The 104,972-nt window shown below is 41.6% G+C and overlaps 1 protein-coding gene and 1 long non-coding RNA gene across 11 annotated transcripts; one reads left to right on the top strand and one right to left on the bottom strand.

The window, feature by feature from the left end:
- Positions 1 to 6,291: 6,291 nt before the first annotated feature.
- Positions 6,292 to 9,714, bottom strand: LOC140847345 (uncharacterized). Its single transcript, XR_012127358.1, has 4 exons — positions 9,575 to 9,714; positions 9,286 to 9,468; positions 8,282 to 8,377; positions 6,292 to 7,097 (listed from the first exon to the last, which is right to left on the bottom strand). It is a non-coding gene; the product is annotated as an uncharacterized lncRNA (long non-coding RNA).
- On the top strand, positions 9,072 to 90,861 carry TNFRSF19 (TNF receptor superfamily member 19). 10 transcript variants are annotated; one of them, XM_037001905.2, is made up of 11 exons: positions 17,453 to 17,627; positions 17,927 to 17,969; positions 27,319 to 27,421; positions 29,588 to 29,698; positions 41,683 to 41,861; positions 54,007 to 54,092; positions 78,648 to 78,812; positions 79,285 to 79,410; positions 83,076 to 83,178; positions 83,710 to 84,116; positions 88,057 to 90,861. In XM_037001905.2, the coding sequence occupies exons 3-10, from the start codon at positions 27,353 to 27,355 to the stop codon at positions 84,089 to 84,091; spliced, it is 1,221 nt and encodes a 406-aa protein (XP_036857800.2). In that variant the 5' UTR covers positions 17,453 to 17,627; positions 17,927 to 17,969; positions 27,319 to 27,352; the 3' UTR covers positions 84,092 to 84,116; positions 88,057 to 90,861. The 10 variants fall into 10 exon arrangements, with proteins under 10 accessions (XP_073083512.1, XP_036857798.2, XP_036857801.2 ...); XM_073227411.1 differs by lacking the exons at positions 17,453 to 17,627; positions 17,927 to 17,969 and adding an exon at positions 9,072 to 9,171; XM_037001903.2 differs by lacking the exons at positions 17,453 to 17,627; positions 17,927 to 17,969 and adding an exon at positions 9,468 to 9,824.
- Positions 90,862 to 104,972: the final 14,111 nt, after the last annotated feature.

The raw sequence follows: 104,972 nt of genomic DNA on the forward strand, positions 1-104,972 counted from the left end.
CAATAAATATGTGAAAACTGCCTAACTTCTCTGGTAATCTAATAAGAAATGCAAGTTAAAACAATGAGAGAATATTTTTCACCTATCTAATTGACAAAAAAAAAAAAGGAAAATACTGATAAAATTCAATACAAAGCAAAGGTGAAGTTTGGAGAAAACACAGCCTTTTTGAGAGTAACATGGTGCTCTTTTTAATATATATATCATTTGACCTAGCAATTTTCTAGCAATCTTTCCTAAAGAAATATAAGCACATGCTGGCAAAGATATTAACTATGTTATTGTTTACAATAAGAAAATAACTGGAAATAACAACATCCACTAATAAGGGAATATCATGTTTGCATTCTGATACGTTTAGTGTGTAAAAGTAGATTTTAAAACAAGACATTAGTATGTAGCATAGTCAACTTTTTGTTTAAAAAAACTGTGTGTTTGTATAGTGTGCATGGTGTGATATGTGGGGTTTGAGGTGTGTGTGTGTGTGCGGTGTATGCACGGTGTGTATACTGTGATGCATATACAGCATTGTGTGTGTGGTGCTTGTGCAGTGTGTATGGTGTGTGTGCATAGTGTGTGTGTATAAGCTGTGTGTGTACCTGCAGAGACACACAGTTGGGAGGTTTCCTGTCACTCTGTCGACAGGGCTGGTCCTGGGTAACGGGACTGGAATGGAAGGAAGGGGAGGTCATTCTCACTGTGCCCATTTCAGTGTCCTTTGAGTTCCTATTAGCAACTCCTGCGCTAATGTTATGATCTCTGAGTCATGTCTCTCTTTTCATGCTAGACCTTTAGAGAGGAAATGGTGCAATTTCTATTTGAATTCCAACACAAGCGACCTTTTCCTTGTGAACCTCATTTGAAGACAGCATCTTATTTTGCAATCTCTCCCGCCCGCCCCCCCCCCCCAACCCCGGCCCCATGGCGGAAGCATTCCCAATAAAGGGAGTGATTGTCAGAGACATTCATTTCATAAAGTTTTGCATGTAGATATAGTTGTGAGATAAAGCAGCCACAACGCATTTCCTGTATTAAATACCACACAGAAGTAGCACTTAAGATACCAACCATAAGGTTAAATAAACAGGAGGGGAAGAACAACCCTGGCAGAAGCCCGTGTGTTCACCACCTTCTCTATTCAGAATTTGGCAGTAATGAAAAAGGCAGCTGCCAGGAGAGGCAGCAACGGAAATGGCCGAGCTACGTTCATGTCCTCACACTGAGAGACTGCCTGTCCAGAGGCGCTCACACACTGTTGGCAAGGGTTACCTCTCGGGGGAGGACAAGGCTTCTTCATCCTGCTTTCATTATTTAAATCCACGTAACTTCTTAAAAAGATGAATCAATTAAAATGATGGGTGATATGAGTGGCTTTCTTACTTGGTGTTTCTGTACTACTATAAGCAGCTTTTGTGATCAGAAGAAAATCCCAATACTTGAAATTTAACATTTTAACATCAAGGCAGGACCTAGAAGTCTCTTGTCCGGGGTTCCTGTGGCCCAAGAAACCTAAGTTAATTTACGGAAGCTCTTAATGCTTAAGTTGGCAGGGTTCCCTACTTGTGAAAACTGAAATAGCATTTTACAAAGACATTTAATTAACAGAAAACAATAGCGAAATAGTGTGATCTTGTAAAAGAGCACTGCTTAGAGTCATATACTCCTTAGGTTGACTTTAATCATGTGACCTTGTGAAGTGGCATAGCTTTTCTGACCCTTAGTCTCCTGGCCTATGAACTGGGAAAGTTGCTTATGAAACTAATACCCAGGAGCTATTGTTAATAACTGCAGAATGCACATGCAAACAGTCCACCACGTTCCCAACCTCTCCGGGACCCCAGATGAGCCGTCAGATCATGGAGGCATTCAAGGGGCCGCTGGGCACATTCCTGCCTCTAACCATAGAGCCTCTCCTGTCAGTGTCCAATGTGCACACTGCCCCAGGGTCCTTCACTTTTGACCCCTCTCCTGACTGCCAGTTGGACTTCCTCCTTTTTACCAGCTGAGGTCTTTGCTTTTCACCCATGTTGTGGGCAGTCCTTTGAGATGACACTCTTAGTCTTAACACAAGAAGTTCTGCTCCTCCCTGGCACCTCAAGCTTTCTGCCCTCTCTCCAGGAAGCCCACACCACACCAGGACAGCAGAACCATGACGTGTATTGCACCCCACCCGTCCGACACACACAGATCACCTCGGTTGTATTCCTGGTTATTGCTCCTTGTCTTTATGGAGACTCCAGCTCTCCACCATGTTTTAGCTTGTGCACTTAGGAAGAACCAATCTTGCTCTGTTTGGGGTCACACTGCCCCTCTGACAGTGGAGAACTCACCCACTGCCTAGCGTGCCTGTATATGAAAATCCCTGTCAGTCCTTAAAGTTTACACACCCAACACACACTTCATTTATTTTGAGGGAATCTGACTTATAATCTTGTACATGCATCTAAGAATGGTGGTTCCTTAACTTTGAATTCTAACATGAACATAAATGAAGTAAGCCCTCTGAAAACTGTTGTGATACACTTTGGGCTCTTCAGTTCTGTAGAACTCAAATACCACAGTAGCAATTCTTTAAGATCAAAATTGTCCACTTTCAAATGCTATAAAGCACATTGCTTGCCAAAATACAAAATATCTTCTGGCTTCCACGTGAAAAATTCTTAGAAAAAGAAGAATACAGAGTTCCTTTCTCTCCAAAGAAACAAAAATTCTCTCACCAATTATAGTCAGAAATGACACATCTTTTATTTTTTAGCAAGGTTTTAATAGCTGAGAGTTAATACGTATTCCATACTTAACTGCATTCCAGTACTATTGTAATGTTTATATGAGCACAAAGCAGTAGGTATTCTTATTATCCTCATTTTAGAGTCAGTGACTTATTCATACCCAGAAGTTCATGTGGAAGGGTGGGAATTTGAGCCAAGGAAGCCTGACAGAAGAGACAGACCATCCACCTAAGCTGTAGGTTTTAACTAGGACATTGCAAAGTAGAAAGTTGACTACAACAGTTTCTTTTCGCAAAATTCCTTAAATCTACTTCTAAAAGTATGTCTCTCTTAACTTGTTTCAATGAAGCTGAAAATAAGTAGCAACAATCAATAGGCTGTGACCTTGAACAAAATTAAGAAAATTCCATAGTCATTTTCAATAAATCATAAATAGCAACTGTGCCATGGTGTATGCTTTATAAAAAGATAATGTTGTATCTAGGGAGAAATAATACCAATTCTTCTAGAAAAATAGAGGAGGAGGTAACTCATTCTCAACTCATTTTATAAGGTCAGCATTACCCTATACCTACACTAAACATAGGCATAGAAAAGAAAACTAGAGATCATTATCCTTCATGAACATAAATGTAAAAAAATATCAAATTAAATCCAACTCATATCACAACCAAATCCCAAGAATGGTTCAAATATAAAAATAAAAAGGCTCCTATACCACAACCAAATCCCAAGAATGCAAGACTAAGCCAAAATTCAAACATCAGTGTGATTTCCCATATAAACAAACCAAGGAAAAGCCATAACCACTTTAATAAATGCAGAAAAAGCATTTCACACACATCTTTTATAATAGATATAAATATATATATTTATATTAAAAACTCAGGAAATTAGGAATAAATGGGGCCCTTCTCAATTTGATAAAGAGCATCTACAAAAAAACTCTACAGCTACCATTTATTAGTGGTGAAACACTGAATTTTCTCTTGAGATCAAGACAAAGGCAAGGAAATTTTGTCTCATCACTCCTTGAGCATCCTCATGGAAGACCTACCTGGTTCAATAAGGCATGAAAAAGAAATAAAAGACAAATCGATTGGAGAAATAATAAAACAATCTCAATTTGTAGGTAGCATCATTATTCATTCAGAAAATCCCAAAGAACCTTTAAAAAAAATCCCAGAACTAGTAAATGAATCTAAATCTAGGAAGGTGACAGAATAAAACATCAGTACACAAAAATCTATTGTATTTCTATAGATTAGTGATGAACAATTGGAATTTGAAATTGAGAAAACAGTATCTTTCACATAAACAACAAAAAAATTACTTAGGTATAAATGGCAAAATATGGGAAACATATTTATGCTGATAATGGAACATTACTCAGCAATAAAAAGAAATGAGCTATCAGTCCATGAAAAAGAATGGGGGAGTTTAAATAAATGTGAGTAAGTGAAAGTAGACAATCTGAAAAGACTACATACTGTATGGTACTGTATGATTCCTATTTTGTGATATTTTGCTCCAAAGCAAAACTATGGAGACTTCTAAAGGGATCAGAAGTAAAGGGGCTCAGGGGCAAAAAATGGAAGGATGAATAGGTGGAGTACAGAGGATTCTTAGGGCAATGAAACTATTCTGTATGATACTATAATGGCAGATACATATTATGCATTTGTCAAAAACCATAGAACTGCACGACAAAAAGTGTACTTTTAATGTAAACTAAGTACTTCAATCAAGAATTATATATTAATATTGGTTCATTAATTATTACAAATATACCACACTGATAAAAGATGCTAATAGGGGAAACTGTGTACAAGGCACAGAAGGTATATGGGAAATCTCTGTAATAACTACCTAATTTTTCTGTCAATGTAAAATTATCCTAAAAAATGAAATGTATATGTATAAAAAATTGAGCACCGACATCAACAAAATGTAAATTAAAACCATCCTGAGGTGCCTCTAGACTCCATCTGAATGGCTAAAATTACAAAGACTGACAATATCAAGTGTAGTCAATGATAGACAAGCAAATGGAAATCTCACATATTGCTGACAGGAGTGTGAAATCATACAACCATTCTGGAAAACAGTTTGGCATTTTTTCTTATAAAGTTAAACATATATCACATAACACAAAATGTCTACTAGGTATTTACCTAGGAGAACGAAAATGTATACCCACTCAAAGCCTTGTACACCAGTGGTCATAGCAGTTTTATTTATAACAACAAAAAATTGTGCTTTAATCCCTCTCTTTAAGTTCAGTAATACTCTGCTTCGCTCAACAGTGCCCTGAACTGGCACTTTGGAGAAGGAAGGAAACTTCTGCCCACAAAGACAAACAGTCCAGCCAGGCAGAGGACGTTCACAGGAGCTGAGGGATCTTCAGGAAGCGGACTGAGAAGAATGTAAGTCTTCTGTATGGACAAGGCTCTGTATTGGTTACTCAGGGATGCCTTAAAGTATTATAGATTGAGGGGCTTAAACAGCACGAAGTGATAGCCTCAGTCTGAAGGCCGGAAGTCTGAAATCAGGGTTTATCAGGGCTGGTTCATTCCGAGGCCCCTGAGGGAAGAATCTGCCTCGGGCCTCTCCCCTTGGCTTGTAGCTGACTGTCTTTGCCCCAAGCCTTCACATCACCTTCCCCCTGTGAGTGTCTGTGTGCAAATTTCCCCTTTTTATAAGGACACCAGTCATACTGGATTAACGTCCATCCTAATGACCTCATTTTAACTTGGTCACCTCTGTGAAGGCTCTGTCTCCAAGCAAGGTCACATTGCAAGGCAGTGGGGGTTACTTGAATTTCACAGTATGAATCTGGGTTGGAACAATAACCGGTTTGAACCATTTATTTTTTAAGTCACGTAGAGGGTAACCAGATAATGTAAAACTGGCCTCAGGACAGTCACCCGGTCACCTTGGCTTCAGATTAATGGGACCCAGGAGCTGTGGGATAGTCTGCCCTGCCCCTTGGGAATATTGAGCCCAACTCAATTTGAGTTTCATCACCCAAACAAATGCTGATGTTTCACTATTGCTCTTTAATTCTCAGAGAAAGGCAAGGGAACCTAGCTTTTCTGTGGAAATATTTTTCTGCGTGATGCTCTTTTTATTTTCTGAATCGTTTTTATTGTGGTAAATACACATAATATTAAATTTACCCTCTTAACCATTTTAAGTGTACACTTAAGTCATATTAAGCACATTCATATTGTCCATCTCCAGAACTCTTTATATCTTGCAAGACTGAAAATCTGTACCCATTAAACACTAACTCCCCCTGACCCATCCCCCCAAGCCCCAGCCACCACCATTCTTTCTTCCATCTCACCTTTCCCCTCACACCCCAGCCTCTGGTAACCACCATTCTACTCTCTCTTACTACGAGTTTAGTGTTTTGTTTTAGATTTCACACATAAGTGAGATCATGCAATATCTGTCTTTCGGTGTCTGGCTTATTTCATTTATCTTCCAGGTTCATCCATGTTGTCACAAATGTCAGGACTTCCTTCTTTTTTATGGCTGAATAATATTCCACTGTATATTGGACAGAGCCCATTTCCTTTATCCACTCATCTGATAGACACTTAGATTATTTCCATGTCTTGGCTATTATGAATAAGGCTGCAATGAACATGGGAGAACAGATGGTCTCTTCAATTTCAACCCAGGAGTCAGGGGGCTTGATGGCCTCTGCGCAAGCTCACTGTCTCACCTCTAGGGAAGCAGATGTTGTCCCTTTCCTACAGTTAAGGAAAATGAAGCTCAGTGAGATTAAGTATCTTGCCCAAATTGTCCAAGCAGTTACTGAATCACAGATAATAAGAGAGAGACTTAACTCCAGGCCTTTCTGACTCCAGTGCCCATAACATCTAGCTATTTAACACATACACAAGCATGTAAATGAAACACATTCTAAAATCATTCTTCCCAATTTATGTATACAAAGCTGTGTTACCTGACATAATCCAGGATGTATCCTCTGAACAGAAAGTTTAGAGGAGATAGCATTAGAAGAGAGTTCTAGGTAACTCCAAGAACTTTGGACACTTGATGGAAAAAATATTATGGATTACATGAACCTATATCCATATAAATTGTAGAAATTATGTGATTTGCTTTTTGAGGTAAGGAAACCAGGGAAACATGTTTCATGTGTTGGAAAGAAAATAGCAGTCAGTGGCATGTGGGGGGCTACATGAGACCTGCTCTCAAGAATCTCGGGAAGCCTCCTCCATTCTTTGATACAAACAACTGAAGCTCCTTCAGTTTCTAGGCCATGCAATGCAGCAATGAGCTCCTCCCTCGGGCGCTGATTGCGCCCCCTGCTCCAGGGGGCTGAGATGGAACCTGGGGAAGAGAGAAAAATAAGCCATTTATACTGCAATGTGGCACTCAGAATCATTGATATAATACTGCAGCATGGTGTGATTAAAGCAGGTAATTATGTAGAGTGTAGGGACCTATTTCTTATCACCATCGCATCAGATTTAATTTCACTAATCTAAGCTTTTTGGAAGGGAAAGAGAAAAGCTTTGCAGTAGCTCCCCTTCCTGGTGCTGTTCAGAAATAACAATTGTGCGGCCACATCTCCACAATGCAGGCAGCTCCACGGGCTGGGGCGCAGCACTAATGAGCCTGGGTCAAGAGGTCACTCCTCCTTGGAGGCGGGCCTCTAGCCTCGCTCGGCCCCTGGTGACAGAAGGGGCCCTAACCTCAGTCCCTTTCATCTCACATATGGGGCTTGGGGTGGGGGGCGGGGGTGGGTGAATAAATCCTCCACTGGAGATGATATTGCATTGCTAAACATAGTCTGAACAACAAATCTTCTGCAATGAGATTTGTGTAAATTAGGATCATCGACTGGTTTTCCTGTAAGTTCTCTGAGCTCCCAGTGGAACTGTAAGATCCTGATTCAGCCCCTCACCATTTTCTATTGGTGTGGCTCTCTATCAAGACACGAGGATTTACTTGCTGGTGCGAAGAAGCTTACAGTTCATCTGGTGGTTAGGATTTAACGTCAGGATATCAGGGATTTGGGTTTCATGCTGGTTGCAGGGCTGGATTACCACAGAGAAGAAATGGGCACATGCCCACTTGGAAAGATTCTGTCCTTTTGAACAGTTCCTGTCTATTCAAAGGCACCCAGGAGACGTTATGCGGAGTCTAGATATCACAGATATTTCCTGGCTCTACTTTTGAGAAGTCACAGAGAATCACACATGCAACTTCGAATACCATCTGAGCTCTGTGCATCTTTGAGCAATGATGTATGAGGTGGAAAAATTATAAAAGAAATGTTGAAAAATAAGCCTATTTAAATGTTATACTGAACTCATTAGCTATTCAAACTAAATGTTTCGCTATTAAAATTTGTTCAAGCATTATAAAAGTCTGGCAATAAACACATCATAAACTACATTTTCAAATGTCACATCAGGAGAAGTTGGATGAAATCAATTAGGGAGGGAAGTATAGAAAGAAAGGTTAACTTCTACTGTCTTCTAAGTTTTGCAAAAATATTTTCCACTGACCTTCTAAAAGTTGGCAAACTTCCACTATAAAATAGGAAAACTTCCTTCATCCCATGCAAGAGTGTTTCAGGCCTCAGAAATGTCATGTGTCATGGACTGTAATAAAGATAAAAATTCTTATTATCTTCTATTTTGATAAATACTAAAAATAAAAGTAATCTTATTTTATTGATTCTGCCATTGTTACGGGACTGTGGTAAGAGTATTCTAAGTAATAAATAAAATCAACAGGTTTAATTTTAAATGTGGAGAATTGGACTACTGTGGTGATTTTTAATGAGTGAAGAGTCCAAACTCTGGATTTAGAAAAAACCATACTATAAAAGGCAAGGAATAGAACTTTGGGGTAAGCACAGGGGAGTGTTTTCCTCTGGGTGTTAATGAATTATACCTAAGAACTACACCATCTTCTAAAATCTACTTTTTAGAATCCCAAAATAAATCCAAGACTAAGATTAAGTCTCCGCCCAAGGGCTTAAGTAAGAGGGTGGCAGGTATCATTCACTGCTTAACTGTTGATTATCAGCTGATTAATTACTTTAATTAAAAAACCACTTTAATAGGCAGTCAAATTCTAATAATTTAAGTTTCAAGGAAAAGACAGGGTTCTTAAAATCCTTAAAGGCTTATCACATTTAAAACCAAAGCACGTGTCTTAAAATGTTATCCTCTCCATCTGGCAGGGCCCCTGAGCGTTTTTCCGAATCGCTTTATAGTGATAATTCACTCTTCTGAGTATTTGGCACCCACTCTTTGTGAAAAATTGTGATTTTTATCAGAGCAGAGGCAATAATTGAAGGCTGTCATTTGGAACCCGGATGGGTCAGGAATCTTGTCACACTAGCATCATCCCGCAGCACCCGCCCGTCCTTTCCAACTGGGGAAAAAAGGTAAGAGAAACTGCCCTGCGTGGGGGCCCAAATAGTCTAACGCGATTGGAAATGAGGCAAACCCTGGCTTCTGCGAGCTGAACTCCCCCGCAGGCTGAATTACAGCTCTCCTACCAGTCCCGGGGCGCTGAATGATGTCATGGGATCTGAGCGCAGCGAGATGAAAGGGATAAAGCAGAACCCGCTGGCACTAGGCAGAGCTCCCAGCACACAATCACCGCGAGCTTGGGAACCCGGGCAGCCACGGATCCAGCCACTCAGCCCAAGCTCGGGAGAAGCACGGGCATCGCCTCGTTGCTAAAGAGAAAAAAAAAAAAAAAAAAAAAAGGAGGAAAACAACGTGATCCGTGTCAAACAAAAGAATCTGTGGACTAGAAGGCGGGAGGGAAGGGAAGCAGCCTACCTGCTGGAAGTGAGCCTCTTGAGATTCACGCACGTATATAAATTTAGCTCTGCCTTTGATGTTCTGCAACTGATCACTGATCAGATTACCGGGCATTTCATCTCCCTGCTCCTCCGCCTTTGATCTGCATGGTTAATTTTATTTTCCTGGATTTGAAGTTTCGTCTGGGCTTGTGCTGACATACATTTTTGGGAAGGTAGAAGCATTTGGCACAGAAGGGCTGCCAAGGAGAAACGGAGCTGCCGACAGGGTAAGTACTGGAAAGCGTTCAGCACTTTGCAGGAAGAGCATTTCATGTTTTGTGTAGCTTTCACTTCTCTTTCCCTGCGTGTTCGAAAAGATGGTTTTGGTTTTCATGAATGAAACATTTGAACACTAGCTTATGCTACATGTATGTGTCAGTGTAAATATGATACTCGATGCCATTTTAGCTGTTTGTACAGAAGGGTTTATAATTTGTCATGCAAATTTTGCTTGGAAATGAGTTGTTCAAACAGGACAAAACAGGAGAGTGCTAAATTTAGCATACAACCGGTGCTTCAGAGCCTGAGATCTGTAAACTGTAATTGCTCCAAGTATTTACTGGTTACTTTATTTTAGGGAAACAGGCCCTGAACTATTTGCTGCCAGCCTTTCTTTGTTTTCTTATGTAAAAGAGTTTATTTAGTGCACCTCCGGCAATACTTGTTTCTTTCGTTTATTTATTCTCTCACCTTCAAGACTTAAACCTATTAAATACATTTCCTTAGGCAGTTTGGGTCCTCAAGGGAATCGCTGAAAAGGCACTCAAGAATGATTAAAGCCGCTTATGTGTAAAACTGAAGGATTTTAAAAACAGTGAGGGCAAAGTTGTGCCAAATTGGGTTAAAAAAAACACTAGTGATTTTCTGTAACTTTTGAAAAAAGCACAAGCCTTATTTACAGAAACATTCACAAGGTCAATATTCTTGAATTTACATTTTACTTTAAATTTATAGTGACAGCTGTTGTAAGTTAAAATTTGCCAACTGTTTATGAAAAGTCTCTGAGTAATCAACTTACTATGTTACATAGTTTTTAGTCACATTTTCACTTTATGTTCCACATGGCAAAACCAAAATATACTGTTGTGCTGAATTTGAAATTTAACTGTTTTTTCTCTTTTTTTTTTTTTTGTCAATTCAATGATTACATACATACCCAGCACAATCTTTACGTTGAGGTGCAGGAACTTAATACAGCTGTGTGTTCACATTAATTCATTTTAGTGTCCTAGTGCTGTTTATTTGGGTAGAATATTTAATTATCATCATAATTGTCCATTTTGTGCTAGCTGAACCACAAAGAAATTGTAATTGATAAGACTAGTTATCCGTTAGTCTGAAATTCTGATGAAACAGGAAGGTCTGATGAGTCTCATTTCACATGTAATTAATTTTCTGTCAGTTAATTAAATTACATTCTAAAATTTCCTCTTGAAATTAGGAGGGCATTAATTATTAGCATTGTTTGCTTAATTTTTAAACCCTAAGAGCTAATGGAGATTATTTCAAACCATTCTAAACAGACTATATATTTTTTAAATGTTTCAGTAAGAATTTAATCTAAAAGATTTAACTAGCGTTTTTAGTCATGCCAAAGAGGCATTGAAATTTTTGTTCTACTGACAATGCAACAAAGCCGGTTCACAATATGCTGGACAATATTCAGTTTAGGTTGATTTTTTCATTTGTTTATTGAAAAATTACTCTTTAAATCACAAAAAACGTATTCATGTTCTCATTCAGATAAAGAAAATTAAGCTTTTAAAGTAACGCCTGGAGAAGATGCCTAAAGAAATCAGTATGTGTTGGAACTGGATCATTTAGTTTAGATTTGAGTTAAAAATTTTTTTTTCAGTGGCTGTCTTTTCTGCTCCTAGATTCATTTAAACAAATACAAACTCTCCTCAGCACAAAAGGGGGAATTAGCAATTATCTTATTAATACAGGCTTTGTAGAAAACTAGGTTGGGCAAGTCAAATCTGTGAAAATCCACTTCAGTGTCTGAATTAATTCAGCTGATTGTTTACTTTTTGTGTCTTCTTTAAGAAATGAAGCATTGTATTTGATTTTAAAAGAGGGGGCTATCGCTCATGTACAGGTACATCTCAAAGGCATTTTAAATTAATTACTACATGATCTTGGCTGTGATTTAAGTAGATATACTCCATAATACTTCTGCTGAACAGGAAGCTTATGTTACATTTTTCAAAGCTCCTTCCCTTTTATTGCTTCAATGGTAGCTTTGTTACTGCAAGAAGTCCAAGTCTTCAAAAGACCTATTTCTAGTTTGTTCTGTCATTGATAAGGTATGTGACCTTAAGAGAGTCACTTCGCTACTCAGTTTTCTCATGTGTGAAATGGGAAAGTTGATCAGAACATCTTTATGAAATAAGCAGGGTGGGATTTTTATAGCCATTTTACAGATGAGGAAACTGAGACTAGGAAAACTTCCCTAAGGTCCCATGGCTAGTTTTCCAAGACCTAGTCACCATGCATAGTCTCTTTTCCAACAGCTGCTGAAACAAATGCACTGTGTAGCTAGCTGATCAGCGAACAATGTTTATTTGAAAGATAAAGATAACCACTTCCTACTGCAATACATTTTCTGTTTCCATGATAGATACATCAGCCAACTGGATTAGTCTGCTTACCGCTTAACTATTCCTTTGGCTTTTCTATTTCTAAACAGTCTCAACACTACTATACATAATTCACCATAACACTGGAAATAATTTTCACAAAAAAATATAATACATCAACGCGATGTGGGATTATATATATTTGCGTGTGTCTGTCTATGTGTATATTGCAGGTCTGGCATTATATAAGCCCCTCTTTGTGTGTTTCCAAGGTATTGATATTTTCTTAGAAGATGTCAGTTGGGTCCATGGAAAGTTTAATAGTTAATAAAAGATCATTATTCAAGAGAGATTCCCAGTGGACTTTTGTGAGATTGCAGTTTGCAAATTTGGTATGGGTTTGTACATGATAATGTGTTCCATATTAACATTTGATTATGTCAGGAATCTTTGAACATGTTTTCATTAACTCTCTGGTTTTTTTTCTTGGGGAAATAATGTATTTCTCATGAATAAATTTAAATTATTTATTGACTGTACATTTTATAGGTATGCACTGCTCTCAAGCCAAATAACTGCCCTCGTGTCTTAGCACCCTCATGCAGGTTTCTTAATAAAGCTTTACAGTTTATTACTTTGTAACATTCACTAATATTTACTAATTATGAATTAATTCACTGATATTTATTGAGTACTTGGGGGCTGGGCAATCTAACGATATTTTTTAAAAACACTCATTTAAATTTACAATTAAGTGTGTTATCCCCATTATACAGATGAAGAAAGTGAGTCTCAGAGAGACTGTACAAGGACACAGGGCTAGTTAAGTGGCACCTAAGGTCTATCTGATTTGAAAATTGGGTTCTTTTTTTCTAGGGCTAAACAGCTTATTTCTTTCTATATAAGAATTATATAGCACAAACTTGACTCTTTGCAAACATTATAGCCAAAATTTTGTCCAAAAAATTAGGCTCTGTTTTCTTTCTTTTGATATATCTTATGAAAGCTATTGGAAGTTTTTGATTAGAGCTTTCCATCAGTTGGCCTAGAATCGATAGCTACAAAGGACCTCACGATTCAACCCTTTCTACCTCTGCTACAGGACTGCGCAGGGACTCAGCTGCCACCCCTCTGGTCAGACTTCTCCTATGATGGCTGGGCCAGTCCAAGGCACCCTGGGAAAATTAATGATTTGGTGTCCCTTTAAAGAGTGATTCTTTAACATTTTGTCAGTGCAAATTCAGCGGGTGGACTGTTTATGGAAAGGAGGGTAGACAGAGGTCCCCTGGTGGCTGTACCTAATTTTTCCTCTGCTGTCACAAGCCGTTTAGCTTTGGTTCCAAGGTTGCCCCTCAAATCCACCTACTTGCCCAAATCACCACTCAGAAGTCACTGAGTCTCACATCCTTAGATTTAGAGGTAGTTTAATACCACCCATTGTGACTTAACTTTTCTCTTTGGTGAGAAGGGGAGGGGCACATGGGGTGATGACCTGGGGTTGAAAGCAACTTTATCAAACCATTGCTTCCAAGGTAAACCACACTCTCTTTAGAGGAGCTTTGATAAGTACAGCTTCCTCCATCTCCTTAACGTCCCTAAACTTGGGCACCCCTATAGCATCATGGCCTGCTTCCCAGAGAACCTGCTCCTTAATTCAACCATATACAGAGGAGTCTGCCATATTTACCAGCAAAGAGAGGAGGGAATCAATGGCATATTTCTTCTCTCATTAAACACATAAAAAGTCTGGCCAATGGGGGTGTCATAAACTCAAAAGAATCAGTGCAAGTGCGATAACTTACAACAACTTTGCTCTATAAATGTCATGAGTTTGACATTATATAAATGAAATAAATAACCTTCTTGGCCTATTTATGTATGTTGGTTTATGTATGCACTAGTGGTACGGTGAAGATCATGTTATGATTCAGGGAGCCTGGATTTTGATTTCAGCTTTATTATTAATTTCATGTGTGACCTTGAGCAAGTCACTCAATGTCTGGCCCCAACCCTACATTGATAATCTATAATTGGCAGCCATGGATGTTGGAAATTACTTAAATATCTGGGTCTTGTTTATTTTTTCCCTTATTTTAACTGTATTTGGCAAACTTTATTAATCATTGAGATTCTCATCCCCATTTATTAATTCATTCAACATATTTTTTAACAAGTACCTACTATGTATCAGGCACTGTGACTAACAGACAAAATTCAGTATTCCCATGTAGCTGTTCCGTTTTCTCCAAGAATAATGGTTTATATTAGAAATGATTATGCCAAACAATTTTCCATTAACTTTGCTTTTAGTGATCTAGCATATCTCTGACACTATTTTTAAAAGAAGTTTGTGACTTCATTAGTTAAGCTTTTTTTTTTTTGGAAATATCCTAAAAAAATACACTTTGTATCAGCTTAAGTATTGCTTAAACTGCCTTCAGAAAACCAACCCCTAACATAATCTTAATAATGACACCTCTATCAAAAGCCTCATAACAATTTGGCCTCTCCAGCACAAAGTTCAACCTATTAATGATATTCAGTGTTTTAAAGGGAGAAAAATGCTTACAGCCCTAATTCTAAGCATTGATTTCATTCTGAATGAGTCTAGAAATCATAGAGTTCTTTTTGTACTACTGCTGGTGCTCACCTGTGGGTATGGGTTCCCATTCAGACACCATCTCCAGATCATGTAAACCCTCACAGTGAGGTAAGGTTCAGGCTTCATTAGAGAATAAAATGCGTATACTAGCAGACTGCAGAGGTTCAATGCTCTTTGTCTTCTCTGTCAAATGTCACCTCAATTATCATTTATTTACTGATGCTTGACATTGTATGCCCTACAAAAGATGTAATGGTACTAATAGTGGCTGCCATTTAGTGAGCACTTACTATGTGTCATGTGCTTTAACTACGTTATCTTATTTAACAATTACCAAAAGTCACCGCAACGCATTTTACAGGTGAAGAAACAGAAATTCACAGAGGTGAAGTAACTTTTCCTAGGGCAGGCAACTAGTGAATGGTAAATTGGCATCCAAGACCAGATAATCTGCTGCCAAAGCCCGTGCATGTTAGTTAACACCGGGGTCTCTCTCCAGAGTGAGCTAAAAGGCTGACGGGGAACGTCAATCATATACACAGGACACAATGCAGGACCTAATGAACTAAATAATGTGTTACTGTCTCTAAATACAAAAGGATGCCAGAGGGAAAAAGCATTTGGCTACAGTCAGAGAGGTTGTTCCTAAACTATCAGATTAAATCCACTCAGAATACATTTATTAAACATTTGTTTGAATGTTTGATACTATCGGAGATACAAGTTCGAACAAAGTATGTGCCTTCTCTGAAAACATTTTTAACTCCTGAGGAAGAAATCTTAAGTCACAGATACTTCCCACGCAGGAAGAAGGTGGCGGGTGCTGTCATTGCAGTAAGAAGATTGCGCATTTGGAGAGCCTCATGGGAGTTATGGTTTCTGAGTTGTTCCTGAGATTGGAGTGAGGTGGGTCCAGAGTCAGAGAATTACGGGAAGGAAGTGAGAAGGAAGAGGAAGCTCAGCGAGCAAAGGGAAGGGCAAGTTCGGGGTACACGGGCGGCAAGGCACTCAGACCAGTTTGCCAGATATGAAAGGAGAGAATAAGGCTGAAAATGTGGGTGGAACTCAGACGTGGAAATCTCCGAGTGCTAATGCAAGGAGTTTAAAAGCCACTCTTTACAATTTGGAACCTCTTGTAAATCTTTTAATTGGACAGGGACAGTCATGAAAGGCAGGAGGAAGCAGGGCCGGCTGGACAGGCCAGCAGGGAAGGTTTGAAGACTGCGTGATATTCAGGTGAGAGGTGGAGGGGCTGTGCTGTGGAGAAGGTGGTGAAACGAAGAGGAAAAGAGGAAGGAGGCCCTTAGAATAATTCAGCGAAGGCGTGTTGAGTATCCCAGGCTCTACGACAGTAGAAAATAAGATGTGCGCTCCGGACAGTGACACAGGGCTAGGGAAAGGAGCCCAGGTGAGCAAACGACTTCAGGGGACGGCGCGTGAGTGCCGCAGACACAGTCTGCAGTGCTCCCAGGTAACAGCTTACAGGTGAGGGCAACCTGGGCCTCAGGTAAGATCGTGTCTATCATTCGTAAATTACTTACAAATAAATCATTGTGATTTATATTCTGGCTGTGTTACATTGGAAGTAGACAGCCCTGAGGTGTGGCCCTGGGGATTTTTAATGTATTTTTCACAAGACCCTACCACACCACTACGATGCTCTCAGTGTGAGATCTTAAGATGTCCTATCAGTAAGAAACTATAAAAATTTATTCATGCAACAGATATTTACTGAGGAGCTATTCTGGGCCTTGGGATATAGAAAAGAAGCATAGGACGTGGTTCCATCTAAAAAGATGTGCAGTTGTGTCGGGAAAATATAAGCAACGCACGAGAAACTGTGGATGCCTCTTTGTCTGCCAAGTCATTGCGTGGGAAGGAACGTTGCCCATTTATTCACTCACTGGGCTGATGAAACTATAATTGCTTGGATTTCTATAGTATTCTACTGCTGAAAGAGTATTTTTTACATGTATGATGCCTTTACTCGTAACAAATCTGCAGAACAGGCGCTGTTAGCTCTGCTTCATAGATGCACAAACTGAAGTTCAGAAATTTTAATACGTTACACAAAATAAGGGTGAAGACAAACTCCCCCCACATTGCTAGCGGCCTGGAGTTTATTGAGTGACCCTGGAAGATGGACTTGCTGGTCCTGGTCTGGAGGAGGTGGCCACAGCCGTGAACTAGGTCACGCCCCCTGACCTCTAGTGGTTTCTGATAAGGGGTGAGCCTTGGGTGAGTGTCTGTTGGAAAAATTCATCAATGAAGGAACGAGGCGGTTATTGATAAACTAGGCCATGGTGATCTTGATGGTCCAGAGTCAACAGGCCACGTGGTTTTCCGGGGCCGCCTCCTATGCAGAGGGCCCGGGTGGAGGGCGACCCTGCCGAGGGAAAGGCACAAAGGTCCTGAGAAATGCGTCCAGGGTGGAAAGGAAGGCGCCCTCCTGGGCAGAAGGCAGTTCCCCCAGCATAGCCAAACTCCTGCTGGCCTCGGTGTACCCCTCCCTCCGCCCTCTCCCAGGTGTGCGGTGGGCAGGGCATTCACGCGGTGCGGCAGCCGCGCGGGCCGGCCACCAGCGCCGTGACCGCGGTCGCGGGAGCCGGGGCCGCTAGGGGGCGCAGCCGAGCACGCAAGGGGCGGAGCCCGGGGTGGGGCGGGGCCGGGACGCGGCGGCGTTGCCCGGCTACAGGAGAGCGCGGATCCCGCCGCGCTGGGAAGCGCTGGGCGTGCGCGCGCGCGGAGCGGACCCCGGCCCAGCCGCGCGCCGCGTTCCGTACCCGTCGGCCCTGCGCGCCCCTAGTCCCCGAGCGCGGCCTGCAGAGCCTCCGGGGAAAAAAGGGAAGGTAGGTACCCGCTCCTCCCGGCGCTGCGCGGGAGTCCCCAGCGCGCGCTCCTGGAGATGCCCGAGGAACGGAAGCCCCGAGAGGAGGCGGCTGTCTAACGGAGGGACGGGCGCTGGCAGGAGCTGCTCTCGCGCAGAGCAGGGGGCGGGCGGACCAAGCGGGGCCCGGGTAACCCCTGCGCAGAGTGACAGCTGGGCTCCGCCGGGGGCGGGGGCACCGGAGGCGCTGGAGCTTGCGCGCGCGGGCGCCCCCGGGTCTCCGATGGCCATGGCAGTGACGGGACTTGTCTCTCTGTCCAGGGATCTTGTGTAGAAAATCTGCTCACCGGGCCAGCGTACGTGGGTGTGTAAGTGACTCTGCTGGAGGCTCCCGGGCCTTGAACCCCGGCGCTCGGTCCTGTGCCGGGCACCCCAAGCCCGCGCGGTGGCGGGAGCGCAGCGCCCGGAGGGGCAGGTTCCCCGCGCGCCCCTCGGGAGCTGCCTGCAGGCCTGCCCTGCCCGCTCGTGCTGGAGACGTGGGAGGGGGACGTTCATAAGATGCAATAGCAGTCCGTGACCGTACTCTGTGGAAAAATTAAGTTTCGCAGCTATCAGCAGTATTTATTAGTGCTGTGATGGGTATTAGAAAGAAGGCCAGATGTCACAGCCCTAGTCAAGGTTCTGATGCCATTTCATGGAATGGAAATTAGTTAATATACTCGTAAAATGAAGTTTGGAAGGATCAAAATTCAATGGTCTGTTTTGATGATCGCGAAGTAGTCATCAAACCTACATTTACCAGAATAAGAAATTCGTGTCACTTTGGCATTTTAATAAAAAGACCCAAGTTGCAAACAAACCAGAAGCGTTGTTCAGTATTTCTTTAATTAAACAATTTAACTCGAAATACTTATAAAGGTGTAGTTTTTACTCTAGTGACAGTTTTCCATAGCTAGGAAACAATTTCTTTATATAAACAGGAAACAGTTATGGTTAAACATTACTTATGCAAACAAGAATTTATTTTAATGTTATTTCATGATCAGATATTTATATGTAAAAGGGAGGATTATATTGCATTAGTTCAGGATTTACTCAATATGGTTTCTGTTGTGCATTTCCCCTTAGGCGTTTTTGCCAGTTATACTTTCATGTAGTTCAGAAATATATTTCATTTCAAACACTGCTTATTACTTAATTTAAAGATACGTAACTAGAGGGGATGGGAACTGAATGCTGCAGAAGACAGTTTCAGTTTTTGACAGTCATCATCACAGATATGTATTTCTATTTAAATACAGTCCTGTATTTAAATAGAAATACAGCTATTTTAAATAAGACAGGAAAAGAATTTTCTTTGCATGTTTATCAAGTTCTGAAAATAATTTAGAACATAGAAGTACAATTTCATTTTGAAAATATTGCCTTGACAATACATAGAATGCTTCCAGGAGCTCTGTAAGTTCTTTATTTTTTGATCTATTAAAATATGACATCTACTTTATTACCTAGGCCACATGTCTTTATTGACTTTAGAATTTTTTTCCGTGGTAAGTGCTAACTGTGGCACGTTGTGTTAGTATTTTCTGGAACACACATGGAAGTTGTTTCTTTGATGAGAGTGTCTTCTGACTGCGAGTCCAAGCTGGATCTTGAATTTAAGGTTAAGGACATGTGGAAACTTGTGCGCTTGAAATGGCAGTGGCTTTCCTTTCCAGAAGATTTGAGTAAGGAACGTCATTAATATTTAAGTAGTTATAAGAGCCATTTTAAAAGAACAGAAAATTAATTTCTTTACTTCATTAATCATGAACTTTACATACATATACATACATTCATATACACACATATGTAATATATACATGTGAATGGGAAATAAACATTTCCCATGTAATGTAATACACATAAGACATGTAACAGCCACATGCTGTCCTTAATATATTAATTTAGTTTACTGGTTACAACTCTAATATATGAACCTAGGGCATGTTGGGGGAGTTTTTAAACACATGTGAGGAATTCTGCTAACACTCATGAAGAGAATTTGATTCTCCTTTTGACCTTTTTAAAAAATCTGAGCCTGTGACCTGTTTCACCATTCAAAAATTAGCACAACACAAAAAGCACACAGGCATTTTTCATACATGAAAAAAATCAAATCCTTTTAAATCTGATGAATCAATATTTAAAGTCAAGCACTTACAATTCTAGAAAAGGCCAACGTGCTCTGTTGACTACAGGATGATTAAGAATGCCCACCATATAGCTGCTTATGTAATGAGAGCCAGAAACAGTTTAACCATTGAATATATTTTTCTTACAGCAGCTGATTTTTAAATGTTCGTAGCCTTTTTAAAGTAACCCTAAAGAAAAAGAACAGTAAATCAGTCTGAACACGGTTTCTTTACACGATTTGCTGGTTGAGCAGTGAGTTCATTCATTGTATTTTGTCTAAAATGTTTACATTTAAAAGTAAAATGTTTAAACAGTATTGGTTATCTTTTAGTTCACACATCATAGAATATGTACCTTTTAAACTGAAGTTTTAAAACTTGGGTTTTTAAAGAGAACCACCACCCATCAGCAATTCTCTAAGACAAAGGAACTTAGTGTATCTCCAAATTAAATGTTACTTTGCTCTTCAGTGGGCTTAGAAAGGTCCAATAGGAGGAGAGTCTAAAAGAATGGAGGCTACTTTTACTGGAGAAGAACACTACCAATGTTACAAACAGTGGCTTTGGAATCTATCCAGACTTAATTCTGAAATAAAAATTTAAACAGCTGTGTTTTAGAAGTGGTTGTGCACAGTACTCTTAAGATAGACTGTGTCCATGTTTGAGGTCCCCTTTGTCCTTGAAGCTACAACTGTTCTATTTGTATTTTAGGATAAACACTTAAGAATTTTGGGAAAAGTACTTTGGTTATAATATGCCAATGTATAATAAATATAATTATAATATAATATAATATAATTAATATAATATAATATAATATAAATATAATAATATAAATAATATAATATAATAATAATATAATATGTTGATTGAACATGTTGAGAAAATTGGCAGTGATTTTCCTAAGCCAAAGTAAGAGTCTACAACTGAGAAAAATAAAAAGAATTAACCTCAAAATACCCTATCCTAGGTTAAGGTCTGTTAAAAAAATAGTAATTATAGAGCCTGACAGTGAGTGGTTCCTAATGTTTTTGAGCTTTAGGAAAATTGAAGATATTATACTTGGCAACAGAACATTGTAAAGCTTGTAGAGTAGTAAAAAATATTTCATGATTAGGAAAAGGGAAATATTTCTTACTTCCCAGCCAACAACAATATGTATATGCTTTTTACTGCATGCCTTTGTGAGCTTCCTTAGCTACAGAAAGGACTGCCAAATACGTGACACAGGGAGAAGGAGAACAATTCTCAGAATATAGTGAAATTGAAGCCTAAGATACAGAGTAGCTGGAGGCTAGGGGCAGTTGTCCTCTTTGGAAATAGCCATACCCTAAATTTCTAATTAATTTCTTTTTCTCTTGCCTATGGACTGACATTATTGCTAAGCCATTTATAATTTTGTCCCACCATTAAAAAGTAAAAGGCTGTATGTATAACATTGGCTTTATTTCAATGCTGATTTTATAAATTGTAAGCCTGCCAGTTTTACTTTAACGTTGATTTTTTTTAAAGTATTTTGTTTATTGCATACTGGAAAAATGTATGAGTTGAATGTAGCATCACTACATAATAGCAGTACAGTTTTATTAGATGAAAACCATTACCTATTGTGTGTACTGCATGTTGGATAGTAGATCAAATAGCTTTCAAGGATGAAAAAATAAATTAATTCTGAAAAAATTACCCAGATTATTTGAATTATTCTAAAATTCATGTCTTTTGTTCATTTACAAGGTAAAAAATTAAGAGCATTCCCAGGAAGTTTACTGAGTTGCTAAAATTAGAAAGATAAATACTAGGTCTCCCTCCTTCGAGATCTTTGTCAATATTATATAGCACTACACTCAAGTAATGAGGTCCTGATCTGAATTGTATTCTACCAAAGTAATTTTTATTTCAATCTCAAGTTATAGTTGCACGTATTTTCCACATATATTATTTTAGCCTTACAAGAGCTCTGAAAGGTAAAATATTATCCCTAATTAGTTAATTTCTTTACTCTTTGAGCATATATTAGGCACATATTTTGGGTGAGTTACAGTTCTAGAACGAAATCACAATTCTAGTATGTAAGTCTTCAAATCCTTGGTGGTGGTAGACTCACCAATACCTTGACTGGTGATAAAATGAAGGAAGAGAGCCCTGCGTGACAACAGGGACTGGTGGAGACTAGGGTACCAGAACATATATGTTCTGTATATGGACAGCTGATGCTTGGCTCTAGCCCACGTTACTTTGATGTGGGACTCATGGTTGCCAGATTTTCTGATTTTTCAAGAAAACTCTTTATTTTTAATATTGAAAACTTACCTTAAAAAATAAAGTGCTGCAGTGGCTGAAGAAAACAATGCCCACTGGTCATATGCAACACAAGCGCTACAAAGAGGGAGAAGTAACCACATAATAATGTCACGAGATGGAGGCAATTCCGAGGTGCTAGAGGAACACAAAGGAGAGGTGCCCACGCTAGATTTAGGGATACCCCAGAACTTTGATAGTCAGTAGGGGGCCGGCATGATAGATGAAGGCACAGTGTGAAGCCAAGGCAAGAGGGAGGGGCATTGAGGGAGTTGCCGGTTGCAATGGCCTGGGTGGGTTAGATCTGGAGCTGCGCCCCCTAGCGCCGGGCTTGCAAATTGCTTCCTCTTTGCCTGCTGACACACCAGCACAGGTTTTCATGATTTGAACAAACAAGTAGAATAGGTGTGTGTGCACTGCAGCACCTGTTGGTTTTATGCCCTTTAGAGGATGGCAAATTAACACACATCCCTATTAATTAACATTCATTTAAATGATCAGGCTGAGCAGCTTGGTTTGATAAAAAGCCCCCGTCTGTGCAGCTGTACAGAATGTTTTGCCAGCTCCTGTGGCTCCTGTCTGTTTTGTGCCTGGTTCTCCCAGTACTGCCACCCTGCTCACTACTGTTGAAGAGCAGATAGTGAGACAGAAATTCCAACCTCCTAGAACACAGTAAACCAGGATCATTACTCTTACCCTTATTACTCAGCTAGGGGCATTTCCTCTGCGCATGTTTTACAAAATTGTTGGCTAGGTTGTTTGTAGATGTTATCTAGTCTGAATATTTTGGCAAACTATGAAAATTCCAGTGGACCACATAATATCAATAGTTTGTATATCTCTTCTTAGATAAGCCGTCCCCAAATAAATAGAACACCAAAGGGCTAGATAGAAAAAAGTATTTCTTTTCTACCCTGAATGCCCAGAAGTTAAAAGCAATTTCAGTAAATACCATTCCATGGCCTTATTTTTATTTTAAATATTATTACTTAAGTTCTTGTTATTTCATTAAATTTTCCTGCTTTTCGTGAATGCCAAGGCATTTCATAAGGTGTTTCTTTTTAATTCCAGGAAATTCATAGTCACACTTACCACACCCCACCAGCTAAATTGTTTATTTCTAAATACTGCCTGGCCAAGCTATAGTAGAAGGAGATCTCACCACCCCTGCTAAACTGTAAGCTCCTTGAAGGGCAACTTTGTAGGGTTTCGCCCCAACTTGACCGCCTCCTTTCAGGTGCCTAGTAACTGTTTAATCAAAACACATTGAATAAATAGATAAATCATTAAATGTATTATATTGTTATATAGTTTTGTTTTTTTGTCAATGTAGGCCAACTGTGCCAAATGCAAGGGGTCACTGGGTGCTGCAGTGTAGCTTGGCACAACCCTAAGTCAACCTGGCAGAATGGCTGGGAGCCGTGTTTTGGAGTTACCAGGCATGAATTTGAGTTAGTTTCCAGCATCTCTCTTAAATGTGTCCTTTGACCCTCAGTTGTCTCTCAACGTTGTGTAGAGCTGAGTATATCCTTCAGGGATAGTAGTAAGGGGAAAAAAGTTATACTTATTATAAAGCCTTTACACAGTCCTTGACAATATAAATTCTTAGTTCAAGCTTTGAATCTATCCTAGTCTTTGAATACTTTCTACTGGTCAGTAGGTCTAGAAGCTGCTTGACTGTGACCATCGAATTATGTCTCATATTTGTCTTTCAGATCATAGTCTTCAAGGACTGTTTACATACATTGGATCATTTGATTTTCGGTAATATTAATAATAAGAGCAGGCATTGCTAACACTTAGATAGCACTCATTATGTGCCAGAAACAGTTTGCATCAATTAATTTACCTGTATGTGCTCTGTATCTATAAAACACATGTATTCCTCACGGCAGTCTCAGGAGGTGGGTATTACAATTATGCCAAATTTAGACTTGGAGAAACAGACTCAGTTAAGTACCTTGTCGAAGTTCACATGCCAGTAAAGTGGTGTTTTCAGTAACAATCATGACAACAACATACACCACCATCATCAATTAGCCTTGAGCTTGGGCCAGGCACTGGCTAAGCACTTTTTCTGCGTTATCTCATTTAATCCTCACAACACCCCTGTGAGATAGGTTCTGTTTTTCCCTGTCGATGTGTAGTCTCCGAGTGACATTGCCAAGAAATCAGACTGCAAGCCCAGGTGTTCTGGCTGCCATTTTCCCCGGACAGGTCACAATAGAAGGCAGGCTCTTTTTCACCCAGATTGGGCTTACATGCTGAAAACGTTTCAAACCTGGACTCTAGATCAGCCCAACTGCTATCAGGACCATCTACACAGTCTCAATTATTTCCCAGTCTCTTGGTTGCAAAATGCCAGGCTCAAAGAGAAATGATATATTTCAGTGGCACATTTCCATCTTCAGCCCCAAATGTAAGAAATCTGTAAATAACTATGTGCATTTTTTACAGTGACTTAGGATGTTTAAAAATATATCCCTGTATCATTTATTCCTGTCTCCTAGCCTGAGGCACTTAGTGATTTGAAGATATTAATAAGATACGTCTGGAATAGAATGTTTATTCTGTCCACCACAGAACAGTCAGTTATGTGCAACCAAATCTCAACTTGTTTTCCTCAATATATTCTTCATTGGTTTATGCTTCTTCATTCATTAATTCAGCAAACATTCATTGATCACCTTTATGTGCCAGGCACTATGCTAGACACTGGGAATACACAGAGCAATGGGGGTGGTCCCTATTTTAAAGATGGAGACAATGTGTTGAGTAAAACTGATACACAAATAAGCATAACTGTTGTACAATATGACAGATACTGTACATGGATGTAGAAAGGGCTGCAGGGCCACAGGGAGCAAGTCTCTTCCCTGTGCTTGGTTGTGGACAGCATCTCTGCAGGGTGATGGTTGAGCTGGTTCTTGGAGGGGTTCTGGAGGAGAAAGGCCCTCCAGACCAACATTACAGGCTGTGCAAGAGGTCAAGATCACAGGTGCTCAGGAGACATGTGTGTTGGGATGGCCGAGCTGGATGGCCGGCAAAGGCAGTGAGCAGTGATGCAACTGGTGGGCCAGCCAGTGAGCTTATAGAAGGCATAGGTGGCCGGCCAAGGAGTCTAGAAGATAATTGACAGGAACAAACCCATTCAAACGATTCAGTTTAGCATTGTGTTGGGAGAATAACACAACTCAGGACGTATGTTACAGATCCATTACTTTGTTTCTACCTTGTCCTCTAAAAAGTCTGTGATGCAAAAACCATAATACTTTATTTAATTTTCTTTTTTTAGTAAGGTTTCTGTCTTTCTTGAATTACATCACCTCTTTTAAATTAGAAACTTTTCAAAGAGAAGGACCTTGTAATTTACCTTTTGGCCCAAAAATATTATACATATTTTTTTTCATTATTAATGAAACATTCATGTTACAAGGAACTTTTAGGAAAAAGAGGGGGAATTCACCCAGGATGCCCCAGTATGAACCTCACCATTGCTAATATTTTGGCATACTTATTTTGGTACATAAAACAGGTCTATCTTCCAATGTCAAAACCATATTGCCATGACTTCTAACTTGGTGTGCCTGTCAGTGATAGATTTTATAAGAAGATAACTACAATATTTGTCCACCTTCCAAGGTAATTAGTACAGTATCCCAGGAGAATATTCTGTCCAAACTAGTCACCTCATTCTTGTATGCTCCGACTCTCTCTCTTTTTTCCTCATGTTTTGTGTAAATGCTTTGGTGTTTATACCTTCTATTTCATATTGGTTTAGTCCATATCGATTTTATGTTTTTATTTTTAAAACTTCGCACATTTAAAAAAAATGTAGGACTATATTGAGAAGAAGATAACCAGAAGCATACCTTTCAGGAAATGTGATTTTACCTTCTGACCCAGTCCTGTGTCTGCACAAGCCGTAAGCCACATAGTTGGGTAATTGCTGGGAGATTTTGAGATAATGCAGGGGAAGAAAAAAGCTATGATCAAGAAGTTGGAAAAGCAAAATTCATCAAAATGGGTCATTCATTCAACAAACATAAAAATGACTTTTTCATTGCCCTGATAGTTGGACCTGCTCAGGTGGCTGGAATAACCATCTGGGTCGTGCATCTCCAGGCTGCGATCAAGGGTCACCCCTGGCTGGCTGCCTTTGTTGTTATTGCTGCTGTTTTTCCTGAGCTCTTTGGCCCATGGTTCTGGCTCTCAGCTCTGGTTTCTGAGTAGTCAGATTATCTGCTCTGGGTCTTTGTTAGTTTTGGAAGATTCAGCTTGAAAGGGGAACTGAACCCTTGTTTTGCTCCGTGATAGATGGAGCCACCAAATGCGACTTCACTTCTTTTTTTAAAAAAAATAAATTTCTTCTCTTGACATTGTGTGGATCTGTGGGGGCAAAAACCCAACATACAATATAGATCATTTGTGGTGAAGATAAAGAGGTTTGGTGTATCTGTTACTGAAATGTTAGGTTAGTGCCTCCAATTTCATCACTGATAGATTATTTTTAGATGTTTTTAAATGAATGCTTATTTTTCTCCTGGTAGATCACAAGTTCCAGATGTTAGCTGTGTCTGCTTCTTATGGAGCTCAGGTTCCAAGATCTAAGCATACTGAGCAAATTGTTTGCAGGGTATGTGACACAGGGACACAGGAACCAACACACCTGGGTTTCATCTAGTTCTGCCTCCCACTAGCAATGCAACCTTGGTCAAGTGACTCAGCCCTCTCTGAGCCTCAGTTTCCCCATCTCTGAAGTGAGGATAATGATAGTATCTACCTTCTAGAGTGTGGAGATTAAATTAGTTGAAATGGTGAATATAGTACCTGGTTCCTGTTTAGCACGTGTTGTTATTTTATCACTACTGTTATCTTCTTGGCACTGACTAAACCCATATACATAGAAGGCTTATATAGTCACTGTTTGAATGTAATTCTCTACTGTGTGGAGTAGATTGGACAGAGACTTGGGCAGAAAATAAAGGCATGTGCAAATAGCCTGGGATTTCAGAGCCAGTAGGAGTTTTGCACATAATGTGTAAGGAGATAGAACTTCAATTCTCATAATCTAAATTATTAAAGAGTTACATATTATCTGCCTACTGCATCTTGAAAAAAGGTGATTTCATTTAAAATGTAAATATTACCTAATGTATGTAGTGAATGATAAATACTAGAGATAATACAGAGAGTAGTCACCGATGGTATTCATTTTACCTGTATCTTCTTATCTTTTAGACCTCTTGAACAACAAATACACTCAATAAGAGCGATGGCTTTAAAAGTGCTACTAGAACAAGAGAAAGCATTTTTCACCATTGTAGTTTTACTGGCCTCTTTGGTAAGTAAACTCTTTATTTCCTTGAGAATGTGGTGAAAGAATTCATATATGTAGTACCAAAATCATTTTCTATTTCTAATCCCATATTTAAAAAATTTCTCTCAAGTTGCATTTTATCAGTGTTGCATAATTAATAAGCATAGATTTCTGCCGAGTCTTGAAGTTTGTAACAATTGTTGAAAGTAAAGTTTAGATGAGGTCATAAAAATCAATGTTACTCATAGCCCACAACAATGATGCTACCTTGGTTTCATAGGTGTATGTCTCTCACAACACATCCTAGACCCTAACGAGACCATAGATTCTAATTTGGAGCTCATGACTTACATGGTTTGTGTAGAACTGAGAATCAATCTTTCAAAGAGCTGCTCTTCTTATGTAGTTATTTATATCCTTGTTGGTTCCAAAACCATTAAACACAGATGGAGAATTTTAGTGTTTGAAAGCTTGACACAAAAGATCTATGAAATAGATTCATTAGTACATCCCCTGACTTAGAAAAGAGAGCAGATTTACTTAATCTGGAGATATAATCATGATCTACAAATATAGAAGGATTTTGTATACAATACCTCAATTCTTCATGGAAGACAATACCTCAAGTCTTCATGGAAGCCAAGGCAAGAAGAAATGGTATCACACTGGAGTCTGAGATTCAGGTGGATGTAAGGAAAACTTCTCTTCTGCCGGGTTGTTAAGCTTTGGAATAAATGGTCTGGAAGGGAGGTAGTGGAATTTTTTTTCTCAAAACGATTAGTCTCTTCATGGCAGACAGGAATCTCCTACCTCTCTTAACACCGAACCTTTAAGATGGAAGTTACGAGAGAAGGAAAGAGATTAATAGACCTTTAGCCCCAAATTATTTTCCATTCATAAACCCCACTTTGAATTCTACCCCCTGCCTGCTGTAGAGGTTCAAGCTTTGATTTTATTTAAGGAGGTTGATTTTATTTAAGCAAGGTACACTCCTGCTTCAAGATGGAGGTAGTTTGTACTGAATAATTGCTCACCATCAAAACCAGTTTCCTGTGCACCTCTGTGTGATCGCTTTACCCATGCAGTCTCTGTTCCCCCAGTGCTTCTTAAGGTTTCATTTAGGAAAATAAAATTATAGTCAGGAATGTTAAAGGCATTCCTGCTTAGGATGAGTGGTCGGCCAGAATGTTGTCACCAAGCTGAGATCTGTTAATGCCAAAATTTTTTATGAAATGCCATCTGTTAAGAAGTAGATAAACACTTTTGGAGGATGATAGTAAAATAAGAAGACAAAAAGCTACATTTCAGAAAGTGATCTGCAACCTTTGTTTTTGCTAAAGCAGATAATCCTTCCATTTAAATCCAAATGCTGTGCACCAAAATATATTGTTAGGTCCCATTTAAATGACCAAATGGTGATCAGTAAGAATGTTCAGATCATATTTACGCAGCACTTTGACTTTGAATAGTCCAAAGAATTTGGCCACTATTGTCATCTTCATCATCCTCAGGAATTTCACAGCCTCATGATTGTCAGCTGGTATGTTTTGATAGGCAGTTCCTAAGTAAATGCGCAACTGAACAAGGTTGAACCTTCACATCAGAACTGGGTGGTAGATATGTCTAAGGGATAATAGCAAAATTCTTGTAGCTATACTAATATATTCCATTTGTTTATGTAATCCATTGTACTTGAATACATTTATATTTCTTGAAGATCAAAAAATACAGTTTTTGAAATCAGAATGTTTCTAGACTGCAGAAGGACTGAGGTCTCTATATGCCTTTTCATTAGTACATCCCCTGACTTAGAAAAGAGAGCAGTTCCTCAGTCATGGTTTGTGTAGAACTGAGAATCAATCTTTTAAAGAGCTGCTCTTCTTATGTAGTTATTTGTATCCTTGTTGGTATGAAGTATCCTATGTTGGGTACTCAGAAAAATATCAGGAAGATCGTGATGAGCCCTAAGAAAAAGGGAGACCTCTTCCAGAGACTACAGAGAAGAACCAGGCTTATTGATTTCTTTCTTCCACTGGCTTATTCTTCCTAAAGTGAAGGTTTTCTTCCTAAAGTAGGTTTTCTTCCTAAAGTGAAAATGAAATTGTCTAACTAATATTGATGATACTGTTCCTTTCTTGCAAAAAAAATATAATTCATTTCAAATAACATTTTGTGAAACATTTTTCTCAGGCATGTAAAGTGATGTGTGAAACAGGAGACTGCAGACAGCAAGAATTCCGGGATAGATCTGGAAACTGCGTTCTCTGCAAGCAGTGTGGGCCAGGCATGGAGTTGTCCAAGGTAGATACTGGATACATGGTAAAACTGTAGATCTGTGTTTTTAAAATACAGTCTTTTTACCTAAATTCTGTTAGTTAATGACTAATGAGGATTTGGACACCATGCCAGAATTCTTGGTTCCTTATGTTACATTAGCCAAATATGATACAATTCCCTTTTCAATACTTTTGATTCCATGTGTCTTACTGAGATGAAAGAAATAGGTTCGAATAACCAGAATTCAGTAAATGTCGTTGTGTTACATAATTAAATGTTTATCGTATTTCACTGAGAGAATAGGATTTTTAAGGTTTATTTGCATTAATTTAAAAGAAACCAATATTCTACTGAAGATTTAAAAATAAAGCAGTGATAAGAGAAAATAGAAATGGCACCATTTAGTGGATGTTCTTTTTCTTAAAATGAAGGTCACCTTTGCTCCTCAGTAAGTAGAGCCAACACCACTTGCAGTGGCTGTGCTCTGAGGTCACAGTTCTTCTCCAAGCTGGGGTTGGGACATCCCTTTGGCAGCACAAGTGTTATTCTTTCTCTCCCTGTGTTGGGTGTATGTTCCCCCCAGGAGCATTTTAAATATAGTCATTTTAGCCAGTTTGTCAAGAAACAGTGTGTTCCAGCAGGGCATATTTCAGAGTCTTGGATGTTCTTGGGGCCTTTGTTTTTTGTGAGCATGTTCAGAGTGATATACATCCATTTGCTTTATTTTCTGACCTTTTGAAGATGTTACTTGCGGATAACTGATAGGCCATTTTGTTCTAAAGAAAGCATCAAAGTCTTCCTGTTAGAAAAGGAACGAAAGAGTTTTCTTTTTAAAGTGACTTTTGAAAGAGAAGTCCTTTCCCCTACAGACTGCCCTTATTTAAAGTTGAGTCTTGTCATTCATAGATTTTTGATCAATGATCTACAAACAGCAGGAAACAAAGAATTACGCATTCCCCACCTAATTCCTGGCGAATGGCCTCTCTGTGGCTGTTGTGGCCCACTCAGTAAGTGGTGGCTTTCAGTATCAGGGCTTTACATTTGGATGGAAACTGGCTGACCTTCCAACTCCGCTTGATGGTTAGTTAACTGTAGCTTCTCAACTGATACTTTGCAGTCCCCGTTATTGTGTTAACATGCATTTTCAGGCAGAACTTTTATTCTGTTGGGTGTAAAAAGATTCTTTACATAGACTGTCTTTACCGTAACCTACGATCATTGAACAAAACAGTTAAAAATGTGGCAGTGCTCAAAAGGAAAAAAGATGATGATGTTTCTACCCGCTAAAAGTTCTTCTTCTCCCAAATCTCTGTGAAAATCTGACTGAAGCTTCACACTTCTGAGATGAATAAATCATTTCTAAGAGACTGCTCCTGAACTTTGATCCTTTCAATTTAGAGACTATCAAGTAATTTCTGGAGACTTAGACCAGAAAGGAAGGTCTTATCAGCTCTCTATTTTTTTATTTAGTATTTTTACCTAATACTTTTTCATTTAAAAATGTACTTTTAGGGGGAGACTTGGTGAAGGGGGGAGCCTAGTAAACATAATGTTCTTCATGGAATTTTAGATTAATGATAACAAAATAAAATAAAAAATAAAATAAAAATAAAAAATGCAAATGTGGCATTATAGCTTAAAAATGTACTTTTAAAAGTCTAACCTTTTTATTTAAGACATAGGATGAATGTCCTATCACTTATAATATTTTTTATTTGAAAAAATCCATTTTTTGAGATTATCTGATAACAATTTCTGTATTTTGTAATTGCCCGTGGATATCCAGAAGAAGTATTTTTCTCTAGGTAGTAATTTTCTCTAAGTATTGAAATAGCCATCCAGCCCCTGTGACGTTGGAAGCATCCAAAGGAAAGCCATCTGAATAACTCAGCCTTTATGTACTTATTTTATATTAGTATTTCCATTTCAATATTTATTATCATTTCCTTCATAAAAAAAGAAGAAGAAAGGACCAGGATAAACTGAGTGAGAAAGAATAAAAGTAAAGATAATGATCACTTTACTTAAAAGTAAAGGTCACTGAAAAATCAGGCTAAGACACTCAGGTCCATGACTGTTAACGGATGTATATGCGGGTTCCTGGGGCCCAGAGGTGACCACCTTGAGGGCAGGCATTTGGCTTTTATGCCCACTTAGCAGCTCACAGACACAGTATATTTTTTTTTCAAAAGTGGTGGACAGATCAGTCAGCTGTAGATAGTTTTGGGGGGAAAAAAAGTGACACTTAAATCTGAACTATAAAAGTTATTTTGAATTGAAAAATGAATTTGTGTGTGTATTATAAATAACATTTTGCCAAGTTTTTTTTCTCATGGTTTTAGCTCTTAGTAAATAAAATTAGCAACTGAGCTCGAAGATGCAAAACACAGGAGAGGCAAAGGGGTCAAACACACCAAAGGTGTGAAAGTATATTTTTATTTCCCAGTTCATTAATCAAGGCAAAAGCTTGAGTTTTTTATGAGCAACTACTTCGGGGCTAGAAATTTCTAAACTGTCCAACTCATGAATTTGTGTTCTAGAAAGTTTCTTCTTTCTAGGGTGTTTTTATTAAATCTTTAGCAATAACATGTATCTTTCAGAGGGAATAAAAGTAAGTTCTGAGTGTAAAACCAGATAGATAAATTAACAAATATAGTCAACTGGTTAATTATGACTTCCAAGCCTTTCAAATCGAGGGAAAATTTATTTTGACTAAGACTAAGCTTTTTTAAAAACATTATCAGACATTTATAAATAATCTAATTGCTTATTAAATCTATATCTTAGAGGAGGGATAGCTGTTAATTTGTAATGAAATATCTGAGTCTGAGAACCTTTATCTTTTTAACTGAGACTTATAATTTCAGTTACCTGTGGTGGTTGAAATTTTGAAAGCACAATAAACAAAATATTTGAAAATTAGTTATAAAAACATGGAAAAGCTGAATCAAATTATTTATATCCACAACTAAAGTTTTCTTCATATTAAAGGGGGAAAAAGGGCATTTTCACCAGACATAAGAGATTACAAACAACCTTTACTCTAACATTATTGTTACTTGTTTTTCTATGCTAAAGATACCTTAAAACTTCTGTCCCTGTCCATTTTTCTAATATCATGTGTCTTGTGACTCTAGGTCATGAGGTTCTTTGAATTACAAACATGTATCTATGTCTTAAAACAAGAGCTTAGAAATGCTTTGTGGTAAACAGGTATTGTTGAAATTTCCATCTGTGGTTTTATTACTCCTAATTATTATTTTCTTTGGAAGGCACTCAATTCTGTTTTTTCTCAAGGTGTTTGGGCTTACTTTCCCTTGTTAGGTCTCTACTATTTACAGTACATAACTGGGCTTGATGGAAGCTGCCAGAATACCATTCCTGGAGGCAGTGTGCACTTTGACACACTGTAGTGTGTGGTCAGTGGTTCCCCTGACCTCTTTTCATTTCCTTTCAATTTTTAGACAGAAGTCTGCACAGGAGCTCCAGGTTCCATGAAACCATTGTTGCTTGTTTAGATTGATACCCTTCCCTACTTTGGCCACTTTTTAGATGATTACTTATTTTAACTTTTCACATGTTCATCTAAAGGATGTCTCTTAACAAAACAATATGGACCATCTATCAGATAAGTCTTTATTGTTATTCCGTAATATACATCATGCCACCAAAGCAGGTATTAGCTAACATTTATTATAACGAGCCAGGTTCTCTGTGATTTTCATATTAGTGATGGAATCCTTTCAACATTTGCCTTATATAGGGAATTAATCACTCCTGTTTTATACACGGGGAGACTGAGGCATGGAGAGGGTTAGTTGACCAGTCCAGTGTCGCTGTTAGTAAGCGACAGTGCTGGGAGAAGGGGGGTCATGATCTGTCCCTCATCCTGACAGCACACTAGCTCAGGCTGTCCAGTAGAACGTTCTGCGACGAGGGGTTTGGTCTGTACCTGTGCTGTCCAACGTAGGAGTTCTAACCGCTGTCGGGATTGGACACTTGAAGTGTGGCTAGTGTCGGTGAAGAACTGGATTTTTAATTTTGTTTCATTTTAGTTAATCAAGTTCTGCTACATGAAGTTTCGGCTACTGTATTAGACAATGCAGTTCTAGAATAATGAACTTTCCTCCAGAAAATCGGGCCAAGGACCAGCTTTTAAAACAAGGAAATATCCGAAGCACATAGATCTGCCGCATCCCGTCCAGCCTTCTTCCTCGCCCACCCCTCCGGGCAGCCCTCATGCTGGCCGCTGGTTCCCAGACGCCGCCTGCCCTCCTGCCCCGGTCCGTCTGGGCTCCCCAAGCGTGGCCGCTGCGGGGGCCACTCAGGCGCGTGGGGCCCCCGTGCACCGTCCCAGGCCCAGAGCTGTCCCCTCTCCCTGGCTTCCTGTTCCCTCCCTGGAGGCCCCCAACGTCATCTCTTCTCATTTGGTTCTTTGTAGTCATTCAGCTGCATAGGCAGTTCTGCATCTCAGGGAAAAAAGTTAGGACTGGTCACTTAGCCATTTGGGGTCTGTCTTGAGGATTCTATGCTACTGAGCTGTATTTACTCTTTCTCCCACTATAGGGTTTAGTTTTTGAAATTTTGTCAGGAAGACCATTGATAGTGTCTCTTTCCTATATCTGAGTTAAAAAAATATATATTGCATGTTCCATAAGTAGTACATGCCAGGCATTTGGAGCCGTGAATGTACGTCGGGGTGCTGCACAGCCATCTTTTTGGCTCAGGAAACTAAATAGCATTGCAATGTATGCATGAGGATGATTTTTATTGTCCTGAAGTGACCACATTAGAGTCTTAATTCTTATGCCTAGAACTTACCCAGCCACAGCCCCTCCCCCTTACCAAGTATTAATGCCAACAATGTGCTTTTAACATGATCACTTTCCCGCAGCAAACCAGGAAACTGGTTTTTGCATGAACCACTTGGCACAGCCTTCTGGCACAGTTTTCAAAGTAGGCTTTTCTACCCAATTATTGGGATGACTTTAGTTAATGTGAAAAAATTAATTCTTGTAAACAACAACATACTTCCCTCCATAGAGGTGCATGTCTGGCTTCATATTTTTAAAGACACCTAGTTTTTGGAAAACTGTTTTCATTCCTATGAAGAAAGTCTCACACACACACACACACACACACACACACACACAAAATAAATGTAACTTGCAAGCTTAAAAAAGATTCATTTCTGCCATTTAATCACAGTGTTGCTCACTTTATTTATATTTAATTATACCGAAACAAGCCTGGTGATGTTTGGCATATATTAACAAGCTCTAGCTTGTAATTTTTCTTGAAAAACTCAACTCGAGATTTTCATAAACCAGAAGTTAGGGGGACATGTCTTTGGGGTTGTTTTATTAGAGGAAATTAAAAAACTGATTTCTAAACACCAGCCACATAAATCTAATTTGTCATTTCCATTTGCATGCCCTAGACTTTCTCCACTTCTTCTCTGTCCAAATTTGAGCTTTTAAGTTCAAAGAACCAAAGTTAATAACTTATTGGCTGTACAAATAAATAGTGCTTTAGACCTAAGGCCCCCCAGACAATTGCTGGTCTGTGAGGGCCTCCCTTGTGGTCTGGGGAATCATTCCTCCCCATGTAGGTGCAATCCACTTGTGTTTTTGTTAAGTGCAGAGGGAGAAAAAGAGAGAAGGGGATTTGAGGACTGTTTATTTTGAGTCATTTTGCTACTGGAAAGCCACCAAATGTGGCTTAAAAGTATTGGGCAGGATGACAGCTTGTGCCGCCAGCTGGGGTGGAAGCAGCCTCGCGGGATCCGGCCTTTCTTGCCTCAGAAGGAAGGCTGCCCGCCTTTGGCACCCCAGCCCCCACTCCCACCTCCCACCCCACTGCATCTCCCCAGCCCAGGGGCATCGCTGGCCTTACCAAGTAGGAGACTGCTGTGGCTTTTGCTCCCTAGAATAAAATAGTAATAATAAAACAGCAGCAGAACAACTTCAGGAAATACTGCCTTAAACAGTACTTGTTCTTCCATTTGTTTACTCAGCAAGCATTTATTTATTACTCAGCAGCTGTTACATACTGTTAAGGAGAAACAGTGGCACTTGTTACAGATGGCAAGGCAGGCTTTGCTCAGAACCTTCCCTGTAAGTACAGGGACTGCTGCAGTGGGAATTTACAGTGGGGGAGAGATTGCCCTCAGTTCCAAATACAGCCTGGACAAGTAGGAATTTATAGCCAGGAGCAAGGCAGGGGGGCAGCAGGTGGAGAATTACTAAGAAGAAACATCAGGGCTAAGGGGGGTTGTGAGAGGCCAACATAACAGAATCCTTTGCTGAAGACAAGCCAGTGTAGTTAGACTTCAGATGTCCACAGGACTTCCGGGGAGGATGCACCCAACCAGATGTTGGGGGTTGCGGGGGGCAGTTCTTGTTGAACCGACTTCATAGGGGGTGTACAGATGGACCTAGGAAGGTTAAAGAGCCTAACTAGAGTAGGTCAAGCAAAGAATCTTCGTAAGGACCAGGTACTAGATGGGCTTTTGGGAAAGAGTGGTGGGGAGACGTCAGGCACCAATTCTCCTTACTGTATGATCAGAAGTAGCTAGCAACCCCATAGCAGTGCTTTTTTAAAAATTGTATCATTATTTTATCCACAGGTGTAAATTCCCACCTCAGAGTTTATTAAAATAAAGAGGTCTTCTCAGGGACTCAAGAAAGTTGTAGGTATTTCCTTGAAGCTCTTAAAATACCAGGTCATAAATTCAAAAATAAAGACTAGGATTATTTTAAACCCCAAATGCCTTTCTACCATTGGCATTAATGGCAGACTGTGCTCCACAACAATAAAACATGTATGTCTAATTTTGCAGCCTAGGCAGATGACTGACTTACTCTTTCCCTCCTTCCTTTCCCCTCCCACCACCCTCCCTCAGCAAAGACACACACGTACAGCCCTTCCCGGTGATGTGGTGAGGGGGCAGAGAACTCCAGGGCAACCTGGAAAGTATCAGAGAAAAGCAGAGCAAGACAGAGTTAGAGCAGGAAAACCAGATTGTGTTCAGGAACCATGACAGTCAGGGGAAGGGGACCTCAGTACAGAGCTAGGCTCAGTTCCAAATGCAACATGGGCCCGTGGGGATTTACAGCAAGGAGCAGGGTGGGGGTGCAGTGGGCGGAAGGTTATTAAGAGAAAACATCAGAGGTGGGGGGATTCTGGCTAAAGCTGCCCTAACGAGTCCTGCTGAGGGCAAGATGGGGTGGTCACGTATCACCTGGGAGGTAGCGGGGTGAAGAAATCTGATTATGATCTCACGGATAAGCAGACAGTGAGAGTTGTGATTCTGGCTGTCAGGTTCATTGACAGCCGGGCTCTTGAGGTCAGTGCCCAAGGTTGGGGTTTAATTGAAAAACTGTCTAGAGTTCAGTCCACGAGAGTCTGTCAGAAGGCTAGCCCTAACCACAGCCAGCACAGCCGGCTTACTCTCTCCTTGAAATACTCCTGTTTTTTCTCACCAAAAATCCATTCACATAATTGCGCCTATTCCGAAATGTAGTCTGCTAGCCTACCACGAAAAACAGTATGCCTGGGGAAATTGTTCCCTTTCTATCCAAAAGTCCTGGGGGGAAAACCAAAAGATGGCATGCTGTTTCGGTCAGATGCACAAGTGGGCCGTGCGATCCAGCCAGTGTAGCTCAGCAGACAGACACGGCGCCCTCTGTCCCAGCACGTGGGATGCGGTGATGAGGACGTGTAGCTGCGGCAGTGACGGGCTGCATCTGTGCAAGGGAGCACTCTCGCACGCCCACCTGGAGCGCTCTCCCAGGTGCTCTGAGCGGCGAGAGCTGCGGAACAGTGTGTTCACACATGCGCACGTAGGAGGAGGAGATCTCGGGGAGCCCCCAGACCTGGTAACGATGTCTGCCTGTGTGATGGGGGTAGGCAGACACCAGGGATGGGAAGGGAGGCATGCTGTTTGATTTTTTAAAAAATCTTGTGTAGTGGTTTTCAACATAAAAAGTAAAAAAACAGAAAGAGAAAGAACCGATCCGCAGCAGGGTGGTGGCGGGACGAGATGCCCTGGGAGAGGCTGTGCCGCTTCTCTCTCATCTTTGGTATTTATTGAACTTCATGGGGAAGATTTCAAGGCATTTTAATCACTTAGTTTTACTGAATGAAATAAAAACATCAAAGTTGACATTTATATTGGGGGTTATTTAGTATTTATATACTGTTTACTTTATAGCCTGGATTTCAAATAATTGCAGTGTCACTGCATTTATGGTGCTTTAGAAATGTGACTGACTGTGCTCTGAAAGTGGCTGCAGCCATGGACGTTATCCTGTGATTTAATTCCTAGGAAATAACTCCTCTGAATTTTCTAGTTACCTCAAGGTGTCTAGTTAATTTAACATACAGGAAGGTCACTTCTTAAATTGCTTAAACTATCGTGAACTGCAAGCTTTTGTTAAAAGTTTGAAAGTAATATAGTGCTGCTTTTCTAATAGTACCTTTTTAAGAATGGCAAATACGTTGAAGAAAATACATTTTAAAGTTTATAGAGATTAAAAAATCAATCTTGATAAAAGTTCCCAGGAGACTCTACGGTTCCCAGCACATGCTCAGTGCATTTCTGGTATTGTTTTTTGATAGTAATGGATACAAAAGCCTTATCTCAACCCCTCACCTAAATGTACTCCAAATAAAATGACTATTGTTGGTGCCAAAACATAGAAACCCTAAGCAGAAACAGTAAGTTAATGTTCAGATAATGAAGGCAAAAAAACAGTACATTTGGAGCTTATTTTCTATGCATGATTTTGGTCCAGTGTAGAACGGACCAAAAAAGGGGTTTTATGAATCCTCATTCCATAAAATACAATGGCGTAAATGACACATGGAGACATACAGCAAAAACACATTCTGTCAAAATGGTCCTCATAGGTACAGGGTAAGCTCTAAAATTTAGCCAGGAATCAAAACAGAAGCACAAAGATCTCCCCCAACACTAAAGTGTACGCTCTTTCTCAAGAGAAGAGTCAGAACACCTATACCTACTTCTTCCCAATTCACTGCAGTTGGGTCCTTCATCTAGTTTCTCAGGAACAGAAAGAGCGAGTAGCTGGAGGCAGTGCCCCTCGGCAGGAGCCAGGATCGGAAGTTGCCTGCCGGGCACGGGATTAAAGCCGCTCTCTGTGGTTTTTCTGTAGTAAAGCACAAGGCAGTGGTTGATTCAACCAGGTAAGGTTAAATGACATTTCATTTGCTGGTTTTTAAAAGACAGATAATTCCAGTTCATTTTAGAGAGATTTTTTGTTCAATGTACATATTTTGGATAGAAAGTGATGTTTTGAGTAACCTAGGAAAAACTGAGGTCTGAAGATCCCTTGTTTTCCCATGAGACTTTATTATGCTTGATCAGGAAATAGCCAAGGTGTCATTTATTTGATTAATGCCCACTCTGTGCTTGGTTTCTAGTGTAGAGGCTTTGTATGTTTTCCTGTTTACTCCTCAAGACAACCCTATCGGGCAGGCGGTACTGTCCATCGCACAGATGAAGAGACTGAGGGTCAGGGAGCTCCCAGAATAACTTAGCTGACACATGACAGAGCTGGTGTTCAGAGTCGTCTGTCTTTGGCTCCAGCAGAGGAAAATACAAACTTGTTCTCCCATATCAACCTAGCTCGAAAAACAAAATTCAGACATTTGCTCCAGTGAACACACGTCTTTCTCTTTTCCTTTGTTTTCTCTTCTACTCTTCCTTTTTCCTTTTCTTCTTTGTTGTGTTTTAACTTGTATATGACACCCTTACAGTCTAAGCTGCCTGGATCAAAGCACGATTTTGAAGCATTGCTTTTGTGTGATCTTTGGATGTAGAGGTGCCTGTGAACAGTGAGGTCCCCACCCCACAAACGTCCCGTGCACCGGGTGTCCATCCTGGGAGGTAGTGATGGGCAGCTGCCTTCGACCCTTAAAGAAATTCACTGGATTCTCTGCAATCTCAGCGACTCAAGTACTCAGCAAAAGCGCGCCTCTGTCCCAGCACAGGATCACATTGCCCATTTAGTACAGAGCTCTGGAAACCTCCCTGTCAAGACCTAGGACGTGTCCCAAAAAATTTGTTTTGAATATGTATCTTTGCTGTTTTCCTGAGTACTAGAATAATAGGTGCTTCCTGCAAAAAAAAATTAAATTGTTACAGAATCATAAAAATTGAAAACATCTCATAATTCCACTACCAACGCCCCCCAAAGGTAATCCCTGTGAACAGTTTTAAAGAAATTGGAATTTATGAATTAGTTCTTCACATCAAATGTTTTCCTTCCTCTTTCTGTGCCTTTGGTTTAGAACATTGTCTAGCTGGGTTTGGGGTTAAGAAAGTCGCTGACCTGTGCTTTTTTCCCTTCCCCCCTTGTTGCTGTGCATGTTCAAGATACACATTTGAAAGACAGGCAGAGAAATGGAAGGATGGAAGGGACACCCTGCCCCAAAATGTAAACAAGTTAATTAGTAAAAAATCTAGATTGAAATGTATTACTAGTATATTTTATTGAATTGTTTTTCTCAGTACAAAGAAGACTGTCCTTTGTGTTTGTTTTGATTTTATTTTTGGCCAATAAGTACTGCTCAGTTGACTGTGTATGGGTGGATGAAGAAATTTAAATATATACATTGTATAGACAAATGGGAATTTCAAACCAGCTAGGATGTACATTCTGGCATCCCCAGTTTAGAGGTGAGGGAACTGAGGCCCTAAGAGAGTTAGTGGGAGCCTCATCCCTCTGCTGTATCAAGCCCTGTGTGTGGCTCGCCCAGTACGCTCTATATAGATGCTCTCCTTGGAGCCCTTGAGCTGCTATTTACTTTTTTCTTAATGTTCTGTGGGAACCACGACCAAGGACAGAAGACCAGTGTTAGCATTTGATATATTCTTTCAGACATCTCCCTATGTGTACGTCAGATAAAGTACCTGACAGTCCCTACAGTGCAGCCGTAGGAAGTCGGACTCTGGAGTTAAACTGTGTACATTCAAATCGAGGTTCTCACCTTAGCTGTATCACCTTGGTTCAGGCACATCCCTTCTGGGAGCTCCATGCTCCCATCCATGACATGGGAATAATAATGGTGCTCCCCTCCCCAGGAAGAAGTATGAATTAATGAGGTACTGTGTGTAAGGTTCCTGGCTAAAGGTTGGTGCTAATTATTAATGGCTTTGTAAGAAATGGAGTCGTACTTCTAATTCTGTACTAAAACTTTTTTAAACTTATCACAAACGCACATCTACATAATTCTTACAGTTGTGATATAATTCCATTATGTGATATACTGTGATTTGTTTAGCTCAGGAGCTTGTGGAAATGATCATACGTGAGTCAAAGAGCCCACCATCTTAGAAAGCAGTACTGCGCTCTCATGTCCACATCTAGGGAAGCTTGAGACCTTTAATGTCTGTCACACAGTTTAATCCAAATAAGTCTTTAGTGTTCTTTTAAGGAATATCTAAGACTCTTCCTGCTGTTAGACAATAATAAGCAGCTAAACATTTCAAGATGCTCTGTGCTAGATGGATTTCTAGGCTAGTTAGCTTATGAAACTTCTTATGCAACTGTCCCCATTTTCTAAAATATCACAGATGATATCAAAGTACTTGTTGTCTGCCTTGATAAGTGAGTAAGTGTCTGAATATTTCCCTGACTTTAGTTTCAGAACATTCACATGACTGGCTTAATGAGAAAAGATGAAAGTGCCATAATTCTGCCATAAGCTAGCAATAATGTAGCAGTGGGGGTCCTGGAGAACCTTTATTATTCAAATGCTCATAGCTTCTTGAATAAAGTGGATGACTGAGTATACTTATCATAGTAAGAGAGATTATTAGCAGCGGGAGACACATTTGAACTTGCTGAAAGAGCTGCCTTTGTATCTAGGAAGGCTGGCGCTGGGTAATTACTAGACCAGGTCTTCGTTTTATCCCAGCGTCTTTCCTTTTCACGCTTGCAAGGTCTGAATAGCTTTCTATTGCCTGTTAATCCTTGCAGGAATGTGGCTTTGGCTATGGCGAGGATGCCCAGTGCGTGACGTGCCGGCCGCACAGGTTCAAGGAGGACTGGGGCTTTCAGAAATGCAAGCCCTGCCTGGACTGTGCAGTGGTGAACCGCTTCCAGAAGGCAAACTGCTCTGTCACCAGCGATGCCGTCTGTGGGGACTGCTTGCCAGGGTACGTTTGGACTGTTTTTTTCCCTTGTAATTATTTAATTGTTTTTCAGCAGGCATGTCTCTTGCTCCCTTCCGAACGTGAACACACGCTGATACTAACCTGAACACGTCTGTTGAGTGTTGGTGACTTTTCGTGTCAGGGGTCCCTACTAGATTCTCTGTGCCTTCAGTGTGTCACCATAACAGGTGCTAGTTTTTGCAACCTGAAGCACTGTGAAAAAATTAATATCAACATTATACACAACAAATTATAGTTTAAAAACTGAAACAAAGGGGGAAATGCAGCAGCTAAGAAACTAAATAATGGGGAGAGGGAAGATAAAGGAAAGCTCTCTCAAGTTCAAATGCTAATAAAAGGAATAAGCATACTAACAAAGGATTAGTGTGACAAAAATGTCAAGAGTCCCTATAAGTCAATAAAAAAGAGAAAACACAGGCCAACAGACAAAAGAATGAACAGGCAATTCACAAGTGAGGAAACATGTATGGACTGCGATCACAGGAAGATGTTTATCCTTATTAGCGATCAAAAAATGCAGATCACGGCGGCTCCATCATTGCCACAGATAATTGTCGAGCAGCTTTGAGGCCCTGCTTAGGGGAACAGGCAAAGCATGCAACCCATGCGGAGCTTACAGCCTAACAAGGTTTTGAAAAATATCTAAACAGTAAATAATAAGTAAATTATGCAGAAAGGCAGAAGAAAGTGGTTGCTATGGAAAAAAGAAAACCCAGAGCAGGTAAGGAGGGTAGTTGCCCCAGTGATGGCCAGGCAAATGGCAGCATTAGGGGGGTGGCCAGGGGAGGTGTTACTGAACAGGGGAGAGAAGAGCAAGGAGAGGAGGCAGCTGGCCGAGCAGATATGTTGGGCGAACACTGTAGACACAGGGACCCCTAGAGACCAGCACTAGGGCGGATGGGAACCTGGTGTTTTTAAGGAGTTGCAAAGCTGCAGAGAGGCCAGGGTAGCTGCAAGACAAGAGGACAGGAGAGCAGAGAGAGGCAGGGAGAGGGGAGGAAGGGGGTGGGCAAGTGTGAATGCAAAAGGACCCCATGTCTCGGAAAGACAGGGGACTGCACAGGGGCCAGGTGGAGAGCAAAGCCCAGGAAGAGGAATTGTAGTATTAGGTGCTTTTAAGTAGCCACTGGACAGATGAACCAGGCAGCTGGGGACAGAGTCTGTATGAAGAGCTGGCCTCAGGAGGTATGGGTGATGATCTTTCAGGGAGTGAAGAGGTGTCCCTACCCGAGGTAAGGAAGGAGAGAGAAGGCGGACTGTCAGGGTAATGCAGTGGGTGTAGAGCAGAGCCGTGTGACCAACCACAGACAGTGTGATGAGCTCTGGAAAGCAGGCTTTCTTGCAGAGAGGGAACAACCAGAGACAGCAGCACTACAGCAAGTATTTGTTATTTATGCTGTGCGAGGCACCTGGTGCAGCATTTTACAGGAATTCTTTTCTGTAATGTTCACAGTGTTCTCAAAATGTGGAAAGAAAGCCTTGTCGGTGTTCAAGGCTATTCAGGCAAGATCACTGAGCCAGTACAAGGTGAAGCATAGAGCCTCATCTGGGTCTAACACCAGAACACACGCGCCAGGTCACTGCAGAGGAAGGACTCTAACTGGACTCATCCAGAACACGCCGCAAAATCAGGGTAGTTCTGGCCAGATGGCACAGTGCTAGTTCAGGGCTCTGGTTGAGGCTGGAGGGGGAGATAAAGCTCTGGACCCAACGGGCATAAACAGAGTAAGACATAGCCTGAGGGTCAAGTGTGACCCTTAGTCAACAACTTGGCACCTGAACAGTTGCAAAAAAGTAGTGGTCTAACACCAAAAGCACAGGCAAGAAAAAAATATACAGCTATACTGGATGTCCTCAAAAGTAAAATCTTCTGTGCTTCAAAAGGATACCATCAAGAAAATGGAGACAATCCACAGAATTAGAGAAACTGTAAATCAAATATATGATAAGGGCTTATCTTATCTAGACTGTATATAGAACTCTTCCAACTCAATAATAAAAACACAATCCATTTAAAATATGGGCAAAAGACATTTCTCCAAAGAAGATATACAAATAACTAATACTTCCCCATTGTACATGAAAACATGCACAACATTATTAGCCATCAGGGAAATGCAAATTAAAACCACATACTTCAAGCCCACTAAGATGGCTATAACCAAAAAGGCAGATGACAGCAAGCGTGAGTGAGGATGTGGAGAAACTGGAGCCCTTATACACTCTTGGTGGGAATGTCAAATGGTGCAGCCACTTTGGAAAATAGTTTGGCAATTCCTCAAAAACTAAACAATTATCATATAGCCCAGAAATTCCGCTCTTAAGTATATAACTAAGAGGACTGAAAACCTGCTCACACAAAAACCTGTACACAAATGTTCATAGCAGAATTACACATAATAGTCAAAAGGTGGAAACAACCCAAATATCCATCCATGATGAAACGATAAACCCAAGGGAGTGCATTCAAACAGTGGAATATTATTTGCCCATAAAGAGGAATGAGTATACCTGCTCCAACATGGATGAGCCCAGAAAACATGCTGAGTGAAAGAAGCCAATGATGAAAGTCCATGTATTTTATGATTCCATTTGTGTGCAATGTCCGAAATAGGCAAATAAGGGGATTAGTGGTTGCTGAGGCCTGATGGCTGGGGAGGGTGGGGAAGAATGGGGATGATTGGTGAAGGGCCAGAGTACCTTTCTGACATGATAAAAATGCTCCAGAATTGACTGTGCTGGTGGTGGCACAGCTCTGTGAGTGTACTAAAGACCACTTACTTGTACACTAGTGAGTATACACTATGAATAGGTGGGTTGTGTGGTATGTGAATTAGATCTCAATACATCTATTATTTCTTTTAAATGCTTTATAATCTCAGACTGATGCTGATACCTATGACATGGTCCAGATTTGGACCTGGTGCAAATCTACTCGAGGAACAGGAACCAGACTTGGGTGCATCTCTGTGGTTCCTTCCTACAGTGCCAGTGACACGTCTGTGTGCGTCTGCTCACTTGGTCTGTGGTGCAGGGAGAAGAGATGCACGGTAGACTTGGGGGCTGAGGAGCACCGTGCCCAGGGAGAGTGGGGAACCCAGAGGGAACTCACGGGGCGGGGCTGCAGGAGTGGGAGAGGGGACCGCCTGCCCAGGACCCCCACCAACGTGATTCCTCTTGCTGCACCTTGCTGGTGGTCACCTGAACCCACTGCTTGAGTTTCTACAATGTTTGCTCATTCTTTAAGTAAATGCTTAGATGTGGGAAAGTGATAAATAAGTAGACATTTGAATGATGTTTCATAGTTTATTTATATGATTAGTTTAAAATTACATCGTTCCTCAGCCAGCATGAATGTCTGAGGCAGGCAATGATTATATAGTGACTTTTACCCGGTCTTCCAGAGTATTTTAAAAGTGCTCATCCAGCTTGACTATATGTGTGTGAAGAAGGCAAATAAGAGCAAAACTGGGGCAGAAAGAAAATAAGCGAAGTTCACGTGGCTCCCAGGGAAACGGTGCCTTTTCGCTCCTGGTGCCAGCCTCAGCCTCATTGAAGAAGGGTTTTCTGCTGCCAGTAGGCCCAGCCCCAGCAGGACACCAGCCGCTTTCTTCCCAGTAGCAGAACAGTGTGGAAATAGCCTGTCCTCTGTGCCCACAATTTGAGGGACTAGAGAGCCAGGACCCTTGTTCCCAAATATGTTCAGTGACTTTAGGCAGTTACTTAATTTCTCTGACACCCATTCTTCTCACCTATAGAATCATCCATCTAATAATAATAATAATACCAGCCCACCCAGTTGTTGGAAGGACCAAGAATATGATGCATGGAAAGTGCCTAGCAGAGGGCCTAGTTCACAGCCAGCACTAAATAAATCTTTGACACTTTTGCCAATTAATATTCTAGGAGGCCAGGGAGAGCTTTGCGTGACTGCTTTTTCAGAGTGTGGCCAGTGGGTCTCCAGCCCCCTCTTCTGGCTCCTGTGCCCTCGTCCCTTCTCTGCTAAGAGGAAGGGGGCCCAGCCCTGGAAGAATAACCTGGCCCTGCCGGTTATTTGCTGCTGCTAGTAATGAGAGAGAATGTGTATCCAGCACCTACTTTGTGCTGAGTACTGCTGCAGACTAGTTCATTTAATCATCAAAACTGCTCTGTAAACTAGGGGAGAATATCATCCCCTTTACAAAGGAGGATATTGTCACTCGGCTCCTCAGCACATCTAGTTTCCCATCAGGGTTCCCCTGGATCCTCAGGACTGATGGCTAGTCGTGATGACTGCTCCCCGCACCCACATGCAGGCAGCCCCCTTACCCCTCAATTGTCCTGGTGCCTTTTCTCATATTGGCTCTCAGGCCCCCTTGCCTGTTCCCAGAGGGCATGCCAGTAACCACCACACTGTTTATGAGGCCTGGGCCCTGACCCCAGCGAGTCACCTTTTCATTAGCATTTGCTCAGTTTCGGTTTGTTTGGCTGGGGTCTGCGGAGGAACATGGACAGCAGGCTGACCAACCCCAGCGAGACAGGGCATTGACGAGAGTGGGGGAGAGAACATGCATGCTGCAGAAACTGACTGTGACCCGGCAGTAAAGCGTAGGGTGTGGTAAATGCATTCCAGGGTGTATCAAGTGAGATTAGGAAACCAGAGCTGGACAATCATATATCATCTCCTTACAGAAATGCTTTTGCTGATTGAAGAGTTGATGGTCTACAATAAGCTTTTCTTAAAATAGCAGTTTTCAAACACGGTGTTCATTAGGCCAACTAAGTGTTATGTGGACCCAGTTCAATTGAAAATTCCTCTTCAAATTCAGTGTCAGGGAAAAATTGGGGTCTAAAAGATGTATTTATTTGCTGCATCTCATCAAGTAGTGATTAAGGAAAATCCAATATGGCTTCTCTTTGTTTTTGTTTTTTTTTGCATTAGCTAACTTTTAAAGCCCAGAGAAATTTAAATCCATAAATTTGAGAATTTAAAGTTCACCTATAGAAACTAATTTGACCAGACACCTGTATGTGTCTCTCTGATCTCTTTTATCTTATTTTATTTTTTTAGATTTGTGTCCTGTCTTGTTTGGTCATGAAGCAGAATTACAAATGTTTCTATGTCCCCCAAACCATGGCTATCTGAACAAGGAAAAAGAGCAAGTAGAATAGTTTACCGTCTTCAGATTTATAGATCTCTTTATCCACTTGCTCTTTTCAGTTACATCTTAAAACTTAAAATTCTGTATCTTCATCTTCAAATCAGAAGATAAATTTGAGGGGACTTTTCTAAAACGTGAAAATAAAGAAAACTAAGTGTCTTTGACAATTAGTACATAATTGGCACTTTAGTAATTATTTTGTGCTTTAGGAGTCTGACCTTAATCTGACTTTGTACTTAGAAAAAAAAATGAGTCAGTTGAAAATTTTGTAGCAGTTAAAAACATCTTAGATTCTGCCATCAAGCTATCGGAATGCAGAAGGGGGCAGAGCAGCCTCTAAATGCTTTTGTGCAGCTCTGTACGCCGCTGCTAACTGCTCTCCTCCCACGTATCACCTGCTCCCCTTGTGAGCAGTGGCAACATAGCCCAGGAAATCGATGCGCCCACTCAGCCTCATGTAGTTTTTTCTACTTAGTATTTTATGGTCATTCAAACCATGAGGTGATTTGCCCACCTTCTAACCTCATTTGCATGATAGCCCTTAAACTTATGATACATTTTAATAAACATATTTTTGTCATGTATTTTATTCAATTGTCAGGAAAAGCTCAGACCTCAAAACTGTTTTGTCACAAGGAGAATTCTTTATTTAAAAAATGTTAAATAGTGTCTACAGTTGGTTTCCAATACTTTGCATCTCCTCGGTTTTCAAAAAGTTTTATTATAGTATTTCTATATCAATATTTGCTGTTGAAAATGTTGGATGTTACATTTTTGTTTCACTTTTTGTTTTGCTTATTTACACAGAATTATTTGTTTATATATAAAAACTTTTATTTTAACAGTGTCAAAATTTAATCAACTTGTAATTTTGCAAGTTTTCTGGTTGAGAGGATAAAAAATATTAGTCTGCATATATTACAATGGTTGGCAAGAAATACATCCTCCATAAGAAAGTTCCTTTTAATTGTCCTATGATTTTTACCTTAAAAATTTTTTGTGCATTTTTTTTTATTGTGGCATAAAATACATAGCATAAAATTTACCTTCTTAACCGTTTTGAAGTGTACAGTTAGTCATGTTAAGTATGGTCACAATGTTCTGAAGAGATATTTGGAACTTTTTCATCTTCCCACATTAAAACTCTATACCCATCAAACAATTTCCCTTTACCCCTCCTTATCCTCTGGTGGTTGCCACTCTAATATCTATCTATATGAATTGATTACTCTAGATACCTCATATAAATGGAATCATACAGTATTTGTCATTTTATAACATGATGCCCTCAAGATTCATCCATGCTATAGCATGTGATAGGATTTCCTTACTTTTTAAGGTTGAATAATATTCCCTTGTATGGATAGACCACATTTTGTTTATCCATTCATTCCTCCATGGACATTTGGGTGAATAATGCTTTTATGAAAAGGGATGTGCAAATAGCTCTTCAAGATCCTGCTTTCAATTCTTTTGGATACAACCCAGACATGGACTTGCTAGATCATAGGGTAGTTCTATTTTTAAATTTTTGAGGAATATCTATACTGTTTTCCAAACAGTTGCATTTTATATTCCCACCAATAGTGCACAGAACACCCACCAAACAGTGCACTGATTTCTCTCCGTGTCCTCAACAACCTTGTTTTTTTTTTTTTTTTGGTAGGCACTTTAATGGGTGGAAGATGTTGACTCATTGTGGTTTTGATTAGCATTTCCTTGATGATTACTGATGTAGACCATTTTTTCATGTGCTTGTTGGCCATTTGAATGTCATCTTTGAAGAAATATCTATCCAAAGTCTTTTGCCTATTTCTCAATCAAGTTATTTTATTTTTATTGTTGAGTTGTAGGGGTTCTTTGCATATTCTAGGTAACTCCTTATCAAATATATGATTTGAAAATATTTTCTCCTTTATTGTAGATTGACTTTTCATTCTTTTGATTTTCTTTTTTTTAATCCCAAAAGAAACCATTATTTTATTATAATTTAAAACATTTTTTGGTGTAAATTAATTTTTTGAACCATTTTATTAAGGGATGTAAAAAGCTATACATATTTAACATACACAACTCGATGGGTTTGGGGATAAGTATAACTGTATCTTTTGATGTATACAAGTTTTAAGTTTGATGTAGTCTAACTTGTCTATTTTTTATTTTGTTGCTCTTCATATATGCCTTTTGATTGCTTTTTGATGTCATATCCAAGATGACATTGCCATATTCAATGCCATGAAGATTTTCTCTTATGCTTTTTTTAGGAGTTTTATGGTTTTGGGTGTTATGTTTAGGTTTTTAATTAATTTTGAATTAATTTTTGTATATGGTATAAGATACAGATCTCACCTTATTCTTTTGCATGTGAATACCCAGTTTTCACAGCACTATTTGTTGAAGAGACTGTCCTATCCCCATTTAGTGATCTTGGTACCCTTGGTGAAGATCAGTTGACCATATGTGTGAATATTTCTTTCTGGGCTTCCTACTCTGATTCATAGATCTACATGTCTTTTTTTTTATTAAGGTATCATTGATATACACTCTTATGAAGGTTTCACATGAAAAACATTGTGGCTACTATATTCACCTATATTATCAAGTCCCCCCACACCCCACTGAAGTCACTGTACATCACTGTACTAAGATGCCACAGAAACACTACTTGTCTTCTCTGTGGTACGCTGTCTTCCCAGTGACCCTCACACATATACCATGTGTGCCAATCATAATGCCCCTCAATCCTCTTCTCCCTCCCAACCTCACCCACCCTCCCACACACCCCCACCCTCCCACAGCCCTCCCCTTTTGTAACTGCTAGTCCCTTCTTGGAGTCTGTGAGTCTGCTTTTGTTTTATTCCTTCAGTTTTGCTTCGTTGTTATACTCCACAAATGAGGGAAATCATTTGTTACTTGTCTTTCTCCACCTGGCTTATTTCACTGAGCATAATACCTTCTAGCTCCATCCATGTTGTTGCAAATGGTAGGATTTGTTTTCTTATGGCTGAATAGTATTCCATTGTGCATATGTACCATATCTTCTTTATCCATTCATCTACTGATGGACACTTACATTGCTTCCATATCTTGGTTATTATAAATAGTGCTGCGATAAACATAGGGGTGCATATATCTTTTTGAATCTGAGATCTTGATTTCTTTGGGTTAATTCCTAAGAGTGAAATTCCTGGGTCAAATGGTATTTCTATAGTTAGTTTTTTGAGCAACCTCCATACTGCTTTCCACAATGGTTGAACTAATTTACATTCCCACCAGCAGTGTAGAAGGATTCTTCTTTCTCCACATCCTTGCCAGCATTTGTTGTTCCTTGTCTTTTGGATGGTAGCCATCCGAATAACTGCTGTGAGGTGATATCTCATTGTGGTTTTAATTTGCATTTCCCTGATAATTAGCGATATGGAGCATCCTTTTCTGTGCCTGTTGGCCATCTGAATTTCTTCTTTGGAGAAGTATCTGTTCAGATCATCTGTCCATTTTTTAATCAGGTTATTTGCCTTTTGGGTGTTGAAGCGTGTGAGTTCTTTATATATTTTAGATGTCAACCCCTTATTATATATGTTGGTTTATGAATATATTTTGATACTGTAGGATGCCTTTTTATTCTTTTGATGGAGTACTTTGCTGTACAGAAGCTGTTTAGTTTGATGTGGTCCCATTTGTTCATTTTTACTTTTGCTTCCCTTTCCCAAGGAGAGGTGTTCAGGAAAAAATTGCTCATGTTTATATTCAAGAGATTTTTGCCTTTGTTTTCTTCTAAGAGTTTTATGGTTTCATGACTTACATTAAGGTCTTTGATCCATTTCAAGTTTGCTTTTGTGTATGTGGTTAGACAGGACAGTGATCCTGTTTCATTCTCTTGCATGTAGTTGTCCAGTTTTGCCAACACCAGTTGTTGAAGAGGCCGTCATTTCCCCATTGTACATCCATGGTTCCTTTATCATGTTAATTGACCATATTGGGTTTATATCTGGGCTCTTTATTCTGTCCCATTGATCTATGGGTCTGTTCTTGTGCCAGTACCAAACTGTATTAATTACTGTGGCTTTGTAGTAGAGCTTGAAGTTGGGGAGCATAATCCCCCAACTTTATTCTTCCTCCTCAGGATTGCTTTGGCTATTCAGGGTCTTTTGTGGTTCCATATGAATTTTAGAACTATTTGTTCTAATTTGTTGAAGAATGCTATTGGTATTTTGATAGGGATTGCATTGAATCTGTAGATTGCTTAGGCTGATGGCCATTTTGACAATATTAATTCTTCCTACACATGAGCATGGGATGTATTTCCATTTATTAGTGTCTTCTTTAATTTCTCTCAAGAGTGTCTTATAGTTTTCAGGGTATAGGTCTTTCACCTCCTTAGTTATATTTATTCTTAGGTATTTTATTCTTTTTGATGCAATTGTGGATGGAATTGTTTTCCTGATTTCTCTTTCTGCTAGTTCATTGTTAGTATATAGGAATGCACCAGATTTCTGTGTATTAATTTTTGTATCCTGCAACTTTGCTGAATCCAATTATTAGTTCTAGTAGTTTTGGGATGGATTCTTTAGGGTTTTCTATGTACAATATCATGTCAGCTGCAAACAGTGATAGTTTAACTTCTTCCTTGCCAATCTGTATGTTTTTTATTTCTTTGTTTTGTCTAATTGCCGTGGCTAGGACCTCCAGTACTATGTTGAATAAAAGTGGGGAGAGTGGGCATCCCTGTCTTGTTCCCGATCTTAGAGGAAAGCTTTTAGCTTTTCACTGTTAAGTATGATATTGACTGTGGGTTTGTTGTATACAGCCTTTATTATGTTGAGGTACTTGCCCTCTGTACCCATTTTGTTGAGAGTTTTTATCATGAATGGATGTTGAATTTTGTCAAATGCTTTTTCAGCATCTATGGAGATGATCATGTGGTTTTTGTCCTTTTTGTTGATGTGGTGGATGATGTTGATGGATTTTTCAAATATTGTACCATCCTTGCATCCCTGGAATAAATTCTACATGTCTATCTTTATATGAGGATCATACTGTATTGATATAGCTTTGCAGTATGTTACAATATGAGGAAGTATGAACCCTTCAACTTTGTTCTTTGACTTCTATTTTATAAATTCCAAAATAAATATTTTTTTATTAAAATCTGATGGAAGTTACTGATTACGTTATTTGGGTGGATTTTCATAGTCAAATGAAAACACAATTTGCATGGTCAAATGAAAATGAAAGGTTTAGCAGATTATGAATATTTTGGACATTTGAAATAACTTACCTGGTTTTAAATACAAATTTACTTCAAACATAATCATACAGAATTACCACTACATTATCCAGTTTCACAAAATCATATCTACCTATCCTCTATACATTTATTCTCCATATCACTATTTTTGTCATAGAAAAGTTGCAAGTTTTAAATGTATGTGTGTGTGTGTGTGTGTGTGTGTGTGTGTGTGTGTGTGTGTGTGTGTATTCCCACCATCTAGAAATAATCACTGTTAATATTTGGTATATAATACCTTTCAAATTTTTTTCAGTGCAAATATGTATACATCAATGTTTTAGCTAGAATTGTAAATAATCTGAAAGGCTCTATACCAAGTGTGTGCTTGTATAAAATGAAATTATGTTACTCAGACTTCTTTTTCCACTTAATGATATTTCATGAGTTAAAAGCAGATGTGTGATGGATCTGCACCGTTGTTTCTAAGTCTGCCTTGTGGTCTCTTGCCTTGGGCCTGCCCTGATCGCTCATATCTACTGTTGTATATTGGGATTGTGCCTAACTGGCTTTTTTTCTTTTATAAACAACACTGCAATTGCATTCTTCTACTACAGCTTCACCCACTTGATTGTTTCTTCAGGATAAACTAAAAGAACTGAAATTCTTGGTTAAAGGACGTAAACTTTTATTGAGTTCTGATGGTATATTGCTAAATTGCCCTTCTACAAATGACATTTTATGATCCCACTAGCGTATGTACATACGCCTATACTCCTGTGCTACACCAACATGTCCCCAGTTCTAAGTAAAAATGGTACATTTGTACTCCAGTTTGCATGTACTTGATTAGTAATGAAGCTGAACATTTTAATGTTAAATTTTTTAAAGAAAAATTTCATTGATTCCTGCTTTTTAGTTTTAATTACAAAATTTTAATATGAAATGTTCTTCTTTTGGGGATTTAATATTCTTTGCCTGTTCTTCAATTGTAGTGATTGAAATGATTCAATAATGATTTTTAAGTTTTATGTCATAGACCTAAGTCATAGAAAATGCTGTAATGAGAAGTATTTTTCAGTTTTCTTTTGCCCGTTGACTATGTTGATGATGCTTTATTTTTGCCCGTTGGATATCTTTAATATTTTGTGTGTGTTGGGGGGTGGGGTTGGGGGATGGTGGACAAAATGGTGAATCTCTTTCATCCCTGCCCCTGGGTTTCTTGTTATATGTAGGAACATGTCCCCATATCAAGACTGTACAAGTATCTCCTTACATTTTTCACTGCTTTTATGGTTTGCTTGGCTTTTTGGGGGTCTCTGCATTTCAGATGTTAAAAGCTATCACCGTATTTATGGTGTATTTTGTCATTTAAATTGCAGTAGAAATGCCAAAGACCATTGATTTCCCATTCCTTCACCAGCACCCCACCTCAGTATAGAATGAGTTGAGCTGAATAAAATCTACAGAGTTGTATTTAGTGGGATTGATGTTTCTTAAGTGTTCACTTGCACGCTCAGAGGTCTTTGTAAGGCTGTGTCTGCCTCAGTTACTATTATTTTTAAGTTACTATTTTTATTTTTATTTTTTATTATTTTATTTAAGTTACTATTATTATTATATTTAAGCCTCTGAGTAGCTATTTTAAATGAAAGAACTGGTAACACAGGCTGCCAGTAATTTATGACATAAATCTGTTTGCTGCAACTGTGAGTTTAGATGAGAGAGCTAATGAGGATTATTTTCCTTTCTCTTCTAGATTTTATAGGAAGACAAAACTGGTTGGTTTTCAAGACATGGAGTGTGTGCCTTGCGGAGACCCCCCTCCCCCTTACGAGCCGCACTGTGAGTGAACTCCACGCAAACACAGCAGAAGGGCTCTTGGCCTTTTTTTAGAAAAATCCTTTCTTCAGTTAGCACATGGAGCAAAATCTCTCTCCACTGTGGGGCTTGCCATGCACACTCTTTTATCAGGCCTCCAGCAGGACATAAAGCCCTATTGTTGAGTCAGCAAACTGCGTCCATTGATTTGAGTCTCAGAGTGAAATGCAGACATTTTGCTGCTGCTGTGCTCCATTCAGACTCTCATCTTGCAGCCCTCGTGTATAACTCAGGCAGCTCCCAGCAGCTAGGTGGTCCACATCCTAACGCATAACATCTTCCGCAGCTCCAAGAACTCGTGTTCCCCTCTCAGTCCCCAGTTGCTGCCACGTGGTACCTTCTCTGCCTCCAGAGGCGGATCCTCTCTGGGAATCACCTGCCCTAATTAACACATTGTTAAATGGAATCTTGGCTTATTTCATTCACATTTAACAAATAAATAAGAAGAGAAAACCTGTTTCATGCTGGGACTACAGCTGAGGATAAGGAAATCGTGCCTTTTCCTCTTTGCATTGACATTAGATGACCTTTCTGAGCACCTTTTTCCCTCCAGGATAAAAGGTGCTTGTTATAAGTTATCAACCTGCATTAACTTGGAACAGGAAAAGTGGGTCTTCACTGTTCTAAATGCTAAATACAAGCCTGGCCAGTGAAAACTCACAGGTGATAGGCCAGAAATCTGCAGTGGGCTCCCTGGTGTGCTCAGGAAGTGCTTCTCTGCTGAGCAGGGCTTTGAAGGGCTGGGCTGCCCTGTCCGCCAGAACCAGTGCGGTCAGGGAGGGAGAGCAAAGGCGGGGCTTGATCCCATGCACTGGCTGCTCATGCCTTCCTGGGGAGCATCAGTAATACAGATGCATGTACTTACGGCTGTTTGATACACTCTTCAATGCGTGGAATCTGTCCTCCTCTTTCTGTGACAGAGCCCCCTCTGAACTAATAGAAAGTTTTTGCATTATTTGATTAAGTACTACTAAACATAGTGCTTCTGTTTCGGAGAATGTCATGGTATTTTGCAGTCTATATTATTACATCCTTTATCAAAAACATTACTTTGTATTCTTCATTTAAAGTGACAGGAAGGCATAAAAAAATCGATTCTTTCTAACTTTTATAGATGTGTATATTGACTCTCATTTTTATAAGATATAAACATTGCCAAGTAACATTGCCAAGTAATGGGCTACTGTGGTCTGTACTTACCTGTCTGGCTCTTGAAGGAGAGAATCTGATTTGCTCTAGTAAAATACCATCATCCTGTGCTGCACAGCCTTTTTCACTGAACTGTAGAACAAATATTTGAGTGCCCTGTTGGGTGCCCGGCACGAATGGGGAGCAAACAGACCCCAGTTCCTTCTTCGCGGAGCTCGCAGTAACTACCTGCGTGCAACAGTATTCAGATGCTCTGCAGAAAGCTGAAAAATTGCAACCGCTCAGTCCCGAGCTGGGGAGGACCTGCGGTGCTGTGAGAATACGCACTGGGCAGAGGTGCAGGAGCGCTGAGGAAGGCTTGCCAGAACCGTGACTTTTGAGCTGTGATCAGAAGGGTCAGCAGGAGGAAGATGCGTCCGAAAAGGAAACCAAACCGGGCCCAGAGGAGTGGGAGGAAGCCACGAGAGCACATAGATGCCCCGTGGCCGCAGGTACCGTGGACGGGCCCACGCAGTTGGGGGTCCCCGTCTCTGGAAGGGGTGGAGGACCCTGCTAATACCAGGAAGGGAGGGGCTGGGGTGCACGGACACTGCGTGCGCCTTTGGAGGAGGGGCTGAGGGGCCACATGGGCGCTTTTGTGGGTGAAGTAGGAGGGGCTGTGTTCTGCCACGTGAGGCAGGGACCACCAGTCTCAAGAGGCTGGGGGTGCACAGGGCTAATAGGGTCTCATTCCAGAAAGTAGGAGGGAGATGGATTAGAGAAAACAGTGCTTTTTCCCAGCAGCACCAGGGGTCCAGCTGAAGTTCATGGTCACATCCAGGCATAGTTTGCCTCTCACATGACATCTGTAGGGGCTTCTGCCGCCGGGGTGACTCAGGCCGCCTCTGAAGCTGTCCCAAGACATATGGAAGTTGTACCCTCAATGTGCAGCTTACAGAAAGCTACATACAAGTCTTTGAAAAGGATGACTGTCTGTGTTAATAACCCAAGAACAATCATAAATTAAAGTAGACATTTTCTTATGTTCATATAATACCTGAAGCAAACCAAAATAACAACTTAACAAGCACAGTTTTCAAAACTTCCCATGTTTCTGTCCCGTGTCCAACGGGCGACCTCAGGGCTATACCTGTCTGTGGGTGTGTAACTTCGGCAGATGACTTCACTGCCCTCAGGCGGGATCTGGCCCTGTAAAATGGAGTGACAACTACCTGCTAAGGTCACTGTACGCACTGAATAGTTGATGTCTGTGGCACTGAATAGTTGATGTCTGTGTGTCGCCTGGCCGAGTGTCTGGCAGCAGGCAGGGTCTCCACAATCTGCTGCCCCCCTTCCCTGCTCCATCCCCCACATGTGCTTCTTGGGCACTGAGACCTCATCATTCAGAGGAGTTGCTATCTTGGGAAGGGACCAAGTGACCGCCCAAGGGTGTGGTATTTAGCAGAGGCAGTGGTGCAGTGAGTAGCAGGGAGCTAGTGAGCTATCAGTGACCACTGTGCTTAGCAGGAAATGGCATAATGGGAGGTGGAGGGGAGTCAGCCATCAGAAAACAAAGAGGTTTTCTACAGCTTAAACTTGTAATAAAGAATGCCTCAACAGAATGTTTTTTCTTTGTAGAGATACACTTGTTTTCTGTGTAAAGTGATTTCAGAAATGAGAAAGAAGTTTCTTTCGCTCATAACTCTTTATATTGGCCCAGTCTTAAGAAGTCCTAAAAGATTTGGCATCTGTTGTAGGCAATAGAGTAGAACACAGAATGGGGCCTGTAGCCAGAAACTCTGTGTTCATACCTAGGCTCTGCCTTGTTCTAATGGTAAAACCATGGGCAGATCATCTCACTACTTTGAATCTCCATTTAGGCCTTGGAAAATGCGGATTATCGTGTTCATACCTGCAGATTGTGGTGGTGGTGTTTTTATATGTCCAGTTAGCATCCATCACCACACATTGTTACAAAAAAGTTTTTTTTCTTGTGAGAAGAACTATTAAGATCCACTGTCCTAGCTACTTTCAAATATGCAGTAGTTTTATTACATATAGTCACCATGCTGTACATTATATTAATGACTTATTCATTATATTATTAATGACTTATTCATTTTATAACTGGAAATTTGTGCCTTTCCACCCCCTTTTACCCATTTCATCCACCTCCTAACACCCTACCTCAGGTAGCCACCAATCTGTTCTCTGTATTTGTGAGCTTAGTTTTTGTTTCATTTTGTTTTTTAGGTTCTTCATACAAGTGAGATCATATGGTATTTATCTTTTTCCGTCTGACTTATTTCACTTGGCCTAATACCCTCAAGGTTCACCCATGTTGGAGCAAATGGCAAGAGGTCCTTCTTTTTGACGGCCAAATAATATTCCTGTGTGTGTGTGTGTGTGTGTATGCGCATGTGTGCCCTATCTTTGTCCAATCATCTAATGATGGACACTTAGGTTGTTTCCATGTCTTTTGTAAATAATGCTGCAGTGAACATGGGGGTGCAGATATCTTTTTGAGACACTGATTAGTTCCCTGCAGATAAATACCCAGAGGTGGCATTGCCAGATCATATGGTGGTTCTATTTTTTATTTTTTTGAGGCATCTCCATACTGCTTCTCACAGTGGCTGCACCAATTACATTCCCACCAACAGTGAAGAAGGATTCCCTTTTTTCCACATCCCTCCCAACTCTTGTTATCTCCGTCTTTTTGATAATAGCCTTTGTAATAGGTATGAGATGATACCTCATTGTGTTTTGATTTGCATTTCCCTTATGACTAGTAATATTGAGCATTTTTCATGTACTCATTGGCTATCTGTATGTCTTCTTTGGAAAGATATCTATTCAGATCCTCTGCCCATTTTTACCAGATTGTTTTGTGCTGTTGAACTGTTTGAGTTCTTTAGAAAGTTTGGATGTTAACCCCTTACCAGATACACGGTTTGCACATGTTTTCTCCCGTTCAGTAGGCTGCCTTTTCATTTTGTTGATTGTTTTCTTTGCTGTGCAACTTTTTAGTTTGATGTTGACCTGTTTGTTTATTTTTGCTTTTGTTGCCCTTGCTTTTGGTGTCAAATCCAAGAAATCATTGCCGAGATCAATGTCAAGGAGCTTACCACCTGTCATCTTCTAGGAATTTCATGGTTGCAGGTCTAACAATCAAGTCTTTAGTGCATTTTGAGTTAATTTTTGTGTATAGTGTAAGACAGTGGTTCACTTTCATTCTTTTGCATGTGGCTGTCCAGTTTTACCAGCACCATTTATTGAAGAGACTGTCCTTTCTCCATATGTATATTCTTGGCTCCTTTGTCATTAATTGATTGGCCATCTATGTGTGTATTTATTTCTGTGCTCTCTGTTCTGTTCCATTGATCTTCTGTCTGTTTTTAGGCCATTACTATACTGTCTTAATTACTGTAGCTTTGTCATACAGTTTAATATCAGGGAGCATGACGCCTCCAGCTTTGTTCTTTTTCCAAGGTTGCTTTGGCTCTTGGGGTCTTTGGTGGTTCCATACAAATTTTAGGAAGCTTTGTGCTATTTCTGTGAAAAAGGCCATTGGAATTTTATATGGATTGCATTGAATCTATAGATTGCTTTGGGCAGTATGGACATTTTAACAATATTAATTCTTCCAGTCCTTGAGCATGGAATGTCTCATAGAGGTTCTGGCTACAACTAAATGAATTAGAATCCAGAACCAGACCTGCCACAGAGTGAGCTCAGTAATGCCTCTCCACCTGCCAGCCTGCCTTCCTCCAGATGATGACTGAGTCAGCCCCACCCCAACCAAGGTGTGCTCTGTGGAAGCTACGGACACTGGGAGGAGTCCCATGTGGGGAACTGGCTTGGGTGTTTGTCTTGCTGCCCCTCAGCTCCACTGGTGGGCAAGCAATGAAGGACATACCTAGAAAGGGGCTGCAGAAGATTTTTGTGTTCCATTAGTTGAATGGCTAGAATACCAGGCTGACAAGACCTCTTCCCCCAAAATAATGATGGATGTGTGAATATAATCAATTAGATTCTTCATATTATATATAATATTGAGCAATTTTTGTAGAGAGAGAATGCATTTACATCCTTAACCTCTTTGCCAGGTCACGAACAGCATGAGTTTGTGAAAATGACTGGGCGTGGAGCACAGGGTGGATGAGTGACAGCATTGTGAATCGCAGATGATAAAAGGCATCCTTTTTCATAGAAATCCCTGCTTCAGGCTTTGCTCCTCAAGGTATCTTCACTTCCTAATAATGTCTGCCCATTTAAAGCATTAGGATGAAATAGGGAAAAAACACCAAAGTAATTTTAGAAGAACTACATCCTGCCCGGTTCTGATAAGAAGTGCAGATTCTGTATGATTTCTTTTAGCGGTGTTTAGTTAATTTTGAACAAATACTGTGGTTAGAACAAATGGTTTTAAAAAATTTCAAAGCAAGTTTTCACCCAAGTACAGCCTTATTTGTGTCTGACCTAGATGTTTGCTTTCTTCCCAGGGGGGCTTTCTGAAACAAGTCATGTGACACTAGAGAGATAAGTCGCTCTGTGGGGGAGAAAGAAAAGAAGGAGCTATGTGAACCTGCAACTATTTAGGAACTTTACGTGGCTTAGTACGCTGAGAAAACAGCAGGGCTTTTACCTCCAAGTACTAAGTCACATGACTACAGATGATCACTTTCCAAAGGAAACTCAAAATATCTCCTAAGTGACGGCGAAGAGTGATTTCAAAACAAACTTTTAAAAGAACTATTTACTCTTTAAAGATCATTTTTTAAGTTGATATTTAAAGGAGGGGAGAATGCTGTAAACAAAACATTTCCAACATTAGAGCATGCAAAATAAAATGCACCATTTTAGTGGTTTCCTTTGTCCTTCTTTTGTCTGTCCCACCACTTTTTAACAAATAGATGTAGTTACGCTGTACATACTATTTTGTATCCTTTTTCCACTTTATATATAAATTTTTTTTCACATACTCTTCTAAGCACTATTTTAATGATCTTATTGACGAAAGCACCATCTAAGCATTTGGATTATGGCTGGATTTCAAGGTTCTCTCTGTTACACAGATTGCTGCTGGTCACGGCTCTGTCCGGGAAAGAACCTTTCCCTATTTACACACCGATAGAATGATGCCCACAGTGTGTTTATGTGTCCAGAGGTATGAATGTTTCTGTCTCTTCACGCACAATGCCAAACGTTAAAGTAAGCGTGCCTGTTAAACACCTCTTTCAAAGAAAAGAAAAAGTTAAAAGGAAATGAAGTGGGAGCGTTTTCAAATCAATACCGCAGTACCAATATGAGTTTTCAGGTTTTCTTTGAAAGAGGAAGGAGGGGAGGGGTAGGCAGTTGAGGAGAGGAGAGGAGCAGAAGCTGTGTGCGGCGAATGAATGGCAAGCTCTCTTCAACTCTGTGGTTAAGAAGCCAGTTCCTGGTACTTTCCCAGCACCCGGTATGCTGCATCCTGGAAACACTTACTGATTGATCAAACGTAAGTGACCGTATAATAAGATGCAGAAGAGGCACACATAATCCGAAAGTATTTTACATTTGCTTTGGAAACATTATGTGAGTTTTTCATCTATGTATGTGTTTTCGTTTCTGCAGCAGAGTTCTTCTGATGAGTTTGCACATGTTTAGTGGCCTGACTTTCTTGAGTACGTACTGGACCTTCTGCAGGTTGGGTCCGCAAGCCACCGTGTATTCCTTAAGAGTTGGGTTTACTGAGGGTTTCTGACTACTCTGTGTGCTCGGGCCAAGTCTCATGGGTCTGGCAGGGAGATTGCTGTAGTGGGCTGTGTTGATGGAGCCTAGCTTTGGGGACTTGCAGGAACAGGGGAGCACTGCTGTGTATCCTGAACAATCCTAGGGGGGCTTCTTCAAGGAAAGTCTTTGAAATGGAGCTCTTGCCTGTTAAACGGAACTTTAAAGATAGGGAAAGAAGGACAGTGAGATCAAGGAGAACTCAGCACAGAAAAACAGCGCTTGGCTCTGTTAGGCAGATTACAGTGCCAGCCCTTCCCTCTGACATGTGAGGCAGATTCCTTCCGCCATCTGCTAAGCTATTAGCCAGTTTAAGGCACCATTGCTTCCATTCTCCACAGGTGGCTGCTTTTTGTTAGTATCTATCTCCCTTTCTTTTAGCAATATTATGTGATTTCATTATTTTATTGCAAAAGAAAGGTTGCTTACATGAAACACAAAGCAGCAGAAACCAGCCAGGCCTCCCGGCATACTGCCAGCACCAGAGCTCTCTACGAAGAGGGCGCCTGGTAAGCCCTCCTCTGGAGCCCGCTGACGTTTTGTGTGAGCACTGCTACCCCAAGCAAACAGCCTGGAGGGAAGGAGAAGAGAGGCAATAAGCTAACAGGAGCAAAGAGGTGGCTGTGCAGAGATGATAGGAAACATTGCACAAAGCAGCCACAAGCTCCCCAGACATGCCTGATGCTGGGCCGGTCACTGCCGGGCTCGCAGCCTGCACATTCCTGACCACTGAGCCCTGGGGTTTTTCTTATTTATGCCACTGGGTCTGATTAGTATAGTTCTCATTATTATTCTGGACTCAAAAAAGGGGTGGGGAGATGATAAGATTTACATTAGTTGCAGTTTTTTTTTAAGAAAGCAATAAACGGTTGTAATTATTTTAGCATGACTTCCATTGAAAATGATTAATCCGTCCTTAATCTTATTTGCTACTCAAGGTAAAGACTGTTATCTGCAAATATGTGGAAAACTTGTTACAACAAACCCTCCTTTTCAGAGGATGCTGGAAAAATCGCAGTTTAAACGTGTTGTCCTCTTTAGAAAAAAGTGTGCCATAAATTCAGCTGATTTTTATGATGATTTAGCTATTTCAATATTTGCCTTTACTTAGTCTTAGATTCATTAAAGTTCTAGGAATCCAGAATTCTTAAAAAGGTTTCTTAAACTCATGTGCCCTATGGGCATTCTTTTCTCCCAGTAGAAAATTGCGAAATATCTGAAAGCCATTAGCTTTGTTACAAGTAAAGAAAAAAAGGGAAAAAAAGCTTAAATGCCTTGCTGAGTAGTTTGACAGCGTCCCTTGACAGTGTCTCTTGAATCAGGAGATACTTTGAAGAACACTTATTTGCCCCCCAGCTGGAGGTAGGCGCATCCTGAGCGAAGGGCAGGAAACCCGAGGCTTTGATGAGGCCCTCCGAGCGGTGGCGGTTGAATATTACCCAGTGAGCTATAAATCTAGCTTCTCTGGCCTTTATCTTCAGTCTCTTTTAGATATTTAAAGTGGGTGAGCTGGTTTAAATATTTACTCATGAAGGAACAGGTTGTGGTTTGTTAAAGGCCATCACTAAATTAAATGAATGTTAGATTAAGTACAGTTTATTTAAAAAATATATAAAATCCAACAGGACTGTGTCATTAAGTTGTGGACTTTTGCAAATGGAACAGTGATTTGTATGTGTACCCATTAAATGCTTAAAACAAACAAATGTGGAGAAAAGTAATCTAACAGTTTATGCCAAATGTGCAGTGCAAATGCTCACAGTAGAAGCCTGAAAATCACTCCCTCCCACAAAGCAGAGTATCTATTCCCAAGGGAGTGTGGGGGGGCTCACACCATGCCAGGAGACCAGCCCTTGCTGCCCTGGGGGCCCACATCTTAACAGGGGCTGGAACATGTAGCCTCCACCAATGCACTGGGGTCCTCTTGTCTTTTAAACATGGGGGATGCCTGTCCACTTCCTAAGTCAACTACTCATAGGAAAGCAAATTTAATCAGAAGGACATCATTTTGAAGAAGGAAAAGAAAAGCACCAGGTGAGTTAACATAGCGAACACTGCTTGAATTCTGAAGAGTACCAGACACCTATCTGTGTCTCTCAGCCTGCCCTTAAAGTCACTCTGTGGCCTGCATAGCTAAGGTACCCACTTTGCAGCCAGGAAGCAGCCACATGGAAGAGAAGACAGGATTCAAACCCACATTGTCCTGACAGCACAGATGTGCCGAGCTCAGTACCGCCTCTCCAGGAGGACTCGGAAGGACCAGAGATAAGAGAGTTTAAAAATAATTTAAAAATAAAAAAATAAAAAATTGAAACTACAAACTAAATGTAATTGAGTCATCCTCCTTGAAAAAACAGTGTGAAGCAATTCAAAGGTTGGAAAAGGCTGTAGAAAGTAAAACCTGGAAGGTTAAAATCAAATATCAAACAGGAATTACATTTTTAAAGATAATGTCCCACTTCAGGTATTTAAACATTATTTTAAGTGCTTCATTTATTATTTTGACCATCTCAGATAAATCATTGTAAGTATATATGTTTCATCTGTATTGTGAATCGTGTAACCATTTTCTTAAATATTCAAGGAACATCTTGATACCTATACAATTATAAAGAGAGGAAGTGATTTTTCTTAATGGTTGCAAATTATTTTTCTAACTTCATTGAAATAGAAGTTCAATGACATAGAAGGAGATGCACCCATTTTAAGTGTACAGCTCATTGAGTTGTGTACACCTGTGTAATCATCTCCTCAGTAAAGATATAAAATGTTTCTGTTGTCTCTCCCAAATGGGAAGTTAATTTAAGCATTGACTTTGGAATAACTTCAGATAAAGCGTTCTCTTTATCTTATTTACCTACTCCTCTTGAAGACCCCCATCACCTTTATGTTCTCTTGCACTTTAAAAAATTTATGTATGTACATATTAGTGTTTTCTGTTTCATTTTCTATCAAGAGACCAGAGAGTTATGGTATGAAATGTTGAATTTTGTCTCTTAAGTGATTTTCTGCAAACTCTCTGTATCAAACTTTTTTAAAAAGTCATGGAAAACCAGTCATTCCAGGAAGGCTTTCCAGTGGTCATAGGAGGCATGCTCTTCTTTAAAATGAGAAAAAGTAATTTTTAAAATCTTGGAATTAGGCTGTTTAACCCAGTCAGGAAGCCCTGCCAGGAAGCACTCTGTGAGTGCCTCATGCTAGTCTAGATATCAGCAAAATGCATCACGAAAATATCTCCCCAGTGCTGTGAACTACCTGCCGGTCACTCATGGGCAAATCCATCCTATGCCTAAGCTGAGCTCTGATGTGGGCACCAGGGACCCCGCAGCGAAACCCACCGAATTCTCAGTCCTCAAGGAGTTGACGTTACAGTGCTGCAGAGGAAGGGGTATTCTGTAAAATAGCATGTTCAGCAAGGCCTAAATAAAGTGACCCAGGAAAGGGGCCCGAGCAGTGGGAGAGGAAGCAAGCCTGTGGGCCCAACGGTGGGCCAGAGCGAGCAGCACACTCAGAGCAGCAGGCGTCCGGGGGGGTGGGGGGTGGACCTGGGGAGAAGCTGTGGACCAAGCAGGATCTTTACCGCGGTCTTCACTGGGGTGGGGGAGATGGGGGACATTAGCTGCAGGAGTGACATGGTCCGACTTAGGTTTTGGAAAGATCCTCAGGCTGCTATGGAGAATAGTTAACATGGAAGAAGAGAATTAGGGAGATGAGTGAACCGGTATTTTTAGCTGATACAGTTAAATGTATGCACTTTGAAGAACGCGCTTTTCAGCCTTTCCTCAAGAATTAATAATTATCAGTATACTATATGTAATTTAATATTTAATTAAATACATTTACTTTAATTATGAGTTAATAATGTAATAGTATTTTATATTTTGCTTGCTCTGTGGGATGTCAAAAAAAATTGAAGAAGAATAGCAGTAGGTTGATTTTTTTCTAAATTGTGGCCAAACACCAATTTGGAAGAGGCTAACTTAAGATATTTACATCGTACCACAACGGTTTACTTCATCATAAATGTTGTCTATTATTTAGGTCCTAGGGATGCAATAAAGATCTGAAAAATAAAATTGGGGGAATTTGTCTCTAACATCTAATACTAATTATCGCTGAAAGGACATTGTCGCATAACTGCCTCATCTGATTGTCCCCAGACTAATGCAAACCAGTAACTACTTGATATTTTTTATGGATCAGCTCGTTAGGTCTTTTTGTGACCCAGTCTTTACCAGGAAGAGGGCTTGATTTTGAGTCCTGGTCCTTATACCTAACTTTCAGACAAGTTATCTAACTTTTCTGTGTCTCAGTTTTTTCATGTTTCAAAGGAAGATTCTAATAACTTTAAAGATGAAATAAATCCATGGTTGAACTTCAGAATCTGCTTCCTGTTCCAAGCCTCAAGAAAAGTTTGCCTTTTCTGACTTAACCCGGAGTTTTGTTCTTTACTGTAAGTTCTATTAACTGTAAAATTATAAATAACTCAATAACAGTATCAGTTCCCCTGGAATAGGAGATAGCAAGAAACAGTCTAAATGATGTTTTTCAGTCTAGACCCAGCCTATAAAACTGTGCATAAATATACACAGATTTTTTTTCTTAGTTGGAAGTTAATGGGCAGAAATAATTTGAGTTTCATCATATTGGAATAATTTCACAGAAGATTACTTCTCCAAATAAATACTGCAGTGAAGTAAATAAAATTATCTACTTCACTAATAATAGGAAACCTGACAATTACAGGTTGCAGAGTCCTTAGGGGAGAGTGTGCCTGTCTTGACATTGCCTTCTCCAAAGGTGAAGTAAAATTAGCAAAGTCAAGCTTTCCTAGGGCCGGGGGTCTTGGGCCCTACCTAGAGCCTGGCACTCTAAGGCTTAAGTGGAGTCTCAGCACAGGAACAGGCAGGCAGTGGCCCAAGTTTCATATCTTTGTTCCAATTCCCAGATGGCAGCCTGTGAGTTCCAATAGAATCAAAACTATTTTTTGAGTTTGTGTGTCCTTCAGCACAGATGTTCAAGGCCATAATAATGTGTTTCTTTTACGGTGTCTTTTCTGTTTCTTGGTGCAGAAGTTTGTAAGGCTTCATTGTTTCATCAAATAAACACAGCAAGACCTCATAGGGCTGTGGGATAATAAAAAGAAAAACATCCTTGAATGCAGGAAAAAACTCTTACTGTATCGAGTTTGCAGAGAAATACTACAGACCATCAGCTGCTGCTTTATGGCTTAGCATTTTGTCAGTGTTAATTATGATGTTCATCATAATTAAAGTAGCAAACGGTTTTACCTATAATCTAACAAGTGCCAAAGAGAAGTCTAAAGTAATGAGCCCGCTCTTGGCATAACAGACTTTCTCTGCACAGTTGGCCCGGGAGTGTCAGGCTGGGCAATGAGGGCCTGTCCACAGCCCTGGCCCACTCTCCTCTGATAATCGCCTTCTCTGTCTTCTCTTCTTTCTTTCTTGTCCCCTCAAAGATGTGCATGATCATGTTTGTACTATACAGTCCTAGTGGGAAACAGATCTCTTGACCAAGTGATCTGGAAGCAAGATTAAGTATAGCAGAAACTCGGTTTAATTAAGTAATTTACGGGCCTCAGCCTCCCAGGAACAGGATTCCTACCTAGGACTTCCTCCCTTCCGGGATGCTTCCGCACACAGGGCTTGAATTTCAGGGTGCCCTCTGAACTTCTCCCAGCCCTTCAGGTCACTGCCTCCCAGGCCCTCGTGGACACATTTCCTCCTGCTGCCAGCTGGACTCCCTCACCCGCCACCCCGGGGCCCCTCTCCACAACGCTCCCGACCCCTTCGCCTGCTCACCCCTGCTCAGGTCCTATCGCTGGGCCACTGAGTGCCCTTAAATCCTGTTTCCCTTTAATTTTCTTGTTGCATTTCTGGTAGGACATTTGAGAATATATGCATCTTAAAGAGTAGAAAACTCTTTTATCTTGTCCCTCTGTAATTTCTTTTTTGTCCTGTTGAGAAGAAAATACCTCTGTTCAGTTCTGTACCTTACAAATACAGTAAATTTTCATTTCCTGGATAGAAACACTCACGCTTTCTACTAATAAGTAAAATCCAAAGCCAAATTTAAAGAGATTTTTAGAAAACTTCTACCCCTTGCTGTGATAACATAGTCGGCAGAGCCAGGGGAAGTCCTCAGTCCCCAGTGCCCCTGGGCCGCAGGCCTGGCCAGGGTGCCGGCCCCTCCACAGCCCCCCTCTCGCCCTCCCCAGGAGCCGTGCCCATGCTCAGTGCAGCCACACCTGGGGAGATTTGTGCCCCCTGTGCCAGGTGTCTCCCTGCCAGTGTTGGGGAGCAAACCATGAAAGAATTACGGCTCTCAGAGCCCACATTTTGTCATTATTTCCTAGGCAGCGCCCAGCCAATGCCGCACCATCCGAACACAACAGGCTCCTGCGGCCGACTGGGCAGCAGGGCAGCGGTCTGTGGGCCTGGCCTGGGGGGCGCAGGCCGATTAGGAGGCTGTGGCACGCTGTTGAGGACAGGACCAGCGAGACCCTGGCAGTGGCAGTAGGGAAGGAGAAGAGCACCTGGACAGGCGGTTTCCAGAACAGTGTACACTGCTGGATGTGAAAGACTTTCTAAATCATTCTATATTTTCCTAGGAGTTGAAATACAAAGTACTTATTATTGCCATCAGAATGAATGATGAGACTGTGGTTTCTCAGCTTAGGAGTAAAACTATTGGCATGATAACAATGCTTTGTACTCAAGTTGTTACGTGCTGTCGGCTTACGTTATGGTCATTGTTGGCGTTTACACTGGCCTCACACGCTGGCGTGGTGACGAATGGAGCAGTGGAGTGCATTCTGGGTGGTGCTTCCTCAAAGGAGAAAGGAGCTTGGCTGCCTGGGAGACTGTGTTAACACACGCAGTGGGAGGCAGGCTACGTAGCGGGAGGTTTGCCCTGAGAAATAATGGTCTCAGTTGGACGGGGAACCTAGCCTGTGTCTACACACGTCAAGCAGAGACTTGACTTCTGCAACCCCATAGAATGGGAATTCAAGTCAGAAAATGTACCAGCTGTGATGATGACACTCAGAAACGACCAAATTTCAACTTAACTTCATACTGTCAGCTAATTGCCAAATAAATGCTATCACAGACTTCCTTGACTACCAAACTGTATGCAGCTTTGGAAAGAGTTTGATTCTCTCCGGTAAAAATACAAACGTAAATCAAGGAGGGAGAAGAGGCAGAGGGTAAATGTCACCAGCACTGGATCTGCTTCTCCGGTGGTCTGTCCGTCTCTGGTGTAAATGCTGTGCTGGGCTGGGGGGCTGTCGCTGCCTCCTTCCCACCCCGCCTTATCCCTTCCTCTCAAGCAGGAGCATTTCTCTGCCCATGCTGGCAATGGAGAGTGCCCAAGATACTCCTCTGACTGTCACCAGCCCACCCGCATGAATGAATGGAAGTCAAACTAACTTACCCACAAAGACAGTTCTCGTATGTCCACGTAACTGTTCTATTTCCTGGTCATAAGTTTTCAGTAAGGGAAGACCACCTAAATAGTTGCAGTAACCAGACAAACATATGTATTTATAAGTATAGGTTTCCTCTCTGTGTATTCCTTTCAGGCTGTCATCTCTATTAATCTTTTTTGCATGTAATTTTAATATATAATATCTTTGTTCAATGTATGTATTTTGTTTATTGGTCATTATGTAGTTCATAAGTTCAAACTGTGGTCTTAGTGCTCAAGTTGCTAAAGGCAAATGAATTATACTGTTTGGTTCATTCTCTCCAAATACCTATGCCAACAAGACTTAAGAAAAGCCTTTGAAAAAGTTGGAGAAACTTTGGAGATTTTGTGAAATAAATTATACTCAGTTGTGAGACTCTCAAGGTCTGTATTCTCAGAGCCATCTCTTCATAACTGACAGATAATTAACATTGTTCTTACTTGCCTAAGAAGGTTTCTTTCCTCAAGGATTTTCTTAGTGGCTTTACCATGTCACTCACAATATTCCTTGAGATTTAGTTATTTTGCCAATTGATGCTTATTGTTATATAAACTTTGAAATACTTAAATCAAAGTAATAGTAGCTATGTCTTTTTTATAAGAGCTGCATCTAAACTTCCAAAGAGAACTATTCGGGTTTGTTTTCACTGTTCATTTTCTTCCTGAGCTTCCCAGTGCTTTGGGGATGTGTTATGAGGACACATACACAGAGTCAGTGGTAAGCAGCTCATTCCATTAATTTATTCAATGGCCTATCTACTATGCGGGTGGTTTCAATTAAGAGACAACCCATGTTCTGATAGAATAATAACTATAGTATGAGGTCCAATGCCAAATAGTAATAGGAGAGAGGATGAGTAACAGGTAATAGGAGAAAGGAACACTTGGAGAAATTTTACTGTGGTACAGCACCGTGCTAACCCTTTACGTGCATTACTTCATTCAGTTGTCAGGAAGAGCCTGCGAGGTTGGTACTGCTGTTCCCTGAGTTCATCAGTAAGGGAACTGAAGTGAGAAGCCGGGATCTGGACCCAGGCTGTTGACTGCTGTGCTCTTAGCCATTAGAATATGCATTGCTTCACAGTGACTGAAAGCCAGAGCTTCCAACACAATCCTTATTTAGGATTTCCTCTGTGATCCCCCAGAAGCTAAGTACCTAAGCTCATCAGTGAGCAATGTTTCCAGGTCTACAGAGCCCCAACATATGGGGCAGGGCAGGCCTTGGAGTATATTTTCTATTTTAATTCTCACTTAGTAAACTCAGGTTCATGTAAACACAACTTGAATATGCTCTACATGTGTGAGCTGTGTACCACTAGAGTCTGCTAATTCAGGTTGATATTTATGTATATTAATTTATCCAGTCATTGATAATCTGCTTCATCAGTAAATCTAATAAAAAACAACTATCTTCTATCTAATTAAAATACTGATATTGCCTTCTTTAACCCATTGATTCATAATAGTGTTCTGTTAGTACCAAACTATTAACAATTACCTTATTTCTCTTTCTGAGATATGGTTCACAGTGACTTTAGTTAAGATTGTCTAAGAGTAAAGATGAAGTTGTAGATAAGTACTGACAGACCTATTATTTAAAGAAGTTTCTACTTTTCTAAGTACATATCTCTTCTGTTATAAGAAATTCAGAAAAATGTTTTGATGAAAGCTTTACAGGATACAATAAAGGACTTTGATTCATGTAACTAAATGTTTTCATTGCAAGATTTGGACCATTCCTTCTATAATTCAAATAATAATAGAGTAATTAGAATCATTTTAGAATATTGGCTATAATCATATCTTTTAAAAAGTCTCATAATAGAGAGTAATGTTTATTAAAAATCTAAAGGAAATTATTATTGAAATAACTTCATATGAGAGTATAAGATAAACATAAATGTAAAGTACACTCCTAAGTCCTAAGTTCTTTATATTTAAGAATGGATATAATTCTACTCCCCCTCTCCCTATCCGACCCCACCCCCAGTTTCAAGAAAAAGATTTTCTTCATGGTTTCCTCTCAACAAACATGGTAATAGGTTGACAAAGTCCATAAAACAGTGATGGGCAGGCAGCCCAGAGGCAAACAGAAGTTGATCAAGTCAGGATTGCTGGATGGAGAGAGGACTCAAATGACTTTCAATGGGGCATCTCAGCATCTCCTGCCCTGCACTGCTCTCAACAGCCCGGCTAACCCCCATCCCATAAGCCACAGCTGGCAAGCCTGTCATGCCACTGAAATACATTCTGGATTTCTTTAGTTCCAGGGATATCCTTTCAGCTTTTACACTTTATTTATACATGGTAGCCTTTAGCTGCAACTTGACCAATTGGGAAATAAAGATACACAAGTTTCCTTCTTAGGGGTGGGTTCTGATTATAATGAAAACATATTTGTGAATCATCTGTATTAGCATTAAAAGCAAGCTGGAGCCGCCTCCGGGTTCTGCCTTGATTCACTTACATTTCTATCTTGAAAGGACCGCTAATTAGGGCAGTGTCCAGAAGGGGACTTAAAAGGAGGAATCCAGCTTAGATGTTCTGGATTTATAAACAAATGTTACAGCATTGCTCAACAAAGGAAAAAGGAAAAATGCTTGCATAATTGTAGTGGCTTCCATGTGCTCTCAGTTCAAAAAAGACAATCAGTAGAAACAGTTTAGGGCACTAACTTGGAAACTCAGCCCCCAGAGCATGTTTGAAAGCTGCTGGGTCCTCATGCACACAGCTGGCTGTTGCGGACAGAGGTGGGAGAAAATAATTCAGCCGATGTTTACCAATCTCAGATGCTGGTAAACACAGATGTCAAACCAAAATATATGTATTTACTTGGGTGAAGTTTCAAAAGTAAGGTCAGAATGATTCATTAGGAAAAATGCAAATCCATAACACAATCCTTCTATCACTCATTTGAAAAATAGTACCTTTCTTAATTTAAATAATCTTGTATAAACAATGGAATCTTGCTTAATAGTTATCATGATTACTGTTTTTTATAAACTCCTTCTGAGTCTTGCTTCTCTTATTTTACTTTGTGACTTCACATTTCATAATCACATTTTGGCTTCATTTTAATTCAAAGATTGGTCCAAATAGATTTGTAGATCACTAATTTTTTTAAAATCATGCATCTATTAACTATCTTCTGGAACATTGAAATTTGCTTTCTGGAACGAATCCTGCAAATAAAATATCCTGATGAACCATAGTTATTTAAGAACCAAAATTCATCCCAGCAAGTTTTGGTTTACTACTTCTTTCCTGAAACGCATTCTTTTCTAGGCTTCCTTGACACCATTTCTGCTTGTTTTATCTCAGAGACTAGCTCCTCCTTTTCTCTCAGATTTCCTAACTTCAAATTGTATCTGTGTCCCACCTTCATCTTTATTTACACTATACATGTACGGTTTGTTAACAGTCCCTTGATTCGGGGTATTATCTAGGCACTTGTAGTTTTCAAATTTGTATCTCCAGTTAGAGCCTCTCTTCTGCCTCGTTGCTCACATGTCCATCCAGCTGCCAACTCAGCAGCTCCACACAGATAGATAATAGGATCTCAAACTTAACACTTTAAAACATAATTTTTATTCCTTACCTCTCTGCTCCCCCTCAAATCCACTGTCCCTCAAATTTTCACTCTCCCAAAAGATTGGTAAATAGCACTGTAATTTGCCTGCCCAGTGTTTACCCCCAAAACCTCAGCATCATTGCCTTTGACTCACTCTACTGGCACCAAGCCCGCTATCAGTATATCCAGTTGCTCTTACAGGTGTTTCCCATATATAGCCAGCTGGGCACCTCTCCATGGCTATAGTCCTACCCAAGCCATCACCGTCATTCTCTGGACCACTGAGCACCCTCTCACTTATGTCCTCCTCTCCATCCCTCTGCACCTAGAAACTGTATTTCTGTTTTAAATTAAGTCAAGTTATATTCTATATGTTAGAATTACTAGAATTTACTGGTCTCTGCAAAATTTGAAGCAGTAATTCTTCACACTCCAGTATACTTTTTGCTCTAAATGGTTGGAAAGAGCATAGCATAATTTACCAAAAAATATCCAAAGTTTTAGAATCAGACAAAGCAGTCTCAAATCCAGATCCAACCAACTGATGGTCGTTTGAAATGAAAAAAAAAGTACTTACATATGTTTATAGACTTCTTCATCTCTAAAACCCTTACTGCAATGGGCTATTGTGACATTCTGGAAGGAGTAACTGAAGGGCTGACCCTCCATAGGCATGTGACATGCGGTAGCTGTGATAGTGTCGATGATAATTTGGATAACTTTCTACAAGAAAAAAATTATGGGCTCCTGTCATTAACAGTTCTCTAGGTGCTCAGGTAATTTTCTCCATACTTATCAATAGTTTTAGGGGGAAGGCAGTAAGTAAAAATGTAATTAATATGCCCAACTTGATAAAATGATAGGTAGGTTAATCGTTCCCTTTATCCAATTTGCCCATTGGTTTCTGAAATTGATGCCAAAGCAGCCTTCATTGGTAAATGACCTGAAAGTCCCCCCTTCCTAGCTCTTTGGTAGTCCATTGTGAACTGGTCATAGTTACTTAGGCATTGTTAACTAAGATTGCATTTGGCATATGGTAACTAAAATAAGGTCCCTTTGTGATGAGCCCATGAGGAGCTAATGAAAACTGACCAGAGAAGGCTGCCTTTTTTTCATATTCATTCTGAGGTTATGTCCAGTAATCTTCCAGGGCTGTGTATTGGCAATCTGAGCAACCCTTGCTTTTTCATGTATACTCAAATTAACATTACATAAAGTAAGAGTATGTGCATGGAACCATTATTGGCCCCAGCTATTTCCATCTGCACCATGAAATATATAAAATGTCAGGTGGCGACATGCGCTGGGAAGGAGAAGAAGGCAGGGAAGGGGTAGGAAGCACGGGGAGAGACTGCAGTTTTAAACTGGTGGGGAAGCCCCACTGAGCGGGCGACGTGCGGAAGGACCCGTGACAGCCGAGAGAGCAGTCTATACACAGCAGCCCAGCAAAGAGCCTGCAGGCAGGCGGGGACGGGGAAAAGGGCTGTAGGAGGAGCGTGGGCAGGGGTCAGCTGTGGGGAAGAGACGAGGTCACGGCAGTAATGGCAAGCTCACCTTTCGGACGTGTTGAGTTTAAGATGCATCAGCGTCCAAGAGGGATGTTCAGCAGGCTGTTGGATCAATGAATCTAGAGTCAGGAAAGCAGCTCAGACGGGAAGTAGAAATTTCAGTAGTGAAATATAGTTTCCTGCTTAATCTTGTTCTTAATATCAAGGCCATGCTCACTTCTGTAGGGACAAACCAACCAGGCCACAGAGAGGTCACAGCAGAGCTGTCGGGTGCGTGGCAGCAAGCCTCACCTGAGCTCGCCTGCCCTGAGCGCGCGTTAGTGCCCGGGGCCTCCGGGGCGTCCAGGTGTCTGCGTAATGAGCCATCAACCTTCCCTAGAAGAGGGGGAAGGTCTTGTTCATGGGCAGGCTGGGAAGTGGTGAGAGCCAGCTTTGGGAGACCTCTTTGCTCCCTCCTGAGCTGGCCCTCCCTGGATGGCTCCTTTTGCAAGGAATATCCTCTGGGGAAAAGGTCTTTGGTTTAGTAGGGTTTACACTTGGCCTGGTGGGAAGTTGGAGGGCTTAAACACACAGGGAGATGGACAGCAAGCAGAGCCATGGTCACACAAACAAAATCTAGACAGGGTCACTTCCAGCAGCCCCTTGCGTGGCCATTCATCTCCCTTTTGAATCCAGCCCTTTCAAGTTTAGTCACTGCCATAAAGCTCCCTCTCCTCCAGCTTCACTGACACCCCGTCATTCTGTCCTGTGTGCCACGACCGGCAAGCTGCTCATCACGGCTCCTTTGCCACAGCAAGGTGCACACGGAGGCCACGGGTGCGGAAACGCCCTCGCAGGGCAGACGCACTGGGGCGGGGCTCGCTGCCGTGCACCCCCAGCAGCTCTGCTGTTAAGGAAATCCCGTGACCTCTCTGTGGCCTGGCCGGTTTCTCCTCCAGAAATAGCATGGCCTGGACATAAGCAAACCTAAGTCACATTTTGCTTATCATTACTTAGTGGAATGTCTTACTTGCTCAGAATCCACCCACATCCACGGAGCGGTGTGGCCCACGGGGAGCATATATTGGACATGCTTCCATGTCCAATTCAAGCTCAGTCACTGCCATGAAGTTCTCCTAAAGTTCCCAAAAATTGCCATAAAGCAATATTAAACATGTTTATGAACTAATATCCTTTAAAGTGGATGACTGGGATATGATTCCTATTCGTCCACACCCAAGGGTTACGGGCCTCTCCTGGTGGCAATAAGAAACTTTCATCAGCGTGGCCCAGAATCATTGAGCCTAGAAATACCAAGACTCAGTGCGCTAAGATGATCGCTCCTGCTATCCTGTTTGATTCAATGCTATTAACCTGGAAGTTTCTCTCTGGTTCTAGCCCCAAGTTTTATACAGGGACCAGCGTGGTCCACCGAAAGGGAGCAGAAGGCCTGGTCCCAGTTCTCAGGCTGCTGGCAACCTTGAGCCATCTACTGGAAGTCTTGGTTTTCTCATTTATAAAGTGAGGGTCATCAATGAGCTTTTACTGCTTTGCATAGTTGTTAGGAGGTTGAAGTCACTGCAGGTGTGTAAGTAACGCCCAGGTGTGTGAAAGTCCACAGAAGTCTACAGAAGCAAGTGTTCCCTCTTCAGTCAGCCCTGTGGCCAGAACTGGGCTCCTAATTTGCAACATCTGAGGTGTTCCTCTTCTAAGACTCTTCCGTGACTAGTCAGAATCCAGTGACACAGGTCTGTGCAATGTATGTTCTCTCCAGCTACATTCGGAAGCTCTCTAGGGGGTGGGATATAAGGAGACAATCTTTGCAATTTGGATTTTCACACCTCAGTCACACTCCGAAGAGGGTACAAATGGACTTTATAAATACACTTGCCAGACTTTACAGGGAACTTCCATTTTTCTCTTCTTCTTCAATCCAGAGTCTTGTTCAGCTTATTTAGTGCCTCATCGATGTCTTATTCATAACAGAGACTCCGTACAGAATTGTACAGCTGATCTGGAGTCCAAAGGAAATGTGCACAATACAAGACTGAACCTATCTAATGTAATGTAAAACTTAAGCTAGGAAACAGCTCTCACTCTGAAGCAAATTGGCACAGGGTTGCATTAAGAGTATCGTGGAATTTAATGATTTAATTGGTTGGAGTAAGAAATGCCTATGTGTTCCAGAAAAATTAAAACTTTCTAAAGACTGTGGACATTCCTATTTGCAGTTCTTCAGAAGCACTGTCAGAATCCTAATAAGGTATGGGGCAAATTCCTTGCAGGCATTCAGTATGCTCGGTGAACTCTGGACACGGAGTGTGGTCAAGGCATGTGGGTGGAAAGAACCTCAGTTACACTGCAGCAGCCACAGGTCAGCAAAACAATACTTCTTAGTTTGTAGTGGACCAGTCCTTTTCTGAGGAATTCTCAGCAACCTCTCAGTAAACCAGAACTTACAGAGTGGAAACCAGTTCTTAGAGCTAATACCAACTTCCCCATCACCCTTTTTTTAAACTGCTCAAGTCAAGAAGAATGATAAGAAAATAGGCTTTTCACAGGAACTTATATGAACGTGTTTCTGAGGTTGTTGGAAACATCAGATGCTCTTCAGCCCACCTCCCATAGCTTCCAGATTTATGTGTACACTGCAGTCCATGCCAGTCACCCTAAAGATGATCAGTCCATTTCCCATAAAGATTATTTGCTGTGAGTGTTGTCATAAACTTGCACATAGAAACAAGAATCAGAAATGGGGTTTCAGAGACCTCTCTGAGGGGCTGTTTGAATTAACAAGATAACTTTTCTTATAAAGGTGTCAAAAATTGAGAGGTGGAACTACTGTATCTTTCTTGTTACTCTTAAGATGCTACTGCTTGGGAAATGTATAAGGGCTAATTTGAGTGTACTTTTCTTTAAATTGATGATATTATGGCAACTCTATATCCTAGAAATTACAGTATTCGTACCCTACTGAGGAAAGCCATGTATGAATAAGACTTTTATGATCATCTTGGGGAACATAAATCCTGAAGCATACAGCACCAAATTAAAAATTAAATCCCTGTAGGGGAATATTTTAGCTGGTTTATAAGTTAGAGTTCTTTTCATATTAAGGCAAATAAGTTGACTAATACATTCTAGAAAGACTTTAAACAATAAGAACTTAAAGGATTCTCATTATGATCCTACCTTAAATTGAAATCCCCATTCTACTAGGGTTTTTCTGAATATCCAATAATATGTGAACTGCTAAGCTTAACTTAAATGATTGAACATAGAAACTCAACTCAAATCATGTATTAGGTCTCAATTTGATGGCTACTATTTGATGGAAAGTTTCAGCTAAGGTACCTGATCACACACTGAAGTAAGCACCTTTCTCACCAACATGAAGGAGATGGCAGTTTTCTGCAACTCCACCATTTGGTCCAAAGAAGTGATAAATTTCCCAAGTCGTTTCCTTTTCAATGCAACCTACTATTTCACTTGCATAGGATATAAATTCTTATTCAGTGATTTATCTGTCAGTGTTTGTACAGCTGTGCCTGTGTCCTTACACCCTCCTGTGAATTTATCCACTAATAGAGGCTATTTCAGACTTAGATGTGATCTCTGTCAGGTCAGGAGTGTAATTTGTTTAACTTCCCGTATGTTAAACATTTAATATGTGATTATTGTAGTTTTCTGCTTAGCCATGTGATGAAATACTTCTATGAATATTAAACATGTTTATGAACTAATATCCTTTAAAGTGGATGATTGGTTATGATTCCTATTCGTCCACACCCAAGGGTTACGGGCCTTTCCTGGTGGCAATAAGAAACTTTCATCAGTGTGGCCCAGAATCATTGAGCCTAGAAATACCAAGACTCAAAATGTGCTAAGATGATTGCTCCTGCTATCCTATTTGATTCAATGTTATTAACCTGAAAGTTTCTCTCTGGTTCTAGCCCCAAATTTTATACAGTGGAAACTAGTCTTGGGGTAGGGCCTTGGGGATTTGCAGCCAGGGACAAGAAGAAGGTACAGTGATGAGTTGCTTGCATTTAGGTGCCGTGTCACACAAATGTAGACACAAACCCTTCATCCTAGAGTTGTCATGTTTGTTATCCTAGCTGTTAGCCATGTGTGGCTAATAAGCACTTGAAATATGGTTAGTCCAAAGTAAGATGGTGCTGTCATTGTGAAACCACAGTAGACTTTGAAATTTGTGTACAAAATAGAGAATGCAAAATATGTCATTAACAACTTTTATATTGAACACCTGTCAAAATGATAACATTTTAAGACGTAATAGGTCAAGGAAAATAGATAAATTTTGCATTTCTTTTTTAAGTGGTTTCAAGATAACTTACAATTACATGAGGGATGCACATTCCCCTTCTATCAGAGGGTCTGGAGTGACCCGTCAGCGATGGGGGTAAGGAGGCACCCCTGAACAGTGCTAAGGAGCTGACAGCACCCACACAGAGCAGGATGGGGGCCCACCTCTTTTTCTCGACACTTTCTTAACACATTACTATGCCTGCCTCTCCAAAGAATAACAACAGTATTGGTATTTTCCCCCCAAAACTTAGATGTTGTTAGAAATTTAACAGCTAAAGTATTAAAAAATGTTTACTGTCTGAGGAATTGGGGATGGATTGTAAGGTCATGAATGATCCCACTCCTGGTTTTTCCCAACACTTGCCCAAAGGCAAACCTTAGATCGTCTGTTTTAAAATGCAAACAGTATGCCAAGTACTGGGAGACAGAAGGAAAGATGGCAGATTCCAGCTCGCAAACAGTCCTGGTCTAAATGGGCCAAAAAGCACATTCCTGCAACAGAGTGTGTAGGGACAGAGGGGTGGTACCTCTGTACATATTGGGGTGCAGGGTGGAGGTGTAGTATTAAAGAAATCTTCTAAGAGGAGAGAGCGCTTGAGCCATCTTAAAATACCACCCCCTGGTTTTCTGGAGTTTTATTTATTTTGCACGAAGGCCATTACCAAAGGCGGCCACCAGGTTCAGGGCTGGCACCGAGGCCCTCGGGTTGCTGAGAGCGCGCTGATTCCATCCTGTGGCTTCCAGGTACCAGCAAGGTCAACCTCGTGAGGATCCCGTCCACAGCCTCCAGCCCCCGGGACGCAGCTCTGGCCGCTGTCATCTGCAGCGCCCTGGCCACCGTCCTGCTGGCCCTGCTCATTCTCTGTGTCATCTATTGTAAGAGGCAGTTTATGGAGAAAAAACCCAGCTGTAAGTTTTGAGCCGTTTCTGTTTCTCAGCATTTTGGTGAAGTGAGTTTGATCCTCACTGTCCTGTGAGTGAGTGACAAGAGAGTGCGACTTGAATAGATGAGACCCGGGTAGCGGCCAAAGGGACAGAGCGCACGGGAAGGCAGCCCTCGCTGCCGTCTCTGCCCAGAAAGGCACACGGCAGCCACATGGTCCTTTAGACAGACATGGAAAAGGCAAGGGTGTCCCCCTGCCACTAGGCAAAAATAAACATTGTTCTTATTCCTGGCAGCATAACTCTACATTTTGAGCCTTCTTGACAGATTATTTCATATTTGTGCCTCTGCATAAGAAGAAATATTTTTAAATGTGAATGATGTCATTTTTTTCTTTAAAAATACAAAAGCTAGCACAGTACAGTCTGCTTGTGAAGTTGAAGGGCTCCTTTATAGAGGAAACAGTCCCCACTGATGGCCTTCTCGCCCCTCCTGCAGGGTCCCTGCGAGGCCCGGACATTCGGTACAACGGTTCTGAGCTGTCATGCTTGGACAGACCCCGGCTCCGCGAGCCTGCCTCCAGAGCGTGCTGCCAGTGCCACCAGGACTCGGCCCAGCCCTGCGGTAAGCTGGCTGGCCGCGGGCCGCCAGGGGGGCCGGGCAGCTGACCAGGGGAGGTCCCTCTGCCTGGTTTCCTAAATAAAGCTTATCTTGTTGGTTTTTCTCCACTGCCCCCCAAGTTTTGGATGTTTTGAGGCTCTTAAGTATTCAAAAGAAAATAAGCATCTCATTAAAGTCCTAGAATTTGTCAGCAACTTTTTAAGCAAGTTTGCCTTTATAGTTTTGGGTCAGTCCATTTAAAATAGTATCAACCTTCGGGAGAGGAGGAGTTTGTATCCTTTCTTGTCTGGCGGATTCAAACTGAACGGTAATATGTCTATTTTAATGTCTTCTTGGATTTCCTCAAGCAGAGAGTGGAGGGAGATCTGTGGCTGACCGTAATTGCCTCTGAGACTACTGACAAGAACGAAAGTTTAGGGAGGTCATTCCAGTGGAAATAGGTCTCTAACGTGGGCAAAAACGGGCAAAGGTACCAACTTTTCCCTGCCATGTATTTATATTCATCAGCACACAGTCCCCTTCTCTTTCTGCTCCCGTCCCCACCACCTCAGCGAGGGAAGCGCCCCCCTGGAAGTCTGCCCTGCCCTCCCCCCACCTCTCTTACCACTCTTGGGGGCAATACTAATGGCGCCATTGGGTCCCTTGGGACCCTTTTTTTGTTCTACGTTAAGTGTCTCCCGAATAGACCGACTCACCGTCTTGGAACTGTCTGATTGCTCTTTCCAAGAAACTGGCAGGATTCAGGTTTTCAACCTAATATGGAACAAGAAGTTTTCGACATCATTAGTTTTCTACTGATCATTGCTGTCTCTTCTTTTAGGAACGGCTTAAGAATGAAATCACAGGATATCACATGGTGTGTGAGGGTCTGTTTTGTCTTTGCATAGATAACAGACTCTCAGACAGCTACTGACAGTAACTGCTTGACCCAAAATGCTCCAAGTGCAGTGCACCGCGTCTAGAATCAGAGTGAGCAGGAATAATTTCTTGAGAGAAGAACCCAAGTCTCACATGTAATAAAGCACAGCTTCCTGCACAGTCTGCCTCATCTTATCTCTGTCTGAAAAGAAAGATGAAATACACAGGTGGCCTTGGGGCACTTCTTCCTAGCTGAGTCCTAAGGTAGGAAGGGGTCTCTCCAGGCTAGTGCCCAGGTTCATAGAGCTTCTTCGAGTCACTGCTTCCTCAATGCAGCACCTTACTTTCCTTTAACTTTTTAATGTAATTTCAGACTCATGAAAATGTTGAAAGAATAGGACAAAGAAGTCCCTCAGACCCTTTAACCAGGGTTCCCAAATATCAGCATTTTATCTCATGTCCATATATTTGCTGTATCATTTTTATTTCTAAGTATGGTGGAGATGTATATATTTTTTTCACTTCCATTTAAAAATCACATATGTTGCAGATATGATGTCCTTTTTCCCTGTAATATTTCAGTGTTTCTTTCCTAAGAACAGGAACATCCTCTTACGCAACAGCACAATTGTTAAAATCAGGAAATTAGCAGTAACTCGGTGTTGTTCTATAATCTACAGAGCATATGCAGATTTTGTGAATTGTCCCAATAATATCCTGTATAGTTAAAGAAAATCCCAGGTATATAACTGTTCCATTTAGTTGTCAAATCTCTTTATTCTCTTTTCAGGTGGAATAGTTCTTAATCTTTCTTTGCATTTTGCGACATTAGTATTGGTGGTGAGCACAGGCCAGTCATTTCGTAGCATGACCCTCTGTCTGGGTTTGTCTGATGGCTCTTTATTACTGGGTTTAGAAAAGCCACAGAGGTGACGCCATGTCCTTTGCAGTGCCTCATGTCAGGAGGCACAGCGCGTCCACCTGTCCACTCCTGGCCAAGTTAACTCAGGAGCTTTGTTAAGGTGATGTCTGCCAAGTTTCTCTCTGTTTTCTCTGTAATTAATGAATACATGTGGGAGACTCTTGGAGGCTATGTAAATACCCCCATTACCTTCCAAACTGCTGCCGTCTGGGGGGTATCAGTCTTCCCTGAGTCAGGCATCACTGGCGCTTGACAAACACTGGTTCTCTAGGTCCATCATCCTCCCTACATTAATTAGCTTCCTAAGATAAGAAACAAACTTCCGCTTCTTCTCCACTGATTTATTTTAATTAGTGTGGGCTCAAGGGCCCCTGTTCAGTAGGTCACAGTCCTCTGCTGTCATGATGTTGATGCTCAAACCTTCCAAGGTCTGGCCTTCAGGCTGGCTTAGGTGTCATTTTAACATGTCCCCATTACTCTTTCAGCACTTTATTAATTTTGGCACAAGAAGAAGTTCCGGACTCATCTGTACTTCCCTGCTTAAGCCGTAGAACCAGGCATTTCTACAAAGAACGGCAGAGCCTTTGCTTTTAAAATAATTTTGAAGTGTCCTACTGTGAGCATGGCACGTTTGTCGGGTTAACTGGTGCTGGCGGCGGGCGAGGCGCCCGTGACCGCAGGGCTGTGTGTACGCAGAGGGCACCGCAGGGGAGCTGCTCTGAGACACTTAGATGAAGGCACGCTGGCCGGCCATCCCGCTGAACACTGGTTTATAATGAGTCCCAGTATTTAACATTCATTTTTAAAAAGGGAAATAGTAGTTTCCTAACTTCTTTTCCCCTTTATAGAAGGAAAGAGATTAATTCCTCATGGAAACTTTGGATACCCACCAAAACATATGCATATGTAAATACATAATTTCTTCATGTTGTCTTCTCTCTATGTATGTATGCCTTTATATTTGTCCTTAAGCCTAGTATGTTTATGGTTTTATAAAATCAGAACTAAATGCGTATATATATATATATATAGAGAGAGAGAGAGAGAGAGAGAGAATTCTAGAAAGCCTTTTACCGAATGTTGACAGTGTTAATTTCCAGTTTATAGGATTAGGGAAGATTTATTTTGAAATTTCTTATCTAATCTTATTTTAATTTTTGTCAATAAACTTGTATTACCTGCATGACCAAAAATGCCCACTGCTTCAGTGAACATAATGGTTTGTAAAGCTATGTGCACATAACTAGTTATTCCTTAAGGTACATTCCTGGCAGTAAAAGGAAAAAGTGTGTGTGTGCACGTGCACACTGAGTGAAAGGGTTCCAACCCTTTTATGTGACTGTTATATTGCTGGAACACCCAGTGAACTGTTGTACTATTTCTGCTGTTACCACAGTACCTGAGAGTCCCGTTTCACACGCCCTCACACAGACTACATTATTACTTTTCATCATGATTTTTATTGTGGTAAAATATACGTAACACAAGGTTTCCCGTTTTAACCACTTTTCAGTGCACAGTTCAGTGCCATGAAGCCCATTCACACTGTTGTGCAGCCATCAGCACTGTCCATCTCTAGAACTTTCTCACCTTCCCAAACGAAACTGTCCCCATGAAACAACTCCCCGTTCCCGCCCTCTCCAAGCTCCTGGCAGCCACCCTTGGACTCTCTGTCCCTGTGAATTTGACGGCTCTAGGGACCTCCTCTTAGTGGTTCGTCATTTTATGTTACAGATAATGAGAAAAAAAATTAACTCTCATGCCCCCTTACCCCAAAAATGTCACTCAAAGGAGAACGCCCAAATTTGCAAGAGCCTTCTTGAACGGGTAGTAAAGAGAGAGTTCCCAGAAAAAAGCGCTGGGCCTCCCCTTCTGCTGGCTTTCCTAGGGCCTGTGCACTTGATTCCGTCCCTGTGCTGTGACGAGGCCTGTAGCACCAGCCACGTGACTCTTGGCTGTGGGGCACACTCCCAGGCCGCCCTTCAGGAGAGGTAAGTGGGCATATTCCCTTGTGCAAATAAGCATTCTACTAATTTACCAACTTCCATGTGAAACTATGGGGGCATCACTTTTTTAGTATTATTAATGACATTCTGGGAGTTGAGGGGGCAAATCTTTGCCGGGAATTGGGTTAACTAACTCCCTTGGGGTAACTGATATCCAGTGCGGCATTCTTTATATTTAATACTCCATTTGTTTTAGTTTTGTCTCATGCTCATGATTTGTGACACTTCTGTTATCTGTCAGTAATTTCTAATATGCCATGAACTCATAGAATGTTAGACCCGGGAAATTGCATGTTTTAGACCTCGGATTACGTATGACTATATTGATTAGTTTTAAGTAAATGGGGCAATCGGACTTCCTGTATTGAAGCAAGTTTATGACAAAGGAAGCACTTGAGTTCTGACTTAATAAATTGCCGTTTCGTCTAGAACACTTAAAGGTACAGCCGGAATGTTGCTCTGTAGTGTGTTTTTCCTCCCTGTGGAATACTGAAAGCCTTTTGAACACGTGTGCAGAAACGCGGGGCCCGTCCGGGAGACGGCGCCGGCTGGCTTCGGTCCCCTCTCGCGGTCCGTGTGCGGCGAGTTCTCCGACGCCTGGCCTCTGGTGCAAAACCCCCCCGGCGACGACGGCTCTTCCTGCGGCTCCTGCCCTGAGCTCGCTGGAGAAGACGCTCATTCTCTCAGTCCAGAAAGTGAAAGCCTGGCCTCCTGGGATTCACGCAGCGCTCCGGATTTGGATGGTGGAACCCTCCCCGTGCAAGCTCATTCTGAAAACGTCACAGAAACCCCTGACTCCCCTGGGCAGGGCAGCGCACTGACCGAGCCGGTACCCACCCACTCGGGGCACGCTGGCGGCGAGAAGCCAGCCCGATCCCGGGAGCGGCCCCGCCCCTAAGCCGGCCCCCCCGCCGCCCCGCCGGGTAAGGCCGAGGCTGCAGCGCGCCCGGGGCTGGGACTTGCGCAGAACGGAGCTCTAGTTCCGCCTCACGGTGTCGGGGAACCTGATGCAGAGGGTTTTCCACTGTTTATGGCTTCTTTCATGCTATAGGAGGATATATTTTAAATTAAGTTTGAGTCCTTTTTTTTTAATTAACGCTAATCTATAAAACTGTAAAGGGCAGCTGCAATCTTTATTCTTCTTCGTAAATCCAGCTACTTAGCATAGCGCCGCCTGCTCTGTCGCTGACTGAGAGTGAGGGGCTAGCTTGGGGAGCATCTTGTAAACAGTTCCTCGCCTGCATTTTCCCTGGGATTTCTTAACCCAATACTCAATGCACTTCGTTCACTGTGAAGCTAGTGAGAATTTAGATCCCCCAAGCTACTCCGTTCCCTTCCCTCCCTTCTCATTATTGTTTACTAGATCATTCCGCCTCCACCAACTGATCTGTGGCTGGACATTTATTCTCAGCTGTGATCTGGGACCAAACAGCGTAAGAACCTTCCAGATGGAAGGGTTTAAAATCCGGTTTGTGGGGAGGAGGTGAGCGCAGGGCGAGGAGAAGGGGGCGCTTTCTCCGCCGGGCAAGGATGTGGCCTTTGCTGAATGTGACTTATTGTTTATAAATACTTCCTTAGTGGAAGCATGTACGTTGTTGGTCTGCATCCTTCTGGAAGCATGATGCCAACCTTGAGGATGAAGGGGCAGAGTCACAGCGAGAGCAAGGCTCCGGGCCCCACGAGACCCCTCCCTGTACAGACGGCATTGCTCCCGCTCCCGCCTTCCCTGTCACCAGGCAGGGCCTGTCCCTGAGGACGCTCCGAAACATGCTCCCCCTTCCGCGAGGCATTGCGTCCTTGTCTGATAATAGAAACAGCCTAAAGTCAAAGGGCAAATGGAGATGTGTGTTCCTTCTAAGAACAGTACAAGGTTAAATACTGATCTGAGTCTGCAGCAGTAGTTGTTTTGTTTTTTAACTACAAAAACATTTTATAGGGAATTCCATGCAGAAAACATGTGTTGGCTTTGGAGGAAAAAAATGTTGTGTATCTCAAAATAAAGGTAACAAAGAAGAGGTAAGCAAGGGGAGGAGAAATGAACAAATTAGGTAGCTTTAAAAGAGTACAAAACATACCTCTGTAGCTGGGAAAGATTGTTCACTCACTTTTTCTGTTGAGCCATCCCATAATTTTGTAACTTTCACGATATGAAGAAAAGACTTAGGAGTTAGGCAAGTTGAGTGTAGGTCTTAAGAATGGGTTTTGGCTCACAAACCTTCAGAGGCAAGACTGCAACAGAGATTTTTAAAGTCTTAAAATTAAATCTGAATCATATTTTCATGACAAGATCCTGAAGTTTCTTTTTTAGCAAGTCAGTTGCTTTTGATGATAAATTTGTGTTACTTCACAAATATCTATTATATCTTCCTGTATATTTGCTGTTCAGGCAAAGTCTGAGTAGCTAGCCGATTGTGTTACCAATGATGAGCTACAGTTTTTCAGTGTTGTCCATAAAAAGAATTACCACTCAGCTTAATTTTGCAGCTTGTCCCCAATTTTGTGATGTAAGTTCTGAGACAAAGGAATGAAACATCTTCATGCCCTCATATCAGAACCAACTCATTCTCTACCTTTTTCTGTTTAAACATTGTTGGTGATGTGGGGGTAGGGTTGATAATCATGATTATCAATTACCATTATATGAATGTAAAAATGTAGAAGGTGAAACAGTTTAGTATATAAGCTTGGTGTATAATGACATTAATTCCTTTTCAAGGACAGTTGTCAGGGTAATTGTGATCTACATGAAGATGCTTTCACCTTTATTTTGAAAAGAAAGTTACAGTTACATCTAAAATGAATGAGAAAATGTTTATTCAAGTTGTACAATGTAATTAAAGAAAGTTTTTATTAGCTTTCTAAGATGTGTTATCTTATAATTATTAGATAATTTTGGTAAAATAATATTTTGAGCCCATTTTAAGAGATAATCTTTTTACAGATTCTGAAAGGCACTTTCTCTTTGATTATATTTACTGAATGCATGAAAATTGACTAAAATTTAGTCCCCAAAGAAAGTAGACAGCAGCCACCCCTGCACATCTTTGGGAGATGGGACCTCTTCATCACGAGGGTTGGCTGAGTATTTAACTCAACTAGTTCTGTGTTTTCTTCAATCCATTAGATTCCAAAAAGCTATTCAGACTCCCCCTAACAGGCTAGTTCTCCAAGACAGAGAACATACTTCTCATAAATAACTTCCCATACTTCTCATAAGAAACTTGATCTCAGCAGCTATAAACCAAAGTAAAGGACTTCTGGTTTCTCGAGTTCATGTTCAGTTAGCCTGGCTGCCTGGCCTGGGCTCGCTCATAATTCAGGAAAGCATACAGTATTTCTGTTTGAGAGATGTATGAGAGCACATATAGCATAGTCGCCCTTTTATTTATGTAAGTGATTTACTTCTATTTTGTTTTCAATGAAACTTTAAATTCCTACCCAAGCATTCACTTCTATTTTCAGGGTTTTACAACTCTATTCCCCATTTTCTTTCTAGCTTTACTGAGATATAACTAACATATAATATTGTATAAGCTAAAGGCATACAGTTTGATGATTTGACACTTGTATGTATTGTGCAGTGCACAACGGTGCTTTGTTTTTACTTGGTGAGAGGCTCAGATTTCTAGCGCATGATGCATTTGTTTCCGGAAACTGTGTTTTTACACAGTAGTTTTCTTGTGGGTGGTTGAAGACCACCCAGAATCTGTTGATGACAGTGTAGTTCAGGAAAAAGCAAATAGGTGTGAGAGAGCCTTCTCTAGTTTGTATGACTCCATTTGAATCAGTTTCCCTATACACACCTCCCCAGAAGGGAACAAAACTACGATATTTGGGAGAGTGAAGTCAGCCTGTTTACTTACAGGAAAAGCTTTTTTTGGTGGTATTTTTTAAGCAACATTTTAAAGGTCAACCTGACATAATAGAAGGAATGGTGGAAAGGACACGAGATGAACCAAGTCTTGGTTTCTCAACCTATTAAACTCTATTTTTTTCCTTATTGGCAAAATGATTATCATTTGCCTCCCACAGTAATGTTAATGTAGTTATTATTGTATCGATTAATTAACATATTTGATAAAACTATCTCTTATCATCAAGAATACTTGAGAAGCTTCTATTGACAGATAATCTTATTAGATCTAGGATAGGAAAAACTTGTTTTCCATAATATATCCAATACGTCACCAATGCCAAATTAGTGGTAAATATGTTAATGAAAGATTACTGCCAAAAACGAAGGTTTTTCACAGTAATGTGCAGTTTGTTGATGCCTCGTCCCTGCCTGATGTGAGGTCGCTGCCCGTTTGTGATAAGAACAAATCTAAGGGCTGTACTTTGCTGAGGGTATTTGTGAAAAGTGTGAGTGTTCCAGGAACATTGCTGTAGGAGAAATCTCATTCCCAAACTACAGCTCAACTTTCTCCAGCAGTTTAACAGAAGTTCTCAATTCAGAGACTAAGAATGGCCCTATCCATTAACCATCTTTGGTTTTTTTTTTAAAGGAAGGACCAAAAGATCCTAAAATCTTTAAAGGGGTGCAAATTAGCTTCAGATGTTTGAATGAGGTTGAAAATCAGCAAAAGAATTCTTTGTTAATATGTTTTATCATTATGGGTCACATTATCTTTTAAGCACTATTTGCAAATACTGAACGACCATGAGTTGTCATGAAATCTTTATGCTGAGCACATGCACACATGGATATTTGAACACCATTAAGTGAGCTTCTTGTTCATAGGCTGTTAAATTCATGCGTATTACTAGTAAAAGCAAGCACAGTAATTTTTTTGCAATTACAGGTTAGCCCCTTTAATTTGTAAAGGTATTGTTTTTAAAGCTTTCCTTCTGTTGCTGTTTTAGGACGCTTAAAGGACTTGCTTTTTTCTGCAATGGAAGTGTACAAATGGAACCCAAGGGCACTCACTCCTCCGCCGAGGCTTATAGACTGAGCACAGTCTGGATCCTGCATGGCTTCTGGGGAAAAAAAATAAATCTGAACCAAACTGATGGCGCTTTAAGCCTTTCAACCAGTTGCTTCTGAGCCAGACCAGCTGTAAGCTGAAACCTCAAGGAATAACAAGAAAAGACTCCAGGCACTCATGATACTTTGCGTCTTTCCTAAACAAGAAGCTTCTATGCCTCAGGCGTGACTTCAAAGACTGATGGGTCGAGTTTGCAGCCTACGAGACTGTGGGCACATAACAAGAAGCAGAAGTGCATTCTGGCGACTTTTCATGGTGAATGTGGTTTCACAAGACTGCAAACCCCAGAGCATAAATTTTCACTTACATTTTCTTTCCAGAAATAATTTCATATCGCCGATTACCCTACTAAAAAGTCAATGTCAGATTAGCTACCGAAGTTTTTCTGTAGGATGGGTTCAAAGGTGAGTGCTTCTATTTGATGAAGGTCGTTTTTCATCATCTAAACTAAAGCTTAAGAGGTTAGAACTGGTTTCATACTGCCTGCGTGAATCTTGGGTTTATTAGGTGAAGTTAACTGGCCTGACTAGAAATGAGAGGAGCACAGATCTTTTCCAGAATGGACACTTCTAACCGCAGCCCACGTCCCATGAACACCTGCTGGAGCTGGGAGGACGAGGGGCCTGCGTTAAGGAACGTGGTGGCCTCACGTCACTCCGTGAAAATCACTCAATGCACATTACCTAGAGAGTTTATACAAAGGTTAGCATATTTCTTTGAAAATCAGTTGAAATGGAAGCATTTGTTACTTCTGTCCCCCTTACTGCGCTTAGAAGATCCAGAGTTTTTTTAAATAGAAAAGTGGTTATTTATAAAGATAATGACTTTATTCTTTGGCCTGTGTCTTATACTAACGGCTTTCAAAATGCCAACGTATCAGGTTCCCCTACTACTGAAATGCAACACAAGTTAAGTAGTCTTAGAAGACTCCACTACGTTTTAAAACCAGAAGAAAAGCATGTTTGTAGGCAGTGTTCAGGTGAACAGGGTGTAACTCATAGTGTGGTTTGACCAGGATGTTCCAGGGTTCCCGCCCTTCGTGTAACTTGCATTAGCATTGTAATCTCCTACCTTAGCCCGATGATGCTGGAGCTAAAAGTGTGACGCTTCTATTAATGCGCTGCACCCACTAGAATTGTTTCTTGAGCTAAGACAGAAATGAACCCAGTTCAGGCAGCTCATTTGCTCTTAATCTTTTTGCCCTGGAGAGGAATTAACTGAACAGGATTTGTTTCCTACCTGAACCCACATGATCAGATCTGGCCTTTGTGTTTTAACTGAGTACCATGAACTGTTACATTTGCACTTAAAAAGAAATAGACCTTTAGACATCATTGTGTCAGAGTGCACTAAAATACTTTGTTTCGGATTTGCCCCATCCAAAGTGCCTTTTATCTCATTTAAAGTGAACATTACAAATCTGTCATTCATAGGACAGTTTTATCTTCTCACTTATTATCCGGTGCTTTTCTCTCTATGCAAGACAGTAAATCTAATGAGCCCTCTTCCTGTGGATGAACGTTTCTTTACCCATAGTCTTCGATTCCAATATCTAAGTGTTCTTTTGCCTGAGTTCGGTACTTCTCATGACCTCAGTTCCTTTAACCAACATGGGACATCAGAGTGTTTCATGGTAACCCGCAATCCTTTGTGTCTAGCTAGTGCCCAGTCACAACTGATTGATTTTTTTCTTTCTTTCCCCGCTTGCTTAGATTGCTCTTAAGCTTTGGACTCATCAACTCTATGAGCACTGCCTTTAGGAAACTTGTGAAATATTTAGGATTTGACCATAAGATGTCCATGAAAATGCAAGTTACAGTTTCCCCAAGGGGCTTCGCGTGATGCACATATGTGTGCCGTTGTTTGCAATCTGACCACTTCTGTTAAGACAAAGGGATGATCAAAGTAGATGGGGTTGTGCTCCTTTTTATAACCAGAATGCATTTTTCATATGTAGACCCCTTATTAACGTCAAAGACCACCACTTAGCTGGAAAAAGCTAGATAGATGAGAATGAGACTTTGGCCAAAAATCCAGAAACATCACTTTCAATCAGTAGAGAAATACTGAAGGTTGAAAGCCAGTTTCATTTGATACTGTATTTACAGAATCCTGGGTTATTTTTATCAAGATGACATTTTACCACCACCAACTGCAGAAACATAAAAATGTATTCTATACTCTTTGTGAACACTTGAGAAAAAAACTCCAATTTGCATTTCATGTTGGGATATCCTACAGCACTCAGAGGGACTCAGCTGTGGGGTGCTGGTGCCCAGAAACAGTCATCAGCTCGTAGCAGGACTGGGAATGTGAACCACGGTGACATTTAATGCTGTGGAAACTCATCGACAAGAATGAGACAAGGATTTGGAAAATGAGCAACCACATAAAGGCATGGTTTTCTAATTTTGTGTATATGGAATATATTTTTCAAATACAGATTTTTCTACTTTAGATAAAATGTTAATGTTGCTCTTACATAGGTTAAGCACTGTTGTCTGTGCCAGTAAGAAAAAGAAAAACTGTCATTGCTTTCAGGTAGTCAGTTTGAATCACTTTGGATATCATCACTATTTTTGCATACTGGAATTTATAAATTTGTACATTTTCATTTTCTTATGCAAACAGTTTTGTAATCTTTTTTTTAATTTGTAAATAAAATTGTTCCCTGGTGTCCCTATTTCCATGTGCACTAGGGAAATGACTGGTGATGGGAATAAGGATGTGTTTTCCCCTCTTGCCGTCCATGCAGAGGTCTCTGTAAGTTCCGATCCTTCCCGTACAACTCTCTCTGGCCCCTCAGACTTTATGAGGGCGATTTGGAAATCCTCACGAGTGACCTGGTCATATTTCACAGGCATATCAAGCTACTGAAAAATGCTCTGAGTTACTTGAGAAGCTTTGGTATCAAGATTTTATTATGATCTCTTTTTTTTCCCCTTCATTTTATGACATGAAGAGGGACCAACCGACAGAGAAGTTTTATATTCCTTCTGTGGAGGTCAGTGGCGCTGTCCTGTGGAGGATGGTCCAGGGGAGGGAGGAGCTTGCACAGGGGAGGGAGGAGCTTGCACAGGGCAGCTCTGGTCCTGGTGCCTTTCTGGTTTCCCTCCCAGCTGCTTACCTCCCTTCCTTCTCAATCCCATTCTTCCTTCTCTTCCTTCCCCTCCATAAAGCGTTTAAAGTTACTATTAGATTTTAGGAGAGGACTTTAATCTTCCTGGAAAACGATGGCTGATTTAGAGTGGCCGTGTCTCTCACTGGGTAGTCTGTGGTGTTCGATGACATGTAGGCAAAACTGCAGCACTTCCAGAATCCCTCCCCTGGCCTTAGTGCATCTCCACGTCAATCGGTGTTTCCAAGGGGTGGAGAGAACAGCCATCTCCATGTCAACAGGTGATTACAAGGGCAAAGGAAGGCCTACTGAGCCGGGGAGGTGGGTGGAGCTCTGTCTTCTGCCACCACGTCAAGAGAGACACAGGAGGACTGCTTGTAAGAAAGAAACGGGTTTCTCCCACTTTATTTCTTTGACTGATTCAGGTTTTCAGTTTCAAAGGTATTTTGCCCTGGGATTTTCCCCCCGGAATTAGAGGCATTAGCCTCTGTCCCCTTCCACACCCACCCACATACTGGCCCCTCGGCTCACATGCATGTCTCCGACATCCATGCACATCAGTAGCTCACGGGTACCATCAACTCTCAGAAAAGAAACTCCAAGCTCATAAGTCCTGGGATCATCTGCAGTCACAACCACTTCCATGTGACCGCTGTTACTAAGGTGTCCTTGCAGTTGCTACTCATTCTGCGTTTGTCCCTTTGTCCCATTTTAACTTAGGAAGATATGGTCTGATTTTTTTAAACCGTTTTTCAGCTTTTCAGCTCCCCGTAATGTATGCAAATACAGCTCAAATTTTTCTTTCAGTCATCTTGAAACTAAATAGCAGTCTGTGAATTTATAAAATCTTCTGTAATACCTAAGAAAGTTCAGTGAAACCTGGTGTGTGAGTCTAGACATGTAATTATACTGCATCAAGTCAATAGTCACAGTATGTTGGTGATGTCACAGTGAACCAGAGAAGGATCACACGGTTTCCGCTGTGGAGAGACCAAGCTGGCCAGGCCAGGCCCTTTTCATAAACCCACCAGGGGCATTTGCATTTGGCAACTTCCAAACCAGCCTCTCTGAAAGACTTGAACTTTAAAAATGTCACCAACTTTCCCCAGATCCCTGGGTGGGCTTCTGAAACAGGTTCTAATTATTAGTTACTTAGACCAGAAATAGCTGTGTTCTATCTGTCTTGTGGGGTTGAATTTAGCCAGCAGAACTCTGCAGAGGGATTTCCCTTACCTGGGTTAACAGTAGAGAAAACCCACAGAAGGGGCACCGGCAACCCCTCAGTAGCAGGTTTGGGAGGTAGGCTGTCCCACTGCGAGGCACGAGGCATGCAGCCCCACCCTGATAAAGCAGGTAAGGGCTGTTACCTCTGACATTCTCAACACAAAATCCTAATTCCTATCAGAAGACCCGTTCAAGAAGAGGTTGTGTCCTGTGTCAACTCTTCACTTGTCCACTGAATATACCTTATTTATTAGTATAGAGGATATACTTGGTCACAAATGCAATGCCAAGGTTGAAGCAGACACTAGGAAATAGGAGGGACAAAGCTTGTAAGTATTTGACAGATCTTGATTGCAGAGACCTAAGAGCAAATTCCCCTGGGGTGTGGGGAGCAGAGACATGGTGGGGAAGTCGGGAAGATCACAGAGGCTGCTGACGGCCGAGGAGGCGCCCGCCTGCGGTGGGTGGAGGAGCTGAAGCCTCAGTCCCACTGTCAGGTGTGCTCTGCTGGGCTTTGAGCTTTACCCTGGAGAGAACTGGCCTGCCTTGAAACAGTGGTGACATGACAAAAACTCTAAATCTCTAGTCTTTCTGAAGCTTGGATTTACAACATGAGGTCACTCACATCTCTGCAGAGCAGAATTACTGCAGTAATTGAGTGGACATGGTGCCTGTACAAGGGAGAGGTGGACAGTCTGTCCCCGGCTTGGAAATACTGAGCCTGAGATCATTCTCATCAAGGGCACCTAGGTCCCTTTCTGATTTCAAGGTGAGTGGTACCGGACATGACAGAGATGTTTAGGACTTCACCAAATATAAGTCCGGGGAAAAGAAATCCCAGGGCAAAATACCTCTAAAACCAACATCAGTCAAAGGGAGAAATAAGGTTTAAAACCCATTTATTGCTTACCAACTGCAGTCCAGGGCTGTCTTTCTCCTCAGCTCTGGAAGAAGCCAGCAAGCCAGCCAGTCCCTTCTCCTTAACCTCCCAGGTCCAGACAAGCCCTTGGTGGCCCAGGTAATTACCTATTGATATGGAGATGAACCTTTCTCCACCCCTGAGGAATGCCTATTGATATGCAGATGCATGAAAACCAGGTGAGATATTCTGTAAATATTAGAATTTTACCCACACCAAACCACCTGCTAGCATCAAATCCACATTCCACCCAAGTCCTTGAAAAACTGCAGGCAGCCACACCCTCCCAGAGCCCATGCACAGCACCACGCACCAATCACGGCTTCCCTCTCCCGAGTCCAGGGTCCAGGGTCACAGTTTGGCCTGTGCACCCAGCCACCATGTCTGAGTTAGCCTTGACGGTGAGACGTACTTGCCCACTCACTTCTAGATCTTAGCCAGTCACCTCCTCCTGAAAGCCACCATCTTGCCTGATCATCTTTTGTCAGACCCTTACCTTTGTCTTAGCAATGCTGTTGATCTTGCTGTCCGCTACTGGTACAGCTGAGCAGCCTCCCCACAAGAAATCTAGAAGTTTGGCTGCTGGTTTGGGGCTGGTGGGCACACTGTGCAGCCGTGACATTGTCTTTCTGCTTCCTTACCTCTGGCGCCTCCACTCACAAGGACTGGTTCAGCGGCCCCACTGCCTGGCTGTTCCCAGCCCTCAGACCCCTGCAGAGACAGAAAGCTGCAGGCCACATCCCAGATCCTTTCAGATATTTCAACCACAAATAAGTGCACTGAGAGTTAATAAGCACCCAGCTAGGATACAGCCCAAGCATTGGGTTGAAGGAGGAGTCACCAAGAGAACCCCAGAATCCTGCCGGGAGCCCCATTCTCCTGGTGGAGGGGCCGTCCACGTGCTCCCTAGGGCCCAGAATTAGAAGGAGCAGCTGTTGCGATAATGGTCCGAAGGGTGGTGCCCTCCTGTAGCATGAACCTGTCAATGCTGATGGCGCTAAAACTTAGCTTTGGGTCCTGGTACACAGAGTGGGATTTACAGTGTTTTTTCAAATGCAAGACTTAGGAGGTACGGGGTTAAGGTGGGGAGGGAAGAGTAGAAGCGGTGCTCACAGAAAGGAAACTTTTCCGCCTTCAGTTTCTGCTTTCTCCTTCCCCTCGTGACCCTCACCATGTAACCTAGAATCTTGGTCTCCAGCCACCAACACAGGTTCCAGTAACTGTGGAGGCTGCCACCTCTGTAGTCTGACAGCCCCTGGTTAGCTTCACAGCAGCACATGAAATGAAACTAGGAGAGTTTGCATTCAAGTCATACCGACTACGAACTTGTATTCCTTTGTGGAATCTCACATTTAATGGATCTGCACACCTGAGCTTGGCTGTTAAACCTGATCACGAGGGCACCTTTGCCAACGTCCTTTCCTGAAATACAAGTCTGATGAGGAAATAGTGGAAGGCCAGGTCCCTGTTGAGGCTTCTTCAGAGAATGTCCTCTCCTCTCAGTTTGCAAACCAGTCAACTCCCACAACTCTGGATTCGAGGTTACTCTGAGTGGATCCCAGTTAGATATTGTGTAGGGGAATGTGGTGGTTAATTCTGTGTGTCATCGTCGGTGGGCTATGGCATCCAGATATCGGGTCAAACACCTGTCTCGATGTTGCTGTGCAGGTCTTTTAAGATGAGATTGATATTTAAATTAGACTTGGAGTAAAACATATCACCCTCCATAATGTAGTGGGCCTCATCTAATCAGTTGAGGGCCTTAAAAGTAAAGACTAAGGCTCCATAAGGAAGAAGGAGTTCTGCCTCGAATCTACCTTCATCTCACGCTGCAGTATCAGCTCTTCCCTAGGTCTCCAGCCCACTGCCTGTGTGCAGACTTAGACTTGCCAGCCCATACAATCTCTTGAACTAATTCCTTAAAATAAAACTACCACTCTTTCTTTCGATGTGTGCGTTCGTGCATACACACACACACACACACACACACACACATATACACGTTATATATATGTCATCTACAAACACACCAGTGACCAAAGCTTGTCAGCATGAGTGAAGTGTTCTCTATTGGGCAGACCAGTAGAATCTCAAGGGGCTCAAAGTTCTTAAATTCCCAAGTTCCATCCCCTAGAAGTCATTGCTCAGTCACACTGAAATTATTGGAGCGTCTTGTCTTTTCCTTCAGACACGGCTCCCTTCGTGCCTGGCCCCTTTTCCCTCTCCTCCTGTCTGATAATTCCGGTTAAGGTCTTAACCCTCTGGTCTCCATTCTTCCCTGTGTGGACTTCGCCTCTCATCAAAGATGAAATCCTCTGTTAAGGGACCAGTTTGGTGCGAGCTGCTGTGATGTGGTAACTAGATATTAGTTCAGGGAGAATAAGAGAAAGAAAGCCATGGTTCTGTTTGTTCTAGAATGGCCGAAATGATTCTTTTTGAGGCAAGACTTTGCATTAAAACACACTATTAGCCTTTGTTATCAGACGTGCAAAACAGCCCACGAGCATGATTTCAGTTGCAGAGAGCTACACGGCCCTTTCAGTTAGTCTCTTCAGCGATCCAGGAAGTGGGAATTATGTTACTGTAAAGGGTGATGCACAGAAAGAGCCTGAGGTCTTCCAGTGACTGAGACAGAACCAGAGAAAGAACCTCTGCCTCCTGTGGTTCCTAAACATCGTTTTCAAGACTCCAGCAAGAACTTGTCCTCCAAGACCTAAAGCAAAATTTCTGCAAGTGCAACTTCTCCCTTTCCCAAAAGCCTACCCCACCTATGTAATCGTATAAATCACTTCTGGGGAATCTTGTCTTCACTCTAAATGCAAGTTCTGTATTGCTCTCTAACCCTGGGACTCGGGGGTCCTAGGGATGCCATTTCTCTTGCTGGCCTTGCCATTTCACAAGCAAACCCATGCAGTTGTCAGCTTCCACACTTCTTCAAACAAATGGGAAGATTTTTGCTGGTGTAGACCAGGAGCCTGAATTTCAGAAAAATCGTAAGGTAAAAACTACAGTAGAATGTGCCACTCAAGAAAACAAGATCATGGCAAAAAAGGCACTCCCCATTTTTAAACACATTGGAGCTCACCCACCTTGATCTGCCCCTATACTCACAACCTACGCAGACAGCTCTATGAGCATAATTATTGGTTTTTCCCTAAAGTCAATCCAATGAATAGTTTATTTAACCACCAAGGATATACCAGCTTTGGAGACAGCCCCAAAAGATACACTTCTAAGACATCTTATGTAGTAACAACGTTATCAGTGATGAATTGCCCAACTAAGAGTCATCTTTGAAGTTAATGATGTTTATCTGGATATTCAAAGATTGTTTGTCTAAAAAAACCTCCATATTTAACAGCCAGACCTCCTGCACTGGACATTCTATCAGAAAGGATGACTACACTCAAAACTAGATTCTTCACTTGGGGATCTGCTGATAATACTATGTAACAATTGAAAACGACTCAACTGAGCATTTTACATCCATTATTTCATTAGATCTTCACACCTGCCCTCACTGGGGTTACTAGGTTAACCTTATAGATGAAGAAATGAAGATCCAGAGATTCAATAACCAGCCCTAGAGTCAGTAAATGACAGGAAGTGGTAGAAAACCTGGTATAAAGTTTTCAGCCAGTAAGTGGTAGAGCAGGGATTTAAACCCTGAATTTCTGGCTCCGTGGGCAATGATCTTTCTGCCAAGCAATGTGGTTAAGGAGTGACTTTGCGCATTGAGTGAAATGAGAGAAGATTCTGGATTGCATGACCTTATTTCTGAGGAATGAAGGCATAGCATTGCCACAGCAGAGCAGAGACCCCTGGCTTCACCTTACACTCCAGGGACAGAGCAGGCAAGAATGTTAGCAGTTGCCCGGTCCAGCAGTTTTAGCACAGTGATCCGTGGAGCCCCAGAGTTCTGGGGAGGCTGTCCAGGGAATGCGGGGGTGCCTGTGTGGTACATGGTAGACGGACTTTGGCCCTGTTCTACACACTGAGCTGTGAACCATGTCATTTTGCAAATGTTGATATATGGCCTTAGAGAATCTCAACTTCATCCTTGGTCTCCTGGCTACAAATCCAGTGACCTTCCTCCTACCCCAGGCTGAACTGCATCCTTATTTCCTCTTTTCAGTTATTAGAGGGGATTTGAGTTCCACACTGCCACTGCCCTTGGCCTCTCTAGCGTGACTGTGACCACACACCTCCTCTCTCTTCTCACAGTGTCAGGTCTGGACTCCTTGGTGGACAGTTGAGGCTCTGCATGACCAGGCCCAGGTTCACCAGCAGCTGAGCACCTCCTCTGTCTCCTGTTCATTCCAGTTCCCTCTGGGTCCCACCCCCCAGCTAAGGAGGCTGAGCTTCCTGCCGCACCCTGCTCCCTCCAGGCCTGGCCTGGCATCTGCTGGGCCACCAGGCATCACCCAGGCTCGTACCTCCTGGCCTCCCGGAGTCTCAAATCACTGACCAATCCCTCTGTAAAGTCTTCCTTAAACTCTGCACAGTTTAAAATATCCTTTCCCCTACAACTTCCACTTGTTATATTATGCCACGGTTGTTCGTGCACATGTCTTTCTTCTCATGAAGCTGCAAGAAAGGAATTTTGTCTTTCCATTTTTATATTTCTAGCCTGGAATATATTTAATCACCCACTATTTATTATTATATATGAACTTTGATTTAATTATTATCTATCAACAAAAATCATTAATTAGGTATAAATATAAATAGTTTTAATATATTGACCCTGTTTCATATAATATGCATTTATTATATATAAATGTATCAACAAAAATATATTTATCTACATTTGTTGCATGAATGGATTGACTCTCAGATGTGCTGAGTCCCCACAGTTCTCAGAATACATTACAAACCCTTTATCCGGGCCTTCTCAGTCCTTCCTGAACACTCCCTGCCCACCTTCCAGCCCCTTCACACTGCTGCCCACGCGGCTCCCTGCTCTCCCACACCTGAGCGTCTGCCCGTGTTCTTCCCTTGGCCAAGAAGATGATTCAGTCTCAGCCAAGGACTTCCGCTCAGGTCTGTGACCACCCTTAGCCATTCCCTGAAAATGCACACTCCCCTGTTCCACACCCATCACCTAATTCACTTGCCTGCTAACGCTCAGCACTTATTATCCCAGTATAATGACTATGTTCCAAAAAGAGGAGAATTTTGTGTCTTATTTACATTAAATTCTAAGACTGGAACATTACATGGCTTGTGATAATGCTTCAATGTTTGCTGAACAAATGATTGAATGAAGTCAGGCATCTGTGTGGTTTTTTGAGTTGTTGGCTTCCAGGGCTTCCCCTTGGCTCCTGACATATTTACTTCTAATTTTCTTTTTTTCAGGAGAGCAAGTGAGAGGCATTTATTTAGAGATAAAGTGAGAGGACAGAACTCTGGGCTCAGGCCAGGAGGGGACAAGAGAGCCCCGCAGTGGTGCGATCTAGGGGTTTTATAGGCAGTTGAGAGACAAAGGACTGGGGATGCACACCTGCTAAGTGGTCCCAAAATGTTTATCTTTGAAGAGACATTAAGTTTCTTATTAGTCTTCTAAGTTATTTACAAGAAGTTTACTGCTCTGATTTCCTCCCAGGATAGCAGCTTCCTGGTCTGGGAGCATATCACTCAAGACTGCCTGCTTGGCTCCCAAGGTGGGCTGAGTTATTGCCTGTTTGTTAAACAGTATGTTAAGAAACTTTTTAACTAATTTGATTTTAAAATGTAGTCTTATCTTCAAGATGGAAGCAATCCTTCCTGTTTTTACTAGTTGTTTTGGGCTTGCTTGTTAATTGCCCAGGTTGCAAATCACTTGACTAGGGCTGGAGGAAGAAAAGTACCACCTGGGTAAAGTCAGAAAAACAAGCCGGGCCCCCCAGCAGCCAAAGCAAATCTCACAACGGATTATCTTGCTTAGTTTTTTTCCGGAGGCCCTCACGCTACTCTGTCTAAGCCCACAGTCCCTGTTTCACTACCCCTTCCACAGATGGAGACCCTAGCTGCTGCTAGGGAAAGGGGGCGACGACTGCTCTGGGTGCTTCCTGCTGAGAGGGGGTGCAGTAAAGGGTGCAGTTAGGTCCCCATCACTGGTCGGTCAAGCTAACATACTTACTTCAGACCTTCACTTCCATTTTCTGAAATCAGTTCAGCAGGACACTACACAGCATCTTGCCTTTTACATCTCAGGATGATACAGTGACCTACCAGACTCACGGGGACTTGCTCCCAGAAAAGGGGATGGATTTATACAGAGGCAACAGAAAGTAGTGGTTAAAAACATGGGCTCTGAAGTCAGATAGACAAATGAACACCAGCCCCAGCACCTAAGTCTGTGGAACCCTGTCAGTGTCACTCAGTCTCCTTGGGCACCAGGTTCCTCCAACACAAAGTGGGGACAGTAGCTGCCCCGACCTCATGGTATAGTTGTAAGAAATGAACTTAATGCACAAAGACCGTAGTTAGTGCTCAACCATGTCCCGTTATCATTGCACGTATTATTCCAGTTCCCCAGGGACTGTAGTTCAAATGTCCAGGAAGGGAGACAATGACTTGATGAAAATAGACACCGTGACGAGAAGCAGAGGGACCGGATTGCCGTCTGAGTTTGCCACCGACCAGCTGAGTCGGGTAGGACATACCTCTTCTCTGGACCTCATTGTTCGCACTCTATAAAATAAAGGAGTCGTGTTTCGTAAGTGCTCTTGGGCCCTCGTGTCCTGCATCTGAGAGCTCAGATGACGGAGACTCAGCATGCCGCGCACACCGACACTGCCCCTGCTCGCTCCCAGAGCTCACCCCCGACACTGTGGTGTATCCATGGGTGGCGAGCTTCCAGTTCAAGCCCTAGGCACCCATCCCTCTCTCATTGCTGTCCCAGAAAAGCACAGAACTTGGTTGTCACCCTACTCTCCCCATTTCTTCTGGATGCTGGTGGAGCAGAAACACTCCACGCTCCTACAAGAAATTTTCAGACTATAGAATGCTACAGCCTCCAGGAGTTCCTGGAAGTCGTTGGATCCTTTCTCTCTCTCAAAAATATTGGTTCGTCAACACAAGAATGGATAAACAAATGTGGTATATACATCCAGTGGAATATTATTCAGTCATTAAAAGGAAGGAAATTCTGATGAACTTTGAAGACATTTTGCTAAATGAAATAAAGGACAAATGCTGTGTGATTCCATTTGCATGCAGTACCTAGAACGGGCAAGTCCATAGAGACAGAAAGTAGAATAGAGGGGACAGGGGCTGGGGGAGGGGGATGGGGTGTTAATGTTTGATGGGGACAGTTTCCCTTGGGGAATTGAGAAAGGTTTGGGTGATAGTTACACACAACATTGTGAATATATTTAATGCCACTGAATTGTTCACTTACAGTGATTGAAATGGTAAGTTTTATTTCAGGTATATTTTACCACAGTTTTAAAAAACATAGTCTATTATCGAAATCAGAGCTCCCTGGCTGATTCTCCGGGTGGACCCCAGTAGCTGCACGGGAAGCAAGCCCCCCAGGGGAGTCTATTACTGAAGTCTGGGGACCGCCCATCCAGTCCTCCCGTTTCAGAGAGGAAGGCAGGCCTCGGCCTGCCCCTGCCCTAAGGCCTGACAGCTGGTGGGGGCGGGAGCAGTGCCAGGCCAGGCCTCACGGTCTCGGCACAGCGTGCTGTCCCGAGGGAACCCCTTGCACTCACAGGCCTGTGAAGGTCCTGGGGCCCGGCCCACGAAGGGGCGACAGAGAGCTGAGGGTGGGCAGGCCCGTCAGGGGCGGCCGCACGGGGTGGGCCAGATCCCACGGGCAGGGCGGCCGCTGACCCTCATGCAGGGGACAGGTGAGGGGCAGAAGGCTCTGCGGGCTCGGTCTGCACGGGGAGCGCGGGGTGGGAGCGCTGGCGCCCAAGGGCATGGAGGGGCCGAGGGGCGCCTAGGTCCTTGGGTCCCGGGATGAGTGACAGAGTGCCAGCCGGGTCGGGCTGCCCGGGACCGTGTGCACTCAGCCTCGGAGGGGGGCAGATCACACAGGGGGCCCAAGGGGCCTGTGGAGACAACCCGGTCTGCAGTACGGGCCCCCAGGCCCCCCGCATGGGACCTGCTGCCCAGCAGGACCGCGGTGACATCCCCGTCTGCACGGCGGCCCGCCTCCTCCCGCGAAGTTGGCACACCCATAAGGAGGAACCGACAGCTTTCCTATTAAGCTCGATCATCCCCCTGCCCCATAGGTCAGGGAGGCCGGTTCTTTGCGAAGCCTCCCCTGTGGTTTCACAGTCTTACTTCAGGTGAGGGCTGAGCAGGGCTGGAGAGTTTAGGCAGGGTGCCCGGAGTCTGGAAAGAGGCCCTTGCGGACCAGTCCTTCTTGCAAACCGCTCTCTGACTCTCTGTCTTGCCCAACCAGGTGCCCCAAAGGACCTTGGGTCTTGCCGCTCTGGAACGACTGGGGCCCCAAGGCTGGATTCTGGTGCCAAGGTACCACTTGGTGAGTGGGTGAGTGAATCCCTCCAACAGCCAACGAAGAACATCCTTTTCGGGATGTCTAATTGAGCAGCCAAAACGGTGCTGACACTCAGATTTTATTGACTCCAATAATTTATGTAGATAAGGACCCCACAAAAAACCTTTGCTGAGACCCCACATATCCTATCATTTGTCAGTAATAACAAATAGGCATGAGGAAAACCATTAGCGTGAGCCTGCGTTAGTTGAGAACAGCCTCCAAACAAACAACAGAACATCTTTAAAGCCATCAGAGAGGAAAAACTACTGCCCAGAGGGAAGGACAGCTGTCCCAGGCTTCTCCAGCGGTGGTCAGAGGGCTTTGGAAGAGTATTTTCAAACTGCTGAAGGAAACCATCCACCTCTGTATCCAGAAAAAATCTCATTTAAGAGTGAGAATGAAATAAAGGTCCTGTGAGACATTAACACAACTTACCATTCACAGTGCCCTCACTGAAGAACCAAAGGTTTTTATTCAAGGAAAAAGAAATTAACCTGGATAGAAAGAGTAAGGTGGAAAAAGCAATGGTGGGCAAATAAATAATTAAAGTAAATACCTACGCAAATCAGTAAGAATTTGCCGTGTAAAATAATGGTCGATGGCGGGGGTGGGGGTTTGACGACAAAATGTATGTGTATCTTTTGGTTTTTGGTGAGTGTGTAAACATGTTAAAATGTATTAAATTTTACATTTTAAATGTGTCAATATCATTCTTGCCAATTACACCTCAACAAATCTGTTTAAAGAAAGAAAAGCGTCACTAAAATTCTTACAGTAATAACATGAATGATGGGAGATCAGAGTTCAAGTTCCAAGGTCCTTATGATATTCAGAAGGTCAAAGATGTCCACGTAAGGCTTTGTTAAGTCAAGTATAAATTTTAATACTTTAACTGTAAACCTAAAAGAAAAGAAAATGATTTCATAACTTCCAAACCGCTAGAGGGAAAAACTGGAATAAAGAGGACTAAAATTTCTTTTTCTCTTGAAAAACAAAAAAGAAGGCAGAAAAGACAGAAAAACAGATGATATGTAGGAAGTACTACCATTATTAAAAATAACTTCATTAATATCTCAGAAACCACAATTAGTGCAAATTGTCTAAATGCAAGAATAGTATGCAAGGCTATCAGATAACATAAAAAATGAACTCCAGCTATGGATTTTTTTTTTATTACAAGAGACCTACGTACAACAAAAGAATGAAAGAACAACTGAAGTATACAGGGTGAAAACTCTCCAGGTCAGTCTGCTCTGAAGAAAGTTGGGATAGTTATACTGATAGAAGACCAGTGAACTTTAAGACAAAAGACAACTTCATTAGGGTTATTAAAGAGGATCACTGTATAATTTAATAAAAAAACAAAACAGGAAAGCATAGAATGTATGAACCTAATGGCAAACGTTCAAATATATAAGTGAACAATATGTGGAGGAGATATAATATGGACAGAGTTAACACAGTGGAATTCATTAATTGGCCTTCACAGTGGGGGATTTTAACACATTTCTAGAAATAAGTTCAATGGAGTTCCAATCAAAAATGATTGTTTTTTAATTGAACTTCATTGTGCTGATTCTAAACTTTTTTTGGCAGAGTGAAGAGTTGAGAATAGCCAAAACTTGGAGACGAATTAAGACATGCACTTACCAGATATCAGGACACCATAAAGAGGAAATCATGAGGGTGCCATGTGAGCACAACAGAGACCAGTCAATAGTCCACGAGAATGTGACAGGGGACAGGTGGCACTGCACATCACCAGGTGATCCATACAAAGATGTCAGATAAGTTGGAGATCTAGCTCATGCCACGCACAGAAATAAATTCCATGTAAAGATTTTAATGTTCAAAGCAAACTTGAAACTTTGAGAATAAAGTCTGCTTTGGCCATTAATGGGGAAAGATTTCTTTCATGAGACATGAAAAACCACAAACTGTAAAGGAGAAGATTGACAGATTTGACTACAATCATATTGAAATCTCCTCTATGACATTGTGATAAGACAGAAATTGATAAGCCAAACCACAGACAGTGAGAAGGTATTTGCAGAGCATATAACAAGAAAGGACTGGTATCCTGATTGATGAGAAAACAGAAAATGCTCTCAATATGGTACGTAATTTATGCCTCAAGAAAAAGGGAGGGTAAAGGATTGGGGGCTGAGGTGGGGTCTAGCTGAAACTAATTTTTTTAAAGACCTCTGACGCCACTATAGAAAATGTTAATATCCACTTAATCTCAGGTGTGGTTGCATAAGTGTCTGTTATATTGCTTTCCCTATGTTTACAATGTATTGAGAGCATACAGAAGGTGCTTAAGGGGAAATGGGAAATGAATGGGCAACTTTAGGAACAAAGTCACAAGTTAGTGTTTGAACATCTTTCAAGGGAAGCTACAGTTGTGATAAGCCAGCTGTTCATACTCCCACCTTTTCAATCATAATACAATGCTCAAAACGAATCCAGACCTAAAGGGACATGTATGAGTGCAAGAAAATGCATACATGTCATTGCGGGGCTTAAACAACAAAATCAATCAAACCAAGTGCAGCCTAAGGAAATGAGCAGGTGAAATAGTTGGTATTTATGTTGTATCATAGGGCCCATGAATGATGAGTGAGGTCCACTGCTGTGAATAACCAGCACCCCAAAGTCTGGAAGGTGGTGGTCAGTGCTGCCTGAGTAGAGCCAGTCCCCACTGAGCTGGAGGGCCCAGAGCCGCGCTTACTGGGACATTTCACGGAGCAATTGTCCGCATGCCTTGGAGGGCCTGACGCGCCTTTCTCATTCCACCCGTCTGTGATGCTTGGTGTCATGCAACACGGCAGCCCCAGTGGAAAGCTGAGCGGTGGTGGGGAAGCGTCACCCTGCGGCAGGGCCAGGGTGCATAGCCTAGGAGGGGACCTGGGTCCCCACAGAGGCTCAGAACAGCACTGTGACACCGTGGCCTGGGGCTGCAGGCCAGGTCTCTGTGGGGGGAGATGCCCCAATGCACTTAGGGAAGAAAAACAGGTTGGTTGGTTGGTTGGCTGG

This window comes from Manis javanica, chromosome 1 (genome assembly GCF_040802235.1).
Source record: "Manis javanica isolate MJ-LG chromosome 1, MJ_LKY, whole genome shotgun sequence".
NCBI classification, from domain to species: domain Eukaryota; kingdom Metazoa; phylum Chordata; class Mammalia; order Pholidota; family Manidae; genus Manis; species Manis javanica.

Coding starts and splice junctions, on each gene's coding strand:
- TNFRSF19 (XM_037001902.2), top strand. CDS start 16,142: ATGTGCGCTCCGGACAGTGACACAGGGCTAGGGAAAGGAGCCCAGGTG. Junction 16,264..27,318: donor TCCCAGGTAACAGCTTACAG/GTGAGGGCAACC, acceptor CTTATCTTTTAG/ACCTCTTGAACAACAAATAC. Junction 29,699..41,682: donor CAGGCATGGAGTTGTCCAAG/GTAGATACTGGA, acceptor TAATCCTTGCAG/GAATGTGGCTTTGGCTATGG.